The sequence below is a fragment of the Megalops cyprinoides genome, chromosome 21 (assembly GCF_013368585.1).
Source record: "Megalops cyprinoides isolate fMegCyp1 chromosome 21, fMegCyp1.pri, whole genome shotgun sequence".
In the NCBI taxonomy this organism is placed as follows: Eukaryota; Metazoa; Chordata; class Actinopteri; order Elopiformes; family Megalopidae; genus Megalops; species Megalops cyprinoides.
The window spans coordinates 24,679,649-24,821,833 of NC_050603.1; the positions used below are offsets into that span (position 1 = coordinate 24,679,649).

Genomic DNA, 142,185 nt, shown 5'->3' on the forward strand with positions numbered 1-142,185 from the left:
CTGGAGATTTCCTCAGCTCAGCTCAGCATCTCAGGTCTGATCCCTGTCCATCACATTCTGCCTCTGCTTCAGTGCCCACAACACCAAAGACAAGACACAGACAAGACATGATTCAGAAGGAAAGGAGGGGAGGAGCCAGCTTCCTCACCAACTGCATTCTTCCCACTCTCACCTTCAGGGACCAGGTAAGCAGATACAAAATTATAAATTTTATAAAGAGTTCACAATGCACTGGTAGGCTAACATCCAGGCTAATGGCTGCCCAAAACTCCCTGGATCACCCCCTGTTCATAAGATCCCTCTATAGCTGCTATCTAAGTTTCCACAGCACACACAAACTATATCTATAACCACACTGGTGCAACCCCTCCTAGCTGAGCACATGCTACATGCTACACTTCACCAAACACTGCACAACAGTACCTCACACACTTCCCCATTGCTATACTTACCCAGATCCCCACAAACATCAAATTTCCACCAAACTTTGCTTATAAATATTAAATGTAGTTATTACATGTTTATTACTGAGAGAAGTTATAGAATGTGTCATGTTTAAACTAAGCACTTAATTGAAAGATTGATAAATATTTAAAGCATGTGGTTCTTTAAAGAGATGTATGTTTGTTCTCTTATAACAACCCTTGAACTTAATATAATGTAACCTTTATCCATTTCAGTGTTAAGATTTATTTTAGGGTACCTTGGGAATAGGTACGTACTTGAAGTGCAAGGAAATTAAACTCAGGGAATAATATTCCTTGCATGTATTCCACACTCACCAAATTGAGTGCAGTCAGCTTTGTAACATGCTGATCATCATAGATGGATGATTGTTTTGGGCTGTCAAAGCAAACATGTTTCTCACATTTTCTCTCTTCCTTGTTAGGCCCAAGGTGATTATCCCTTGAACCAAATGAATGGAGCTTTTTGGGTTTCCAAGAATGCGAACACTGTGTGGTTGCCGGTTCCCACTGAATCAGAGACATTTTGCTCTCACAAGCAGTGTGTCTGCTTGTGAGAGCAAAATACGAGTGACCTTTGACCTTGGACATGGGAAAGCAGGCCTTATGTGTGAAATCAGTGGGCGTGTGTCAAGCTGCATTCCTGCGGTTTGATACTCTCAAATTACAGTTCCCCGCAGAGAGAGACCTCAGACCCTGAGTCTGAAATTATTTGGTAGAGCTCCACATTTCGGTGTTCTTCTAAGGTCAGCAGTGTCGTTGTGACCTCTGTTCAGCTTGGGAGGGCAAATACGATGAAGTAATCTATGACTATTTTTCTTTGACACCATAAAATATGATCTTTGTGTTTTTTTCCCATTTCTGAATGCTCCAACTATTCTTCTAAACCATTCATTTAGTTGAGTTCATAGAAATTCACTGAAATTAAATCAGTCCATGTCCCTAAAACCCCTCTGTGCCAACCACATAAGTTACCATGTGGTTTGACTCAGGGTGGCTCACATCATTCTTACATGTGCACGGAGCAGGGCAGAGGACAAAATACAGTTTTAATATAAATGATAACAGCAAAGCTCTTCTATTGTATTGAAATTCATGGATCAATCTGACTTCTACCTGCTCCAAAGCTAAAAATGCATCTACCAAAACAGAAGTGTATAGCTTGCATATTTTCTTCCCCACTTGGACAGTGGCTTATACTGTATATAAATTTTAGATTACATGTCATACCTCTTCACCAGTGATGTGTTTGTGTGATATTTCAGCACAGCAACTGCCTCTGCAACACATTTTTATGAGACCAATCTTCCAGTCCTACAAAATAATGAAAACTCAAACACTTCTCGGTGACAGTGGAGTGCTTGTTTCCATGACAACTCACACAAAGAAGGTTCATGGCTGATATTATGGGTCCTGGGGCCTCTTGCATCAACACCCTCCCTGCCTCAGTATAGTAATCTCTGTGGCCACTGCACCGCACAAGCTTCTTACCTCCTGATACTGCTCTTGGCCCAGGTGTTGTTTGTAACAGCTTGTGATGTAGAGAAGATGAATTTATGACATTTTAATTTAATAATCCATTGGTAATATGTTGTGACAAAGATAATGTGAGAGGAAAACTATGAGAAGGTCTATTCTGCCACCCTTGTACACCCTGCACAAGCTGACAGATAGATAACTCCTCCTCCAAATCACCACGCTGGAGAGAGTACTCGGTGAACTCTGTTTAATGGTGTACTGGAAGCGGGTAAAACTGTAGGAAGATACAACATAATAAACACATGAATTCCTGTATATATCAATAAAACAACCATGAAATGAGACCTGAGTTCGTTTTAAGTGTGCAACTTACTTGCCATTTTAACCTGTGCTTTGACAATTAACTAAAATGAGTGTTTAACCATTTTAAGTGTTTTAACTATGACAATGGATTATCTTATCCTGCACATACTAACCAACACATATCTCGTAAACTCACATTAAAACATGAAATGTCGCTCAAGGCTTTGTTAACAACACAAACATACCGACTGTGCATCCAGGAACATGAAACGTAACAGACAAAGAGAATTGTCGTGACCAGAACTTCTGAAGCCTTTTCTAACTTTTTCCCTTAACTAAACACTTCCTGAACAGAAAAATGAGGTGCTGATGACATCATCAATAGGTGACTAACTCTTAAAGAGACAGTATGCACTTCACTGACAGCACAAGGTCCATGAAAAAACAATAACCTGTCATTACATTCATAGGAGGTACAATCTGGTTTCTTTGTCACTGGTCAAAATGCTATTTGCTGGAGGGGATTTCTACATCTTTGGCTCCTCACACTTGGTCAGGATTTAGCCTTACTGTAAACAACCTGTTGACAGCAGCAAAGAATATTTGAATGTCTATTAATTAAACCACTATATTGAAAGTATGTGCAATGTTATAATCAAACAGCTTCTGATGTCTGTCCAAGTAAATTACCCTCTTAAGAGTAAAGAGTCTGGTTGTTTACAATTATAATGTTCCTATATTTATACTACAATCAAGTTGCCTTAAATTTTGTATAAATAAATGTCCTTTGTATAATTTTGTTCATAATAATGATGTTCTTGCAAGTTAATAGTGAGCTTAATACAGCTCTGTCATAGACTGTAGTAATTTTCAGTCATTAAGGGCTAGTTTACTACCTTTGCGAGCTAGCTGCCACTGATACAAGGAGACTTCTGGAAGGCTTTTAGATGAAGCCTCAGACTAAATTAGCACCGTGCCTGGGATCTGGAACCTCGCCCACTGCAGCAAGGGAGCAAAGCTTGGAAGGCTCCAGGCAGAGATACAGCTGGAAGCCTTTATTTCAGTGTGCACTGTGTCTGCATGTGTGAGTGATGTCAAGTTCATGGTAAGGAAAAATATGAAAAATCATGAGGCAGTCCTTTCTTTAATCACAATGAACATTCTATAATTGTGACAGAGGTGTCTGAGTTTTTTGGCCTATGTCTCTTTCAGCCTCAAAGTCTTTAACCAGTTTAAAAACAGCGGTGCTGCACAACAGCCAGAGCTGACCCTTAGCATGCACAGAAATGAATCATGAACTGCCAATCATATCGCAGAAATAGAGGTATGCATTGCGCAAGTTAGGTTGCACGGTGAAAGGTATAAATTCAGGCCAGCACGTGGTACTGTTTACAGACACAGTGGCTGACAGGCGCGTGGTTAAGTGGAATAAGCAAAATAAGTGAAATGAGCGACACCGAAGAAAAAGCAGTGCCCATGACCAGTGCAAAGGACGAAGAGACACCGAAGAAAAAGCAATGCCCATGACCAGCGCAAAGGACGAAGACATTGTCGACAAGAAAGGTCACTCAACGTCAGTAGTTTGGAGATATTTTGGCTATTTACAATCAGACAAAAAACAGAGCAACGTGCACTGCAATCTGTGCCGAAGACACGTGCCATCAAAGACAGGCAACACCACAAACCTGTTTGATCATTTGAAACAATATCACCCGTTAGAACACGCAGAAAGTAAGAAATTACAGTCCCAAATGAGTGTTGTTAGTGGACCCTCGACAAGCACCAGGCCAGTACCTACTGCGACTACCCAGCAGCAAACGATTGTATCAGCGTTTTCCAGCACCGTGCCTTTAGACAAAAAACGAAAAGACACAAAGACATCACAAATGCAATTGCATATTGCATTGAAAAAGACATGCTTCCCATTAGCACTGTCAAAAATGAGGGATTCAAGAAGCTTATCAGCTGCCACAGGGCAGCTTTAAAACCTGAGACTGTAGACAGACTTGTCTTTCTTGTTCATAACTTGTAGGGTAATGGCTTTGCTTGTTTAAAACTTGTACAGAAGATACTGACCACAGTTGAGATTTTTCTTTTGTCTATTTATTTTGTTTACATTGTCAGCTAAAACACTTACAAAATGTTTCAAACCGTCTGTACAAAGGCATACTGACCAGGGTGTTTACATACATCTACTGATGCACTTGGACACATCATCAGTGAAGTACCTGGCGTCCTCGGGGGTTTCGGGTCTTTCAACTTCAGACCCCCTATGCCAGGCGACCCAACTGGGAGTGATCAGCTCCCAGCCTGTGTCCAAGTAGCGTTAGACCACAACCACCGTGAGGCCTTCTGAGGCTCTCCTGATGGCTTTATTTCTGTGGGCATCAGTTATGCCCAGGAGAGAGTAGACCTCACACAGAGATTTCCCTGCAAAGCCCCTCCCTCCCACTCCTATGGACATACACCGTGCTCGCCACCCCCTCTTGTGGCATTCCTCCACGAGCTCAGCATATTTCCCCCTCTTTCTCTCATTGGCCTCCTCCATCCTCTCCTCCCATGGAACCGTGAGTTCCAGCAAGACTACTTGCTTTGTTGTTTATGAGCTCAGGACGATGTCTGGTCTCAATGTCGTCTCCATGATGTACTCAGGGAATTTTAGTTGCTTCCCAAGATCCACCCTCATCTGTCAGTACTGAGCTGTACTTAGGAGGCCTGCTTGGACTTTGCGTCGAGGAATGGGAGGGTCGCCTGCTTGAATAAACGTAATTACACGTCTTGCTGGTTGGAGCCGTTTGACCTGGTCGATGGTGCTGCAGATGGACTCACCGAGTACCTGGTCATGACGCCACCTATAGCGTCCCTCCGCGAGCGCTCTTGGACAGCTGCTGAGGATGTGTTCCAAGCTCCCTTTTCCTGGGCACAGGGGGCATGATGGTGATTCCGGTCCATCACCTCTTCCCATCTAGTCCAGGCCCCTTGTTGCCGCAGACCCACGGACTTGCTCATGCACAGCTCCTCGACCATAGCTCTTACTTCTTGCTGGACCAGGTCTCGCCTTTCTTTGCCCTTGGCTTTGGCGTAGTTAGAAGTTGGTATCATGCCTAGCCCAGCACGGCCTGTTGCCACGGGCCCCACCACCACTCTGTGCCTTAGTTGCGCTTCCGCTTCCGACCAGAATTAAGATTTCTTTGTCTGTTTATTGACATTATCCTTTAAAACACCTTTAAACGTTGCAGCATTTAATTTTTCTATTAAGCTATTTATTTTGTTGAGGAAAAAGGACTGAGAAAGGATTTTACTTAATTTTACTCATGCATATTTTGATGTTGAAAAAAGATTTTATCATTACAATTATTTTGAATGTTCTACCTCAGATTTGTGAAATGTTCTGCTGTTTGGCGAGTGTCATGTTCTGACCATAAAGAATAGTTTAAAACCACAATTAACCATGGTGGTGAAATTGGCTGCGATGCAAGGGGCACCAGCTAAAATCTTGCCTAGGGCACCAAACTGGTCAGGGCTGGCTCTGACAACAGCAGTATACACAATACAATACACAATTTAATACAATGAGTTGCACGTAAGGTTAAATTTCATTATCTTACATTTGCTTAGTAAGTGCTCTTATCCAGGGTGACAGACATGCTTACACCTTTTTTACATGTAATCCATTTATACAACTGAATATTTGCTGAGGTGATCTGGGTTAGCCGCCAAACCTAAGGACACAAAAGCAGGATCCTACCTGGAAATCAATCCAGAAACCTTTTTTTTTTCTAAAGATTTTCATTTCTGGTGCTTACCAACACTGGTCTTGCTGCAGTTGTGCATAATTACAGAAAGATATTAAGGTTTAACACTTAAGGTTCCCCCTCATTATTCAGCATGTGGAAAGGACACTAAAATGCACAAGCCATCTGCAACCATAGAAACTGGTAGAATGGAGGAAGGCCTGGATGAAATGTTCTTCTTGGTGGCATAGCTGCTGCTGGCGTGGCTTCTGTCACCAATAAAATTCAATGTCGCTGTTCTTGCATAGTTCCATCTGCAGCCTACTCTCTTGGCTGTCCAACGTGCCAAAGCATTGAGCATAAATAAGTGGAGAGAAACAGGGGCCTTCACATGGAGCCTTGCTTAGACCCTACACTTTAAAGCAACCATTGCTATACACAAGCCCTAATTTCACAGTACTGTTGCCAATTTGGTACTTCATTTTTCTTGCAGATGGAAAGGAAGAAAGATGCACGACCATACATGTCAAATATTCTTCCAAGTAAAAAAGCATATGAATTCAGAGTGTGAAAAATTAATTATCTGAAAACGTGTGACCTTCAGAGTCTTTGTATTTCCAGACAACAATTAAGCCTCCTCCAAACAATCTAAATTGCTCTTCGCTGGATGAAATAGCTTCATTTCATCCATCATTATGAGGAATCAGCCTTTCACCAGTACCTGTAATTCATGTGTCACATTTATAATCAAAACTTTAGATTTGATTTAAAAACTCTCCAATGCTGGAGTTTTGTCCAAGGAAACTGTCAGGAAACTGTGAGTTGAAGGAAGACATTAGTGGAGCAGCGACTATCCCTCAACTGGCGCCCACTTCAGTGTGGTGCACTGTGGGACTTATGGTGCAAAAAATAGCCATTGGCTTGCATGTGACTGCACTGGAGCATTTCTATTTTTATGAGGAAGCTGGTTTCTGTCTGAATGAACTCAACATTACAGAGGGCCATCACCATTTCTGGGGATGTGTTTTTAGAGATCCTTGCAAATTTGGAAATCTAGAAACATTGTACAGACAAAAACACTCATGCTCACAGAACAGCCACACAAAAATACACACAATAAAGCCACATTTTTTCCACACAAAACTTAAATTATGCAATAAACAAGTGATTCATTTGTATAATAATGAACCAGTCAGATACATTACAGTACAATAAATTCCTGTAATGTGTGAAACGTAACATGCCAGAGGGAGAGAGAGCGTAGGCTGGCACATTGTTTCACATCCCGGGAACATGGAGTGAACCCAGTAGCATAGAGTGCTGTGTGCCCCAAAAACCATGAATCAACATGGCCGTGAATGATAAAGCTTGTCTGCTCTTTCATTTTGTCCTAATAAGTATCCTCTGTTTGAGGATTAACACTTGTGTGTTCTGCTCTGGTCCTCATATTTGAGGGAGAGGGATGGAGTTTATTCTTAGATCTAGACATTATTAGGAGGGTTTTCATAAGGGAATTGGACGCTGCTGGGTGAAGAGGCATTAATTTAGTGATGCACAAGAGCTTCTGACCATGAATCCCCTCACAGTTGCAACAAAAAAATTTATTTCATTCAAGCAGGCCTCTGTTCTGATATGGGTGGAACAAAACACAGAAAATGCAAATGTTATCATTACACATTCATGTAAACTTTGGAGGGAAAACTGAATGTCAAGCACACAAAAATTTAGACTGCACTGTTTTGTTGGTATGATTTGCCAAGTGTCTACACAGTGGTGATAGCCATGTTTATGAGGCTTAACTGAGATGAACTCATTAGGTGGTCAACAATTATTTGGTGCGTTAGTTAAAAAGTATGATCTCCTTCAAGCTACAGTAATCCTGAAGATCTTACTTCTAATATATGGTTGGCAAAAAAAAAAAAAAAAATCACAGAGAATAAATGTAGAGCAATCTATGCAGATAAACCTTGGTAGAGGTTCCTGTGTGTGCAGTGATAAAAGATAATGACTCCCACAAGTCACATTTGTTTGTCGATCTGCAGCAAATGTTTGGCCCACACAATCATGATGTTCTTTACAGGTGTTCAGGTAGGTTAGGATTCTGGATAGCACATGAGAGACCTTGATTACAGTTTAAGTGTAGTGGGGCAGGGTATTCATATAGATATGTCACCTGTTCAGTGCACACAGCACAAAATCACAGCCACTGATAATTTACAGACTCCTACTGTAGATGTACTTTTAAACATAAACCTTTGGTATCCATGACAACAGGTGCATGGGAGATGTCCAATTTGAGTAACAGTAACCCTGCTGGCCCAAAGATAAATATGGGCAGGGATGATTGATCTGAAATTATATACACATTTACCTGCTATTGCTGGTCTCACTGGATTTATCTTGGACCTGCTGCTGCTTCTGTGTTCACTGTGCAGTAAAATATTTTTTCTTCATGATTACGAGAGGCATGTTTGAGCCCCGCCAGTTGCCTTGGAGACCTGTAATACAAAGACTGGTGAGGTGCTTTTAACTGAACGGAGGTATGGGCTCTGAGATGGCTCTCCTGCAGCACTGGCTGCTCCCAGAGGGCCTGGTGCTGAAGCCTTGGGCCACCAGGGGGACTGCGGTTTGAAAAATGTGAGGATCAGTCAAGAGCTGAGGACTTTGTAGTTCGGGGGTGACGCCATGGACAGAGAGAGAGAGAGTGAGAGCGTTAAGAATGCATGCCTGCATGGTCCCTGCTACGTTTCCACGCAGTTGCACAGAAAGCAGTGCTTCTGCAGAAAGGGAAGACATTTAGTCCTCTGGTCAACCTGTGGTCACTGTCACTCTGAGACAGGTGGAAAAGTCTTTGTTTATTTCTTTGAAGCTGTGCCAAGCATTCATAAAAAGTCAGCAGAGTGCAAACTTTACAGTATATGAATATTGTCATGTCAGGTAAAACAGCAACGCAGAAATGCGCTGACTTTAAAATTGAGATTATGTTATTTTCCCATACTGAACTTCACTGAGGAAAGCAGGTACTGATGGTTACTGATAAGGCATGATGATTTATTTCTGTAGGCCGACTCAACAGTGTGACTGCACTGATCAGATCAATTTTGCAAACTAATGGCAGTGCTAAAATCAAGCATAGATTATGAAGCTGTTTTCACATGAATGCTGCATAGTCCAGTCTGGTTTAGTCCAGTTTGGTCAGGTGTGGTCCAGTCAAGTCCATTCCAGTCCAATACAATCCAATGTAATCCAATCCAATCCATGATACTGATTAAATTATGGGATTGTGCCTGATTGGTTAACATTGATTGGATAAAGTTTCATCATGAAAGGTATATATATATATATATATATATATATATTTATATATGTTTTGACAAATAATTGTTTTGTAATAATTACTTATCCAGAATAAAATATAATTTATTTTAACACTATGAGACAGAATTCCATTCAGAAAAATGAGATATTCCACATTTGTCTTTTGGGTTAATATTTCAAAAATGAACATTGGGTTATCGAGTTTTCGACCTGTCCTCGCCTCAGGTGTGTCGCCAGATAAAACTGTCCATTGAACAGAGAGCCTTTTGGTCTGATTCATACAAGGTTGAATGTAATACACTTTTTAATCAAACACAAGGGTTGAATTGAGATCAGTGGCACCCATCCAGGTAATCAGCTGAGCTTCCTGATTGGCGGCATCCTAAAGTGCACAATACCACACGATGGCCAGTCATGGCTTTTTCCATTGCATGTCTGTCAGGCTTGTTATCAGCAATTGCACTGGGTCTTTTTAAGCCACATACTGTAGGTTGATTGGGGCTCTTTTTTTTTTTCCTTGCCAGACTTTTTTTTCCAGCTTTGACTCACATGGAGACCAATAATAGGCCTGCCGCTGATCGTATATATCCAGGAGTTTCCTTGTTATCCATTGTATGTCTGCAGAGATTGTGGGAGCCTCTACAAAACACATCAAAATCTCATTCTTTAGGTTCCTATTTAAAGCATGTTCTTCATGATACACACATAAGCATATGGACTCCAGAGGAACAGTCAAGCTTTCCCTGACGGAGTGACATTTTTCTTTCAGAGAGCAGGGTGATGTAATGAGCTGCAATCTCCACAGAATGTTTTCTTCGTGTCCACTTGTATTTCAGATGTCAGGCTGCCCTGACATTGCTGAGTCTCTGTGTTAGGTCATATCAGCCCTATCAGCCCTATAACTGCCTCTTCTTCAGCCTTTCAGTGCATTTATCCTAACATGCAACTGGATGAACTCTCTGAAAATGAGTGACCATATGGTGGGGAACGTAATAAAATTCATGGACACCTCTAAGGCTAAACTGCAAGCAACTATTTCCTGCTATAATCCAGCCATTGTGGCAACAGTTTCTTGCAGAAAACTACTCTCTGTCTTTTTTGTATTAAGAGAAAAATTCTTGTGAAAGTAGACAAATTATCTGACAAGCCACCAGGAAGCTATAATGCACTAAAATTACATTGTCTTCCCCAAAATCATAACTGACCATGGATGATGGAGGAGAGCTGTCAGCCTCTCACTCACCGTACTGTTGTACTTCCTGTGAGAGACGAATATCCACACTAAACATGGATGACAGGGAATCAGGAGTAATTATGGAAATCACGTTTCGTATTTTAGAAAAATAACGTTGTGAAATAATGTCTCCCCAAAACAGCGATGCATCAAAGAGAAATTATGCTAAACACAAAGCAGGATTCTGCTGTGGACAGGCGACTCTTTCTGTGATGAAGAGCTAGGAAGAGCACTTGTCTACTCGCTTCCTTTATTTACAATTACAAACAAACCTGTCGTATGGAGGCAAGCGCGTTCTAAAAATATGTTCTAAAACAAGGCTTTGAGCCCTTTCTGAAGGAGTTTAAGTAGTGTTTATGGAAAGCAGTCAATCAAGGAAAAAGGGCTTTTTTGAAAAAAAAAAAGAGTGGACTTTGCATTTAAATTAGAGCTGATTTATTCTGGGTTTACGCAGACAGTTTTCATTAGATGTTAACTTTATTTATTCCCGCTGAGTGTTCATTAGAAAGCAATCGTGCAACCAGTGTGATTATCCTCTCAAATATTTTAGAACTTCTTTCATTAATGAGGACTGGTATGAAAATTCTCTGTTTAATTAAAGTGTACCAAATGCTTGTCTGACAAAATGGCAGCATTTCCTATATGAAACTGTCAGGTGGGCATGTGTGGACAGTTCTAAATCTCACAGAGTACTTATGTATTTGGGGAGGCTGAGGGGAGAGATGGGGTAACTTGAGACTGACTGGTGTGCTAAAGATCAAAGCATTAGTTGGGGGGTAGGGTCCAGGGAAAACTAAAGAGCCATACTTGTGTCAACTACTCATGTCCTCTGGAGTACCTGGTCATGTGAGAACAATGCAATGCACCGCAGGATGAATAATTTTTGGATAGTGGTGCGGGCAGTTCCTAATTATTTCTTACGGGACCATCATCCAATAGGTGTCCCCCAGGAATGCTGGCCAACAAAACAGTTTTAACAGGTGCCTTCAGATTAGATTAATTAATTGATTAGGACATGTTACATATCAACATCATTGTTCATTAAATGACAACTTCCTGTTACTGATTCAGAATAATGATAATTCATGTAATCACAACTCAGGAAGGGCTGGTTTGTGTAGTAATGAGAGAAGGTTTGGTCTTCTATGCTAAATATGTCCATGTCAATATACAAAGAAATACAAAGTGCATATGTTTTTTGCTTTTGTATTCACTGACTTTTTGACCTAGACTTCCTATAGCTTGCACTGTATAGCATTCTTGTCTTCTTTTAAATCTTCTGTGCCACTGTGGTAAGCAGTAATCATCGACTGTGATGGAGGTTTTATTGTAGATACATGTCAGATGTGTTTATGTTGATATATGGCAGATGTGTGTTACATTGGCTATGAAATCAAAGGTGCCTAAGTGGTCTAGTCATGTCTTATAGGGAGTTATTATATGTCTGAGCCCTTGAGAAATCTGTCCATCAATCATAGAGCCCTGCAGTGCAACTCCACATTACTAGCATTAGCAGGAATAAAAAACACATTTCATGTGTTTCATGTGTTCTGTGTTTGTATTCATGTGTTCATGTTTCACATTTAAGTGAGGAGTTTGATGTCATTTGTGTTCGGTATCCAGAGTGCCGGACGATAAACAAGGGCATTCATTTCTACGACTGCTGGGTTCAGACCATTTAATTTTTATTAATTCCTCACTTCCCCGACAATGCTGAGCATGTAAGGGGTCAAAAATATGAACAGAATTGTCTTTGAAGCTCCACACAAAGACTCGGGACGGGAATTTTCAAACAATGCAATTAACCAAACCTGGATGAACTGGACCCATCTACAAGTATAAAAATCCTTACTATTTCCTTTCCATGTCAGATGGTTCAGTTTTTTCCTGCCTAATAGCCAGGTGTGATTGCTTCATCAGACTCCAGGCCAAAGATCTGTAGCCCTATTCCATCATCAACAGCAACCTCTATATTCACCAATACAGCATCTACTGAATCTCCCCTTATAGTTTGGGGGTTTAAATTTTGGGCATGAAGCACAGGCCTGGTGATTAGTTTGCCAGAGGGGCTGACTGCTTTAAAAATATGAGGTGGACAAGCAAAGGCAAAAACCTGCCTGGCAGCGCTGATAAAGTCCGAAATGGCGATAAATATCACAGGCCACAAATCATTCTCTTTAGTGCTGCCAGAGATCAGTCTCAGACTCCTCACAGAGAAACATCTAGAAGGTAAAGCCCTCCAGAGCAGGAAATGAAACACAAGGACAGGCTGGGGCCTCTTGATGCTGGAGAAGGGGGGCATGAGTCTCTTTTGTGCCATGGTGGCAGCAGGTCCATGAAATAATTTTGGTTTGCGAGAATGTTCTTGACTGTGGCACCATTGACTGTGGGTCCATAGGGGCTGTGTTTCATTGCCCTCCTTTCAACAAGTGAAGAGGGACGTGGACACTTTGGAGTAGCCACTGGCAGAGAAAAAAGCCATGTGGAATAAACAGTTGGTTGTAAACTAACTCCTCTTGCTTCTTCCTCTCCCTCTCAGATAGCTGGACAAACACTCTTCTGCTTAGCTGGAAAAACAAAACCATGTGCCTTGTCTTGACTTGGTTCTGATCCCTGCTACTTGTCGTTTTTATTGTCATTTTTATTTATCATGATGCAGACTCCTCTGTGACTGTGGGGGGGGGGGGGGGGGGGTTGGGGATATTGAAGCACTCTGCGCAAAAGGCCCATGATGCCACAAGGAACAACGGAGCCCTCCACAGTACTCAGGGCGAAGGGTTTACCATTAAGAACTGTGTTGTGTAAGGGGCTGAGGGAACAGTCCAAAAGACCAGGGAAGCTACAATACATTACCAAATGAAATCATGCCCCATATTAAAGCTAATATTACTCAACACCCCTCATCACCTGTGAAATACAGTCCAAAACTTCTGCTTGAACATCAGACATATTGTTTATAGTGGAGGCAGTGAGTAGGCTGTTTGGCTGCCATTTTCAGCCTTGTCACCCAAGCCCTGTTGTTTAAAGACATGCTTGTTTATGCATGCACATGAATGTTTCAAAAGTAGGAAATGAACCTTTTTATTTTTCAAATACCTGTTTTTAAATGTTTATGCAGTGAAACATATTTTCATGATTTAAGAAAATTGATGTATGTAAATAATTGAGTTGGATTTTGGACACATCCAGGTTCTCTGAGGCGGTTTGATGGTCCTCCGCTTGACCATCTAGCAATGATCTTAACCTTTTCACTGAACAGACTGAGGTAACAGCTCCAAAATTTTTAATTTGTGGGCTGGTTAGGTATCATTTTCCCCCATTTCCACCATAGGTGAGGACCTCAAATCTATGTCCAACTTCGACCATTTCCTGCTGTCGATTCTGTGAAGGTGATTGGCCGCTGATGAGGAACATTCCACAACCGTTATGTGTGACTCTGAAATGAAGAGCTCTTCCAATGCCATTCTCTCTCACTGTGCCTCGCTGTGAAAACCCCTGTCCAGCACACAGTGCTTGAAACTGTTTGTTCCCTCGGTTTCCCCCAGCCTTGCAGACAAGCAAGCCCCCTAAATATTTTAAGCACATTCACTTTACCTCGTTCACTGTGCTCTGTCTTCCTCAAGCCTCTTATTACACAACTAATTCAGAATGGAGAGATGAGGCAGAGGGCATGTGGAATTTCCCAGTGTCTTTCCAGTCGTTCACTGCATATTGCTATGATTTTTCCTAAAATGTATTTGAGAGGTGTAGCTCCTTTGATATGCAGGTATACTGCAGGTAATGTAAGCTACCACAAATAGTGTGGTTAAACATTGCATGTGTTTGCATATGGCTGAAGTGACTCCCTTTCCAGTAACAGTACCAAGTATCAAGTCGGTACCAAGCCCTGGATATACACGATTCACCAACATATTTATAACATATTATTTCCTGATTTACTGTGAAGCTCCTCTTAACATGTAAGGCTTTATCAACTAAGGACTTCAGTTTTGAACAGCACAGGGTAAACATGCCTTTAATATTAAGGAACTGATGTTAATGGAGTCCTGTCAACCTGCGCACAGCCTATTTATTTCTTGGGCTCACTCCACTGGCTCCCTGTAACTGCCCGCATCATGCTCAAGGCCTTGATGCTTGCGTACAGGGTGACCAACGAAACTGCACCTAAATACCTCAACTCACTGCTGCAACCCTATGTTCCCTCCTTACTGCTACGATCTGCCACCGAACAGCACCTGGTGGTCCCATCGCATCGTGGCGTTAAATCACTATCCAAGACTTTCTGCGCCGTGTCCCCCGGTGGTGGAATGAACGTCCACAACCCCATCTGTTCTGCTGAGTCCCTCTCTGTCTTCAAGATACATCTGTGTGTACATATATATATATATATATATATATATATATATATATATATGTACACACAGACACACCGTGAAACACCCTTTGATGGCAACTTGATGGTGATGAAGGCTGTACCAAGTAAAAGTTGATGGCATGATTGGTCCATTGCTTGCACGTCAGAGGTCCATTTTTAATATCTTTGTGTGATTTATATCACATTGTGTGGTAACATGGAAGACTCAACACCACTGAGAACCTGTGAGTGAATCCTCAGCCTGTTTTTTTTAACTCCCCATGTCACTGTGCTCCTCTCCAACTGTGTCTCGATGATTCAGAGGAATACGCTGTGTGATTCGATAACAGACAGGAAGGATAATAAGACATGAGCATTTCTTTTTCTGATCCATCACTCCCACTCATCCTCACACTGTCACTGGATTCATCCCCAATGGCACACTGCTAATTTTAAACACATCAGTCATTCACATAATGATGAATTATTTCACTTATAAGATGAGTCAGTGATTGCTGACAAAAGAATACGATAGTGACAATGATAATTTGACAGTAACATGTAGGAATGTAGCTGCATACAAACATTTTTTTCCACTTAATCATGTGTTCTGTGAATGCTCTACTGACTTGTGCTTTGAGACAGACCTCAATTGAAAAACAGCAGGACAGTCATGTTTTAGCTGAATAAAGCTTTGTGAGTATGCACTTCCTGTTTCCTTCATTTTTGCTTAAGGGACATGTGAATTTTCCTGCAAATTAGCAATGAGTCTGAAAACAAATCAATGAAAAAACAGTGACATATTGTATCAAGTATTACAGCATAAGCCCATGTGCTGAGCAACAGTGAATGCTTTCATAGTACAGGGGATGGTACAGTAGTGGCGTGTAATAGTTGTAAAGTATCTGGTCGTCCTATTTTATTACAACACATACAGTACTGTAAAAAATGACATACACATCTAAAGGACATTGCAATTTTATTACATGGAAAATATTACTGTACAGTTATCATTTAATGGGTGACTTTGAAGCTTGAAATACATTGAAATACAAAAATGTTTGGGAATGATCACCAGGGAAAGTGTTTTGTTGGACATATGAGGTGCACAGCCCTTGCAAGTCTTATTTATTAGTGCTTGGTCTGTCCAACCAAGCACCTTCCCTGGGTTTTATTACCTCTAACAAACAATCTGATGTGGCTTTTAATTACACCTTGAAAGTAATGAAGAGGTTCCTCTATTTTCGTAAAACAGTTTGTAGGAAATGGGGGGTGGCCACTCAGTGTTGTGCAGTTTCGGAGGCCCTTTGGATGTCTTTGTCCCTTTGATTTTTGGGACCAGACTGTGGTCTCGGAGCTGAGCTTGCTCCAGAGTTCATGTTTCGGCAGTTAAATTAATCAGAATTGAATCATCAATGTAAAGGACCCTGGGGGGGAGGTTGATATGGAATGTGGGGAATATGTGTTATTTATTTGCTGAATGCCAACATCTGGCATTGACCTGAACATTGCGAACATGGTTTTTTCTGGTGTTCACGGGCCAGAAACAGCTACTTTCAGACAGCTCACAGTGCTCTTTAAGCAGGGATCAGCAATGGCCTAGCTCAGACCTGTCTGCATTATCACACAGATCAGAAAGTATGTGTTATTCAAGTTCACAGAAAGGACATCAGATATTTACGAAAAAAGAACAAAAAACAATGTCACATTAATATAAAGAGTGCTATATCTCTTAGGCATTCCCATCTGTGGAAACACTTCCAGATGGTTTAAACCTACCACAATTTGCAGCTGATCCTTCATTTCTCTTTATATTGAACTCCTATTCAAGGCAAGGGGCAGCAGCTGGTCTTGAAGAGCCTCTCACCTGTTGGTATGGGGAGAACATGCAGGATGAACACTGACCTCTACTGGCAGGAACTGGGAATGAAAGATACAGAAAAGCACATTGCACACTGTCACCTCTTACTGCTTACCTGTATTCACTGACCTTCCTTGACCTCCATTAATGAATTAGGCCAAACTATGGTATCAGGAAATCAGGAGCAGGTCTTTAGCAGTGTTACAAAGTAGTCATCACTGTACTTTAAGGAGTGTATCTGGTGGGGTAAGTGTGTGTCTTAATTAAGGGCTAACATTTTTAACAGTAACAGCTGAGTTTGCTTCTTCAAATCAACATAATTCACATTCTCTTCACTTGGGCATGGTGACAAGACCATGTTGAAAATACTGTTGCATTGCAGATTCACTGTGAGAATCGAAGTACAAAAGCAAAAAACAACAAAAGAAACTGCTTTATTATTTGGAAGTATTTTGTTTACATCTGGTGTTAGTGCTACATGCTTATTGACCTGTAGCAAGCCACAAGCCACCAAAATAAATGGGAAAAGAGCAGCTCATATCCCTGCATCAATGGGCAAGGTTGAAAGCCTAGAATAAGTGAGGTGGTAAACAAGGGTGATCAGGAAAGTAAGACAAAGCAGAGTTTCGACACAGAATCTGACAGGTGCTGGAGTCAGGCAGCGGGAGAGACGGCTGTCTGTGGGACACGGACAGCAACATGCAGGGACAGTTTGCTTGTCACACCTTCTGTAGACTGGCAGCAAGGAGCCATCAACAAAGGTCTGGCTGCCACCCGGGCTGCTGGGCAAGCTTACCTCTGAATTCCATGAATCCAACCTCCCCTCCTGAGAGGGGGAACAAGAAATAGAGAAAACCAAAAATTCCGAGGCCATCAGCAAAGGCGGATTGGGCGACCACGGAGTTGGTGGTTGAGATGGGTTTAGTCCTTGCACAGAGCAATGCAGCTTGGCGGTCCGTGGCCTGCTGTGCGCACTGCTGTGAGCAGTGATTAATGGAACACCTCTTTCCAAGAAGAGAGAGGGGGAGAAAAAGGCTCTTCCCGCAGCTCCCAGGGTCTCTGGGCTCACACATTGTTGGGATTCATTAGAGCTGGACACTGTCCATTTCCTCTGGAGCAGGGGTGAACTGCTTTTCTGCCTGTTATTTATTTTTTTTACATGAAAATGAGTGGAAGTCACTCATGGGAGCTTCTCCCCATGAAGAGGAATGCTCTCACTTTAAATAAACTCTGAGGATAGTCTTGTAGGGTGAGGGGCAGCAGACTCATACTGATGGAGTTCACAGTGTTTATGGATAATGTGAAAATGATCAAACTTATTCATTCAATTGATATTACAATTTTTGGACTCACAAATCTAACAGTAAATTTGGCCTCTTGAAAAGTTTTGAGAATATACTGGCTTATTAATTTATTCAACAGGAGACAATGGACAATTACTTAACTCACCCAGAATTAGCTATTAGCAGCAAACAAGTATCTTTTTCATTTTTACGCTTGTGACTAGATTTGCAATAAACACTGTGGTTTGCTTGCAGCAATTATCAAAATAAGCAACTAGCACTGTGGCTCGCTAGCAGCACTTACTGCAGTTCTACAACACGAGACTGATGAGCAAGCTATTGCTTCAGATCCCAATGGATGGTTTCCTTCATCCATCCCAGAGTCATTTCATTTCTTACTCAGATTCATTCCCATGATGCAGTGCACTGATTAAGGCCATTAAGAGACAGAGCGCAGACCAGCAGCATCACATAGACAAAGAATAATTGGTTGGCCATTCTCTCACCTTTCCAGGAGATCCACTTTATTTATAACAAATACACCACAGAGAGAGAAACCAATGTGTCAGCACTTCTGGTGTGAGGTTCAGTATAGAGCATTCCTCTTTGTAAAAGCGAAGGTACAAGGTCAATACGGTAGATATAAATTTCAATATAATACAAAGCATGAAGGTAGAGTTTGATGTGGTCATAGCTATGGGGCGCTGTTTGTAAAAATGTATACACTGATTTATCCTGCACAGTTTTTGCACATTTAACATTGTCAAATGTAAAAAAAAATGCAGTATAATTTTAAACTGTCACTTTTTCATACATTTACAGACAAATTGATGCAAATGTGTCAAAGTCTTTTTCAAGGGTAATATTTTTCATTTTTCAAACGGTGCCCCATGTATAGCAGTGCTTTGTTTGGTTTGGAATTCAATGAAGGGATTGCACCTGGCCACGAGCCAAGGTTGTGGACCCCCCCCCCCCCCCCCCCCCCTCCCCCAGACATCATAAATGGGGAAAAGAAAGAGGGAAATGGGGTGGAAGAGGGATGCCATGAACAGCTGACGTGGAAAGGAAGTGGTTAAGTGGCTAGGTTAATTGCATGGGGAACTCATTCAGAACTTCAGATGAATTCATAATTGAATTTGAAGCAGTGTGGCATAGTGGTAAGGAGCAGGGCTTACAACTCAAAGGTTGCTGGTTTGATTCCCTGCTGGGACACTGCTAATGTTGTACTCTTGGTCAAGGTAGATAACCTTGACCAGCTGTATAAAAATTGTAACCTATGTAAATTACTCTGGATAAGAGTGTCTGCTAAAGTACAAAAATGCAAAGTAATGAAGGCAATTTATAGATTCCCTTGTCATTGCATCAGGCTGTGTATCTACCAACCTGTGAATATGTGTGCAGATTACGCTATCTTACTGCATGAGGCTTTAGACATATATTCAACAGAACATGAAAACATTGAGAATGCCAGTGCACATTAGTGCATTAGCTGCTGTAATTTTTCACACTGAGGCAGAAACATAGTGCATAATGCCAACATATTTTTTTAATGAAGATACAATGTTTAAGTTCAGCAGACTAGGCCAGTATGGGGTATGAAGACAGCAAACTAGAATAAATTATCTATAATGATAAACAGCACTCCCACACAAACCTCCACAGATTTGTAATACCGCAGTACACTCCTCTAGACTACACTGTGCACACCCCTTCACAGCTATTCAGTTCAGTTTTCTGCTAGCCGCTGTTGGTGACTGCAGTTTAAATATGCTAGAGGACAATAATAAGTGACACAAAAACATTCAAAACAGAAATCAGACGTATACAGACATCAGCACAGAGATCAATGTGTCACCTTAAGTGTTGAAGAGCAAAGAATACGATGAGAACCAAATAGCAGTTTTTTAGCTATTTTCAGCTCCCTGCCACCCCCCCAACACACATACACACACAGCTACAAAACTGGTGAAAGGGTTGAAGCTGTTTTTCATAACATGGACATGGTTGCTGTTGCCTAATCAATGAAGTGTAAATACAAAAATCACAAAAGTCACACTTCAAAGCCACTGATAGTTTGTGGAGGAGAATCTTAACTGAGTCTTCTTCCCTTCGTAATGTCATTATTCTCCACTTTCGGATGAAGTGCAGTCCTCCAGTAGTCGACCGCCCTGTCACGGGCCAAACGCTGCCCAACAACACTCCTCCCCTGGGATGACATCACCTGCCTCCCTGCCAAAGGTGATGTCATCACAACACCACAACAGGCGGAGCCTTGCATCACATGGTCTGCCTCCATGAACACTGTCAGAGAATCACGGGTCGAGCCATTGCAGATCTGTAGAGCACAACAGGCTCCGTTAATGCCTGTCAAAATGGGGACCCTTGTTTTAAAGAGGCACGGCAAACGACATCACAGCAGCTATTTGCTTAGCGGAAGCTCTTCCCCAAGGTGACTTACACAGTTTACGCATGAGTGGTTTAAACACAGCTGGGTATGTACAGCAGAAATGCCAGTTAAGCACTGTGCTCTGGTACCAGGGCAGTCTCCCATGTGGCACTCTGACACGCCACTCTGTGGTATCAAACCCGTTTCCTTCGGCTCTGGTCTGCACTGCCCCTCGAGGTTCTGGAAAAGAAACACAGTCCAGTTAGTATCAATTCAGAATGGAAATCCCATGTGACAGGTGCAAAACACTCATTCGGTCTTTGCCACAAATCAAACTGACACTGTGCCCAAGAGAGCAAAGAGCTGTAGAAGGAAGAGCAGACATCCACAAGATATGTTGTGTGGAAGGAGTTGAAGGCAGCTGCAGGAGATACACACTTTCTGTTTGAAAGTCAGAATCCTAAATGGCTGCTGTTTGCTGGTAGTAATTACCTACCATAACAGGCACATGTAAACTATGGCAAACTGTGTAGTGCTGCAGTAAGAAACAGGTCTCGTAACCCAAAGGTTGCCAATTCAATTCTCCACTGGGGCACTCCTATTGTACCCTAGGGCAAGGTAAGGGAACCAAAAATCCCTTCAGTAAATGTTCAGCTGTACAAGTAGATACGGAAAAATTGTAAGCTATGTAAGTTGCTCTGAATAAGACTGTCTGCTAAACAACTGCATCATAGTGTACTCACTGCCAAGAAATAAAAATAATGGTAATCATGCTGAATCAACTAATTGGACTAATGCAGCTACATTATGTTAATCTACATAAGCGTGTCAGCATGGAGGAGGGTGGCTCCCTGGTAACAGGCTCTCCCAGCTCTGCTGTGTTCTGAGTGGGTCTGTGAGACACACGTCCATGCTCGGGCCTTACTGAACCATCCGCCTCCATCTTGAACCGCATAATCAGAGATGCTCGGCATGGGAACAGCAGCCAGTTCTAGCCCATCTAATTAGGGCAGCGGCCAGATGGCATGATGGGAAGGCCAAATTATCATTAAAGAGCATGGTCAGTCAGAAATTGGTGCCATGGGCTGGAGTACGTGGTGGCGAAAGTTTAATTAGGCTTGGCCAATCCATATCCTCCTGTAGATCTGGACTGGAGCCAGGTGATAACACCACAAGCACAAATACAGTATTTTACCAGGTGTGACATAACCATGACACATAAAACAGCAGGTGCCATTGCTGAAGCATGAAACACCTCCACATTTACAAAGCACAGTGGCAATGCTCATACTGGAGGGGATACAACAAACCTGCGTGGTCCTGAAAAAAACTGGAGGTCAGAAAGCAGGTGTCTTATGTTTCTGGGAGCCTCTGATTTGCGAATGAGGCGTGACAGCGTGTAAGACCCGGCAGAACTGCTGACTGCTTGCAGGTGGCTCTGGGAGGAACGTCCTCCTCTTGCAAGGCTAGAACACGGAGGTTAGAGGTCATGATCTATTTACAGTGCAATCGCTGCTGCAGCCATCCACTCCATTCCTATTAAACATCTGCCAGCAAGATGTTTATGCCACGCACACAGCAATGTTGAAAAACACAAAAAGCGCATCTGAAATGTTATTGCTGTAACATGTGGTGCATAAATCTGCTTTTCTGAGAAGCACTAACCATAAAGATTTAAAACTGAAAACAAATTTTAGGTTCCAGATATGATGGTAATTCATATGCATCTGTCTATCTACCTATCTATATATAGCTATGATCAACATTTTTAGAATACCTGTGAAAGCAAATTTGTTGCCTGATCTAATAGATGGCAAGGGGATAAAATTCATTTTGTGGGTATCAGTGAAACTAAATGTTGACACTGTAAAAGAGTATGCCTGATGAAATGCTTTTGATGCACTTGATGAAATGCAAATGAACTATCTATTTTGATTTGAAGATCCCTTTTCTTGACATGCCGAGGATTACCTCCTTGCCTCCAAGGAGTCCTCTTGGCAATTTTTGTATTTTGTTTCACTGTAAATACATTGAAAATATTTCTGATATTACATATTACAAGCCAGCTGTACACATTATGCTGAATGCATTTATTCTCACTTCACTCATTTGCTGGACAAATGTAAGTGGCAGCAACAGGTAGACTTATACTGTAAACAATCTTATGTTGTACTTTTTTTATTAATTTAAAGAGAGTGGTAGGAGAGTCAGATATTAGCAATGTTTGAAATTTGTGTGGTGCGCGTAAGTTATGTTCTGTCTAAAATAGATATGGTGTGAAGACAGATAGTAAGATGATTTGTGAGCTGATTGATTAGACATTGTGAGTCCTGTGTTTTTCTTTTATCCTGCCTTAGCCTTTTCAAACATTTATGGCCAGAGGAACTGGGGAGTTTAAAACCAGCACAGTCTGTGCCATGAGTCCAGACAGAGAAGCATTTTAAAGAGCTCCATCGCTAAACCTAGGAATTTGATTTTATTCATTTATTTTTTCCAGAGCTGTTCCCTCTTCTCATCACACCTAGTCTAATGTCTCTAATAGTTTTACCAGGAATTAATAAAACAGCTTACAGACGTATGAAAAATCCGTCAGAGTTACTGGAAGCGTCGCTTTAATAGAATGTACTGTACAATGTGGCAGCGGGCAAACCACATTAAAAAAGAACTGACCACCTAGATTCCTTCGCCTCTCGTCTAAACCCTGCCAATCCTTGAAAACAAACATTTATATTACTATCTATAATACTGGAGTCCCTCCGTCAGTGTCTGCTTCCCGAGGAGGAGCGCTGCACCACTCTCATGTGGTTATTTGCCTTTGTGGGCCGTCTGTATTGAAGTTAGCTTAGAGTTTCACTGTGGCCGACGACAGAACAAGAGCTGCTCAGTGTTATGCTGAAACTTTAGCACTCAGAGACGGCCTATCAGAATGCCGGGAGCGTGAGCTTCCCTGTTAAGTCAACTTGGCCGCGGTGGAGTGCAAATATTTTCGAAGTCCTGAGCCTGCAATGTCCTGCCGGCTGTTGCTCACAGTATTCTGCAGTGAAAAAAATAAGTAGAAAAAAATCAATGATGAACTTAAGGAATGTCCAGAAAGCAGATTCATGTCTCCCCTTCCCGGCTGCTGTAATCCCTCCAGGACCTATGAGGGCTGCTTCAGTGGAACTTCACTCCATAGAATGCAGATTTCTCCCCTTAAAGAGACTGATATAGAAGCCCACAATTACCTGCATGCTAGTATAACATATATAGGTACTGCGAGTTCTATATTTATTTAAAAGTAGCCTACAATAAGGATTATAATACACTCTTGCTTCTTCAATAAGGATGTCTAGAAGTGCCTTTTAGAAATCTTTATGATATCCTGGGATGTTATATAAGGCATGTTTTTTTTCTGTACAGGAATGTCAAATGTAAATATCAATTGCAGCTGATACTGTTGACTCTTCCAGCTGTTCCTGGCTGCATTTAACACAGCCTGCAGTATTGACACAATCATACTCATTTCTGGATTTTTTCATTGGAACAAAAGGAAATTCTCAGTACTTTCGCCCACAGAAATACATAACCCCGTGCCAACACTCAAAGTAGAAACAATATTAAAAAGTAACCATAACATTTTCTTTGTGAATACAATATGTGTTGATAATAATGGGACAAGGGTTAGAGCAAAGAAAATGACAGTGAGTTATGCTAAGATGTTGTAAACCTGACCGCACTGTAGCAAGAGCATAATTACACAGGTAATAAGGTTGTGTTCTGAATATAAAGATGTTTTACTGCTTCCATTGTATGCCTGCTCCACTATTAAAAACCATCTTGCTTATAGGATTCTGCCCAGGAGTAGTACTGTACATTTCACTTTCACTTCACCCACTCAGATCTCCTGAATACACAAAAAACATTGAATCTTTCAATCTTCTAGAGAGCTGAAGCTTTTTAAATGCAAATGCATATGCTGTTAACTCTTCCTGCTAGAACTAAAGCAATTCCCATTTACTCTGTGAAACTGCCAGACAGCCTTTAAACTCTCATCTGCCTGCATTTAGGACACATTGTCTTCATTCCAAAGATTTGACTCTGTGAAGTGACCCTTTGTTACAATACCTGGCCAGTACTGCCTTACCAAATTTCAGGCATGGCCTCCCATTGTTCATGAGAAGATGTTTAGTATCACCCATGACAAAGGCTACTCTCAGTTCCGTGGGTTGTACATGGTCCTGATTCGTGAGGTTTGGACATGCTGGCAAGTATCATTGCACCAAATACTATGGTTATAGAACCAGCTGTTACCACTTTGTAACTCATTTGTACATCATTAGTATATACATTGAATGTATTGGTTCGTGGTGGTGATGGTTTTTGACCTAGCGATGATTCCTTTTGAAGACATTTCATAGAACTCATTACACAGGTCATATGCACCAGGTTTCTTAGGAATTAGTCATACAGTTTATAAAAGGATGGAAGAAGCTTATTGATTTCCCAAAAATCCCAAATGACAGAAAATTAATTAATCCAGTAGAAATATTTGCAGGCATTCTGTATGACTTTGTGACTTTGTCCCACACAGACTATTCCTCTTCCTATACAACTTTTAAGCTACTGATTTGATCCCCCCCACCAACAACTTTTTTCCTTCCCACGACTTTTCCCCTCATCATGAGACTTTTCTCCCCCTACACAAATTTTCCAGTGTTGATGTGACTCCCTCCACACAACTTTTTTCCTTCCCATGTAACTTTTCTACTTCCCATATGACTTTCCCTCATCGCATGTGACTTTTCCCCTCTGTTCCTTCCCCACTGAACGAGTTCCATCCCCTCAATAGAGGATTTCCACTCCACTGCATGCAGAAACACAGTGTGAGGTTTACAAATGAAACGTGGCTGGCAAACTGGTTCCGGATATGTGTCACACACTTCAGAAACATCAAACATGTGCTGGTCAGTAAACTATGATAGGCTTACGTGATGAACTGACACCAATTTGCTGGGATGACCAAAGCTTGAACATCACTGCAAAGTTTCATTGAATTTGAAATTGAATTACTATTACATTCAAAAGTGCAAATTAATTGGTTCATGGCAGCCATGTTGTTAAATGTTTAGTTTTAAGGAATACATTTTGTATAAGGTTTTGTACAAGTTTTGCACAAATGTATTTATGACATTTTTGGACATTCCTCCAGATGGTCCATTAGGAAATATCATTCAATAGTTTGAATTTCGATGGCTTTTGGCAGCCATGTTGTTTACCATGGCCAATAAATTTAGAGGCATGTTTGGATGTGTTAAAAAGTGTAAGTGCATTCTTTTTCACACTGAAAGAACTAGTGATTATCACACTGGCTTATGAGGGCCTGTAAGAGCCAATGAGGAACTAGTTGATTAATAATAATTTAGTTAAAAAACAATCAAAATTGGTAATGATAATTTCATTATTATTTATACGGTTTATATTAGTCTAAAATGCATAATTTAGTAATGTATAAATGATAAAAACATTTCTGTATTTTTGGACTTTTGAGTATATAAATATGACGTCACTGTTTAATAGTGACTCCGATTGGATGTAAAGTTGGTTAGTCTGGAGTCAGATACTGTTGGAAACAACACAGTTTTTTGACCATGCGTTTGACATTATAATTTTATGCTTTCAAGTAAACATTAAAAACAAAAAAAGGGAAGTTATCTTGCCTCGTCACTTGCGTTACAAAGAACTGTTTGCTAGACTTACTCCAAAAAGTGGTACAGTTACGGACAAGAAGAATGAAACAGAGTACCACTACAGGGCCATTTGATTAATGTGTAACACATAGCCACTACACACTACCATTGATTACTTGATAAGAAATGCATCAAAATAGGGAGCAGATGAAATGCCAATATGATGGAAGAGAGAAGGGAGAAGACATGCTCTTTAAGCATTTTTAAAATCTCTAATACCGTGGAAAATCCATGAGGGCAGACTGCATTAGAACTGATGGGAGAAACATATGATGAATGAATCAAAATTCTGGGCCTGACTCATCATCTTTTTTAAACAATGTCAAAACTTACAAATAAAAGACAGCTGCCATACTATGTGAACTAATGCCACCACTGAGGAAGAGATCTGCATTAGAGAACTGTACAAAGTTGCTCATGATTTCTAGCTTCAGTGGATTCAGTTTTATGGGCATTCTGACAAACTGGTGGGATAGTAGAAGTGTATTAACACCCAGTAAAGTACCTAAGCATAATCAGTGTTTATTCCCTTAATAGCAGCCTAGGACAAGTGAGACATCTACTCATCTACTCACCACTGGTGTCTGTGGCCCTTATGAATGAGATTACGCAAAAATGTGTGTAAAATGTGATCCTATTCTTCGCATTAAAAGCGTATAGCAAATCAAGCAGGGTATCATTTATGTCTAGATCTGTTCAGTGTTTGTATGACGTGTTAGACATCTTTACTACCATTTGGACATTTGGAAACATTTTATTTCCTTTTGAATTTACAGTCCGCCATGCTTTAATCCTCAGTATATGTAAATATATATGTAGCTATAGTGCCATCTAGTGATGATAAGAAAAAGCTCTGTAGCGCCGACAAATAAAAAATGTATTGCACGGTTCTCTTCATGTTGTGCTGTCCAAATGTTCTCAAAGACTACTCTGTGTTGGTGTGATCTAACCGCGGTTATGAAGAACACACTGTGAAAAAGAAAATTGCAGAAACCACACCAAAAGCTGTACAACACATGCTGGTCAGTAATAAAAAACAACAGTCAACAATAATGTAACATTTTGCTGTTATTTGGAATCTTATTCTGTTTGTGGTACCTTTCAGCAATAAAATATGTACAATAACTTTTTAACTGGATTTTAAAAAACAAACCAAAGCAAACAAACAGCTATGCTTCTTATTTCACCCATACTTGACTAACTTGGTAGTGATTTGATTCACGTTCTTCCCTCCAGACTACTGGCATTGATGCTGCTTGTGTTGCTTCTCACTTCCATTATCCACAAAATGACTTTTTTAAGACTCAGAGCAGCCAACAGTGCCATTTTTGGGGGGCGACAGTGGCTCAGGAGGTAGAGCAGTCGACCGGGGATTGGAGGATCCCCGGTTAGAATCTGGCTCCTCCTGGCAGAGTGTCAAAGCGTCCTTGAGCAAGACACTGAATCCCCAACTGCTCCCAATGGCCAGTTGGTACCTTGTATGGCAGCCTCTGTCACTGGTAGGTAGAAGTGACGCATATAACTGTAAAGTGCTTTGAGTACTCAAATGAGTAGAAAAAGCGTTATATAAATGCAGTCCATTTACCATTTTTGAACTGCACAGCTGACTAGCCGAAAAAAAACAAACAGAATTGCTCCATTTTCAATAGAGAAAACTAATTGTATGTAATTAGTTACACTTCTTCTTGGCAATCCAGCAACAGGCATGCCAGCTCCACCTGAGAAACGCATCCCCAAATATCTCTCTCTCTCTCTCTCACACACACACACACACACACACAAAGACCTTTCCCCTTCATCATTCATACCCCAATTCCCAAAATTTTTAGTCTCTTGTTTGCATTAGTTTGCACCTGTACTTCGGACAACCACCGATACCCTACATCATTATTGAGTAATAACCTGCATTTCACTTCCTGGCATATTAATGCACTAACAAGGTCCTGCAACAAGACCAGAAGGTGGCTATTCTTCTAACTACTGTCACCTCTTTTATACAGATTGTGTACAGCTCTTTTATATGGCAATTACAAGAGCAATTGACCAATGGGATCAGGACAAAGCCAATTAACAAAGCTGGTGACAAATGGTGCCAATGAAGCTAACACTTCTACCCTGTTAAACATTCAGACTCTGCAAGAACAGCTGTTGTGGTATGTTGTGGAGTCCAGTGATTGAGCTGGAAGAGCCACTACCTGTCATGCGGGTTACGTTTTATGAATTGATGGTAAATTTGGTATCTATGAAAAAAGCCCCATTCCTTCTCGTCTTTCCCATAACAGAGGGGATCTGAGCACGGTTGGATAAGCGCTTTATAGATCCCCAGACACACAATCACTCAATGCTACCTATGCTAAAGCAGTCTTCATAAAGATTGATTCAACAAAAAGGAAGAGTTCATCATAAACAGCAGAGTAACAAAGAGCTCATTTTTTCCTCTGCTTTGGATTTTCACTTAAGGTAAAAGTCTCTGTTTGGCTTTATAAATACCCCATTCCGTTCTGTCTCTCGGAGTGATTTTAAAAGCAGAATGGGCTGATTGCTGCCTGCAGACCCTTATTGGTGAATATTGCCAGATGTGCTCTGGTCCTGTGCTGGGATCTCTCTGCGGACCCTGCAAGCCGCGTCCCCTTCCAGCGGGCGCGAACGCCGAGGCACAGCTGACCCCCCGGGTGCCGGCGACGACTGACGACTGCCAGTTGCCCAGACAGAACGTTTCAATTCACACTCACTCAAGCGTGTCATGGTTGAGGAGGCCGCACGCACGGGGACCCCGCGTTTCCCACGCGAACCGACGCGGCGCTGAGTTATGGTTTTACTGCACTCTCTTAAAACACCGGAAGGTTTACACAGCGACAAGAGCAGAGTTAACCCGTTTAGCCACCCCCGCGGTTTGCCAGCGCCGCAGAATATCGGCTCGCCAAGCCCATACCTGTCCTCTGCACATAGTGACTTTTATATTTCCTTTGCAGTGGACGTTTGCACTAAAGTATAATATTCAAAAGTTTGAAGATCCTCTATGTACCTTACCCCTCTCAAGCCGTGAGTATCACCAGTGTATTTAAGCAGTGACAGTGCTTCAGTCCATGGACGCGCTTAGCGGACATCCAGTGATAAACTTCTTATTACACTTTTGGTAACACATGTATTCAGCTAGGTTTCTCTTTAAGTATTGTCTGCCGTGCAGATACTGCAACATGACTTCCCAACTACAGACCCTCAGGGGGAGTGCTCTAACAATCAGTCCATACTGCTGTTTGAGCCAAACCTACATGTACATTTTGGAAAATTTCGGAAAAAAACCTCCAATAATTACACACAGTGTTAAGTAACGAAAAAGAGCCTCTGCTTAAACTGGGTTTTCTAAGATAAGGACCAGCTGCACTAATGAAGGGTTCAACCCAGGCCTGACTCCTGTGAGGGTGTGCTTGTGATTGCAGCATTCTTCCAGCAGAGGGCAGTGAGATCCTGCCCCTCTACAGAAGTCCATTTAGAAGCCATTGCGTGCTGCTTATGAATCCTAGAGGTAGGAATGGCAAGGAACTATTTTTCATTCTACTTTTCATTATACTTCATTATACCAATGAAATGTATCCATACAATATGTAAACTCAATGAAACTGCTTGCATGCCTTTTGTTGTACAATGCCAACAGCAGTTATGTAGACTGAGGGAAAACAGTGCAATTCAATCAACATACAGCTCAGTAGCACAACACCCCTCTCAAAAGAATGACCGTGGCTCAGATCTGATGGATTTGTTCCACCACTTGCCATATACCCAGGCCCGGTGCTATGGGGGTGCAGTGCTTATATCCTGGTGTCTACATAGTTTTATTACATCTTTTTAGATATGACTTTGTGCCCCTCATAGATTGCAATTGCACCCATCTGTATTTTCTCCTGGTGCCGGGCCAGCAGCTACTATGCAAGAGTGAGCTATTTGACGGATACCGTATGTCCACTTTATCTACTCGTGATGTCACATGATTCACAGGACTATCAAGACTGATAATATCTGTATCTCCTGCCAAAAAAGTGGCCATTTCACAGAAACAACGTTACATTTAGGACACACACTATACTTATTCATTAAAATATCTTGATTTTTGCACTTTTTGTTCTTGTGCTGCCAAACTGATAACCGGGTGAGTAAATGATCCTGGATGAACGATTTCAGTTTGTCCTCCCTGTTCTCCCTCAAAGTGCGACACACTCATAGAAGTGCGCCACGAAATGCAGAGCGCTGTCTAACTCCGGCAGTCATCCTCAGGTGTGGCATCCACGGTGGAAAAAAAGGGAATCGCTTCACACAAATCCCCAAATGGAAGTAGAACCTTTTTTTATACCACGAGAAACATTGCTGTTAGTCAGAACTGCAGTTATCTTAATGCGATTAAAGGGACACTCTTGTACCATTATCTGTAGCTGACTAAATGTGGACAATTCCCTGTTGCCCAGATTGTCTTTACTGTGCCTCTATTGGGCCGTTTGAATCTTTTCCATGGCAACAATAAATCAACCTAGTACAGCCGGGTTTAAACGCTATTTTTTCCAATTCTATTCCCACTGCAACAATCTATTACATTCCCACAATACATTTGTCAAATGTTCCCAAGAAGATAAGTGCAAACTGAGAGAATGTGGTACGAAGTTAGGATTTATTTCTCATTTTTTATTTATTTATTTCTTTATTTTTTTATTTTACAGTCCTGTGCTGTAGGTGGGTCGGTAAGAAACGACTTTCCTGACACAAGTGATAAAACACAAATGCTGCAATGGGGATATCAGCTTGAGTGAAATGTGTACAGTTTTCAGTTTTTGTTTTTGATTGACAGTGAAGGTGATCTGGAAGTAAACTGAAAAAGTAAACTTTGCTTAAAAAAGGAAATAAATAAATGGATGACAGTAGAATACATGCTTCATACAAATACACATCTTCATATGAAGATGTGTATTTCTATGCATATATACACTATATGGACAAAAGTATTCGGACACCTGACCATTACATTGTAATGCCGTTGTATTCAAATACATATACTTTAATATGGAATTGGTCCCCCTTTTGCAGCTATAACAGCTTTCACTCTTCTTGGAAGGCTTTCCACAAGATTTTGGACTGTTTCTGTGGGAATTTGTGCCCATTCATTCTGTAGAGCCTGGCTCGCAATCTCCGTTCCAGTTCATCCCAAAGGTGCTCGATGGGGTTGAGGTCACGGCTCTGAACGGGCCAGTCAAGTTCTTCCACACCGAACTCATCAAATCATGTCTTTATAGTCCTTGCTTTGTGCACTGGGGCACAGTAATGTTGGAACAGAAAAGGGCCTTCCCCAAACTGTTGCCACAAAGTTGGAAGCATAGCATTGTCCAAAATGTCTTGGTATGCTGAAGCATTAAGATTGCCCTTCACTGGAGATAAGGGGCCTAGCCCAAACCCTGAAAAACAGGTGTGGCCTGTCCAAAAACAGGTGTGACTTTTGTCCATATAGTGTATATATATATATATAAATATATATATATATATATATATATATATATATACAGTATATATTACCTGTAAATTTAGGTCCAGCTTATTTGTCACCCCACCCTTTAAGAAAGAAGTGAAAAAAAGAGGGAGGGGGAAGGGTAGAGGGTTATGTGAGAAAGCCACATCATTGCCACGAGGCAGAGCCACTCCACCTTGATTAAAAAATTGTCTCGCGTATGATTGGGTTTTAAGGTTTACTCTGGTTGATTGGTGGGCAGGGAGAGAGCGGGGAGAGGAGGGAACAAGATAACAGGGAGAGAAGCTTGCGGGTTTGTGTTAGGTTTTGTTTTTTTAGTGGCTAGTAGTCCACTTGACGGCTTAATTTTGTTTAAGACACAAAGGTGATTTCGAAAAGTGTTAACCTAGAGTGTGTTATAGGAACGCACTCAAGAAATGGTTTGCAGGTGAGTGCCGTGTGTTAGAGAGTTAGTGCGGCAGAGCCGCCAGCACCGGACACAGGAAGAGATATCCCCGGATAGCGCCATGAGCTACCCGGACAACACTCGTGGTTCCTCTGGCTATGAAGGAGCACCGTGTCGACACATGAGTGGAGTGTGGGCTCCGTGCACCAGACGGAGGTATCCAGAGGGTAGTGAGTAAATAAACAACGCTTGCATCTCAGTAGAGTAACGAACTTGTTTTGTGTGAGCAGGAGGATAAACCAAAGTACACTGAAAGCTAATGAACTTCCAGGCCTGCAACAGGGGTTCATTTTTATTTTCATTTATTTGATGGCCGGCAAACTGAGGGCGCTGCTCTTTGCAGGTATTGAAGGGCAAGAGAGCACTACATATTATATGTATATATATATATATATATATATATATATATATATATATACACACACACACACACACACAGTGTGTAACGTGATGAAATTGTACACTTTCTACAGCTGAAGAAAATCACCTACACAGCTGGGAGTCTGAAAGCCATCACCATGTCTGTCTCTGTCTGTCACCAATTCAAAGTATGCTGCTTGCCAGATCAGACATTAGTCATTACCCTCCCCTTTAAAGGAAGTATCCTTTTTGTCTACCCCGAATAGTGGATACTGTGTAATATATGTAATGCCTTCAGTTACAGCACTGAAGTTAATGAACATTGTAATGCCTTAAGTCATGGCGCTGTAGTTAGTGAATACTGTAATGCCTGGAGTTACAGTAGTATACTTAGTGAACACTGTAATGCCTTCAGCTCCAGTACTGTAGTTAGTGATTTGAGGTTTAAGGATTTGACCCCGGCTCAGTTTTTCCTGTCCTCTCATGTAGACCATGTGCGTTTCGTGATATCCATATCCCTCAGTCTGTGGGTGACCACTTCTCTTTAATGGACTGTTTTCATTCTAAGATACATCTGCAACCAATCACAGGGAATGATTTAAAAAAAGAAAAAAAAGAAAGGGGGAACAAGAGAGTGGCCTGCCGCTTACTGCCGGGCCATGGAGCAGCCCACTGAGCAAGCCCGCTTACAGAGCTTAGTGCAAGCACCTGGGGAGTAATACATGAATCAATAGCTCCCACCCCACCACCAAGACCAACAACAGAGTGGCACGCACAGAGAATGTGTCCTCTGGTTTGGACTCTGCCTGTCCTCTGGAATTATTTTGGGTAGCTATCAAGCATTGTTCTGTTTCACTGGCACATCAGGAGAGATAAGACTGGTTTGATCGATTGGCTTTCGCTGGCCAGCAGCTATCAGTCTCATTGAAGCAATCTCTCAGCGAGAGGGGAAGACCAGAGAGAAGCCCCCCCGGCTCAACGCACACACACACTCTTTTGATCTACTCTGTAGGAAACTTGTGTGGAGTTGTGTGGGCCACTGATTAGATACGGGCTAATTTGCATAGTGTCTTTTTTTATGTGCCGTTGGGGAGTAAGGCCTTAATGGACGTAGAGTTGCTTTCATGTGTGAGCGCTACCCCCCACCCCCCTCAACCCCCAACCCTCCCATCCCAGTCTTGTGATGTACTGGTGAGTCAGCTCTGAGATTGGAAGTTTTAAATTACAGACCGCGAGCCCGGGAAAACACAGCAAAGATAAAAGGTATCGTCTGACCCATGGCGCTGGCTTCTCAAACGTCGCTGTTAATCCGCGATCGTGCAAGAATGCTCCGCTCAGACCTGTCACAACAGCAGCCTCCTGCCCACTCTATGTCTTTACGTACCAGTATTCAACATTAGTCATTATAATACTGCCATGGGATTAGTCTTTAACCGATAAGGACGATTTCCTGCCATCTGTCCAGTGTCATTGTTTTCTTTCCATGGTTGGCAGGCGGTGGATCAGCATTGGAGAGGTGAAACACACTGATACGCACTGTCATTTTTCATCACAGTGAATTACATCTGAACGCATGGACCAGCCAAGACTGGAAGCCCAGAGAGAAACAATATCAGTACAGGAGGGGTAGAGTTACCTTATATGTGCAGCATCCCACTGAAGAGACTCTCATCAAGACAGCCTTCTATTCATGACAGAATGGACTCCACTGACACAGACCATGGCTCCTTTCAAAAAATTGTGAAAAACGTTCATTAGATCAAGGGGTGCTAAAAACATTGTTAAACATCCACATCAAACTCACTGCATTGCTTGTGGAATATCTGACCCACATGTAGCCGTTTTACGGGGGTGGAATGAGACCAACTCATTGGAAAACAGCACCAGCTCAACTCTGCTTGTGCAGGTGTGAGGTAATTATCCATCATTTTGAGATTAAAAAGCAATTTCTGCTGTTACTTCAGGTTATTTCAGAGTTGATTCATTTCGTTCTACTGTACATTGTTTGGCATCACACCTGTGCATGCAAGCCATTAGATCCTTTTAACTTTGGTTTGTGTGTGTGTGTGTGTGTGCGTGCACACACAAGCGTATATATGTATGTCAGTGAAATAGATCTGATTATATGTAAGCCTGTTCATCATTGGAATTCAAGGTGAGGAGAGCTGAATTTAACTCCGGACGCACTATGTGACTCTTGACCTTTCTGAAGTTCTTAACGCATTCCCCTAGCCCAAAAGCAGCAGGGCTATTTGAAGATGCCCTTCAGTGAGAACAGAGGAATAGACAGTGATGAATAACTGTGAAATCCCAGGATTCACCACGTCTAAGGGCCCATCCGTTTTCCTGCTCCTGTTCACCTGCGCCAGTCACCACCCCAGGCGTCTGCCACTCTAGGGCCTCTGACCCGAACTTACGTTCTCTGTACAGGACTGCTGTGGACACTGGAATTCAACACACACATACGCACACACACACACACACACACACACACACACACACATTTTCCAAGGGCAGATAAACAGATAAGGGATTCTGAGAAAACCCCAAGACCAGGCCAGATTAATCATCACAGTGAGATAAAACAGAACTGGATTTGAATATGAGCAATGTAGGAAGGGCAAAGGAGTCCAACCAAAACAGCACCACCCAGCCATCACTGTTCTGCGGTTACAAAGACGAAGGTGGTAACACTACAGTCTGGTCTTATCAGGGTTTCCCTCCGGCATTCTTTACATATGTTACCCAGTGTTTGGAGTTCTATAGGCAGTGAAGTGGAGGCGCGACCCCTGGCAAGATGAACTCATGAACCTGGTCTCTACAACGACATTCCTGTCAATTGTCTAAGTGGGAGCTAAGTACACATAACATGGTTATAAAGGGCTATGAGACTGATAGGACAGCAGAGCGCTTTGGAGGCACGGTTTAATACCTTTGTTATTGAAAGCGTTAATCAGAGACGTCAGTGATAAGCGGCTCTGTTTGATGGGGAGGTCTGATCTGGGCTAGAGGCCGGACTCATATAACGGTTGCTTCATGGACATGGCTTCTTACACACACATCTAAATTTCCGCATTGACAAAAATCACCTTGATTTTCATGAGGGACAGGCAGGCAGACGCCTGATGAGGGATGCCTGGCGACCTGTAAGCTTATTGCCCGACGAATGATGCACTTACAAATCTACAGGGCAAACATTGGTTCTTAACCGTTAACAAATGCTACAGGTTGTCACTTACATGGTGATGCTCAGGGCTATCTCTAACGCAGAACATTGTTACAGTTTTTGAAAGTTCTGTTTTTTTTTTCTTCAGTAAATTACTACTCCCTTCAGCTCCCCCTTACTAAAATAAATGAGAAGTTGATTAACATAGCCCGATAGCATTCATTTCCTCTCTCCGCTCAAGAGAAAGTAAGAAACTCCTTGATGTACACAGACATTTCGACGCGTTAAAGGTACAAATAAATTCACATTCGATTTCGAACACGTTCACAAATCACTTTCTTTCTCGACGTCTCCTGGAGTCTGGAAACCGTTCCTGCCAACTTTCTGATAACGATATTAGCAACATTTCACTGGCACGTCACGGAGTGCAGGTTTGTGCTACTTGAGCTACAATGAGTCCATTCAACCAGCTGATTGAAAACACCATTCAGCTACATATTACGTATACTTAGCTCTATGTGCACGTATGCAATTAAAAAAAAAAAAAACGAATAAAGCTACAAATAATCCTATCACACAATTCTAAAAATATCAAAGGTATCTGAATTAAGATCATGTAATGTATATGTATGAAGATAAAATGGACCTGAGTTTGGACAGAAATGCAGATCCTAGATCCGATTTGTTAAAATTACTATTTCTTTGTTCTGTTTTAAATGTATAAATCATACGTACACAATATATATCTAGGCACACTTTGTCTCAGGAATGTCCACTCAGAAAGCTTTGTAACTGAAAAAAATCCCGTCCATTTATCATGCGTGGCTCAGGATTCCCACTTTATTTCATTACGAATGTTACGAAGACGGTCGTAGGTGCATGTATGCCAAAACAAACAAATCATTACAGGGTTTAACCACAGTATCAGTGCAAATGGGAGTGGAGTTTAATCAAAAGACTCGCGAATGAACTGACGTTAATGTACTACAGCTGCGAACAAGACTCCTTAATTAGAGATAAACGAGGACAAGTTTTATTTCCTGCGTTTAAATGGAGTTCGCCGACGAAAGGGTCTGTTTGCGGCAAATCTTTTTTTAATGGGGGAAAGAGGGACATTATGAAATCCTGCGGCACGGTAGATGGGTTATGACATCAAACACGTAAATCTTGGTGTTTAGGTAAGAATTCACATGGAACTGGAACAATAAATGTATGTTTTTTCTCTTTTTTGATGTATGAGGCATAAGACAGCGTTGTGTCAATATCTGACGACAATTTTGTTCGTAGGTTGGGATTACATTGGATGACTTTAGCATCCAATCATTCCAACCTATGGAAAACTTTGCTTAAGTAATGTGCAGCTGTCAAACGATAAAAATAGAGGGTGTAACAGAACTTTGCCAAGAGTGGAAAAAAAACCCTTGTATCTCGTCCAACACCTTTCAGCAGATGTGAGGCACTGTCAATTAATAGATGGCCATTCCATAATGCAATTAACCTCTGAGAGTGAGGGTGGTGTTTGTCTTATCTCCTTTCTCTGAAGTTACACTAGTCAGTGTAAGTGCATATATACTGGCCTCCATAACCCTGCTCTTTTATTCTTTTTTTCATTTCTTTTAGCTGAAGAGATGAACTAATGGCCACATGACTAAGGATCCAGCCTCTGTTCTCTAGTTCTCTAGTTCCAGCCAGTAACCTTATTCTCCAAATCCATGTTATGAGAGGTTGTGTGTTAATTTTTCAGTGGTGACGGTGAAGACTGAAACAAAATGCAGTTTATTTGAAGTCTAATTGGAACTGATGGGAACTGATTTTTATCTGGCAAAAACAGTCAGTAAATAGTCAACAATAATCCCCAGTCTTGTTGGACATGGAAAGCAAGTTACAAGACTGTTCTGTGATTTGGAAATGCCCAGTGTGCCTGACCAAGCACTTTCCCTGGGTTTTATTATCATCATGCAGATGGTCGTACAGCTGGTTTCATTTAACATTGAAGAAACACTACCTTTATGGCGGTTCTGTAGTACGTTGCAGTTCACAATCTTTGAAGGCATGAGGTACACACACTCCTTGTTGCCGTGAGCATTTATCTGCAATGGATTCGATAATGACACCACGAGAGGGTGACAGCTTGTTCTCCAAATGTCCCCTAGCCTTATACGGGCTCCCACACTGCATTGGCACTGGCACCTTCACCCTGACTGTAGCCAACGGGCAACAATTTTATTCAGCTGACCCCCCTCCCCTCACCTAACCAAACTCCATCAGTTAATTTTTATGTATTTTTATAGCTGTGTTTGAATGTGTATTTTCCTCCCTAAATCCAGTTCTTATGAGGCAAAAGCGGCATCTCATGTCGCCGTGACTCTGCCTCATTTGTCAATATCTGAGAGGTCGAAGGGGCCAATGGCATGAGCCGTGACTCTGCTTCGTCCCGGCTTAGTCCGAGCTGCCCTTACTAAGCCTGGGTGGTGAGAAGGGGCTACAGTGCCAAATGGGTGAAAGAGCATGGGGGGGTGCTGTGCAACAGAATTTCAGAGCACCCCCGTGGCCCTGGGAACAAAAACACGGCCCCACCACTGCAGGCACACCACTGCCTCAGCTTTGTGTGTTTCACTCACATTCACCATTGCATAAATCAATGGGAAAAGGCCACATTCCTCTCTGTCTAACACAAGCATTGCTTTTCCTTCCACTTGTAAATATGTAAACTGACAGACTATGACAACACTACACATCTCGTTCTTCCTCTTGATAATCTCGCATGGCTGTCTGAGAGAGCATCAGGGCATTCAGCGTGCACAGTTTCACTGGTGTGCTGTGAAAAGTATGCACATGCGTACGCACACACATGTATGCACGCGCGTACACAAATGCAGGCACACACCTGGACGCAATACGAGCCATGGCTTCTTCCTTTTTGGTGTTCTTCTTTTCCACAGCTGGTAATATAGTTATTGAGGCTATTTATAGAGTTCTGGCCTCAGGCCATCCATATGGGCGCTGTGTTTCTGAACTTCTTCATTACTGTTTATCTGTTCACCTATATCTAAAATATCTAAAATTTGTACATTATAAGACTTTAAGGTGGTTACATTTTTTTTGTTTCTAATGCACACTGTTTACTTATATATTATTTATTTCATGGACTTTGCATTTAAAAAAATGTTTAATGGTGATACAATAAAATAAACTATTTACGCTGAATTGAAACTAACTTTACGCTGAATTGTCACTAGCAGTGCTATATTTCAAGGTATTAAAGCACAGAGATATAAGGAGTGGCCATTGGAATGTTAGTATAATATTTAAGCACCTTTTTAAAAATGTGTGGCATATCTGAATATGAACCAAGACCGAACTGAATGCATGGTCTCTACATGAACCATCTCCATGACCAAGCATTCCAATGGAGGCACACTAGAGGAGAGGGAGTCATTAAGACTGTTTTAGGTCTCACTGACATTGTACTCTTAGTATGATTTATTGTAATTTACTGTTAGAATCCCCAAAGAGAATCATATTATTTTAAATTTTATTATAGTACAGTAATCATTAAAAAATACACATCTCATGAGACAGACACCCCCCCCCCATCAATTAAGACATTTGATTTATAGAACCCAGTAATTTTCACTGCATGGCATTGCCAAGTAAAGTTTAGCATACAGATGTCTTCTGTGTTTTGCATGGGTAGTCAGTGGGACTCAGAGGTGATTATCTGCCGCCTAGCCCGATGTGAGTCCCAGTTGGAGTAGGGAACATCTCTGTGCTAACAGAGGAAAAGGCTCCACAGCAGAACGGAGACACAGAGAGTGGCAATGACAGCCTTGTAAGACAGCATCCAGTTGAATGCGTCTTTCTGGGCTTTAGTCCATGCGTTGAGAGCTTTCTTGGCAACTAGCGCTCAACATATGAAGGTATTTAGGAGCAGACCCAAGAATTAACATGGCAGAGAAAAATTGCCATGTTCTGACTACCAAGAGGCTCGTCTGCAGACTGCATATGCTGTTATTAATATACTTGCTTCTTATACATACTCTGTGTTTACTCAGTTGAGGAAGCTGTGTGTGTATATTTTAAATTTTATAATCTGTCTCAATCAATTACTAGAGAAATGTTCATTTACTGACTTTAAACATTATAAAGTCCAATTGAATTTCATGTGACAACCAACTCTGGCAGCAAGACTTGTCCATTCATCATGTGTCCTTATGGCTTCGTCTCCATTCAAAAGAGCCCATTAAAATATAGGCCATGATCCCAGGTCTCCATGATGGTATTCACTGGTTCATAATTCTGGTGACTTTTTCAGCAGCCCAGAATGCGCATCAATATGACATCCAAGCAGGTCAGAAGTGAGCCGCTGAGCAAACGAGCCTGGCCATCCTTCAACTGGGCGACACTCTCCAAGGAAGAAAATACCCGCCACTGAATTTTTGAGATTCCAGGGCAATTCACAAATGTTTCCCTTTCATCAAAGGCTACCTCGCCTTTTATTCCCAGAACGGGCCGAGGAAGACGACCCAGACACATTCGGCGGCAAGGACCATGTGTCGTTTTATTATTATTTTATTTAGAGAGATGTCACCTGTGACCTCTGTGCCGCAAGTCAATTTCAGTAGAAAAACAGGATTCCTCTCTTCCTCCACTGACAGTTTTCTTTTCCTTAAGAAAAGGAAGAGAAAAGCAAGATTCCCAGACTTTACGACACTGTCCGCCATTTGTCATTTTTATCCCTTTCCCGCCTCCAGGGCAGAAGGAAACACCTCTGCAGAATGCAGTCACTGCAAACAAATTGTGAAAATCACTAAAGAAAAGACCAAAGGCTTGTACAGTCATGCGCCGCTTAACGTCCATTCGGACAACGTCCGTTCGCATATACGTCCGTAGTCCCATAAGGTTATAATGAAGTTTAAAAATCTCGATCCCAGAACGGGACGTAGCGGACATAACCGGACGTAGTGAAGGCAACGCTTCCCGCACGCAACACATGTATCTCATGTCTCTTGGAAATAAAGCGATTGCGCTGCAAGGCGTATAATGGTACAATACATAGTATACCATATAATACGTCTTGATGGTCATAATAAACGCCTATGCTAATGTCTTATGTCTTACTGTACTGTACTTTCTATCGGTGTTTTAATGTGAACTTTGCATGCTTACAATTAAAAAGTTTACCGTATAACAGTTTATGCTTCGACTCGTAAGCAGCAGCATCCAATCTCGTGCCTATTCCATATAGGTTTGCTAAGCATATAGTATGGTGTTCCCACAACGTCCAAATCACATAACGTCCTATTTTACAGAACGTATCGTGGATCGTTGCGACGCATGGCTGTATACCAAAATCTTTTTATTTGAGGAACACATGGGTATAGTTCCTTAAAAACAAAACCAACCTGTATCATTGCCTACTTATTAATGACACGAAGCAGCAATGTGTTTGCATTAGTCAGCTCAGTTGCTGTTCAGTTTAGCTTGCTAGCTAGTTAGGTAGCTAGATCGTGGTTGTGCACTGTATTAAAGTTAAAGCTAAAAAGCTGTGACTGTAGTGCACATATATACGAATATGTATACCAGGCATCTCCATGATTTCGGACATTCTTCTCCACGCATCATTTTTTCATTTATATCTCTGTACGTATCAAGAGACAAATTGTAGAGTATGGGGAAACCCGACACTGCCACGATAAGCTTCTCCTCCATGTTTGACTGGAACCAAAATGTTGGATCATTTGTTTCAGTAACGTGCGTCACGCTGCTTTTGCCGTGTCACATCACTCAGGATTTGCATAAAACAGACCTCGAGTCTAGTCTATTTTAGCCCCACCTAGTTGGCTTTGCAATGGGCCACTTGTCTCTTGTCGCTGTAAATCGCGAACTCTCATTGAAAATGAATGGCAGCCGGTCGCTTTGTCTCTCTCCTGTGTCGTCCGTGTGACCGTAGGGTTAGCCACGGTGAACACTGAGAGGTCGCATCACAGTAAAAAAAAAATGATGTAACAGGTTTTCCTCTATGCATTCGCAAGTCATTAAACGTTAAAAGTTAAACGAGAGAGCGACATCTAATTGGGGGACGACGACGACTAGTAATTGCCTTTAATACAACAGTTAGGCTATGTCAGAGCCCATCTATTTAATTCTCTGGCTATGTTTAACCAAGGAAATAAACCTAGAAAACTGAAAAAATGCATATTAAAAAATCGATCCATAAATTTTACAGATCGATATCGAATCGGACGAATTGTAAAAAAACGATTAATCGAAGGAAAAAAAAGAGATATTTTTGCACACCCCTATTCTAAAGCCAAATTCTATAGCACACTAAGCAAGAGGTGGAGCCCCACTGTTGAAGCCAAAAAATCCAGTTTGCCTTTCTCAACCTGACTACCTAATCAACCGCACCCTTGCAGTTTAATTGGCTTTTATATTACCTTTCCCCCTCTCCTTAAATCATAACAGCCACTGTTTTGAGCTGGTGCAAGATGGCCACCCTTTTGGCCAGAAATAGTAGGTGCCACACAGTGCTGGTGGGTGAGGTGAGCAGCAGTGAAGTGTTTTCATATTGTTGAATAAAGCAGGATTTACCAAAGCATTCATATCATGTGTCATCACAGCTCATGAATATCGGGGGAGTATGTTGCAGAGAGCACAGATGGTTGTAATAGTGACCTATGCAAGTCATGTGCTGTATTTTTTGCTGGCTTTACGAAACCCTCCTGGCTTATTTTATTTGTTAATAATACCATTAATATTATTTCTTACATACCCACACTGAGAGACTTGGCATGATAAGACCTGCAGAGAGATGGTAAAATTATGAAACTATGAAAAACATACTTTTCAAAAACTCACTCTCACAGTCTGGCAGCATCTCCTTCATGTTTTTCCTCAAAAACAGTCTGACATTATTTAAAATCTGACATTTTGGGTCCACATCCAAGCTTGTGAAACAGAATGACCATGAATATGAACTGAAACGTTAATTTCCCAAGTGGCGGGGAAGGTCATTTTAATTATATCCATTTATGTAACTTCCTCACCAACATGCACACCCACAATTCATACCTGAAAACTCATCGGAAGATTGTTGGTTCAAATCTCATTCAGTGCTCTGCTGTTGTTACTTCAAGCAAATTATAGCAAATTGTTTTGGGAAGTATGCATCTAAATAAATGTATAACATTAAAAAGAAATGTGTGTGGTGGTTTATACTTCACTGTAGGTTGACACATGATGTAACTAACTTTATTGGCAGTATCTTCATAACCTGAATAGGAAATAGGAGCACATGAAATAATGAAGAATGTCAATCCTATGAATCTATTGTGTGTCATGGCTCTGTGATGCTTTCATCTGTGATTGGCCCAGTTTTTTGCTTTGCTCAGTGATTGGCCCAGTGTTTCGCTTTGCTCAGTGATTGCTTCATTGTTAAACAACACTCTTCAAGATCTGGGAAAATGCAATGGCTTCTGAGAGAAATAAATGAATGCAACATTACATGCTGACAGTGTATAACCCCATGATTTACTGTAGCAATGTGCAAAAGAACTCACAAACACTCAGCATGATTTAACACATACTCTTCAGAAGAGTAATGCTTCTGCAATAACAGTAGCCATCCCATTGATTGCATACACTCCACGCAGTGTCGGGCGTTGATAGGCAGTCATCAGCAAATTGTAAGACAAGCATGGAATGTGAGATAACTGCCCCATGTGTTTGCCCATCTGTGCAAACTGGGAAACGCACACTAGAACCAGAGCTGGGCTCTGTAAACTGTTAGAAAACTTAGATCAATAAACACGACCAGCGAGATAGGCAAAACAGCTCAAGCCCTGGTCAAAAGGTTAGAGACCATGTGCGGGTGGTTCAGCTCCTTTTGCCAAATTAGATCAATTTATTTTTACAAGCTAATAGAGACTAGCAAGTGACACACACATAGGTTGTAGTATGACATATACTCAAATAATGAGAAACGTGTTTCTGAGATCAGCGTTTGTGGTCTGAAAATTGATATCTTTTATTTAGATATCAATTTTCGGATATTTGTATCTTTGCAACATCATTAAAACAATGGCTGCATTTTCTGTTTTTATTTATTGTAATTTTTTGATGTGGTATGACTTTTCCTGTGAAAACTTTTTTTCCCTTAGCAGTTTATTTATATGAATTTAGGTTCAACAGGATTGCCTGCAGGAAAAAGTAAAATAAGGTGACTGGACTTTTTTTTAAAATTAAAATAAAGGGGAAATATCAGGTGTAAAGTACATTTGAGATAAAGTGATTGCCTTTTGCATGTTCTCTAGACAACATGAGAAAAAAAAAGGATCTCTGTGTTAACCAGTCATCTACCCTCTGTCAGCAGCACAGCTCATCTACACAGGAGCACCAGTATGGACCTGTCTAAATAAAATCAGTTTCAGAGGAAGCCTGAAGAAAACCTATTGAGTTTGAAGAACACAAAGAGAATGATATTAAACAGCTGGACTGAGACCCATGACTTAGTTCTTACGAGTGATACCAGCAGAGCTGCTTGTAGCCAATCCTTACGGTTTCGCTCAGGAATTGAATTGAACTGGGAGAGACAGACTGAGACAGAGAGTTTGGATTTGTTCCCATTATTATTTATTTATTCCTTTTTTGTCTTTTTGTATAATGTATAACTTACTTTGGCAATGATTACACCATGTATTTCATGCCAATAAAGCAAATTTGAATTTGAATTTAAGAGAAAGACACATGAAAAAAAGGCCTTGCACATACTTCTCCTGAAAGCCTTTGAGGTGTAATGGTGCTTGGGGGATACAGGTAAGTTCACCAGGTCTGCAATGAGTTAGAGTGTTTTAAGTCCACCAACCAACAGTGGTTCTGTGGATCTGTCTGGTAGCTCGTGGCCATGTGTGTAATTCCAATGTTTGTCCAGCACAGACCCCTGTAGCCCTCTGCCAGCGTTTACTGGTCTTGCTAATGTGAAACATAGTAGAAATGTGCATGTGGTATGGCTCCTACCCAAAGTTAGCTGGGTCAGTATGTCAAGCCGTCTGCACAACGTCACAACACCGATACAACTTCCTCGGATCCATGACTCTACTGATTGTGACAGCCCTAAACAACATACAGCAGCGTTTCCTCTCCTGGAGGACCCCTTGTCCTGCATATGTTAGATTTCTCCCTGCTCCAACACAGCTGATTCAAATGATCAACTTGTTAGGAACTTCTGAAGCTGCTTAATAACAAACTGATCATTTAATTCAACTGTGTTGGAGCAGGGAGAGATCTAAAACATGCAGGACAAGGGGTCCTCCAGGAGAGGTTTGGGAAACGCTGACATACAGGATCACAGTATTCAGGTCTTGCTCCAATTTGCATTCTCAAGGTATTTATGAATCATAAGAATTACACAAACATTACACCAGGGGATTAACTGAAACTATGATGTTTAAAAAGTGGCTGGATTTTTTATTTATGTGGGTACTAATGAACAAGGCATTTGATGAAGAAGCATTTGAAGCATACAAAAACGATACCTGTATTGATCTTTGTAAATAGTTTTCACTCTGTGCTTGAATGTCTCTCTTGAATATCAATCTATGCCATCTTTTACAAGTTGCTGTATTAGACTGAAAAGGCTTTAAAATATTTTAACAGGAACTAATGGTCTAACATCTGATATGTGTGTGTGTTTTAGGTCTTTACTTAAACCTGTCACTCAGAACCCTGACCTCATTGCATTTAACTATGTAAAGTACGCACTGCCAACTGTGATGCAATGATGCTTTTCAGATCGCTTCCACATTTAAAGAATTAAAAGCGCGACTTCCACATCCCAGTCTGGAAATACTCAACAGTACACTTGGGTTCAATTTCTTTTTTTATCATTTTACTTTAGGCCCATAAATGTCTGATACAATAAAAAATACTGTCAGTTCATGGGACAGAGTGACTCGTAACATCTAGAATATATATTTCTATTCCATTTTGACATGACACATAATCAGAATCTTAATGACACAGGGGATTAAACAGAATTACCATGGTTACGACAGCATGCTTCATGCCTGCCATAATCACAGAGTTGGTATAAATCATCAATGCAAACAATTAGAGGGGCATTCCTCCCATTTGTAATGTTTGGGAGGTGATTCTTTGAGCCAGTGACTAAATTCTAGCTTTGATTGACCTCACCAGTGCAGAGAGAACATTTCTGTGGAGCGTTCAAAGAGCAAATGGTCAAGCAGCAATGCTTTCAACACATTGTCAAGTTCAGCCCATGAAAAGATAACAGAATCCAGGTTTTGTCTTGCCCACCCTCACACTTCTTTGAGGTTATGTGTTATTGCATGTTATTGGAGAAGGGCTCTTGAAATAAGTCAGTGCTAATCTTGATGATCTAACAGAGAAGGTGATGAGCAATCTGAAATGAATCGTTTTGTGTTGTGGCCACGCCCATTGCGCAGTGTGTTATTGGCTGAAATGACGTGATGAGGTAAGCTGTGTGGGAGGTGGATCAGGACAGCAGTGACATCATGAGAATATTCCCCTCCCTCTCAGAGGGCATTCAGTGAACACTGATTGTTGACACAAACATATTGACACTGGCATTGTTCCTGCTTCATCAAAAAATGGGTAATTGGGTGTTCCACCAGCTGTGGAAATTGAGTCATGTCTCTGTGAGATGGAAGCAGTCGTTTCTCTTGACGAAAGACAACAGATTATATACAACATTGCCATGTGATTTGCTTTTACAGAACCCAAGTGCTACTGTTTCAGAAAATAGCTAAATCATTAACTGCAACATCTATTATTATGATATAAATAGCACACAGCATTGTTGCTCTGTGTACTGAAAATCAAACCTCTGTCTCTATGATACGTGACCCTTGAGACTGGTGGACTGAGCTCTGAGACTCCTGTTTGCTGTGATGTCAGCACCAGCAATCAATGTATCTTGTGTTTGGGTGGGGTTTTAGCATGTAATACTCTGATCTAGTTTGGTTCTGGTTTAATTCTTTGGAACCATGCAGACCCCCAGTTCCAAAGTGGAGGCAACTAAGCCGGTCCCAGGTCAACAGGAAAGCACTGATTTCATGCAATCAACCAACACTGGCTGTGACGAAACGGCATCCTTTATTGAGGTCTGTCGAAAACACTCATGTTGCCAGCCTGAATTGGCAAAAACAGTCCATAGTAAAAACATTTTCTTTTCACGCAACATCAGCTGGGATTTTGCAGAGAAGGTCTTTGATAGGTGGAAAGAAAAGAAAAGGCAAAACAAAACAATCAAATCACAGAAAAATGTTGAAAAGAGCGAACAATAGAATTAGAAATGAGGTGGAAATGTCACAACATGAAGTGGGAGTGTCAAAGATTTCCAGAAACACTTCCTGACCAGCTCATGTTTGGGAATATATCTTTCCAGTCTTGTTCCAAGACCAAGGTTTGGTGATGTGTGCTAAGTGAAAACAAAGAGCATTCATGCGTTCATGCTGGAAGACAAAACTGCAGTGCCGTTTAAGTTCAAACTACAGCAGAGCTCCAGGAGAGAATCTTCTCCAGAAGAGCATGAGAACTGAAGAGCTCATCAGCTGTTTTTATGTTTATTTTTGTAATAATGATATTGTCATGAATGATTTGAACACATTAACAAAAAAGACTTCTTACAGAAATTCTGAGGGCCAGATTTATTAATGTGAAAGGAATGCAAGCATATTGTATGTAGACCCAATGGTGTCACAGTCAACTGGAAGTTCAAGACCAATATAGCAGGAAAACTGATGAATTCAATAAAAAACCATGGAAGTCTTTCTTAATGAAAACACTGTTTTTATAGTTAGTGGAGCACACGGAACACAGTGTGACCTGGTGACAAGTTATAGGCTACCTTGTCCAAGTCAGGAGAACACATCTAAGCATAAAAGTTTACAAGGGTAATTAGAAAAAATAGCCAATTACAATGCCAAAACACAAAAGATTTCAGAATCTGGTACCAAATGATGTGGAAAATAAGGTCTCTCTACATACTGAAAGAAATAGCTGTACCAATGAAAATGGCACCACATGGGCACCAGTGAAAATGTCCTTATCTGTCAATGCTGTGAAGGCAAAAATAACGGTCCACCTGAAGAAACAGCATTGCATCTTTAACAGACAAATAGGTGTATAAAAAGTCGGATGTCAGAGTGAATACATATATAAAAATGGTGATGTGAAATCAGACAGAGCATATGAAGGTAGTTTTACATTATGGTAGCCTATGATGTCTTTTACAGCACTACCCTATGTCATGCTGTTGTTACTTTTTTCACTTTGTATGGTTAAATGGTTATTCAGTGCAAAGCAGTTACACTCAAGCAAGGTAAAATATTTGGTATAAATGTCAAATAGTGTATCTGTCATCTGTTATCTAATGATGCGTGAACTGTGATCTAGACAGACCAAACAGCTCTTAAAAATGATTTGGCAGTGCTAGGTCAGGAAGGATAAACACATAAAGACTATACACTGTACGTGCCAGTCTGCTTAGGTTTTCATTTCTTCCATAGACAATACAGCTATTCAGTGACATATGTACTCTTGTAGGGTAAAGACTCATCACAACTTTTTAGTAATATTTTTTAATAATGATACACAGCATTTGGGGGCGTTACATTTGTTCTGTGTTGTGAAACAAGGTCACGAATTTAATAGTTTTTTAAGAATACTAAATATTATCAGTCAGCAATATCACATAAAATATCAGATCATAATGTAATGTAATATGACTTGTATACTTGTAATTCTAAAGCCTCAGTACAATGTCAAATTAGTTTAGAATTATGCTTTATGGTTGTTAAATATTTAAAGAATTTGAAGTTGAAAGAAATCTAGCCTCTTTCTGGTTTTCATTTTATGCAACTACATATTGTGCCTGAAAGGCAAGTGTTGATGACTGATTTTAATGTGAAGTAAAACTTCCACGCACATATGAGACTTAAACTTCAGTAAATTCAATGGAATACACATGGGGGGGGGGGGACCACCTTTTCAGCTGCCCCCCTCCCAGTTGTGGCAGGGCAAAGGTGCACTGTGTAGCTATACTCATTAAAGAGTTCTTCTGAATTCCACTGGGTAGGAAGCAGCATATGCCATGTATGTGTTCAAGGGCATTTATTACACACAATGCTATAGTAAATCCTGTCTGTACCTTTGACTGTTGACTATGAAGCAGTGATACTCAGACGGTCAATAATGGCTGTATCTCTCTTCTTGTGCTGCTAGACCTAAGTGCAGCCTTTGATACCATCGATCATTGTATCCTCCTTGACTGCCTCGAAAACCTGGTTGGCATAAGTGGACAGGCCCTATCTTGGTTTAGGTCTTATCTATCAGAACGATATCAGTTTGTCTCCATTAACAACGAATCCTCCGCTCGTTCCAGAGTAAGATATGGTTTACCTCAAGGATCTGTGCTTGGGCCTCTGCTCTTCTCATTATACATGTTGCCTCTTGGCGATATCATCCGTAAACATGACATTAATTTCCACTGTTACGCGGATGACACTCAGTTATACATATCAGTCAAACCCGATGTCCCTCTGAATATTTCAAACATGGAGGCCTGCCTAACAGATGTAAAGAATTGGATGGCCCGAAACTTTCTCCTCCTTAACCCGGACAAAACCGAAATATTGGTCATAGGCCAAAATTCAATCAGGAGCAAACTCACTCATTTTACACTGGACCTTGATGGTGTCTCCCTTGCCCCGAGTGCAGCCATCAAAGACCTTGGTGTTGTTATTGATCCCGAGCTCTCCTTTGAAACTCACATAACTAACACCTCTAGGACTGCCTTCTTCCATCTGAGAAATATTGCTAAAATCAGGAAAATCGTATCAATTAACGACGCTGAAAAACTAATCCACGCCTTTGTAACATCCAGATTAGACTACTGTAATGCCCTCTTGTCAGGATGTGCAAACGTCTCATTAAAACCCCTTCAGCTGGTACAAAATGCAGCTGCTCGAATCTTAACTAAAACTAAACGCTTTGAACACATCATCCCAGTTCTGGCTTCTCTCCATTGGCTACCTATTAAATACCGGATCGTTTTTGAAATACTCTTCCTCACGTTTAAGGCTTTAAATGGGCTTGCCCCCCCCCCCCCCCCATCTTAAGGACCTTCTTCACCCATATCTTCCGCAGAGAGCCCTTCGCTCCCAAAATGCCGGGCTTCTCACCATTCCGAGAGTGGGCAAAACTACTGTAGGCGGTAGAGCCTTTTCCTATCAAGCCCCTCTCCTGTGGAACAGCTTACCCTCCGAGATTCGGGGAACAGACTCTCTCTCCACCTATAAGTCTAGGCTCAAAACATATCTATATAGAAATCCTTCAGCTGAGGGACATGGCCTGGTGCTGGCGTGGATCATAGAGTCTCTGGTGGACTAAGTGGTCATTGCTTTCATGGACCCTGTGCCGTGATCTGGTGTTGACTGTCTTAGGGTCGCCTTCATGACTATGCCGGTCCCTTGCCTCCCGTCCCCTAGGTATGCTGCCATAATGTTAGCCTGCCGGGGGTTTTCCTTGTTGCACACCTTTTTCTCTGCCCCTCCTCTCCTGCCTCTCTGTTCTACATCCCTGCCATTCTTATCATCCACTAACCACTGTTTTCTGTTTGCTTCCTGTCCCTGCTCCGGGCTCCTGTCCAGAGCTGTAGCCCAAGCGTCTCGTCCCGTTTTCCAGTCCTGCTACCTCACTGCCCTGCCCATCAAAGCCTACTGTGTTCCAAGAACCAGACATCCTAGGAGACATTCTTATAATCACTCTGCTGTTAACTACTATTGTCTGTCAATCGTAAATGTCTTAAAGTACATCGCATAACTTGTCTTTAACTCTATCTGTCCAGTGCCGGCCAGAAGCAGATGGGCCCCCCCTATGAGCCCGGTTCTGCTCAAGGTTTCTTCCTGATAGGGAGTTTTTCCTTGCCACTAGGTTTGCTCTCAGGGGGTCTCAGGCCTGGGAACAATGTAAAGCTGCTTTGTGACAACTTGTGTTGTAAAAAGCGCTATACAAATAAAAATGAATTGAATTGAATTGAATAAGTTAAACACTGGATCATCAAGAGCCTATAGCATGAAGGATATTTCAAAATCCCCTGCACAAACATTAGAGGTTGTCACTACTCCTAATGAGTTTCTCATAATTTCTTTACATGTAATTAATACATTGATTGTTTTTATGCACTGTTAATGTGGTTATAAAAACACAAAATCCTTTTCTGGGAAGGTCTAGTGTTGAGACTGTGCCATTAAACATACAGAAACTGCAAGCACAGTTCAGTTGATCAGGGCTCAACTTCCTTTTATTGATTTTATTTTTACATGTTACCACAGAAAACAAGCCACCTCACTTTACTCTAATGTGGTTCAGGTACAATGTTTCAGAGAAAGCACAAGTCTGTTTTGTCATTTGTGTAAGTAAGGAACAGTAAACTGCATGTAACTGGATCTTGCCATCTACTAATTTGTCATCATTTAGATGCTTTTGTCCAGGTATCTTAAATGTGCTGAAGTCATACATTCCACGGGACTGTGTTTTGTGCTGTATGAATGGCATGATTTTAAGACAAATGTATTTAAGACAAAAAACAAGATGGACGTGGGTAGGTTTAGATGTACACATTTCTCTGTGTATTTCAGACTCCAGACCTGTCTTAGAGGGTACTCATTTTTCCATTGACAGTGTTTTAAGATTGTGTAATCCTTCAAATGAGTTTATGGTCTTTTATAGTAGGGATAGATGAACTGTCTGGTTTTACTACTTACCATTTTCAAAAATATGTTCTTAACGAGGACAAGAAAATGGATGCCATGGCTGGATACACACTGCAGCTGAATTATGAGGTGAATTATGCAAAGCACCTGACACTGCAAATACATCAAATTAACATTCTTGGAGTTTCGTGAGAAATAACTAGACCATTAAAGGATTATCACCATGACAGAATTGGCAAAACCATGCTCTGTCCAGTGATAACAGAGAAATCCTCAGGGAAATGGGCAGCAAAAAAAAAACAACTCATTGGTTAAGTTAACACAAGACAGGAAGACGTGGATATCCTGGCTGAAGAACTTGTCAGATTTTTTTTTGTCATTTTTCATGACATTAAAAGAGTAGCGGGGAGGAAAATATGGACAAACAACCACGCTGAGTGCCACCACATGCTCATTTATCTTAAAACCCTCATAATAAATCACACCTTGTCTCACCTTTCTGTACCTTTTTGTCAGAGAATCATGGGAAAAGAACAGAATGAATGGATACCCATTCGATATGCTTACATCTGCTGTGGTGGGAGAAAAGAGCAGTGTGTCGCTCCTGATTGACAGATAGTGCAGTGTTGCCGTGGGCTGCCAGATAGTACTGGTTCACCACACAGCTCATCTGCCCCTGTGGGAAACGCTCTGTAGGTGGGGGGGGGGGGGGGGGGGGGGTACATTATCCACAATTCTGTAAACAATCTTCTCAGGGGGTAATTCCTCTCGCTGTCTGCGGAGATAAGAGGTACCTAGCGCTGGTCACTCGTTTTAAGAATGGCTCTGATAACAGAACATACCCAGCTAAATAGCAAGGAGAGAATCAAACGAGCATCTGCCCTGAATGGGTGATTGTTCAAGAGGGAATAGCAACAATTCCTGCATCTGCCAACACACAAACCCACACCACAGATCCACACATGTCCTACAGCATTTATACTCCCTCCAGGAATGAAGAACACCACACACCATGAGTACAAAAATCTTGGCACTTGGGAAACACACAGTGAGGATCGTGTTCCTTGTTTGTGAATTTCTCCACCCCTGTTTATTCTGTTTTCAATGTGTTGTGTTTATGAAAAGTATTTGTGCTTTCATTTTATTTCTTTCAGTGGCATTTATAACCACGATTTCAAAAATAAACAGCAAGTAAAAGGTACTTCACATGAAACATGCCTTTTGATTTGGAGAACACAGCTGTGACAGTTCTGTTACTCACGGCAGAAAAAGCTTTGTTGCTTATGAGCAAAAAGCTGCCCTACCTCCTCAGTCAGAAGCACTCGTACAGGGTCACATTTTTAAGACATGTATCAAAGCAGAACTATGGCATTCTCTAAGACTTCTGTGGCATTCACTTCAGTCTAATCCCTTTCCAGTTTCCAGGTTTAGAAATGTTTTGTTTGATTTAGAAACGGAAACCATGGTGCCTATCACCCTGAGTACAGCACCAAATGGGAGTCCCCTGGTGTTTGGTGTTTTAGTGTTTCAGATTCCTCCCATGTCACTTCCACATGTGGACGCCGTGACAGGAGACGAAAGGAAACCGCCTGTCAGTCAAGCTTTCATAAAAGAGGAGGCGTTTGATGGACAGAGACATTCTTACCTTTCAGTAAACTCAACCTGAACTTTGCCATCTCGGGCAAAGTGTGTGTGTGTTTGTGTGTGTGTGTGTGTGTGTGTGGTGGGGGGGATTTGACAGGGCACAGATCCTGATTCTGCAATCGACTTTGCCCACAGGGATTGTAAGGCTAACCGGGGATGCCTGGCGGCTTTCACTAATGGATTAGGGTGTCATTCTGAAAAACCATCACAATTATGACATCGTCTTTCCAAGCAGGTCCTTTGCCTCTCTGTTTAAAGAATCCATCAATTTCTTCAGTGGAGGAATTAGTCCAAGGTGCTGGCTGGGAGACTAAACATTTTTTTCTCTTCCCTCTCTTCATGGCAGGTCTTGGTTAAGTTAAACTTTTCCTTTTCTTTTTTAGATAAATGGTTCAATGTTACGTCGCATGCTAATCGCACTCACTGTACCCATCAAATTTTATTCAGGCTCTCCCACCATACTAGCCAAAAGTGAAGGGACTCGTTGGGACGTTTGTTTTCTGATGCAGATTTGTGGATTAAGATCTTTGCTTGGGCTACAAAGGAGCCGTCTGTGAATCTGTGAATTCACACAACGTTGCTGCTCTTTTTGAAGGAAATCTTTGCCGTATGGTTCCCGCGCAGACTTCATACATGCAGAGAGGGCCTTTTTTGCATTATTTCCAGTAATTAAGATGCTGATCCATGATTGCTTCGTTTTGATGAGGCCCGCTCCCCCATCATCTGCTCCTCTTTTCATTTTAACCCTACGATGTGCATTCAAATGAAGTTAACCAAGCTCGGTGTGGCAAGCTTGAACACTGTTATTGTTGTGTCCTTTGAAAGACCCATGGAGGCTCTGAGGAGTGAAGAGGAGCGAGCCCTTGCATGTCATGGTGGGAGTGGAGATTATGACACGGGTGAACTGGGTGCTGAATGCTAGGAGAATGCCCTAGAATGACACACAGTCAGGCTTGCAAATTGGCAGCGATATTGCAAAAACTGTGCACTTTCTGGCACAGGATTAGCATTGCCAAGACAAACCTAAGAATTAGCAGCAAAATTTTAACCATCCTCCTCTAAGCATCTACACAGCTGCAATTTTCATGGTTTACGCTGCTGTTGAATAAATTCAACTGTCTCTATTAAGCTTTCTATTACTGAGAACATACTTAAAAAACTGTCGGGTTAACTTGGTCACTGAAAAACCAAGTCAGACAGAAACACCTAAAGTAACAGTAGAATCTCTAAGTCTTAATTTTTCATTATGCACAAAATGTTTGTGAAATAAGTCCAGAATGTGTTTACTTATGATTCAGACATTTTGTCCACTCTGACAAGCAGACGCACAGTCTTAATTCAACTTACACTGTAATTAAAAATTTAATTTAGAAACAAATTTCAGTAACTTTTTTCAAAATGACACATTTCTTTGATACAGTATAGAGAATGTGAAGATATGTCACACTGTATTGCATTTTGGGACGGGGACACAATCTTGTGAGGAACGCGCTCTGTTTACCTGTGCCTGCTACAGTGGTTACCTGCATACCTTTTGTTTTGTTTGGCTAAAAAGTTTAAATTGCTCAAGTCTGATGGAGAAGGGAAGAGATGGAGAAGGAGAAAGAAAAGAGAAAATTAAATCATGTCAAGCAACGGTATTTGGACAAACTAATAACGATAAATAACATAGATCCATATCACTTGGCAGCCCAAGACTGGATTACAGGAGGTGAATATTACTACGTCCATTCACCTCCGCTCCACTCACATTGTAAATTATCTCGTTTTTGGACTGAGTGCATAAATTCCTAGAAGCTCATGAAGTTTTGCAGTGGCTGGGTGCAAGATCTGCTAATTCACAAGCCGGCAAACTGCAAGAACACAGTCATACTCACAATGGTAAGGTGGCACTCCTCTTTTTGGCCCAATTATTAACATTTACATTTATTCATTTAGCAGACGCTTTTATCCAAAGCAACTTACATAGGTTACAGTTCTTTACAATGTTATCCATTTATACAGCTGGATATTTACTGAGGCAATTGTGGGTTAAGTACCTTGCCCAAGGGTACAGCAGCAGTGTCCCAGCGGGGATTGAACCGGCAACCTTTCGGTTACAAGTCCTGCTCCTTAACCACTATGCTACACTGCCGCCAAACAAAATACAAAACTTTCAAAAACATTCAGCAATGTGATTGTTTTATTGAGTCATAGGCAGTGGGTTTGATCAGTCGTATTATTAATAAAAAAGATTTGCTATATTCTTGGACCTCCTTCTTACTGCATCTACCCACGCCATCCGGTGTCTTCTTGCCATCTCCTCAACCTGCTTCCCTTCGTGTTTATTCCACATAGGAAAGGCCAAAAAAACATATTCCATTGTCCAATTTTCTCCCCGAAAGATCGTGTGACCTACTATGGCAGTTCTTGATGCAGCAGCACTGACCTACCATGACGACGTTTTCAGAATCACGACAGAAAATCAAAACACAGCCTCCAACTCACGAACAGAAAAGCAGCGGGATCCTCACAAGGTGGCTCGTAAACAAAATTCAACACAGCATGACGTCAACTTCTCTATTGCAGCAAATCTCAATACTATCACCTCACTGGGCCTAGACACAATGGACTGAGAATATATTGCTTTTATCTCTCCCTTACATCCTTGAGGTGATTGTATGGTAAAGGATCAGTTTAAAGGCACTAGAATACAATGCATACATTACATTTTTTGCACATTTTAAATTTGTTTGTTAACTGAACAATCAAGTATTGCAAGGATTTCATTCAAAACATTATTTCGCTCAATGGCCCTTGAAAGTTAAAAAAAAAAAAAGGAAAAGTGTGTTTGAGTGTGTCTACCTCTCTGAGGAAGGGTCCCCATGCAGGTCAGCAGACATGACTCATGGTGAATAACAGTGATACCAAAGACACAAATGTTAATGGAAAAAAGATAAAATAAGTCAAAACTTCACAAGTTAGTGGGGAAAGCCCCATGTGTTAACAGGAGGAGCTTGTTCAGCTGGAAATGATTACAGACAGTTTGAGTATCTAGACTGATGAAGATTTGGCATACATATTACTGTATAGGTTAATTAACCTGCTTAACTGTCTTGGTATCTAGTTATTGTAAAGGCCAATGACTTCTAGCTGGTTAGGCTACCAATTAAGACGAAAAAAATCGTTTAACATTATCCATGTTCAAAATGATACCCCATCATGGAGAGAGTTTAATTGATGTCTGTACATACTGTATCTCCAGCGTAATGAAGTGCCTAACTCAAATATCACTTAAACACTTGAAATTGCATGCATTCTGAGTTATTTCCACTGATGCTATTATTCTTTGCACCCGGCAACACCAGAAATTGCGAGGTGAAGAGAGAACTTTCACCTGCACACAGACGAAGCTTTTCCTATGAAAGCGCTGCCCGAGTGATAGTACAGAATTGTTGTGTTTTTCTCCCGCCGAGATGGAGAGCATGGCGAAGTTTAAATGAGCACGTATATATTAAACAGTGAAGAAACGAACTTTAGATTACTGGCATGGATAATTTATCCAGTTTGATCAGATTGTTACGATGTTGCTTTAAAATCAAAATATTTCAACTGTCCGATTTGATTTTGAGATTTTAACATAAAAATGGAATGTGGTGTAAATATCTAATTTTTCAGATCAATCAACAGAGAAAACTATTGAAATCTCAAGAAGAGGCGCCACCTGAGCCGAAATTGTCCATCACCCTAGTTTGTTTCCCCATATACTTTACGGCAGATCCATTCAGCCTACGTTCACCTGAGGAAGGCTACCTACAGAGACTATCGGCAATGATCTGTTTTGCATTATTTCTGTCCGGTGGATGCGTTCTCGCTTTCAGTCTCACAGACAAGCGCAGCATTAATCGATGTGAAAGGGCTACCAGATCCATTTCGCGCCACTGACTTGGCTAAATAGTTTTCATTATGTTATTACAACACCGCAGCTATATAATCAGCTGTCCTAGTCCTACTAGTTCGCTTGACAAAAGAAATATTAACGCTAACGAATTTGCCAAAATAGGCATGCAAATAGACTGTTTCGGCTATCACAGCCACTTGAAGACAACGCAGGATGATACTTTTGTTACATATAAAATTATTTCTTATCCATATATAGGTAGACTGTAGAGAAATTAAGTCTTTTTATTTAAACATGGACAAAGTAACAACACAACAGACAACTTAATCTATAGCATCGTGTATCTTGCCTACGGCCTCATCGCCTCTAGTATTCTTTAAAGTGCGGTGTACATGCAGCCGTGTCGTCGGATCCATAAGCATTTAGAGCAATACGATCACCACAGGTGAAGTCAGTTCAGTTTTCCCATCAGTATAAAAATGTTTACCGTTGGTTTCAATGCGAAAGCTCGTTACTCATTAGTAAAAAAAAAAAAAAAGTCTGATCCCTATTTGTTGCAGTGTAATTAATGTCAACGGCAGCGTGGATGAATTTAGAAAAGAACTGACCACATCACCGCTAACTATGCTTTCCACAAACCAAAGGAAGTTACATTTACATTTTTTTAATCATTATTACATTACATTACAAGAAAAATGAGGTGCAAAAAAATAAGATATTGAAACATTTATGACTCCAAGTCATTTAGCAATGCAGAAAAATTCAGTGTGTAAAGTGTGCAATGTGTGGTAGTCTCACACCAGCTTTTAGCGTGCATTGTACACTGTACAAGTTGTCATTACTGTTGAAATAACTCCTGAGACAGCATGCCCTTTTCTGCTTTTGTTCACCTTGATCACATACATACATACGTACATATATGCATACATCAGACTGTCCCATGTCCCTTGTTTCAGACACGATCCCTGTCTCTACTTGCCCCTCAGTGATGGAATGAACTCCCCAAAGAGGTTAGGACAGCAGAATCACTGGCCATTTTCTGGCACAGACTGAAGACTCACCTCGTCAGACTGCATCTTGGTCCACCTCAGTCCCTGCCCCTTAACACCTGCTATCGCTAGTATTTGATCTTTATTTTATGTGTAGTATTGTGATGTATATTGGACTCTAGTGGCTGATGTATCATCGTATATCATAGTATATATATATATATATATATATATATATATATATATATATATATATATATATATGCTTGTTGTCTTGATTTCTTCATTGTGTTAATGCATTTCTTCTCCTGTAGCTTCTGTCTGATTAACTTAAAGACTGGATGAAACAGGGAATCTTCCTGTTATAGCAGTCTTCCTCTTATAATTGGACCAATCAGGGCTGTTGAAGCAGTGTCCATGGAAGGAAACTGACCTCTGACCCCTGTACTTTTAACCACTACACACCCCACCTGCTGCTTCCTTAAAGTGGTGTATGGTGTAATTTATCTTCCATCAGAGTTTTGGTTTTCACTTCCTGAAAACTGTGTGAAAAGAATTCACAGAGCCTTATTTTGACAGGAAACAATTCAACATGTCCCAAATTAACCTCCATGTTTACTGTGGAGGAGCAAAATTAGATGTGTTTACTTGAAGCTGATGATGGAAAGATGGGATTATTTACTTGTGGCTATATTTGTTTGTCCGGTAGCACATTCAAACTGAGGAAAACTTCAGATTAGATGGATGGTATTTCAGTATTCTGGATAATAAATGATCATAATGTCCATATTAACATTCCACACTGTAATTTCAGAAACTTTGAAGGAGTAAAAATGTTGTTACACATTCTTCATGGAACAGTAAAGCATGATGTTTCTGTTCTGAAATCACACACAAACAATTTAAGCATTATTCTGGCAGTAAATTACCCCCTGCACATTCAGTGGATCCAGTGTATCTTTCCTATTGAATGTGCTCAAGAATCTTAACACTTGATCTCATCAGAACAATCAACCCGAACAGCAGAATGGCATGTGGCATCAGGCCCTTTTACCAACAGGTTGAAGGTTTGATTCCCAAGTGGGGCACAGTACTTTTACCACAGGGCACAGCATTTAACAGGCACTAAATAACCAGCTATACAAATGATGACTGTGTAAACTGGTAGCTATGGAAGTTGCTCTAGATAAGGGTATTGACAAAATAATGATAATAATAAAATAATTGTGGTAAAACTCATGATAACAATCTCTCAGAAACTAAGCATTAGTTGTATTGGATGAAAAATGCATGTATGTGGTGTTAATGCAAAGGGAAGCAGAAGACTGTAGATGCTGTGTATAGAGGGCTCTGGTTGAACCAGTCCCAGCACTCAGGGGCAGGGCTTCCACTGAAGCCTGAGGTCAGGCTGCCTGTAAGACGATCCGCGACACAGTCTGAGTACACATCCTCAGTGCTGGGGCCACGCTCTCACTCCCTCTCCCTCTCTCTCTTCCTCTCTCTCTCACACACACTTGCTCTCAGGCACATACACATACTCTCGCTCGCATTCCTCTCCAGTCAGTGAGTGGAAGGCACGGAGCCTGTTCGGAGCAAAGCTTTGAAGTGCATGCTCCCTCACGCTCGACATACTGTGAAGACCGTGGTGACGCAGCAGTGCAAGAGCAGTTTGGAACCCTCGGAGGGGACGCCTGACAACACACCGTACGCACTCTTTATGTCACACACACATACACACGCATCAACCTCCACACAAGCACGGTCACTTCATATCTGCAAGCGTATTTACACGGTGGCCGTGAAACACGTGCTCCCGGCTTTGAGGGGTCTGGCTTTCTTGGAACGGGAAAGGGCACAAACAAAACGGAACAGTGATGCCCTTCGGACCTTCCTCTGTCTGGACTTTGCCTTCACTGTTGTCCAGTCAGATGGACACTAGATACTTTGTACTGATGGACCTCTCAACTTTCTGATTTAGAGAGAGAGGTTGATACTTCAAAGACAGACGCTCCGCTTTGCCAGTTCGGGGACATTGTAGAAGACCTCGTTTTTTTCTGGCCTCTCCTGTTCATTTTGGTGATGTCGTGGGAGAAGTTCATCCGCCACCTGCTCTCGCTGGTCGCTTTGCTGCTAGCGGCAGACTGTGGGGCCGTGGAGCAGCGCAGGGGTACGGAGGGCAGCACTGGTGGCGGTGCTGGTGGTGCCGGAGGTGCTGGTGGCAGTCGGCGCTACAACCGCATCCAGCACGGGCAGTGTACCTACACCTTCATCCTGCCGGAGAATGATGGCAACGTGGCGTGCCGGGAGGCGAAGTCTGGTGGCCAGCACAGCGCCAATGTGCTCCAGAGAGATGCGCCGCAGGTGGAGCACGACTTCTCCAGCCAGAAGATCCAGCACCTGGAGCATGTTATGGAGAACTACACCCAGTGGCTCCAGAAGGTAAGAGAGACAGCGGTCCACCCACAGGACCATACTCAGAGCTGAGGAAACCTCCTAATATAAGGTTAAACCAGTGCAGTAGGTGGAGTGTTTGTATGAGTTTAATCCCTTCACATTTTCGTTTGGAAAGGGACCATTGTCGTATGTGTGTTTATTTAAATGCTCTGTTGTTTGTTTGTGCCTTGATATTTTGTTTGTTTGAAGGCTGTTTTGAGGCTGTGGCTGTCCTGTCTGCTGGAGGTTTTTGTTTGGTCTAGACAGCACCAACAGAAAGCTGAATGTACCGTAGCGGTTCTCTGGCTATGGTAGTGCTGAGGCTCACTTTACAGTCTTCAGAATGTGTGCTGTAGTTCAAGGAATGATTAATTTGGCTTCTCAAATTTTATCAAGCCCACCACAAGATTATTCATATTATTTCTGAACACATATTGACAAGGACTAAGAATGCAAATTTCCTGGGGGAACACAGGAGCAAAACTGTTGACAGTGACAATGTTTCAACTCAACAACATAAATCTTACACAAAACTGATTTATACCCATTTTAATTTGAAGAGGAATATAATAAAGTAATGGAAAGCACAGGCTGTTCAGTACATCTTGGCTTGTGGTTTTCCTGCAGTGAAGAGTTCATCTAGTGCTGTGTCAAGCCTGGTCTTGAACATTCCAAGGGTCTCTGCTTCACTAAGAGTCCTGATAAGTTATCCTATGTTTTGTAAGGGAAAAAATATAGCCAAACTTCCCTGTGTCAAAGTGAAATTAACCTTTGAGTAATTTTCACATATGGCCTCTTGCTCTAGTGACAGAACTCACATTGGAATAGTTTTTGTAATCCACTCTTTTAATCCCTTTAAAAATATAAATGGGAACAGTGACCCGCATGAAAGATGAATGGATTGATTTTTTTTTAGAAACACCACCAAGCATATAAACAGCAGCATTTAACATTAATTGCAACTAAAAATGCAGCACAATGAATCATTGCACTCATTAAGAGGCATAATTTACATTTTTTAACTAATTAATGCAACAAAAATATGTTTGCATATTTTGTGTATTTGCATAGTAGACCAAGCTACATATGTGTGTAAAGACAATTTATTTAAATGCAAATGATTGAACATCAGAAACATGCCGTCATATTGATTCAGTATAAGTCTATGTGTGACACACTTCATTTCACAATGAAAAAAATTGGTCTGTTTCGAGTAACGTAGACCTCTGTGACCTCCCATCTGTATGTCTGTTTGATAAAGTGTAATCCCTGTCTTGATTCTGTGAACATTCCCAACCACCCCAGCAGTTAGATTATGTTAAAGGCAAATAGTAAAACTTATAACATGCTATGAAGTTTAATATAAAACTACTTTCAGCCTTATCCACGAAAACCACTGCTGGTCATTCTGCACAAGGTGGTTTAATATGCCACAATAATAAACATGGAAATGACATAATATGAGGTAACTATTCTCATATTTGATTCTTGGCCTGCTTTCCAGAATTTGATATCAAACACTCTGAGTTGGAGAGCAGCAGTATTAGATGCGCTAGAAAGTGTAAAAAAGCAAACAAAAACATATAAAATGTTTTTTATTTACCGGCGTGGAGATGGAAACCATTTAGAGACTACTGCATGTAACAGAATAGGTGACTTGTTTCCCTAAAATGTTGGCATAACTTGAAATGACCAAATAAATGAACATAATGAATGATTGATTGGCCGTGAAGCTGTGGCTTAATTAGCCTTGACATCTTCAGTATTCATTAGCGAATACTCAACTCATTAGTAATCGGAGTACCCAGTTGTGTTATGTGGGGTTGTTTCTGAGTGTACAGGCCATTTCTAGGGCACATTTTTTGTCGTAGTCTGTGGATTGGCCCATACCCTGAAAAATGCATTTAAAGGAATTAGAATGCTTTTGTTAATTGTACACTTTCAGCCATCTCAGCCTGAAATAAAAACACACTATAAATAAATTGATTGTGTTAATCAGTTAAGTCAAAGGAAAACCCTCCCTTCTGCTTGGTTTTTCAAATATAAGTTAAACCGGAAAGTAAAATAACTGCATCCTAACTAACATGATTGACACTCCCTGAACTATACAATTTCACACCACTGTTCATGTTTTTTCAACATTTGAAAGGAGAATAATTATTTGAACCCGCTGTGAAAAAAAAAACACCTTGGAGACCGACAGCAATCAGCAGCAACACTTTAGTGGAGGTTATACTGCATCATCAACCTACAATTTGTAAAACCCCATAGAAATTAAGCAGGCCAAATAGGAGTTTTGAAACTAAGGCCACAGTTTTCATTTCACTGTACTTTTAAGCATAATTTATGAACAGATATGTCTCGGAGGGGTGAACAAATTACACTCGTGTGCATATCTGGCTTTTCTTTGTAAAGAAACTGTAGATATATCGGGTACAGGCCATAGTCAGTCTGACTTTTCCTCATTTGTCGTACAGTAGACCTCAGTGGCCAGGGAAGGTTACAAAAATATCAGGCCAGAATTTATCAGCTAAATTCTGGACAAACAAAACCTTACTGTTGTTCCTAGAATAATTTTTCTCTAAACGCAAAAATCAAAATCTAGAGTTGTCTGCCATCACCACTAATGTTATAGTAGTTCTTCCTCACTATGCTGGAGATCCCTTTATACCTCAAGTATTTTTTCATTTCATGAATCCCAGTAACAACGGGAAACTAGCATCAGAGCGCTGGCAGGATACATAATGAGAGGACAAATCAGGACGGTTTGATTATAGCCACAAAGAGATGGAGAGATATTTTGTCTCACGTGGACATCAAAGGGGAGAGAGAAAAAGACTAAAACAGAGGAGATGGATTGTTTGACAGAACACCAGAAACCCGGCGGGGTTCGAAACACAACAGGACACATTATTTACAAGAGAAAGTGAAGTGAAAAAGACAAACACCAAAGCTGATGCTTGCTCCGTGCGGAACATCAGGATGCAGTTAACATATTTCATTCAACAAAAGATTGACTGTCCCAGTGAGTCTATCCATCTCAATCAAAGAGGCTGCGGCTGCTAGTCAGACAGCTTGCTTAATAGCGCTCTAAGCGACCCTGGCGAATGAATTTGCTGGGGATACTGTACGCCCCATTGTTAGATGTGCGGCTGTGTGTGGGGTAAAATAAGCAGGCAGCTGCCTGGAAGTGTTAGTCGTCCTCAATCGTTTGGGCTCTGGAATTCACCACTGCGAGGGAGAAGACAGCGCTGATAACATTCCATCCCAGCGTGAGTGGCTTCTGTTTGTTGAGGGATTACTTCTCCACTAGGCATGTAAGAGGGGTAATTTAACAAGATTGCCTCTGATCTTTTATTACTCATGGAGGAAACTGTGGCCACTTGTGTGTCCCCCTCACTCTCACCCCATTCGCTGACAGAGTCCTTTGTGTATTTAGATGCCTGGGAGGAAATGGTTTATGTGTTTCTTTGGAAAAAAAAAACAAAAACAAAAAAAAAAACATTTAATCATCATAAAGACACTGACCCTGGAACCAAGAAAAGAATTATTTCAGTGACAAAAGAAAAAAAAATGCATTAGATGATAGCCTCATCCAAGGCAGCTCACATTCTTATATTATTCATCAATGCAGTAGGATATGGGTACGCTACCTGGTGGAAGGGTACGAGGGTTGGATCTTCACCACAATTCATCTTTGCTGTCAAAAGCCCCTTTCAGACATGCACTGAAAGCCCGAACTTGTCTAGCCATTACCCGGAGGAGCTGTATGTGAGAGAACAAATGTCCGAATCAGTCGGACTGGACATGAGACGGACTTCACTCTGCCAGCTCCCTAGTACAAAGTCCTTCTAATGTCGGATTGAGTCCATGTGTGAATAGAGCAGGTCATGTTCCGGAGAATCCACGGCGAGCGAGGGGCGTGTTGATGACTTTTCTATCTTTCTATCATGCGACTGGCGCAAAACCGGAAGAATACAAACATCTGCTTCGTACTCTTTTCTGCGTGCCTGTATATTGTTTTCCACTCTTTGGTTGACATTGCAGATACGTCCAAATACATGCTATTTTCAGTCCAATGATCGTTAAAAAGATAGTTAGTTAGATAGCTATACTGCCAAAACTTGTCTCTTATGATGATTAACAACGTTGGTTAGTAGTTAATTACCTGGTTAGTAGCTAGCTAAGCTGTAGCTAAGTAATAATGATAGGTATAGTGAGATAGGTGAACTGGTCATCTAACATTACATAGCGAACAAAAAAAACTTACCTTCCTGTTATAATAAATGTATAATTAATAATAAATTACGTGTACCCGTAGCACCATTTGGATGGCTATGTGTGATTTTTTTTATAGGCTACCCAAAAGTACAATAGCTATGTTCGCCTTCTCCTCCTCCATGCCACATTATGTGCCAGTACCACTGAAAGGTAAGACGTTGAAAAGAAAAAACCTGAAAATACTTCAACTTGCGAATACTTTTTGTGAACTCATCAATACTTTTAACTCGTGAGAATGCAAGTGGCGTCTAACTGGAAAATACCACAAGGAAATCTGGACGTTTCTAAACTCGCAATGATTTCACACGACAATGTAACATACTACAAATGTAATCATTAATGGTCACATACTGGGTACTACACTGAAAAATAGCATGCAGTATACAATATATACTTGTGTATTACGCAGTACACCGTATGCAGTAGGCGGTTTCGAATACGGCCAAGGCCATTTCTGCAGCGTACTTTTTGTGCCATGTCCTGCCTCCTGCACGCTCTACCCAGACGCCACCCCTCACCTAAACCAAACTGAGTATTTCCAGTAGGTGAGAACGTGTCTGATACGGACAAGCTCCTGTTGTGTGCTACATGTGTGAAATGGCAACTTCGGACAATGTGCAGACCTGATTCTCCGGAAATTGTCCAAAGTTCATATGTGAAAATGGCTTTTAAAGTCTGCGCTCACCATGCCATCCCAGTGTAATCATGCATGTAGGTTGGAAAAATTCAGTTTCAAATTTTCTGTTGGATTTTTCCTGACTCAGGACTGTCATTGGATATTAAAAAAAAAACTTAGATCTGCATGCATGTATATGGTCTCATTTCAATTTACATGATATACCAACCAAAACCCTCTCTCAGGTGATTTAGTGCAATTTGTTTTCTTATGCCCATTACCACACAGAAGACCAGGACAGGGCAAATGACTTTGATACCTTGCATAATTAGTCAACAGTTTAAAAGCACTTATTTACTGTGCCCGATGAATTCTGCCATTTATGTGCATTTTGTAGAAATGTCATTTTTATGTGTGATTTAAAGGCTTTGGGTTATATGTCTTGTTATTTTAAATACCTCTCACAGGAATGCATAATAATGCATAACATTACACTGGGGACTGCATTTATCCAAACACTGCACACAGAATTGCACCACAAGTCACTCACACAAATCCACGACAGATCTCACATTTTGAATCCCATTCTGAGGAAATTACCAAAGCAGGATTTGAGATGTCTTTACTCTGATTGCTGGACCACAAACGGCGCTCAAAATCATTGTGGCTTGGAGAGAGGTCGCGTTTGGACAACAGTGCCAAAACATAGTCTTTCTGGAATTTGAGAGTGCTCAGCAAGTGGAACTGATACATCTTCACACTTTCTGGGCAGAGCACCTTTCACATTATCGGTCAATGAACAAGGACCATCAGCTTAATTGTTCTGACAGGGGCTAAGAACTCAAAAAATCTTCCTGTTAAAAACGTCCTGTAGCTTTGGTTTCCTGAAGAGCACAGTAAGCATAACCCTCTGGGTAAAAAAAGAAAATGCAGTAAATTTAAATGCTGTTCCAGCTTAGTTTTTTCTTTTACTCCACTGAGTAAGTATGGGTTGATTTTTATCCACCAAAGGGAAACCATACTTAAAACTCTATCAAAAGGCCACACAGCATGGCTGAACATTGAGGGAAAGAGCAAGCTATTTTAAGGGCAACTTCCTTTGTATCAAAGTTTGTTTTTGCTGATAATGCTGGCCAAAACCAACAATCGGATGAGGCAAAGCTAGAGGACGCTCAATAGACTGAAAAGCTCTTCCTTCCTGTCCTCAGCGCTTCAGAAGAAGAGAGAGGGCAGGAATATAATGACTACCAAAGTAGCAAACTCATCCTCATTTCATTTACAATACCACAAAACCTGAAAAGGAGAGAGGGCTTTTTTCCAGCTTGTCAGGGGAATGTATGAAAATACATGATAAAAATGTCACATTTTACAAATGGCCGTTAAAATACGGGCCAACCTAATGCATTTTTTGTGAACAGACATATATTAGTTTTGTCATTCTAGATAAGGCAGGTTGTTCTGTGCTGGGTCTATTTGAGAAAAGCACATTTCATCATGCTCGTTAGGCTCCAAACTGCCTAGGATTTTTGATGTTGGGCAGAAAAGCCTTGGTCATTTTATACCTTGCTTATGAAACAGAAATGAATGGGAGAGTTAATTTCCCAGTAACTCAGTCCAGTCTTGAGGTTTTTTTCCCTGCACTTTCCTTATGAGAGCAGTATCCTGAATGTGTTTTGTTAAATATCCTGCGTGGGCTTAATTAATGACCCTCAAGTGAGCGCTCTGCTGGATTTATTTATGTTTAATTGCAGTTATATTTTTGTATTTTGTTAGGTGCATGAGGCATTTATTCTATTCCGCTCACAACATTGAGCTCACAGCCCCGCGCGCGTCATAATGTTGCTCGAATGAATTGCGAATTTCCTGTCATATATTTTGGTTTCCTCGTACCTCCAAGCATATTCGTTTTCTTTAATTGTTATCATTTTTCTTTCTGGTATTATCACACGTAAAGCAAATGAATACTATATCATGCTGCTCAGAGGGTATGGTTTTCTTCAGTTGAAAATTTAATCACTGATGTGCACTGTAAAGGTCCTAGTTGAGTAGATAAATTTAGCCAGATGTTTAAAAATGTCTAAATACAGGTTTTCTCGCCCTTTGGGCGTCACAGTCCCCTAAAGGGATTGATATTAATGAGCCCAGTTATGGGTTTGGGTTTGGGGTCAGATTGGTTAGCCGTGCTCTCTGAGCCCCAGTTCTGAGAAGGCTTCCATGGCGGCTGCAGTAGCGCTGTGTCAGTCAGGTACAGGAGGTAGCCATAGGTCCTGGTTTGCATCACAGTCTTCATATGCCAGCATGTCATCATTAACATGCAGGTTCTCCCATCAGGCCCCACTGCAGACACATGTCACTTCTTTTATCATCTCAAAACTGGGCACCTGAATACAAGAGCGCATAAGAGTTTCCTTGTTGGAAGAAAAACACTTTCTTTTGTGGTCTCCATTGTTCTCTAATATGTTTGAAATAACAGTGGCATTGTGATTTTTTTTCTCAGAGTGACAAAAACATCCACAGACATTATTCTTGCACATAGATATTTTAAGGTACAGTAAATGGTTTTGAGGGAATGGAAAAGGTGTGTGTGTGTATGTGTGTGTTTGAGAGTATGTTTACTGTGCCGGTGAAATTAACACCCCGCTGATTTGTTTAAAACTCTCAGTTGCTTCCGTGTGCCGGTTCAGTAAGAAACAATCAATCAAATCAGAGGATTGATCTACAGGCCCGCCCATGTGTGTTTTGTAGAAGCAACTGACTGCAACATTGGATCGAGATTCTGTTTGAATCCTACTGGTTCCACCTGGGGTTGTCAGTGTTTTGGACCGGGCCACAGTTTAGTCTATTGTGAATTCATCTTCATCAAGCAGAGTTCATCTGGCACCACTGCAGCAGCTCCTATTTGAAAAGCTCTCCTTCTTCAAATATCACTGATCCTCTGTCTCGCCCCATCCATTCCCCAACATTCCTTCTCCCCCCTCTTACAAATCCTTCAATTTGGTTATTGTTTTTATTGAAAATCACTCCCATCTGACAGTTTGTAATCCGGACAGATAAGATTAACTCAGTGGGGTTAACTAATCAAAAGGAAGGTATGGCTGTTCAATGTGAAAACAACCCTGATCTCGAACACCAATCCCCCCAGAATTCTGATGGCAAACACAGCCGGGCGAGCGGCTCTTCATGTCTGTCTGCAGCTGGAGAGCGTGCCAAAGTCACAGAGAGCTCTGTAATTCCTAATATTGAGAATGACGCCTAGCACTCCTCAGCGCTCTTCACAAATCAAAACATATCATTCCTGAATGCAAAACAAGGAAACAGTTTTGGTACAAATAGCGACAGGTTCAGTGATGAAGCCCTAATAAATAATGGGCAATAAAATAAACATAACTAGGAGAAAATGTTCGAATGAAAGAGGGATGCATATGCAAGATATTGGGTAACAGACAAACAGCACTCACTCCCACAGAGCTTGGCGATGTTTCCCCGCTAACGGCGGAGGACCGCGTTCAGAGACATTCTCCCGCTCTGCTCCCAGGGTGCCAGTATTCCGTGGGGCAGCGCCATTGAGTCACAGCTCCAAGCTGAGGGTTCTGCCAGCCACTAGTTCACAGGACAGACTGTTTAGGTCTTTTGTTTTAAATCTCCAATGTTGTTTTCTTTTTAATATCCCTTTTTAGGACATGGCAGATGAAAAATGTATTAGTAACACAGCTGCTATTTTTAGAAATTTTGCTAAATAATATCTTTGCTCTGTCGCAACCCATTGTAACCAACATCTGCCGTTTCAAACCTATTTTGCAACACTATTGCAGCAACTACATATGTAATACATAATGTTTTAAATCACACAGCAGAAGACATGATGCTTACCCAATACTAATGGGCTTAAGTGCTAAACAGAGCTTTCTAGATACCTGCACTTAACACCTCCAGCCTCAAGGTGGCAATCAAGATACCATTCTTAGCCATTTATAGACTGACCATAACAACAACTATCACAACAGGTGGAGCATATCCCAAATGAACAGCTATCTCAAAATCTTCATGTCACTGTCAACATACCAAAGAACAAAAATTTACATCTAGACATCTTTATAACGAAGTACAACCTCTTTTATAATACTCAGACTAAAAATGTAGTCAATATACATATAGTAAAAGGTTATGTCACAACCTGTTGAAGATTCCGTCAACAGTTGCTTTGCCAGAGGCTGAATCTGTGTCTTCTGAGCTGGCTATGAAGCAAGCTTCTGGATGTGAAAAGGTCTTAATAGAGCATGATCAAGTAGTGTAACTTAACTCCAGCACATACACACACACACACACACACACAGTGAAAGGAGCATGTGTATGTGGAGGATACACTTGATGTTGTGAGGTTCAAGGCACCTTTCTTCTGTAGGGGGAGTATTCTCCCATTCGCGTGTAAGTCCTTTTTTGCGCGCCTCCAGTAACGCGCATTTCAGTTACGTGTATTCATGCCCACAGCGCTTAACTTCAGAATGAAGGCAGGCTCATGAAAGAGGCGTGATTTATTTTAAATAGAAGTGGACTGAGTCACAACCTCGTTTATTTTGGCTGTCGGGAAAACGTGGAACGTGGACTTACGCATTTACCACATGAATGTCATTGAAATCCATTCAAACCATAAACCAGACTGATTTTGAAAGTAAATGCAAAGGGAGAGCTACACTACGAATCGCCTCAAAAGAAAGTTTCTATGTATGACATAAACCCAAAAATAAAGTAAATATCCCGAACGACACATGTGCTGGGCCAATGTATAAAGACACGTTTGATGTGTGGAGATTCATTAACCCTTTTGCGCTTTTTTATGCTATGTAGTACGCTTGTTAGGCTACGTTACATGGTTCGTTATGTTTTCATTAACGTTATTAAGCTTCTCATAGTTTTCAGTTAGCATCTATATTTTTAATGTTAAATCGCTGTTTCATCACAGCTAAAATTAGCTAGAATTTTTCCAATCTAGTTGTCTAATCGCACCAGTTTTAGCATACACACAAAACGGCTAATCACACCGGTGTGACCGTATGCACAAAAGTGTTAATAAAAACGCACTATTGAAGAAAAGGTGCAACAAAATGCATGTTCCAATGTCTACGCTTGAATTCATGCTGAGTAGCATATTAGTAAAAATTTATTAGTAATCACTCATCATGACTCTTCCAAAGTACTCTCTATTAGCTAAATTGATTAATGAATGGGTAACACTCTGCTATTTATACTCATTTTAATATATATTTCTGTTTTATTCTAATTGAACTAACTATTTACCAGGCTTGTTCACAACACCATGTGATGTAAAACGTTTTTTTTTCTTTTTTTCCCCTGTTTAACAATGTAATATAGGGTTACAAGAAATGTTATTGTAGTTTAAAAATAATGACACACAAATATCGTACATTTTGACATTTTATTTGTACATGTATAATAATGTTAAAAGTAGGCCTTCTGCCGACTTAAAGGGCAATATGGTGTTTCACCAGGTAGTGGCGCTTGACTTACTACAGCCCTCAGAAGCGTGTAGCTGAAAAGTGCCTAAGTCAAGGGCAGAATACGCATAAATGGTAAGTGTAACTGCCTTCATGGCACGCAAATCATAGACTTAAGTCAAGGGGAGAATACGCGTAGGCTAAAAAGTGCATAGCTGCACGCTTTTTTTGAAAAGCATGTGCGAATAGTGATAGGAGGTGTGTATTCTGATGGGAGAGAGTGTAAACATAACTCCATATCACTACAAAGCTGACAGAAAATAGACTAGGCCTTTGTAGACCACAGCCTAACCAAGGTATCACAATCTTTTAGCTTTGTGGTGGTGCCTGTCCTGCATTGTGAACATCATGGATTCAGTTCACGGCCAAAATGTTTACAAACGCCCAGCATTCCGGTGAGAGTCAGTTCTGTGACCCCATCTATAAGCTCAAATCAACCAGGTTTTCTCAACAGACATTTTAGAAGGCCTTTGGATGAGGAACACAGTTTTTACCTCACACCTCATCTCAAGGTTCCACCTCACACTAATGTAAGCTTAATTTTTCATGCAAGTTCTTTGGTCATTACCTACTTCTCATTGGTATATGGTAAAAACAAACATAGCTTAGGGTAAATATAATTTAATATAATTTAAAATAAAAAAGAAATGGTCAATGTAACCACATAGCACCTTGTCCTTAACTGAGTAATGCATTTAAGCAAGTGCTTCATTTTTGGTTTCTTATACAATATTGTTTGTTAATTCCACCCATTTCCCAGATTGTAACACTGTTCAAGAAATGAAAAAAAAAAATGAAAAAGTTTTAAGTTCATTACTCAAAGTGAAGGACATGGCCCATTTGCGACTCCACTGAATTGGGGCCACAGTATGCATTTGCTTAATGACATTTAGTCACAGTATCTGCACCTTATTTTATGTACGGGAGGCTAGCCATTGATTTAATAGCCCTGGCCTTATTGCTTTTCACTTTCTGTTTATTGCAGTTTCTCTTTTTATTGCTTTTCAGTTGCATTCCCTCTTTCTAATTAGTCACCTTTTCTGGTGGTGTTGCAATCACTTATTTGATTAGTTTGACCAAAAGTGGCTACATAAGAAGACAGTCTGTCCAAAAGTTCAAGACTCCTCTAATGCTGCAGTAAAGTTGTGTTAACCCAGACTGACCCACACAAAGTATAGATTGAATATCAGTTAGCTGCAAAGCTTGTTTATTGAAGGAATGGGGAAATATGCATGAGAGAGAATCCATTGATAGATGATGCAGAAAATAAATAAATGTAATGTTCCAGGAGTGTCTAGTAAGACTAAAGCTGCTCTCAAGTTTCTCCTTATGTTACCCTGGTTAAAAGAAAAGAAAACTCCCATGGGCTGATCCATACAGATTTTTCCTGTCAGGGTCATGAAGAAGAACAACTTGGTCACCGTGGCAGAACCCGATGAATCATGAGCCATCTCCCTCCCTGACATCATGAGAAAAAGATTGCCTTTGTTTTATTTTTTTTTAAATATTATCGATAGAAAGGGCTCATTGTTCCCTCGCCAGGTGCCCCCGGAGGGGTATGACGCATGGCCAGCGGATTAATGGTGACAGAGAGGGTTGGGGCTCGATGATGACGTGGGCCCCCGATGTGCCGGTTTCAGTGCTGAGCCCCTGTGCTGGGGTGTGATGAGTGTTACTTTCGGCCTGCCTGTCCTTAAGAAAACACCAATGCCTCCCCCACCCCACCCCACCCCAGTTCCTCCCCCATCTTTCCGCCACTTTACTGAAGGCTGGGGGTGTGATGGGGCGGGGGGGGGGGGGGTGGTCAGCTGAACACTGTCCAGTCCTCTGTTTGCCATGTCTGGGCCTGCTGCCAGTCCTCTCACATTCCAGGGAATACCAGAAACATTGCTGTCATGGCAAAGCGCAGATAATTGTTTAAGATGCAGATATAACCCTCACTCTTCTCTGAGACAAAGGCTGGCCCTTAAATTAACTACAGCATGATAACATTAGGTATTAGATAAAAACTAGGGAAGCTAGAGAGCTAAAAGTAGATTTTATGCTCCTAGATTTTGGACAATGTCAATCTTGTTTCGATTCATTCCATCTGCATGCAAATGTGATGCTGTACTGCATAAACAAAAGTCTTTAAACTCTAATTACTAACTAAATGTGTTATACGCAGCGTAATGTCCTGAAATTGTTTCCAAGAACATTGAGAGGTTGAGTGATAGCTGGTGTTTAGGGCCAGGAGGCAGAAGCACAAGATACACTGCTTAGCCATCTTGTACAACAGGCATCAAAACCAAGAACATTCCGTATCACATTCATCATTATGGCACTGCAGAGAGCCCTGGATGAGCGATTTGCTTTTTCATACTTAGCTACATTGGTTTACACAAGGAACACTGTGCCAAACCATCTGTGTTTAAAGTACACATTTTAAAACTATTTCGTCTTTACAAACTGCTCATGCTAATTTGTTTTCTTACACACTTCCGGGATTCATTTAACATGCTCTCTGTTGACAGTAAATCTTGCAGGCCATGGCTGATGTTGTATTGCTACCAGAGTGTGGGTGTAGAAATGACATCCTTTCCTTTGTTTGAATCCACTGGCCAACCATGGTCTGAGTCTCTCAAAACTGTTTAGGGCAGTTTTTTTTTTAAAGCCGAGAGGATCTTCTTTGTCTGTGAACAGTCTTGTTATAAAAATACATATTAGGCTACTTCAGTGAGGACACTGTAGATGTTCCGAAGTGACACTCACAGATCAAGAAGGACCGCATGTAAAATAAATGAGGAATTTTATATCCTCTCTGTCTTGTTGTTATTTTAACATCTGTTCTTTAAATTCAACCTTCATTATATTACTTTTTCATTTGGTCTGTAAATGTACATACACTATCAACTCCAATCAAACTTTTTTAAATTTTGTTTTCTGAAGGGAAAGTTTGATTCACTGGTTTTAGTTTCAATAGAGCGGCTCAGTTATGTTGTGCAGTTGATTAAATGTAGTTTATTTATTCTTATAAAAGATACAGCTTTATTTATTTTTATGCCAGCACTTGTGTACTTTTTTAAGGAACACCAAAAATTGTTTATTTGCACAAAAGTTTGTGCACAAATCTTTTTTCTTCTATTTTATTTAGAGCAAAGCACCATTGAAAACATTTATTTATTTTTTTTTTAAATTTTTTACAGAACAGTACAATCCTGATGCCCTGATGCCATTTTAATGTAGGTGTATTACCATATACAGTATCTGTATTTTATCAAACACTGAACATTTTATAATAAAGAAAATTTCAGCTGGTTTGAAAAAAAAATGCATGTCATTGAACAAAAACATTAAAATATTAATATATTGCATTTGCATTGACACTAGTACATGACAAGCAATTTTCTAGTATGAAAGTTTATGTAAGTTCCTCTCTCTTCATGTCAATACGGAATCCCCCTGGAGATATACAAATATTCCAGGATTTAAAAATATTAAATATTCAGGAACATCACAAATGGTTCTGATGCTCTCTTTGACGTTACATAGTAGCTTGGTATATAAAGTCAGGGAGTTGAGTGTGTAACACAATACAAAGCAAAACAACCTTTCTTCCCTCTGTATCACCTCAACTGCATTGCAGATATAGAATCTGACCAAACAAAAAACTGAACGCATGACCAGACCACACACAACCAAACAGCTCGGAGAGAGAGAGCTGTAAAAATGGTCAGAGATGCCACAAAGGAAAAGCTGTTGGAAAAGACTTCATGGCATGGGCTTCTGCCTGGATATTCCCGTGGATAATCCCCAGCAAGTCTGGCGTGACGGTGTTTGGACTCTGCTCCATATGGAACACCGCCTGATTGTCAACATGTGTCCGGCGCGAATCTTTGCTGTGATACACCGTGGCATTGTCCCAGCTTTGCTATGCATCGCGCGCATGTGTGTCACTGGTCCTCTGTGATGTTCTCTGGCTCTTTGTCTGTGCCCTGCTCTTCATTTTGCAAACATGGATCAGCAGGATCCTTTTGCAGCTTTTGCTTTCAAAACTTGAAAGACTCCCCATAAGTTATTTGTTGACAAGCAGATTAGTCGATGAGTCCCCACACACGCATTTGCACACCCTTTCAAGGCAGGACGACATGTTTTAGGTGTTTTTAAAGCTTAGGTGAGCAACATTCAAATGGTTGTGCAGTGCCACCATGTTTGTACAGCATTACATGTTTGAGTACAATTCAGAGGGTAGAGACATACACTCAGAGTTTTAGCTATGGTTTAGTGATCTTATGTTCTCCCAAGCTATAAGCTAGGTCTGTGTCCTTTCCAGTTTCTCCCAGCTCAGACTTTTGATGAAGCTCATGCTCATGTGCTGGTTAGGATCATTTGATTTTTCTCCTCGGTTGTCACTGTTTGTATACACACTTCTGCCACACTTGAGCTTGGAAAAGCTAAAATAAACAGGGGACGGGAGATGAAAGTGGTGAGAGAACACTCCCTGCATGAATGGCTGCCACAAGGACTTACAGTTCTACAGCCCAGAACCCTAAAAATACTTACCCCTAATTGAAATTTACAGTGCCACATAGTCTCCATATGAGGGGCAGCTGAAACAGAAATGCACACCTTCCATGAGGCATGCAGATCACTACAGCTGTGACAGACAGGATTGTGGGAAAAAACCTTCCTGAGCTTGGACTGTGCTGATCATACTGTATGAAACAGGTCTTCAGTACATGATCATAAGTCCACAGAAACAATGCAACCTTGACAGAGCACATATTTTAGCCTGTTTGAAGGGAAAGAGGTTTCTGTAGTGCATGGTGGTGTCGTTGTGTCAAAATCCCTGATCACCATTTTTGCCAGAATTTGAGATTTTATGTTATTCTACATTATGTTTATGAAACAAAATGATTTGTTTAATACATCAACAACATTTGTTCAATTTAAAATATTTATGTAGATAAAAATTTTTAAAAAACTGCCTTAAGTAAAAATACGATCAATAGCCAGTTTACACTGTGAGGGTCTGATACCAAGCTATCTTGGAGCAAAGTACTGCTAAGGCTGCTAACAGAGCCTCTAATAATGAAATGTAATGTCTACACATTTTGGTGAAAACCCTCCCTATGCTCAGATAGCTCAATGAGGTGAGACTCAGTTGCACAGGCTAGTACTGTATATCTGGCTTCCATAACATTCTTTACAAAAAAGAACACAGATTGAATTAGATTGTCCAAGCCTCCACAAAATCCAGATTCCTCTCACAGTGCCCAGAACTCCCATTAAGCCTCTCACATACAAGACTGCCCCCTGCCTTCTGGGAGGACTTAAAGTGCTTATACTTTTACCCTAGTCTAATAGTCTAATTGCTCATTTAAACTGAATGGATACACTTATGTTCTATTATGTTGGAAGTCACTCTGGATAAGAGCATCTGCTAAATGCATGTAATGTAATGTAATTACATCACATCTCTAAACCTTAAACATAAAATTATTGAATACATGCTGAGACTACTAGGCTTTTGGGCAATGGAGATGAAATTAGCCATACAACACTTTTACATATTTAACATTAGGTATACGTTCCCCCCATGACATGCAGAGCTATATATTTCCAATAGTAAATCAACCCCAGTTCACATTCTAAAGCAACAGTTACATGCAACAGACAGTGGAGCAATCAGCAACAGATATATGTTTGCAGTGCTATACGGAATGTTTGTCAGTGTTAGGGATACTTTTACTTTGCCATTAGATATAATGTCCTTTTCAGAGTGTACTAATCATGGCACCTGATGACTAGAAAGCACATGACTCCTACCAATGATGCTGGTTATTGGTAAAAAGAACTACTGTATTTATTTTAGTTACATTTTGATTTTGTGTTATACAGCTTTTGTGTTTGAACATTAGCTTTATTTTAATGGATTATTATTTTATATAGAATTCACATAAAAAGCATTGGGAATTAAGATAAAAATGGAATTTAGGACACATATCTGGCAGGCAGTGTGGCTAGTGGGCAGATATGTGGTTTCCTAACCCTATGCTATGCCTTAGCCTGCCAGCATCACTTGTGCAGGACCTTATAAAACTATTTTATTTTATTATCTGTTCCTGAATTGATATAAATTGGTAGAACAAATTCCAGACTTAATAACACTTGTGGTGAGATGTGATGAAAGATACTAAATTACAAGAAAATGATTTGAATGTTTTCATCAACCCCTGAAATGAAAGGGGAATATATCCATAAAATTTGAGAGAAAAAAAAAAACCCACACACACACAACGCAGCGCTTGGACAAGGTGTAGACACTTTCAGCTCCGAGTAACTTATGTTGGATCAGAGTCAAAACTTTCCAAAAAATGTCAAAAAGTTAGGGTTAAGTTTGAGGGAGGGTAAGCTGATCTTAGATCTGTTGTCAAGGTCAGAAAACCCTGATCTTTGGAAGAGGAGTATCTGTGTGATTGAAATAACACTTCAACACATCTCAAGACTTTTCATCTACAATTGCCTGCTATTTCATGTGAAATGAAGAAAGAAGAATTTTGCTTCAATTCCCCAATAAATAAAATATTCCTGACTTAAATTATAAACACATTTTAAAGAAGACAGCTGTGAATTTAAAACAAATCACTCTTTGCTGGCCCAATATTTAAAATATTTAAAGAAGAACAATATGATTTTCTATAATGGATACATACATACACAGGAGAGTATGATCTGGAATATGTACCAGCAATGGTATTTCTATAACAGTAGGGAGATTAGTCCATATATGGACTAATATATGTCATATATAGTAATTCAGTTGTCTTCTTCCCAGAATGCCTTAACAGTAATATTCACAATCAGGTGGTTTATATTAATAACACAGACATACAATCAGTAAATGCATTTAAATACATGGATGATAATTACTTACAAGCCATATCCACATCTCATTTTCTCATTTCTTTCCACAGAAAAAATGAGTGTTTCCTCTGGGTTTTCTCTTATTTGCAGCTCCTTAATTTAGAGTATGGGTAGATTATGGCTTTTGTGGCTGAAGTTAATATGTAGTGCTGGCAGATAAAAAGCACTATGTAATACCATGGCTCTGTTCTGGTCCCTGTTCTGTGGGGGTTTCTGACTTCAACCCTTGGAACCATGATGTGATACGGTTGTGGAGAAAGTTAAAACACCAATGATCTCACAGAGCATTCAACTTCATAAGTCTGGCTGTTTTTCTTTTTGGGAATAGTTTTTGTTGTCTTGTTTTCATTTTTGTCAGATGGTCAACATTAATAACAGAAAAAATATTGTCCAACAAACAGCTTCCTTTGTGGTCTTGGTGCGACTGCTCCCCACGTGCCCCCGGGTTCGATGAATTCTGCTGTCATCACAGCCAGCGGTTTGAAAGGAGCTAGTCCAGACCCGATGTGGTGTACCCCTTTCCAGAGGCCATGAAGGAGCTGGCTTTTCTTTCGACACTCTCGCTCCTGGTGTGAAATGATAAAATGTGCATATAATTTCATTAATCCTGGTTGTAAGGAAAAGTGTTCAACTGTAATGTGCTAGGCATCTCAATGTGGGGGTGGGGGCTGGATCAAAGAGCCAGGAGCCTTCAAAAGATCAAAGATCTGTCCCTCCTTCCCCAGTTGTGTGTGCTTATTTCCACTGGACTACACGCACACCTTGTTTCTGGCTAATAAGGGATCAGCTATGCATTGTCTGAGGGTCAGTAGTGGAGCATAGGTCAGACGTGCAATTGAATATGAAAAGTCTGTAGACAATTACATTGTAACTGCTGTGTTAGCATTACAGCTACAACTTCAAATACTGTTGCTAATCTGGTCACAGTAACACTGTACAGCCTTAGCCCTGTCCCTAACCATAGCCGTAAAACTATTCCAATATCCAACCCTTACCACTGTTGTACTTACACATACTTGGTTACAATGTGTGCTCACAATTATGTCCACAAACTCCTAGTAGCCTTACAGTACTCATTTCAGCTGCAGTGTAATTTTATGGGGACATCGTCTGCTTAATATATAACGTAACCCTAAAATGTACACACACTTATGCACACAGTATTACATTTAGTAATGCAACCTGCTGTCTAATTTCTTCTGATAGTTAGGTGCAAATAATCGAAGTCAGTGGAATAATCCTGTGCAGGTTTGCGATAGCAGATGGAGGGTATTTCATTTTTGTTTTTGTGTAGAGAAACCTAAACAGCGGTGCCAAAAGGATTAGGAGCCGTTAACCGCCACATTCCTTACTGTGGGTTTCTCAGCAGCAGCAGCAGCGGCATTCTTACTCCCAGTTCCAGTTTCGGGGCTCGTTCTGCTAGCCTAAACAGATTTTTTAAAATCCGTTTTATGTTCAACCCTCTGTCCACAGCCTGTTAAATACCACGTTTTCTCTCCTATTTCTTTGGACATAATTTTATTCTGGTTTTTCGGGAGGTAAAATGCGCGAAAGCCTTCGCTGTCTGTTCCTAGATGATATCACTGACGTTACCTGCCGATTTCAGAAAACTTCCACTGTAGCACCCCAACGCTAACTTACATGAATGATTTGAAAATGTTTATTCACTCATATTTAGTTGTGTTATGTGTCTAAGCGCATGGGTGAAACAAACGCATTAATATTAAATTCCTATCCTTTCCTACTGATTCCTACAGAGTCAATGATGAATTTGAGGTGACCTCAGTCTCTGAAAATGGTATTCCAGCTAAACGTAAAGCAAGCAGTGCGTCAATTAACATGGCCGTATTTTTATTTTTAGGATTTCATGTTATTCAACATTGTAACTTAAGTGTTCAAGTCTTTTTTGGTTGTTTGGAAAAACACAGCAAATCTGAACATGTAGTGAGCAGATTCGACGTCTTGCTGCAGTGTAGCCTACTGGTCTGGTAGCCCGGGTTCCCGTTATGTTCAGAAATTAATGGCACTTATTTCTCCTTGTACTTGCAGATACATGAAATCAACTGACTTGCTTTTAAAATAAAGCTTGCTGTCTGTTGTGATATTTCTGGAAGCTCAAGACATTCAACATATCTTGTGTGTGGTTGATGAAGTACTGTGCTGTTGTAATTCTCTCGCCTTGTATTTTTATTTATTTATTTATTTATTTTTTAATAAAATTAAGAGCACATTAAGTAAATTGTGTACCATAGGTCTGTCATTACTTTTCTTAGGAGTTCACAGGAGAGTATGGGTCAAGCAATATAATGCAAATAATCCTGATTGGGTTGAGAAATTCTAGTTTGAAAAATTCATTTGAAGAATAATAATAACAATAAAAATAATCAGTGTCCTCCGCACGCTAACAAAATCAGTAAGAGAAAAGTAAATATTTCTGTTGGATGCAGTCTTTGAGGTTCTACTGAGAAATTAACTGTAAGTCAAGGCAAACAGACCTTTTCTTCTGTGCTTTTTATGTTTAAAGAAAGTTCATGTTTTTAGGACAGGATATCAAAAACTAATTGCCCTTTGCTTTGCTAACTTCGTATGACTTGAGTGCTGGATTGACTCCCAATATATTCATTTACAAGTCTCCTTCACAGTTTCACAGTTCCACAGTGATTATTAATGACATTTATAATATATAATATTAACAGTAAGATAGCCTATGACTTGACATATGTGCCATTTAATGATAATAAACTGGGAGAAATGGAAAGCTAGTGAGAGCAGGAGATCAGACATCAGGATCAACAACTTTAATTTAAAACATTTTGAATATGTGCTCCATTTTTTGGGGGTGGAATACGTGTATCTTCTGTGGAGTGAAAAGATCATATTTCCCTAAAGAAACGACAAAATATGTTGGCAATGATTTGTGTAGATATAATTTTACTTTTCTCAAACATTTTTTTCTTTATGAATGTTTGACCTTGCTTTGCTTTCATAAACATTCTAATCTTCTGAATCAAAATCTAAAACAGTCAAATGTTTTGTGATAAAACTGGATGTTTTTCCAAAAACGTTAAAATGTGTGTTGCAAAACACATTTATTACAGAATGTCACAAAAAATACTTTAATCCAATCTTTTACATAAATCAAGAGCATCTTGTTGTATATCTGATCCTCAAGGTACTGCACATTTTTTATGTAGCCAATCTAATTAAGCATGTCTGTGTGAAACCAGTCCACTTCGGTATATGTTTGATTTCAGAATAGTTTCTACCAAAAAACAGAAAATGAGTTGTTTATCTGAGGGGTTTTGTTGTTGAAAACACAGTACTCATGTTTCGACAATGGCTAATACCCTGATTAGGGGTTGATCAGTTAATCTCTTAAATTTAGTTTTAGATTTATCCCATTCATTTTGATGAAGATTTTATTTGTATGTGCTCCTCTCCTCTAAACATTCATATTAAATCAACGGCTGTTTGATTGTAGCCCCAGCTAGAGTGTCGAAAGAGCTTCAGTATGTGCAGAAATTGATGACTTGGTTTTAAACATACATTCAAACTGTACCACTCTGCAGTGAGCTGTTCCTATACACACATGATCTCTCAGTTGGTAGATTACTGAAAGTTTATTTTTGGCTGATGTTAATATACTGAAAGCCTCCATTTGACTGATGGTGGATTACTGAAACTGTTTGTCTGATCCTAGATTACTGACACTGTTTAGCTGATCCCACAGTATATTACTGATACCCTAATTTTGTCTGATCCTAGAGTACTGAAAGCCTCTTTTTGACTGATGTTAGATTTTTAAAACTCTCTTTTTGGCTGATCCTAAATAACTGCAAGGCTAGTTCTCGATAACTACAAGCTTATGTTTGACTAGAGATTCTATGTCTGTTCCTAAATTACTGAAACTGTGTTTACCTGATGCCACAGTATATATCTGCAGTCCTCAATTGCGCTGATGCTAGAGTACCAAAACCCTCTATTTGAGTGACCCTAAATAAAAACCTGCATTTGGCTGATCCTTGATAACGGGAAGCCTCAGTTTGGTTGGTGTTATTACTGAAGCCTTTTGTTTGTCTCATCCAAGATTACTGAAGCCCTTGGTTTGGGTGATTTGGTTGTAAAGGAGAACCTTGCTCTCACCCTCATTATGAGCTCAGAAAATGCCACCGTATGCAGTTGCCTGACCTTGTACACTATATATGAATATGTGCCTCACCTTTACCCTCAGGCAAACCCGACAAGTTGTCTGTGATACTTTATATTCGCTAAATAATTAACGGAAAATAAACACAGACAACCAGAGGCAATTAATTACTGCTTTTTACATTTACCATGTCCTGTGTCTTATAATATTACAGTAAAGACAAATGATTAAAGGGTTATGAATAGTTTATGTATGGAGATGAAAGCAGTTGATTATTTTCTGCACCAACTTGCCAACTATGCTTCAGCCTGTGTTTTGATAGGCTACTTCACTGTAATCAATACCATGCCATTTCTGAATCATAAAGAAACAAATGATCGGCACTTGAAAGCATATTTCTTCCTGTCTCCCTGGCTGGCTTCTGGCAGACCTCGCAGAGTGCAAAGCTGTTATTACACGAGAGAGACTCTACTGATGACTGTCCCTCTCATTAATGGTGGTTCCTTCAGTGGTTCCTCCACTGATATCCACCATTCGATAATATCTGAACCCAAACAGGCACTCTAACATTTTACTAGATACTTTGTGGTAGTGTGGAGATTGGCGTGTCTCGTTTCTCTCAAATATTTGATGTCAGTTTGTTTTGAAATTGACTGAATGGGAGTTTGTCTCCTTCTGACTCCATCTCATCATCATCTCCGACTCCACTCTTTTCTATGGATTCCTTGTCCTACAAAAGAAACCCTTTTTATACAACATAGCAAGTGGAACAATTTAATGCCTTATGTCCTTTACTGTGAAACTTGTGTGCAATCGTATGGGAGAGCAACAGCACACATTACTTAAAATTTCACCTAGTGTACTGTCAGTTCTTGAAAGACATTCTAAAAGGTGACCATTATGTAGTTGGCTGCTTTATACGGAGCTATGCTATTTACAACGTTCAGATGTGGCCAACTTTATTTTGATACTCTCTCTTTTTAAATTTTATTTTCTGGCCGTTTCGGCCTGATTGTTAAATTAATGATTGAGAAAGTATCCATACAAATAGAGGTCAAAGTTATTAACCATTAAAATAATATTTCTGTGTCTTAAATCACCAGCAGAGCCTAATCAGAGAATAGGACTTTTTATGACACATTTTTGTTTTTGTGTCTGATAACTATGTGGTATTCATAACTTCTAATTTTTTCTTACGAAGTGTGCACTTTGGTATCATTTGGGAATGAATATCTCATAAAATATTGTCATCATTTTATTCTACTGTGAAGAACTCTTTCAGAACAAATTGTGCTTAAAACGCTAACAGAATCTTATAATTCAGAATGATGAATGCAAGTGGTGTTGTATAGTAGGCATGGATTGTCATGAGCATGGATGCAGCTTCTGTTGTAGTTCAAATACAGATGTTCCTAACTTTAGATAGGGAATTTTCATGCTTTTTTAAACTGAAGTTTAAATGTTAGAAATAAATGTAATGTAAGTGGAACAAAGGCACATCTTGCAGGAGCAGATTAAGTTTTTAAAACTAATGACTGCAAAAGAGGAAGAAGAATATAAGCAGCTTAAACTTGTATAAGATGCAGTTTTGTTATTATATGAGGATCATTTTTGCCTCAGTGAAATGTGAAATAACATAATGCATACATGGATAGTTAATTTAATATTCATGAATTTCCTCACAACCTGATTGTGATAAGTACCTGTTCTGACATAAGGAAAAAAGCAAGACTTTGAAGTTGGATTAGATATCTGTATTTTTACATTCCTTTAAGTCATTTAGTTGGCTTTACAAAGAAAAAACACAAACTACCCCTTTTAGGATTCACCAGCCCGCTGTAAAAAGATCCTTTTTCAAAGTGGGGTCTAAAAGAGATGCACAAAAACTGGCTCATGACTCAAGTTGCAAATCCACAGTAAATTTAGGAGGAATGGATTAGGGTTTCTGTGTTATATCAACTGAATTATAGTAAAATGGGCATTTTTTAAATGAAATAGAATTAAATCAAATCGACACGATTGTGTCTCCACAGAAAGTGTGGGCTTTTCACAGACAGTTCTTCTCCATGCTGAATACTAACTTTCAGGATGACAGTAACATTTTTCTCGGATGAGTTGAGGTCTGGAATCAGAATCCTTCAGAACTCCAGCACAAATGAGTCAAAGCCCTGGACCACCCACCCATGGAGCCAGTCATTCCAAATGTTAAAGAAATATTAGTAATATGTGCACGCAAGTTGTTTTACATGCCAACACAGAGATTTTTTTCATGTTGGAGATACAGTTATTCTGATCTTGTTAGTATGCTTAAACACAAATTGGCATTGTACTGAACTGAACCTATGTAGGTGTGTGTGTGTATGCCTATGTGTGGTGTATGTAAGAATGCCTGGAAGCCAGACATGAGAGCAAAGGTCAAAGAGGTTAACAGTGTGCAGGGGTGAGCTATACTCTGCTAATCCACACCTTCCCTCATGAGATTATTTTTCCCTGGTGAGATACACAACCTGCAAAAGAGGATTTGTGACTTTGTACTCACCATTTGTGCATGACTGTCAGAAACCCTTTCGATACAAAAACAAGCTGTCAATAATGTTTTTCCATACCATAACTTACCATAGTGTGGATTTTACTAAAAATAAGGATTTACATTTGTCATCTGTCATCCAGGTTGTATTGCAGCTACTTTTATGTTAATGATATTAGAATTATTATTAATACTTTTTTCAGATTCATGAAGGAGCAGAGCCTGTGATTACGAGTAATAAACAATAAGCACTGCACTTTCAAAAAACAGTAGCTGATTTCATTGCATCAACAGCTTAATGCATTTTGATTGAGGGTGAGGTGGCGGGGCGTTTTGTTTCTGACTCTGTCTGTTTTGAAATGACCCTTAATATCTAGAGCCAGTGCAGGCCACGGTCCTGTGAGAGAAGTGTGATCTGACGCAGCAGTTTCTGTGAGGCCAGCAAAGAGTAGACCAGGATTACCCTCTCCACACTGCCCTGAGAGCAACACCACTTTTTAGACAACAATCGAAACCGCGTTCAGTCAGGTGTAACAACAGGCCAGCTCTGAATCTCACACATTACGGTAAAGGTAAACACTGCACTCTTCTAAGCATTGTTAACATAGTCAAGAGAAACACTTGCATGCCTCTCAAGATGCCAGTCAATTGATTTGCCTTGCAAGGAAAACATTTCAGGTGATAGTTTTTTATCGTAGATCTGGAAGTTTCACTTCTTGCTATAAATTGTTGCCGAGTTACGAGTTAGGCCAAAACACTACTACGTCTACAAACTTATCATACCGGTCAGTGTAGGTTGCATGTTACATTTCAGGAAATACAGTTAGATAGAACTAACACTCTTCTTTAGACTGGTCAAATGCATTAAGCCTATCAGAAAGCACAAACCACTGTGTCAGGAAATTTGAATCTAATGCAAGGTGCAGTATATACTGTACTTGATCAGTATGATCCTTCTCAGAGTAGGCTCTCAGCCACAAAGCTACCAATAAATGGGCTTTAATTGTGAAGCAAAACCCAAAACCAAAAACCAAAAACTTTTGGTTTTGTGTTGATTTTACCCCTAATCACTTTCTTGTTTTTTTTTTTTTTTTTTACTAATATTGTTTTCTGCTTACTCTGGCACAAGGCTCTGTCTCTAGTAGCATTCTGTAGAGCTCTGTCGGCCTGCTGGAGTGTAGCTCCCTGAAATACAATGTTCAAAGAATATATGGCCTCGGCCTAGCTCTTTGGCCAAACTTTTTAGGCGGATAGCACCCAACTTTTTTGTTCCCTTTGTACTCTGGGCTATAACTCAAGTCCATGTGATTAAGGTCCCAGTGGTCATGGAATGACTAAACTGGTAAGTAAGTAATGAGCGCAGTATATTGACATTTCAGCATCAACTGTGCGGCCACTGTTGAGCCAGCTTTGAGGGAGACTGCTAAATGATGGCACAGTGGGGGTCAGGGTGTAGACCTCCATCGTTAACATAGTTGCTGGCAGTCTTTGTGTACACAGGCCACCCAGAGGAGATCCTCTTAAACATTTATTGCCTTTTGTCAAGTAGCAGTTTGGGAAGCATAAAGTGGTGTTTATGTGAATCTCACTTAGCTAATGGTAATTAAGTAAAAGGGTCAAGACTTAATGTTTGTCCAAGAAGGACTTTGTGCTATTGGGCCTTGTGGAATTTCAGAACATATAAATTCACATTATTACCTCCTGTGTAAGCCCCAGAATGGACAAGAAAAATATATGATAAAATATATTTAATTCTTCCATTAGTACAGGGTTAGCACAGAAAGAAGAGAGTATTCATTTTAAACTTTTCTTACAAAACTCCATTAAAGTGGAAGAAGTAAGGCAATTTAAGCAGAATCACAGCTATTTATTCTTTTAAAGTCAACAAAGTTAAATTAGAGACAAAAGTTTTTTCCTTCGATTTTTGACCACTCACCTATTTTTTACATTTTCCTTTGTGTAAAACAAACTAAAAAATAATTATAATGATAATAATAAACCTTTGGGCCGAATAAAAAGCCAGGTAAACAAACAGGTTTTTTTTTTTTTTTTTTTTTCGAAAAAAGAGTGAAGAAAAGTGATAATTGACATGAACAATTAACTTCAAGATATATTCTTTTACTTAGAAAGACTAGACTATTAGATATTAGGTAAGCATTTTCTTAGTAGTGGAAATTTTCTGTCCAGCCTGGTGTAGCATGACACTTTGACCTTATTACTTGGGTCAGATTAAAGGAAAGGCACTATTTAACAAGAAAGTAACCAAATAAAACCATCCATATTGTCCAGAACTTAATTTTCATACATTGGCATCTTTCCTGTGTTGTAAATGGATGCAATCAATCTTAGGATGCCTCATCCGGGTATCGACAGCATTGATATTAATAGGGGCTGTACGGCTTGAATGACAACTCTTAACCCTTGGAGATTTGTTACTTTACTCATTTCCAATGACCCTCCCTTGGTGGGCAGTGTGTAAATCCAATTCCCTTTAGAAACACACGCACACACACACACACACACACACACACACAATCCTGCCCTCCTTCCATGTATTAAACTTCTGAAGCCCTGACGTTTCACAAGTCGGTTGAAAAGGAGATTTTGAAGACAAGCATTACCTGTAAAATCTGACTTATGTCATCATCATCAACAATAACAACATCATCATGACTCTTGCTCAAACTTGCAATGATTTAATTTTCTAATTTTCTGGGCAATTTTGACCACCATTTAGATGTTATTATAGGCTCATTGTGAAAACACTTATTTTTGCCATGTCAATGTATATGTATGAGTGTGTGGGTGTGTGTGCAAGTTTGGTTCCACCTCACCCACACATACTCATTTCTCACTGTGATGTTGTAGATAACAATGTTTAAGGAACAATTTCCTTTAGTCTTATTTTGTGCAAGTAATTGACCTTTCCTGGTGGATATTGAATGACTGACGAAAAGTTTGGTCTCTCAACAACCCCCACAGATCATGTTTTTTCAGCAATTGTGGGCAAAGTAACTGGTGAGAATTCAGACTTTCTGCAATAAGCTATGATATCAATGGTATTTAATATACACATACACAAGCTACATTACTTGTATTTTTATAGGAATTCTTAGCCTTTGAAAGGTGGGTTTTTAAAGTTTTCAGCCATGGCACAACACTGGTTAAGTAACTTAATCTGTTATATCAGTCATTTGAATTATTCATAGTTAATACTTCTGCCTTTTTTCTTAGTCTGTCATAGTATGAAGTAGGCATTGGCACACACAGCAATACATTTTTTTCTCAGGTGAGCTTGAAGAGTACAGCATATACGTATACGGTATGTATATGTCCATGCTAATGTTTCATGCTAATGTGCAGTGCTGTAACATATCGTCTCTGTTCATACCCCAGTAAATCTGTTTCTCGGTTTCCTATTTTTAATTCAGTTTTTTCTATTGATAACTGCTATTGTTCCTATGAGGCCAAGGATCTCTTAAGCCCAGTAACCCATTTAAAAAGAAAAAAAAGGGAAACTAAACATATTTTTGTTTTTATTTTGAGAGTAATGGCATGAGTAAGGATCCTTTCACACTAAGCTCACTTGCGAGTGATTCACATCCGGTGCACTTTCCAAAATACTTTTCAGCTTCAACTTCATTTCAGACCAGGAAAATACAAACGATTCTGCAAACAAATCCAATTTAGTTTGTTTGTTTTACTTGCTATTACACATGGAGCAGAATTCTACTGGTTTCAAACTGCATCACATGGTGACTTTGTGCTCCCTTTGCTTGATGTCTACCAGTAGCAGAAGTTCCCTGGAGAATCCATAGGAATCTGTGGATATGATGGAGAATATCTTCTGCACAAAATGGCATTCTGAGAGTCATGTTCTTTTGGAAATGAATTCTGAGTGACAGGCAGATGAGATAAAGTCAAAAGCATCACTTGCCATAGTTTAATGTCCTTTCTGTGCAGTTTTATTCCCTCTGACACTGAGTTTAGTTCCAGTGGTCTCTGTCTGATTGCTTTCATTGATATCCTGGTGGGATTACATCACTGTCAAATTTTCACATATAAGTACAAACAAGCTAAACTACTCATAGAACTAGATGGGAAAGTCTCCAAAAATATGCAAAGTAAACTAAAAACCATGGTTCCAAACAGGTGAAAAAAATTATCAATAAGACACAGGTAAAAATGGGGAGGGACACCAACCTGATACATGTGGACATTATGTGCCATCCTTCACAATCCTTCTGTGCTGTGTTTTGTAATACAAACAACCTAATTAGGTAAGGAATATGTATCTAGATGATGTAAAACGTAGTAAATAGTTTCTAAATATTAAATATCAATTTAAGATTTACTTATTTAAAATGATGCTCATTAATCCCAGTCCAGATTTTTCTTTTAATGGGGCAGATTCCTCTAAAAAAAAAAAAAAGTTTGTATAAATAGATGATAAAAACCTGAGGTGAGGGTTTAGGTGACAGATCTTAAAATTTCTTAATAATTCAAAAGATGCATGTCTCGCCTGTCTTACATGTGGTTCAAATTAGATTTGGTGGGCTGAATAGGTAGCATGAATGGTCAAAAAGAGAGCCCAAGTACAATGACAATAAAAACCAGTATACAGTAATAATATTAAAGAGCATAAATTGCGCTCTGGTTAAAAATTCATATCAAGATAACCAACCAGCCAATAACCCCCTTTAAGAAATAAATATTGTTGGTCACTGAGTTCCTATAGTTTGACCTGCCACTTCTGAATACCATGGTAACTGTAGATAAATGTGGATCATTTGTATGTTGATTTTGATAGCAGTAGGGGAATGTGATAGCATTAGTTAGTACTAGGAGCACTTTTGTGGTCAGTTAAATATGCTGGTAATGGTTCGCCTAACCATTTCTTTTTCCAAACAAATACATATGTATATCACATAATAATAATAAAGTAAATTACTAAGTACAAGATAAGACATGCAGAAACTATACTATAATGCATAGTTTAACAGATGTGTCTTACATTTACATTTATTCATTTGGCAGATACAGGTTACAGCTACAATGTTATCCATTTATACAGCCGGATATTTAGTTGCGGGTTAAGTACCTTGCCCAAGGGTACAGCAGCAGTGTCCCAGCGGGGGTCGAACCGGCAACCTTTCGGTTACAAGTCCTGCTCCTTAACCACTATGCTACACTGCCGTGTCTCTGTGACTGAATAGACTGAGGAACTCTTGAGAAAGGAGAGAACTGTGTACCTATAACTGCCTTGTTATGCACATAAGATCCCATTTTATTTTAAGTCTCCAGGTCAAAAGCTAACTTTCGCTATACCACCAACTGAAAAAATTCCAAGCAGCGCATTTGGCTGTGTTTAGCCATTGTTGTCTGAGAAAAGGTTTTTGGCGGGATAAAAACAGCCAAATAATTTGACACCCACGCCGGATGGTTTTATTGCCTGCTGTATTTTTACATCGAGGGGCATGTTTGTCTGCTCTTGGTTCTCCTTGGTATTTTCCCATTTATGACGCCTGCAAGATTCAAACATGAGTCAGTCCAATTCCCAGCAAAAAACACGCTGAGGAATCCCAGGGCATTCACATAGAAGGCTGTTTCTGGCATGGTAGAGAGACATGTCACAGTAGAGTTGAAATTTATTAATAATAATAATAACAATAATAACAATAATAATAATAATAATAATAATTATTATTATTATTATTATTATTAATAATAATAATAATAATAATAACCAAATATTGAGTTTGAAATGGGCCCTGCTTAAAACCAGCCAGGACATACTGTGAGGGGAGGTCATAGAAGTTATGAGAGGAGACAAATAACACAGGAAATTAGGAAATTCATAAATGAATTAAACTGGATGTGCTAAGCAAGACTTGAGAGAAGCATTTCAAAATGGTGAGAGCAAAGAATGGCTGCGTTTAGTGCTGGGGCGTGGCTGAGGTGGGGTTTAGTCCTGGTGGTGAACCATAGCACGATCGAGAATAAGAAAAACAGCCAAGAAAGCACTCTGGACCTCTGGACAGAGTCCTGCATCAAAAACATATTTTAGAGTCATTTAGCTAAACACCTGGGCGTCAGTTTGTTTTGACAAGGGCTAGGGCCAACGACAGGTTCGATGTGTTCACACCTTTTTAAAGTGGTGTGGATGAAATGGGCCACAGCAAAAAGTGGTGAAGACATGTCCCCAGCATCCCCAGCGTAAATTACACCTATGGCTAAACATGAGGGACATTCCTGCTCCAATCGAGTGGCCAGTATGTGTCCTTGCATTCAATGGGGCTTGGAGGACCAGAGGAAATTTACATTTATATCAGTGCCATATCTGTCACAGACAGGGAGCTTGTATGACATGTTGAGGTGTAACTGGAACTATGGGCAGCTCACTTGTAAAACCATGTGAAGATATTAAAATGAATTGTTTACACTTTGTTGCACTTTTACTGATTACTGATGACTGTTCACTGGAACGCTATTTTTGTTGTGGATCAAAATTAAGCTCTTGGCTCTCTCACGTTTTTGATTGGCTCCTGGGTCAGCTGCATTCAGTCAAAATCCAACCTTATTTTGGGCTTGGGTAGTGTGTCATGTTATTTTCCCTTTTTGTGTAAGATCCAGACCCTTAAAGATTTTTTTGTACTTTTTTTTCATTTTCAGACACATTGAAAGTGACTTAGACCTCTTGAACTTCTTCAGCCTCTCAGAAACACAGGCATGCATTGTTGTGTTCCTTTGGCTATGGAAATATTATGGTAGCAACCATTTTATCCAAAGTAAATACATTTCTTCCATTAGAGTAAAATAACGGATTTTGCTTACCAAGTGACTCATACAGTACCTCTAGATAGCGTTGTAGTGACGCACAGAACTCCCATACAAATGATAATTTATTGACATCCTTATTCATTGTTAAGCTTTAATGTTTGGTAGTCATTTGTTATGCAAACATAAGTACATTTATTTGCTGGCTAATTAACTCTCAATTTTCACTTGCATCAAACATTAAAGCATTGCTGGATGAACATGTACAAGAAGCGCTCTGGCCCAACATCGTCTATAGATGTAGATAAGTGCAGTGCCGTGTGGGGAGTGAATCAAATTTAATATGAGCTTTGTTTATTATAGTATCAATATTTATAAGGGCTGCTCTTGGGAATGCACTCATTGACATGCAATGCTTGTTGATCTAAATCCATCGTCCAGACATCATTATTAACCTTTCAAAGCACGAGTCCTAAATCACTCTGCTGGGTCTGCTGGAGGGAATTTTACTGCCAGTGTTTAAAGCCTTTTCTGCTCAATGAACCTCTTTTTTTACATGCAGCTATTTCACTTAGAAACCACAAGGCTCTTTTCCTTATATGCACCTCTGTCTCTGTTGCATAGCACTCTGTCCAAGCTAAGGTACAGTGCAATAGGGGGTGTAATTCTGGGGGCCATGATACAGTGAATATTAATCTTTCAGCTCCACTGATGTGGAAAGCACCCACACAGACACACAGGCACACACATATTCCCCACAAAAATGTTTTCTTTGCTCCTGCTTATTTCCATTTTGCATTTGAGAGGTAGATATAGTCCATTCTCATATGAAAAGTTGAAATAAAAGCCATTGTATTTCAACAGTGCATTTAAGATGAGCCAATCAGCTAGAATGATTTTGATAAAGGTTCTTCAGGCTTAAAGCATTAAACTTAAGCTATACAGATGTATATATAGATTGATTTTGTGCCATCGCTTCATACAGTTCCAGAACCTCAGCAGTCTACCTGCATTGGTGCATTATTCTAAAATTCAATAAGGTATTTAAAGAAAGCATTACATTTTTTGCTTTATGTGCAATATTGAACACAGGGTTACTGAATTCATGATGATATATGAGGATTAGAAAAATATATTATTTACTTTCCTTGCTTTAAAGTTAATGATCCCCCAGTCTAACCAAAGACCCTTATTTTTAAGAAAAAATCTGTAGTTTATGGTATAGCAGTATCTTAAAGAATGTACAAACATTCAGAATGTCAGTTTTGTGACAGATGTGTGTTACATTCTTAATTTGTAATTCACCATAATTGTTCTTGCATGTACCACTTAACATTTGTCCTCATCACCCATTGAGCTCTGAGATAAAGATGAAAGACTGCCTTTAAAGATAAGCATGGTTTTTTGTTCACCCAATCAAATCTCCCCTTTCTTTCGGAGTTCATCTACAGCTGGTTCCAGCCATCTACTAGTACTCCCTGCTAACCTGGGTGGTTTGCTGGAGAGTTCTGCTGTTTGAGCAATGCCAAAAACTGCTGTGCTGTCAGGGATGTTAGCCAATATGCAGACGAATAATAATAATAATAATATATATATATATATATATATATATATATATATATATATGTGTGTATATAAAGCATTGCTGTCTTGATGATTAATGTAGTCATTAGAACTTTTAGTTCTAGTTCTATTAGTACTAGATTATTTAACTGTACATAAGTATAATAAAACTATACCATTGAATGAATAGTGATTGTGTATGTACTGTGTGTGTCAGATTGAGAACTACATCAAGGAGAGCATGAAGACGGAGATGGCGCAGCTGCAGCAGAGTGCAGTGCACAACCACACGGCGGCCATGCTGGAGATGGGCACCAGCCTGCTGTCACAGACGGCCGAGCAGACCCGCAAGCTGACAGACGTGGAAACGCAGGTACTGCAATGCCCTACCCTGCCATTCCACTTTTAACTGCCCTGAGCAGGAAAGCTGAAGGGGTATATGCCAAGGAAAACAGGGTTTCTGCCACGCCGGCACCCTGCCGTATATATGTACTCTTTTTATATCTTATGGATTCTTGAGTGAGAGGGGGCGGATATATGCGGGGGCTTATATTCACAGCACTGCAGAAAAAGATCAGTTTAGTTCATTTGAATAAAGTTTGAATGCTACCACATGTCAAAGCGACAGTCTTCACTGCCCTCAGCCCATTTATTAATAATTACCAGACTGTGGTGATTTGAGCCTGATTTCATTGCAGTCATTGCAGACGACTGTAAAGCTCTTTTCTCTGGGGTGGTGGTGGTGTGTGTGTGCATTTGTGTATGTGTGTGTGTGTCTATGTTTTTGGGGGATGCAGGTTCTGAATCAGACATCAAGACTGGAGATTCAGCTGTTGGAGAACTCTCTCTCCACAAATAAACTGGAGAAACAGCTCCTAGTTCAGACCAATGAAATCAGCAAGCTTCATGACAAGAATGGGTAAATGCATCACATCTTCTTTCCTTCTTTCCTGATGGGGGTCAAGCATCTGCTGTCTGTACATTATAAGGAAGCATCTGGAGTCATTTAATACATATCTCACTGGGCGCATATGTTCCATGATGCAGTGGGAAGGAAGATAAAGAAATGCCTGCTATTTTGAACATCATATAATTGGGATGAAGAAACAGTGGGTTTAGACAGGGATTAAAGCTTCCTTTGTCAAACAAGGTCCAACCATCTAATTATACTGATAAATGATGCAGCAAAGACCATCTTCTCTAACCACAGCAAAAATAACAACAATAATAATAATAGCATGAAAATCGCCTTTTAAATTTGTTTAAACTAATTGCAAAGATTTTTAAAACTGACAATGCATGCCTCAGAAATTAAGGGAAAATTGTTAACATTTGTTCACAATTAGCAATTTATATATTCTTTTAAGTTCTATTTCTGTATAATTGTACCTTAGATTTATAATTTACTTTTAAAGAATGTTCTACATGTAAAACACAAAGACCATTACATTTGGTAATTGCATATAAATTAATACAACAATGACGCCAAGAAAATAAAAGCCCTGAGACATGTTTTGCAATATCTTAAAAAAATGACATTTGGATGGCTTTTCTCTAAGCCTCATGTCTACAGGATAAAAATAATGTTGCAGGACAAGTCTTCATCATCTGCATCGAAATCGAAATGTCCCACATGTACACACCACCAGAATGCAGCTGAGTCAACCAGAACCCAGCTGTGTTTGTGAAACAATAGCTCTGACAGTGATATATTGCTCCACATTAACATGTAACCCTAATTCTACATCTGGGGGCGAAGTATTCTAGTTAAGTATTCTTGTCTAGTACTTAAGAATTGATTTTCTTAAATACACTTTCCAGAGTTTATGTGATTATACTTTTTTAATGTACATATGCTTTTTTAATTTGAGTTTTTTCTTTATGACTCAATACTGTGCAAGAGCAATGGATGAGAATAAGTCAGTGATGTCAATTTCAATATCATTTTTCCACAGCTGAACTGTACAACTTAAGACAGTGGAAACCAGTGGGATTAAAACTGATTTAAATGTAGTCATGGAGATTCATTGTAAATGAAATATGCATAACAAACGGCTTTGGTTTTCCATTTATCTATTATGCTTGATGCACTGAAGTTTACTTGAAGATTGTCATCCATGTCATTTCTCTCATTTTTTAATGTAAAAAGATGCCCTCAGGTCAGCAAAATTCTTCATGACACAAACTGATGACAAGCAGGAAAGTTAGGAAAAATAAGTACTGATCTCTTCATTGATAAGCAGAAACACAAATGCTCAGTTCAAGGTGGTGTGCCTAACAAATTGTTCCTCTGCAGTGCTTCAGAAACATTACAAAAGACACCTCTTCCCCTACCCCTGTTCCACCACTGCCTGTACTCTCATCAGTTCACCCCCCCTGCAGATAAAAGTATTAGATTGGTCTTTGTTAGTCATGCTTAAGTTGAAAGGCAAATGTTGGTTTCTAAGGATATTTCAAAGGGTATCATGCTATTGGTAGTGTTAAGCACAATAACAAGTGCTGAAAATCATAAATAATTCCAAGTGAGGGATCAAGTGTCATTGCCTAAATGAACCAGTGCAGACATTTTAAGTGTCTTGCATTGTCATGACAGCTCCACTAAAGATGGGTTTGAACTGATGTCAGCAGCTGTGATGTCTTGGTTAACACACCAGAAACCCCTGCTTTATGAATTTCAATCACCTCTTGTGCTCTGAACATACTTGTAGTACATGTGAACAGAGTTACTGCAGATTGATCTTTTTAAAATTAAGCAAATCAATAGAATAACATTGCCAGCCCTGAAATCCACGTATTTTGTTAATCGATATACATTTTTAGTGATCGTTCTTCTTTGGTTCCCAGGCTCCTGGAGCAGAAGATCCAGGAGATGGAGGAGCGGCACCGGGAGGAGCTGGAGGCCCTGAGGGTGGAGAAGGGCAGCCTGCAGGAGCTAGTTGGGAGGCAGAGTGGCGTGATCCAGGAGCTGGAGGCCCAGCTGGGCCGGGCCACTGGCAACAACACCGCTCTGCAGAGGCAGCAGCAGGACCTGATGGACACCGTCCACAGCCTCCTAAACCTCTGTTCCAAGGAAGGAGGTAGAGCAAAAACCCTGCTAGCTCCATGTTTATCTGCTCGACAGCTCCAGAGGTGCTGCTGAATGGGGTCGGGCCATGAATCATTGTGCCATTAACCACCCTCCCCTGGCAAAGCTACTCAGGTGCCAGCCATCGTGTTCCTTCCTTAATGGTCTCCACATTCATTACTTACATACACATACACCTCTTTTTTACTAGGCAGGAGGATGCATTTTTTATGATAATACCTTATTGCATCATAACTTAGCGCTTTTGGAAAAATCCACAGTGGAAAAAAACTACTGTCTGAACATAGATTCTTGTTCTAGAACTGGGTTTCCATGCCTCCTTTGCACTTCCCTATTCTGGTAATGAGGGAATTGGGAATTACTCACTTTCTTCAGTTCTACACCCACTGCAAAAAGACACTGAAGTTAGTCAGTGCTATGAACTTGTTCCGCCCTCCATCCCCCAAGCCTACCCTTGTCTTCTCAGTCACAGTAAATTTCACCCAGTCACTGGGGGTGGAAGTGCCTGCTCGGAAGAACAGGGTGAGCGAATGTCAGGGCCCTGGGCACGCCTTTCCGACTCACCACCACCCTGCTGTGATCGCCCACAAATTCAAACCACTTCCTGTGGACACCAGGGCAGTTCAGCGTGAGACAGGAAGTTGGCTGTTAAAGACACAACTAGACAATCCAGCGGGAGAGATAAGCACATGCTTAACGTCAGTTGCGAAATGATGACAGCGCTGCCTTATTTATCTTTGAATTTGTAATTCTGGGTGTTTCTCGCTATTTTTAATATCAATTTCCTTTCTTTGCCATGCTTTCTAGTGGCTGGTTCATAGACGGTCAGTTTTAGTTGTAACCTGAGCCTGGGAAGTAACCCACTTCAGTCAATCATCTTGTGTTCAGGGGTCTTTGGAATGTCCTGTGTCAAGTCATGATAAGGAACTGGTTTAATAAAACGAGTCACATGAATGATAGGCCCTCATTCATTGTGGTTGGTCTTCATCTCTCCCCATCTCTCCTTAAATTTTTCAGGCTGGAAAGGGGCTTTTTGGAAGGGCTGTCCTCTTAGAGTCTTAACCAATTGACTGTCTCTGTAATGGCAGCTACCAAAGCCCTTATCCAGAATCATTCCCCAGTTAAGGTATTTCAGCTGCGGTTTGTCCACTGAAGCAATTGGTGTTTTTAATGTGATCTGCTTACTTTTAGGCGATGGCCATATTTCACTCTCTGACACGTCATCTACATGAATTACAACATGTTTTAAAGTTGCATCCCTGGGAACCAAAACACCAGCATGGATTCTGATGGTTTTTGAGTTAATGCTGTCACTGCTGAGTTACGATTTGAATAGCTAAAGCTAACCATGAGTACAAACTGAACTACCAAAGCAAGATGCCTACACATTGGCCAAGCAAACTTTCTTCTTTTTACTCTAGCATGTTTCCCTACCTTCTCTACCATTTCATCACAGTACAGACATTATATACACCTTATGATATGATGTGGTCTGATTACATTGACTTGGAAAATTGCTGAACAAATCTTATTCAAGCACACGAGCCTCACTTGGTAATAATGGTAACTGACCTCCACTTCAGTGCTCTCTTAGGAATCTTAGGCTGCTAAATATTGTTTTCTTTTACAGTATTTTACTATAGCAACTAATGAAAGACATCAATCATTTTTACAGCCAGGATGCCCAGGTCTGGAAACAGCCAGTCTCTCTTGCAAAGCATGGCTATTGCTGTGTGTAGTTTAGTGAGATGCCTGGAGGTGTTTGTCAGTTTGCCTCTTGTGAGTATCTGAGCGTTTTCCTCATTACTCTTGGTTGGAAGCAAATCATGATGTGCTAAGTGCACATGGGGAGTGCATCTCCAAGGGACATGCTGTCACACAGGCCAACCCCCACTGGCTGCTTCTGCCTTGATCCTGCCGGTGTTCCTCTCGCTTGTGCAGCATCCACTAAGTCAGCACATTTCTGAGCTGCCGGCTCTATGTGGCAGTGCCTGTTGATCTCTTTGCCACACAAGCTACAAGGGCGTGGGGTCGTCCACCTACCCCCCCCGCCCCGCTGGGACTCCAGCAGACGAACCCTGAAGATCCCCAGTGCAAACTGATGAAGCCCAAAGGGAAAGGGTGCTGATATACAAAATCTGCTGATTCTCCATTACACTTTTTACACACAACACCCCCCCCCCCCCCCGCCCCCCCCACAGACCCAGCTGAATAAGAAAATATGCATGTAAATAAACACAGACACATTAACAATATTTACAGAGCTGAGTCACAAGCTGCTTGAGGTTGCCGGTCACCAATGTAGCATTCACCGTGCAGTTGGCCACACTGGCATATCGCAGTGGCAGGCGCTACTGGACCGCCTTCGCGCTCTTAAGTTACAGTGCACCAAACTTGTTTGACACTGATATCTTTTGCCCTTCAGTTAGGCCCTGTGGTTTCCCAGTTTGGGGCAAATTGTGGCCTGACAGAGCTACCTTTGTTGTGTTAGTCACCACCAAGTGAGGTCGCACTCTGTCACCCCATCACAGTGGGAGCTCCTTGTCAGTGACACTCAATACTTTTGCTAAAGTGGTACAAATAATACATCTAATGAATGGCCTGTCCTGCCAAGACCCTTCTGGTGGAAGAAGTGGATCAAAGGACTGCATAAGGAATGCTGACACATTTTGCTTTACAGTTACATCTCTCTTGCGTAAACAGCTCAGACAGTGAAAACAATGGTGTGAAAGCTGAGATTTGCCACTCGGAGAGGAAAAAAAATTCAGAAGGAATTTCTACCGATATAGTGGAGGCTCAGAGGGTAAATATAAACCACTTGTTATAACAGGAACTTGAAATTTATAGTGTGTAGTGTTTTGCATGCGGCCTCTCATATGGTTTCAAAATATTGCTGCTGTAATTGTCAGCAGATGGACAAAGAGGCACGGCTGACACTTCGAAAGCCCTGTCGAAGCCTGTCTCCTTTCCTCTGACAGTGATGGATCTTCCAGTAGATTAACACTTCATTTGTTTCATTCAGCAGAGAGGTATAATAATATTATTTTATGACTGAAGTCATATACTATATGACTGAAGTCATATACTCTAGCTCTTATTTAATGCATTAAACAATTCTCCTACTTATATGTTGAAAAATTAAGAAAATTGGATATTCACACACTATGGCAGACATCCTGTCGACAGAGACATGGAGCTGGGCTAGTTGGATAAGAGATCTTTGGGAGAAAGCAGGTGGCTACTGGAAGCAGGGTTGACAAGCCAATGGGGGGCAGTCTGCAATTAAATCCAATGCCATATAGCAGGGATAGGGACACTGATACAGGACAAGCTGTCATCCAGATAAGATGTTAAACTGAGGTCCTTGCTGTTGTTATAAAAGACCCCCAGGCATTTATCCAAAATACCAAAGGTGTTAATTCTGCTGTCCCTGCCAGGTACCCACCCTGGACCAATAATAATAATCTTGCTGTTAACTGGTAGTGTAGTCCTTTGCACTGCCTCTCCACAAGGAACCAGAGGTTCTAAAAATCAAACTGGAGAAGGCAACAGGAAGCCACTCTGGCATCCTCCCATGTGTGCTAATAATAACCTATCTCAAGAAATAGATGTGTTGCAAGGAGGACAATGAATATTTAGAAATTAAAAACATAGCTCAATGCTTCAGAGCATATTAGAAGCATCATGAATGTAAATACTGCAATTTCCACCAGTACTCTATATCAGTAGTACTTCATTGTTAGGCGTAACTGAATACTCCATGCGCTGAAACCTTTATCTTGTAGAAATTGAAAATAGGAATAGAATTGAAATAGAAATTAAATGTATTAATAGTCAGCAAAATAGTGACGGCTACTCACTGTCATCTCTTTGTCATTTGAAGCAGTGTTGTGTCTGGCAGTTAGCACAAAGATAAAAACAGAAAACAGCACCCTGCACGTAACTGTCCTTGATTCTCAAAACGGCCACTTAATTGAAATGGACAGGGTGGATGGGTCACCACATTTCATTTTAGTTTGTTAGCTTGTCCCTTTCGTCTAAGCATGTAAGGCGGTTTAATGACCGCCCTTTCAGTGCGACAGTCCAATCGTATTCACATTGAGCTCTGCCCTTCTGAAATCAGTCATTGTAGGAGATGACACAAAAGATGGCACAAAAGACCATGCTGCTGTGCATCTTTTAATTTGTGACCTGCTGCAGCCAAGCGAACCTAACAGAGATATTCCACACATATATCTCAGACAGCACAGCAGTATGCTGTCATTTTAAAATAAAAGCCTCTCTGATGACATGAGGATCAATTGATTGCATTTGGTAACGGAGCTCTACTTACATCCTGTTGACAGGTGGATGCTGCACATGGTGGAGTCTCCCCACCTTTAATGTAAAGTGTTCTGAGAATGTTGAAAGGTGATATGTTTAAACCCCCCCGCCAATTCCAAAAAATACTATACTATGCTCATGCGGAAAGGCATTTTGCTCAGAACGCAAATTGGTGAATGAATGCAATTTGTAATATAGATAGATATAGATAAAGCATGTGGGGCAATGCAGTGCTCCGTGGCCGTGAGTCAGAGTGAAGCAGGTAATCAATAGTACTGCCTGGACAGAATAGTCAAAACTGTGAATTGCAGATTGGCAAATAGCAAGGGCTTCTAGTACTGGAATTGCCCTGATGTCATTGCAGCTGTTTCCCAGCGGCAGCATATCTTGAAGATGGTGCTCCCTTAATGTGTCCTTTGTGGAGCAGAGCATGGCGATGTGGTCGGCATATTCCTCTGGGACGTGTCATATAATGCACTGCATCTTTGCTTCCTGTTTTGAACAGTGGTTCCAAATAGCACAAAGAGAGCGGATGAGGAGAAGAAGTTTCGGGACTGCGCAGACCTCTACCATGCAGGCTTCACCAAGAACGGTGTTTACACCATCCACATCGGCACTCTGGAGACCAAGAAGGTGGGGCCTGAGCTCTCACCTCATTTCTCAGCACTGTGCCACCTGAAAAGCACATACTCATGTTTCAAATTATTTCTAAAAGAACCATTTGGTTTGGTGCTTTTTGGGGGATTTGTTTTAAAGAGGAATGCTTGTCTGTCTTGGAAAGCTAACACAGTGGCCTGTTGGTGCGTTTCCAGCATGGAGCCTCTGATAGATATTGGCAGGTTCAGGAATAATCTGGTATAGAAATACATCTGGCAGCCCTGGCAGGGGGTTGGGGTGTAGGGGCAGGTGTTCACCCCCACAGCAGGGTGCTGCCAGACCACAGAATGATGGCAGCAGGCTTGTGTCTGGTTTGGGGGTATTTGGTCCTGTCAGTCGGACCTCCCTAATTACACCCAGCCCACTGGCTGTGTTTTCAGTCTCAAGTCTTGAAACCACTTGATTCTGTAGCTGATACCACACAAGTACAGTATGCCACTCAAGGATGGCCCTTTTCTTTACATGAAGCACTGTGTGTGTGTGTGTGTGTGTGTGTGTGTGTGTGCGCGTGTGTGTATATATGTGTGTGTGCGTGTATGTGTGTGTGTGTGTGTGTGTGTGTGTGTGTGTGCGCGTGTGTGTATATATGTGTGTGTGCGTGTATGTGTGTGTGTGTGTGTGTGTGTGTGTGTGTGTGTGTGTGTGTGTGTGCGCGTGTGTGTATATATGTGTGTGTGCGTATATGTGTGTGTGTGTGTGTGTGTGCATGTATGTATATGTCTGTGTGTGTGTGTGTGGAGGGGTGGTGGGGGTGGTGGTGGTGGTGAGGGGGGGTGTTGACACTGCACCTGGTTTCCCATGGTAATCATCAATATTCAGCTACTTACCAACTGTGCTACGTTTAAAACATGTCTGTTTAAAAGCCCAGAACATTTTCAGAGCAAAGAACTCAGCTCAAATCAGCAAGCAGTTACTTGGTGCCCTCCAGGTTTGCTATGGAAGAACACCAGTGCAAAGTGAACCCTCACACTTGCCTCCAAGGGCTGGGGGTGGGGTTGTGGAAAGATGTGTCACATGATCTCATGCCCTAAATAGGTTCTCCATCTCTACAGGTATACTGCAACATGGAGTCTGCAGGTGGGGGGTGGACAGTGATCCAGCGCCGGGAAGATGGAAACCTGGACTTCCAGAGGACCTGGAAGGAATACAAATTGGTGAGTAAGAGGAACTACTCATGGGTCCTTCTTTTCCACTAGGGGCATCTACTGTGAAAAGCAATATGGCACCTCGATTTCCATCACTACTGTACTGCACTTTATTGCATAAAGATTAGAACAAGTCACTCAGGAACTTACACAGACTTCAGCAGACTAGGCCATGCTGAAATTTTATTTGGGTAGCTTTGTCAGCTGTGGGGCAAAGCACTCTATTTTTTCTGAAAGTTTTACGTTCCGAAGCTGTTCACTCAAGCCAGAAAGGTTCAGACATAGAAAGCAAACATGCTCTCTGAAATGCATTAATAACAAGAAAAATATTTAAAAAAGGATGTTTTGCATGGTTTTCCACACCCTCTCCTGTTGGAGATTTGTCATTGCAGTGATGTATGGCTGTCTCCTCTGGCTTTAATTTAACATGGTCCACAGAGTGTGTATCGGTGCGTCTTCACCCTCTCCGATCCCAAAGATGGACTGCCTGTGAAATAATTCAACCAGATGTTTATGATCCAGCTGTCCAAGACTGATGCAATGTCAGAAGGAGGGATTCACCTCGTAATTAGAGATGGTGTATTGAGTGTCGTGATCTTGGCACATGGTTTCCTGTGGCACCACACCAGGCTGTTTCTCATTTCAGGCTGGGGGAATTCCTCATTATATGAACGACATACAGTAACATTGAATTTAAGAATACTTTCTGAATAATTTTTTTTCATCCCACCCCCCAAAGAAGTGTGTTCTGCAAAAGTAAGGAATAAGAGCAAATATGAAGAGTTCAAACATAATCTCTACTGCTCCTTGCACATTGGATGCATGTTCAGGCAAGTCTTTCCTGTACACACCACTGTGTTCATTGGCATGATACTGTGCACATGGTGTTCTTCACTTGGTAGGACAGTGACTCTAGCCAATGGATTCATATGCTGTTTTATATTTATTCTGATAATCTGATTGCCTGATTATTGGCAAATTATGTGGCCCACAGTAACATAGCTACATATTTAACGTTTGCTCACTTTTTCTAGTTAATATTCATGATCTGGCTTCATGATATTCATTATCTGGCTATTAATACTTAAATTAGTGATATCAGATTTGGTATAGATAAATATGCTAGCTATATTTGGGAAACCTAGGCTTAACATAGTGTGCTAGGTCATTGCAGGTTTTGTAGTCATATAGGAATTTTTTTGCAGTTTGTAAATCTGTGTAATTTGGCATAGATTAAAAAGATCAGAATACATGAAAGGAAGTGACCTAAATGATTTTTTAAATTGCCAGGAGAAGACATTCAGATTTTTCTCTAAGCATTTGAAATGGCTGAGCAAGGGTCCTCTGAAATGCAGCTTTCACAATGTAGTTTGAATCACTCTTCATTGCTTGGTGAGCTACCACACACCACATAAACATTTTCAGCTCACAGTCAAACTTCTGTATACACCAAAGTTCTGTTTTTCTGGCAGAGGCACCAGATGTTCAGACAATCCCAGGATACCTGGGTGTCCCTTCCCTATGTAATCACATGTCCCTGTCCACCCTAGTGTAGCATCATTCCTCCATCATGGTATGGTATTGTTTGGGATTAAACAACCTGAGAAATCCGAGCAGAGCACTACACAAATAAGTTAATTTATGAAATTCTTGTGCCAATTGCAACTGAGCCTCGAATCAAAATGTTGTAAAACATCTAAAAATTGGATCAGGAAAAACATGCCCTTTCTATCTAAACAGATAAACTATAGATACAAAATGTCTATGTCTATGTCTAAAGAAAATACAGATAAAAATGTCTATGTGAACATTATCCCTTGTGCATAAATCCTGTGTCTACCCTACACCTACTGTCCAGCTTTCGAACAATTATTTGAATGTTCTACCATCTTAACCTAGATGTTGTGCAAGTGCTGGGCCTACCCGTTTGGTGCATTCCACCCATGGAGAGCTGAAAGTGAAATGTTTACCCCTTTTATAAGTGAAATAGGTAAGGTGGTTGATGGGAAAATGTCCGGATGGCCTGCACCTGCATTCAGGAAGAATGGAGTAAGGGTAGAGAAGAGGGCTGCTTGTGTAGATCTGTGGCTGGGAGAGCTGCCGACTCAATGCTGTCCCCAGACTTCCCATAAGCACTGAGAGAGGATGGCATCCCTCCAGGCAGAGAAAAGCCTTGAGTTCACCTTGGCACCGATGCTGGTGCACAATGGACTCTTTCTTTGCCTTCTCCTCTGAGGATCAGTGACTGACAGCTGTTCTTGCTGAATACATATCTTCACCGTCTGGTTTTATCCAGACAGATGCAGAGAGGCCCCAGGTGGTTTCTCACAGCTTGAATTTGTAATCAAATGGCTTTTGATGGAGTTAGGCCGTCGACCCGCTGCTGGCGAAACGTTTAGCAGTTGGTGTCACCCATAACTCTTGAAGCAGACAGCACTGAAACGAATGGCATGGTTCTCAGAGATGACGAGACAGAATCTGATCCACTGTGCTCTGAAATGTTTATTTTGAAACAAAAAATTTAACTATGGGTTTTCTTAAACTCGGAGAGCCAAATTCCCGTGGGATGTGAATACAGTGTGGCCCCAATCCATATTGCCCCTTGGATGCTGGGCTGCAAGAAAGAACAAACAAAGACATATCCAAAGGTGACGGATCACAATCGCAGCTTTCATCATGTGTTCAATCCCTCTCAAAAGGCAGTGGACGTAGCCTTAGAAATATGGCCCCCCATTTTCATTGTGTCTTGAAAGCTGGCGCAGCTTGGTGTGCGTGTGAATGGACAATCTGGCCAGGCATGACAGGAGAGGCGCAGAAGGAACACACACGTGCAAACACAGAGTTTCTAGGAGCTAAGTGAAATCAGAGCGAAGGAAAGGGGCAGATGGCATAAACAGTTGCTGTAGGAAAATGCATCAGAAGTCAGATTAATTTAGGCCGTAGTGGAGGTATCCCTTCTTCCCCGGCTCCACAGCAGTTGCATCAAGGGACAAGAATGCTCCATATTTACTTTACCATCTCCTTACTAATCAGCAAGAACACTTAACACAAACACACAGGCCCATCGTGAACCAGAGTCAAGTCATTAATTGGGGAGTGGTGCCAGAGGTTTTGTAATTTTATCATTGGTTCTAATACTCAAACTGCAAGTTGCAGCTGTCAAAGTCATTTTGCCAACGACTTGAGTGATTCTGATCAGAAATAAACTTTGTAATTGTTTAAATGATGTGACTATGCAAACATGGCATTGCACCTGATCAGGCTAATTGTTCTGCAGTGCGTAACTGAAGGAAACGCATTCTTTGATTAAATGAAAAAAAAAAAATCAAATAACATAAAAATAGGTGCTTTGTGTGCAATATTCATCTGTTTCTCATTTGTATGCTCATAAAGTGATACTTTTTTTAAGTTTTATTCCCAAGTATGAAATCATTGTACAATACCAACTTTTAATGATTACACTTATTGTAATAGCTGGGTCTCTTTCCATTCTGAAAATGGTTTTAATGAGAGCTAACGAGTTGTAAAATGGACAAGGTAACCGTTGCTTTATGATTGTGTAACTTTAGAATGTTTTTTGCTGCATTACAGTGTTCCTCTCCCTTGCCATTTCTATAATGAAAATTGTGTCTAAGTAACCTGGGGAGGGTGGAAAATGAGATGTTGCGGCCACCATTCTGAATCCCAATGCATACCGCTTACTTTGTCTGTCTTCCAGGGATTTGGAAGTGTGTCCGGAGAACACTGGCTGGGGAACGAGTTCATCTACCTGCTCACCAGCCAGAGGCAATACTCCCTGCGGATCGAGCTGACGGACTGGGATGGCCAGCAAGCCTTCTCCCAGTATGACAGGTTTCACATCGGGAGTGAGAAACACAACTACAGGTATGGGAAACCTCTTCACAAGGTCATGTTTGGCTAGCAAAAAAAAAAAGAAAAAAATGAACAAAGAAACAAACTGAAAAAAAGAAACCCCACTTCTTTCACGATGTCTTTTTTCATATTTGTTCATTTTCTCATGTGTGGTGTGTGTGGGGGTGGACTTCCCTTGAGGGACTTGACATCTGCAATGTCCAGTACAAGATTACTTCCTTTTTTCCCAATGTCTTTTGAATAACTGCTCACTTGCATCTTCTGGTTATATGTTGGATACAGATCACAGACAGCTCATTACAAGAGTTCCAGTTTGGTTTTTGCTCTCCTCAAGTTCGCTGGCCTCGCACAACTTTCATGTTTGCCTTTACATCTATGCAGACACTGTCGTAGTTGCAGGGTTAAACACTGTTTCAGACGATTGAATCATAATTTGAAGAACCCACCTGAATATCCCAGAATATCTTCAAAAGGCAAAAGAATTGGCTCGACATTTCCCATTTCAGCAGTTTTCCAGAATTCTCATTCCATTTTGGAAGGGATATTTCAGGTTCACCCTCTCCTGCAGCTTTGCCTGGATTTTGATTTATACATTAAGGCCATTTCATAGCAAACATGCAGAGCTGAAGATTGACACTTTAAACCCACTGCGCAAATGGAACATTTTGGACTTGGGAATTGGGGTGTTGGGCACAACTAATATTCAGTGTGCTCTAGCATTTGTCATATTTGATTTATGAAAATGTCTTAAATCATGCGATGACAGCGCTGGCCTGAAGTGTCAGTCTCAAAGTGCTCAGTACTAGTTTGGACTCTGCTCAACATATTCCATGGGAAATACGAATGAATTTCATGTGTAAAGCCACTGTGAATTTCAGACAACCACGCCAGGAAATGAGCCATTTTGGTTTTCAATTTGATTTGAAAATGTGGCAGGGGTTATCCATTCATGTCCATGCCTGCTGCTCCTTGAATCCCACCTTGTCTTTGATGCCTCACGGGATATGGTGAACATAGCTGTTTATCCATTGTGATCGTAAAATGTTTTAAAAACCCATGTCATCTTATTCTGATATCCAAAAATAAGAGTTCAAATGTAGAGTAATCAAGACTTGTGTAAAAAGTGCAAAATATTATACTGTACGTCCATCTTTGCCTAGTACAGACAAACATCTTGGAAATTCCGTGGGCCTTTGGAGAGCTCTGTCCAAGAGCTTTGGAATCTAATCAGTGGGCATACCTCTATAAATAGATTTGTTCTTTCAAATACTTGCGGTATGATAATCATGTTGTGCTTTTCAGGGGACATTGGCCAAAACAAACTATCAATCCATGACCTAAACAAACCAGCACAGAGGCTACTATTTCTGATCACTGTGCTTCAGGCAACACTACTTTTAAACATTACAGACAGCTTCTTCAGTTTGTGTTTGTTTCAAAGAAAGGATGAGATCTCACAGAGAGATTGTTCCCATTTTCACTTCCTCTCAGCTGTTACCGAGAAGTGTTGGCAACGACAAGTTTAATCGAAAACTACACACAAGCATATGCACACACACGCAAGAGCACCCCACACATGAAAAGGCACAGCAGATAAGTTAGGAGCTCAGTGAATTAGGCTACACAACTACCTCCATTTATCACAACAGCATGGATATTTGCCAGTCAGGAAATGTTTGCCTCATTGCCAGACCCTCAAGTTTGCCTGACTCTAAAGTTTGAAGGAAATTACTTGGTTTAGAATGAACAGTAATTATTGTTCTGTGAAATGTAAGAAACTAATCCCTTGACCTAAATCATGCTGAAAGACTGCCACATTTATCACCGTTTTATTCATCTTAATAATGTCTGAGGCCCATATTCTGGGAATGGGTGAATCTGTATTTTGACATGTATTGTGTAACTTACTAGTTATGGCAAACTTACATGTGCAACACAATGCATTTAATAAATCCAGAGCTTGTGTATTTTCATATTTCATCAACCTGCATAATAAAATAAAGTTACATCCCAATAATGTGGAAGCAATGCATTGTGGGATTTTGGCATGGGGTGCCATGGCTGGAGGGTCACTGGGTGTTTAGTGACAGTTTCAGGTTCAAGAGTTCATTTCACTCAAAAAATACTTTCTCTCTCCCTTGCTTGGCCTTATATTGTGGTGTTGAAACAAAGAAGTCACACAGACTCTTGCTCAACCGCAACATTGTTTACCCTAGAAGCCGAGAATGGGCACCTCGTAAGGACTGAAGGTTCATATTTTTGGCAACCTTTTATTGTTGTTATTTTCTTTCCCCCTTAAAATGCCTCTGTGTGATTTTCATCGAGACACTGTACGTAGGAGATGAGAGAGTGGGCTGGTAGCCTATTGTTCTGCTTTTACAGTAGAAGCGTTGTTGACTTTGTTCAGAGGTTGGGGGGGGGGGGGGGGGGGGCATTCATGAGCTATCCCTCAAACCCAGAATTAGACCACTCACATTGAACTGTGGCCCTGACAAGCTTGTTGTGAAATCACCATTATCTTTTCTTTCCCTATATTCGTTTGAGGTTGGACACCGGAATTATGTATCGCTTTATTCAGCATGAGAATTCGGGGCCACAAAGGATATTGCCTGGGCTCCCGGTGATTCACAAGGATTCAACTAGTCTAAGAGGCAGAGTAGATCCTGTCACGCACAACTACAGTACAGTTATCCTCGTGAGACCCTTGTTAGGGTTGCAGACATGGAAGCTATAATTCCATCTGTCACTAATAAGAGCTAAAAATAAAAACAAGACACTGAATGCTGGGCCCCAACTGCCATGGCTGTTAACAGCAGGGGGTGTAACCATACCCTGGATTACTATAGGTATGTATGATCCCAACTGCAATAAATATGTGTCTTTATTTTCCGAAGCCAATCTGCTGTCACAATAAGCAAGGAAACATGCCATATGTTCATGAAAGTAGATGGTTTATTTACATGAGATTTTTAAGAATTCAGTTCTTGTATCGTCTCAGATGTATGTGTTTGAACCAATTTGATTGAACAAGCAGGACTACTCAACCCTTCCCATTAAGAAAAGTACTATAAGTACTATTACTCTACTAGGTTAAAATCCTAGTGGATCATCATTTTCTTTCATGGAATCTATCAGTGTTTGTGTTTCACATTTTGAATGTCCCCTTTGCTTTTATGCCTTCACATTTAGTAAAAAGTTTGGATTTGAATTTGCATTTTCTTTTCATGTATGTGACTAAAGTTGGCTTTGTGTTGTCTTTTCATGGTGACATTCTGTACTTCAGACCCACCTTAGGTCCATCTTCTGTGTAATCTATTGGCCACCCTGGTCTTCCGACAAGCCAATGGGGAGTGTGGGCTGAGAGATAGGGTGTGGTTTTGAGGCTTGTAGAAGATAAAAGCCAAGAGGATGTGAAAACACAGGACAACAGGAAAATAAAGACAGGAAGAAAAGAATGAGGCAAAGGCAATGGAAAGAGTTTGGAACAAAGAAAGAACAGTTTGACCAAAGAATGAAAAAATGGAGGAAAGAAAGTACAACAGAAGGGAGGGTGGATCAGACACAATATAGAACAAATGACTTGCGTTGCACATCTCACATTTAATTTGTCAGGAGCACCTGGATATTATGAGACCCATATTTATGTAACATAACAGCAAAATGGAGTTATGTTACCCTATCAGGGCACACACCTTATAGAGTCTGACATCTATGATTTCTTGACATGCTACAATCAGCTCAGTGGACTTTGGGTTAAATTGCAATTACTTCAAATGATCAGCACTGTCATAATGTTGGTTTGGCACTGACTACCTCCAAATTACTGTGTTGGATGCAAGATTCAGTCGTATTGCCAATCTCATGAGAAACAGTTTGCAAACGATACTTTTATATGAATTATAATGTTGTCATAAGGACCTACTCCTGAAGCTTCAAGAAAACAGGGAGAAAAAGGATATGAAAGTATGATTATTATCTCCAAGTGATGCTTGTGGTTATTTGTGAAGCACTCCATGAGCCAGCATGTTCTCTGTATGTCTGTGTGTGTGGTTGTAGTGTACATCTTTGTTATTTGTGTATGCGTGATTGTATGTGCCTTTAATGATTTACTAAAAGAAGATCCAGAGATATGCTATCTGCCCAACCTTGAGCTGCAGTTTCCAGGAATGTGCATAGTGAGGGTACGTGGTACAATGTCTTGGAAATGAAACCGGATGTTTTTCCACGTGGACGGGGTCAGAAAGGGAGCCGTCAGGCAGGGGTCACAGATAATAATGTGCAATAAGAAATCCAGGAAGGTACTGACCCGTCTCCTGAGCCGACCTGCTCAGGGACACCAGTGGAGGCCAGCTGTTTGGAGACAGACCCTTGTGTGTTATAGCACATTACAGGCTGCCCCTATCTTATGTACTCTAACTTATGTAACTCATGTCTTTTTGCATATGTGGCCCCAGAAGCTTAGGGAAGTGGACAATTAAATAAGCAATTAAAACATTAAAGGTGCATAACATTTAAAACGGACAAATGCAGAGTTCTGTAATGAATGCATGCAGAGACATGAGAAAGGTTTCATTGGAGAATTACTCTATATGTTTATTCTTTGAGGGAGATTTACATCTTTATTCAATATCCTTTTCGTCCAGCTGGCCAGTTCCTAAATCCAGGGATTTCTCCATACAGTAATGGAAATATCCTCTGTGGAATCAGAAATATATTTGATGTGCCTTTTCTCTTGTCATCTCGCCAAGACACATTTTCAAGATGACTAGAATGAATGGGAGAGGAGCTCACCTCTTGACCCCAACCTCACAATGAAAAGGCCTGTAAAACACCTCAGTTTGAACATGAAACCACAGTCTTGGGTGACTGTCACCTATCCATAGCATGGTAACAAACAGTTCGAACACTGTAGCTAAATACCCTGTAAACCAAAGTACCAATGACCAAATGCTTATGAATATGATACTGGAATAAGCAGATATAAAGTTTTGTGCTTTGAACTTAAGTTTACTGCTAAAGGTATTAGTATGTATGTAGTAAAGTATTAAAATGGTAATCACCTTGCTGTGATGTGGTAGCAGCCTCAAATGTTTAGGGATAAAATCTCACAATCTGAGATCAAAATCCTACATGACGCATGGATCAGTAGGGTCATCTGAATGACAGCCAGGTTTCTGCGTCTGGGACGAGCTGTCTACTAAGCACGTTTCCGTGGCAATAGCTGAAGAATCCAATAGCGAGTGACTGGGGAGCAGTCGGACACTTCTATAGCCGACCACAGGAAATGATCCACTGAGTGTGGTGATTAACCTCTGCTCAGAGCTGCTCGGGGTGCAATTTAACAAAATAATAACTGCCAGCTGGGACACAATGTGCGATAGTACTTTGTTTCACAGTGGGTCAGGCTGCCCATTTAAATCTGAAGGGGGCTCTCCCAAAGCCTGCTCCCTCAAGTTTAATGCACTTATTGAAGGTGCTGTCACCAGAGTAACCAAGACCTCAACCCACCTCAACAGAGAGGAATGCCAATGAGTGTGCTCAGATCATAGCAATTAGTAATGTATAAGCAGAAAATGTATGGAGGAGAGAGAATGACAGAATCCATACTCTTTCACAGCCATTGGAAATGGCACAAATTTGGACTTGGCTCTTGGGCCACTCAACAATAACATTCCACATGAAGGAAGCCTTTCTTTACTCTGTCACTGTCACTTTGTTTAACAATATCTTTACTAGCATTCTAAAACTTGCATTACATATGCATGATAATTAGCATGTTTGTTTCGCCCCTTAATTCAACATCAGTTTCCATTTGAAAAAAAAGGGTCCCTTGAGGAATGCTCTGTATTAAAGGACAAAAGAAAAAGCCATGTCCAAGTCTAGATGGCTCAGAGGTTCGGAGATTTTCCAAATTTATGCGTTGTGAAGCATCTTGGATGGGACCGGAGGGGATGCCATTCTAGCACTGTAATGCTGAGCGCCAGGCGGAGAGGCAGCGGGATCACTTTCCAAAGTCCTTGGTACGACTTGGCTGGGGATTGAACCCACAAACATCTGGTATCAGGACAGACACTCTTAACCACAAGGTCAGGGAAACACGATACATAGACTAAAACATTAAATGGACCCATGAGTACCCTACAGCTGTCTATAATGTCCACTCACATATAGTAGTCGCATTAGTCATGGTTGTTATAATTGTGCATTTTTGAAGCATTTTAGTACGAGAAGACATGATTATATATTCATATTGGTGCAAGAAGGCATTTTATTATCATGACAGATTCGGGGCGAGGGCAGAGGTATGGTAAAGTAAACAGGACATGTCAGACCAGTGAAGTAGAAAAGGCCATTTATGTGGCAAGGTTAGCTTTCATCGTTTCTTAGTGCAAACGGGATGTAAAGGCATGCCGTCTCCCCGCTTTGATGGTAATTTATAATGCAGTGCATTGAAAGAGATGACTGTTTTCTTAGCCGGCCCATTGTGCGAAGTGTGTTTGCAGTTCAGATGCAGCAGAGCGTCCCAGGGCATCTCAGCTTCCAGTTAATGTTTTTGCCTTTTTAAAATGTTATACTTTTCATCTCTCTGCACTTAAATTTAGGACCTATTAAATACGCAGAATCATTTAACTAACACATAGCGTTGCAGACATAGGGAAAAGCACAAGAGAGACGCATACCACTACATAAAATTTGTGTCCCAAAAATGTGTCCTATCACTCCCCAGAAAGCTGTCACTAAGCAGCTGGGCTCACTGTGTGCTTGTGTGTGTGTTGGGGGAGTGGGGAGGAAAGAGTTACCTGATTTTAATGCAAACACAGCATCTTGTACATATACAATACATGCACAATATGCAGTCATGACAGGTCTTTATTGTACAGTAGCTTATAGGAGTTACATTAATAGTAATAAATAAGTATTTTACATATAAATACACATATTAAATAATATAAGAATTACACCATTAGTATAATATATCCAATACCATAATTTATAGTTCATTAATAGTCATTTATTCCTTATTAAAAATGTAGTAGTTTATTGTATTGGGTGAAACTCAACACATTCATTTTGTCTTATAAAAGTGTCTGATGTGCAAATTCCTGAAAAGTTTTTTTAAGTTTTTTTTTATTTAGTATTTATTTAATACTACTAATAAATATTGGTATTTTATTATTATAATACTGAAGGGTTTCGTTGGACATTTGTTCAGGGTAACAGGCACATTCCACAGTAATGAGTGAATTTCTCAGTTGTAATCAATGGCCATATATTCATCAACCATTTTAGAACATCTCCTCCCTCCTCCTCTGACCTTAGATATACTCCCTCCTTCTCACTTACTCAAAGCTTGCAGGTCAGCATTAGCTTGGCTGGGCAGATTGCTTTTCTTGTCTTTGTGACAGGTTGTTGATTTTACCTCAAAAGGTGCACAACGTATCTGTCTCTTCATTGTATGCCATGAACATTGGGTGCTGTGATTTTTATTTGATAGTTGTTAGTGGTCATTTATTAGAAAACAAATTGCATTTGGAGCTAGCTGCAACTACCAGTGTTGATTTATGAGTCTATCCATGTTATGTTGTTCTGTTTGGCCCATCTGTTGGTGTGACAATAGCAGTCTACATTGCACACTTGTAGAGATAAAATTATAGGCTCATTCCACTGTCTCCCACAGCATTAGCATTATCTTAGCAGGAACATGCTGGCCCCCTACCCCCATTGTTCAACATCTATATTTATAGCTGAGAGGTTCTTGCTGCTCATTTTCATATTCTTCCTGCTATCTTTTTTGTGCACACATTTTAAGGGAATACATTTTTAGATACCCAGGGCTTTGATAACTAGCTACATGCAAAAAGGCACAAGAACTTAGAAGTTACATTATGCATACAGACACACACACATACACACACACACTCATAAAACTAGCTTGCAGAAATTTGATCCATTTTATATTCCAGAGGGCAACACCAGATGCAGATTATTTAATGGACATGGTTTCATTTTAAGTGAATTTGTGTTATACATCAGGTCTTAAACACAAGCATTGCACAATGTTCAAGTACCCTACTGAAGCCTTAAATGGATAGAATTAGATGTATAGTCCTCCATTTTTGAATGCCAGGGGGATTTGACAGAAAATCTTCTTAATGCACCATTGCTTATCTGCAGCTAGTTTGATTCTGAAACACAAGTATGACCACTAAGTCAAATTATCATGAATTATATGTACTGTACGTCATAAATGTAGTTTGTCTTGATTTTACCCAGAAACTTCCCATATTTTATGCAGGATTTCTATAAACATGTCAAACCGTGAAAGAAATATGAATGTTTCAATATTATGGGTGCATTTTTAATGTGAAACGACAGACAAAGGCCCACTATGAGAGAATATTGCGGGGTCTTGAAAGCGACCACACATGCACTCCCTGAACCTCTATGGGCAGGCGAAAGCTTGCCCTTATCTCTGAACATGTTCAAATGGAGTCTGACACATCTTCCTGTCAGAAAGGGAGAACTATGATTTTCTTTATTGTCAAGTGTTTTGAAAGGAATGTTGCTCCCAGTGATCTCAGTGACCTCTTTGTTCTTGCACCCACTGAATAAGTGGGTGATGGCCTTGACAGCAGCTACAACTGGCTGTGCAGACAAACGTAAACATAAACCTTCTTTGGGCCCCTATTTTCATGGTCTTCCTATGACAGGGAACCACATTTTCTGTTGTGGAGTACTACAGCACAAATTCATTGATTTCTTCATGCAATTCATTACATTACATTACATTCATTTAGCAGACACTCTTATCCAGAGCGACCTCCAGCACAGAAGAACATAAGCAATGCATGTATTGTTGGACAGGTGCATGATGGGAAAGGAGTGACCATTACATATAGCTATGAAAGGTCAATCAGAGTCCACTTTACCTTTAGTGGCTACACAGAGCTGAATGATTGGCAACTATTTTCAAAGAAATATTTTTTGAACTTTTTTTGATATGAGCAACAATGACAAATATCCCCTGAATAAATATTAATACATGAATAAATGCATTGAATATTATTGATCCACTGTCAAATGACAATGAGGAATTCTGATAATATCCAAACTGCTGACTACCAACACATTTCATAACAAAGAGCAGGAAACATAAACCTTCAGATTTTTGGGAAATAAGATGGCTTGGCCACAAATCCCTTCCCTTAGGGTTTAATTGTACAGATTCAAATAAATCCTACACAATTCTTTTTCCACAGAATATGGTTTGAATCTAGTTTTGTGCACTATTTATTAAAATAGTTATTAAAAAGTTATTCAAATGGAATCAGTGTCTGAAAAAATCATAGGAGCAGCATCAGCTGTGATGTCACAGCTTCAGTTGACGCATAGGTCATGACATTGAGTGACCTTAGAGAACGCTGCCGGAGAAAAAGACAAGTCTTACAAATGCTAAGACATGTTTGTTTTTTTCCGTCCAATGAATATGTTCATCTGGATTGTCCCAAAAGTCCAATGAGTACATAATATTTCGAAGGGAAGATGTAAATCAAAAGGACATATTTTATTATCACGTTCATTATTAGTAGTGGTATTTTTTTCAGAAAATCCCAAACACAGCACATAAATCTGCAACCTGTTGAATAAGCATTTTGGAGAAAAAAGCTCTGGAAAAAATGACCTTGTCTGATACTATGGGGTTTTCATATTGATTCTGCATGTCGTTATGTCTGTTTTTGAACAGGGAAGTAGTTGGGTGCATTGTGGGAAATATGCAGATAGCAAGCTCTGAATACAATAACAGAAGATGTTGCAGTCATGGTGGCTCTGGATGTGGTTCTGTAATACTTGTTTAAAGGCTCACTCATGATTTTGGATATGGTTCTGTTATGCTGTTTAAAAACTCATTCATGTCTCTGGACATGATTCTGTAATACTGTTTAAAAGCTGTCCTCATGTCTCTGGATATAGTTCTATAATGTTGTTTAAAAGCTCGCTCAAGATTTCAGCTGGGTCTTGTAGTCCAGATACATCAGGAAGTTAGTCTCTTCATGGCCAGTTAATGAGGAACAGCTCCTCTGACTCAGTTTCTATCATGCTATTGCTGTTCCATATCCAAAGAGCGAATTCCTCAAGGTCAGCCAAACTCTTGTTAAAGTAAAGTTATCATTCATGTTATTTGTGGTACTATTAAGTTATTGCGTTCACAAAAAATGTGTTTTCCTTTCTTTTACCTTAAAAAAGACATCCCAAGTGAGACTTATAGCACATGCACTTACGTGACCATTAGTGCTCATCTCAGGAAATGATTTTGTGAAAGAGCATGTTTCATTTCATTCACTTCGTTGACATAGGCCGCCAGCGTTGTTCCAAGGCCCAGACATATCATCTTATGGGACTGCATGCTGTAATCATTAATGATGAGGGGAATGAAAGGACAACAAATCTGAGTATGCATTTACAGTGAGAATCAAGGCTAGTTCCATGGCCGTGAAAATGAAGTCATTTTAAATAGTGCAATGAACCGTCCATCTGTGTCCATCATCCGTCCATCAATGTGAATTAATTAGTAAGTGAGAATCACAGCAAGTGTGAAACGGTTATTGGGTTCAACCAACTGATGATTAATCCTTTTCATAAAAAAGTAAACATGTGTTGTGTCAATGATTAATGAAGTTCCTTGTACAACCCTTGTGAGTAATAATCAAAGTGTGCAAATGAATGCACATGCCACATGTCACACTGCATGCACATGTCACAGTTGTGCAATTATGCTTTAGGATATGATTATTTCTAACGCTAAGGTTAACCTTCTTTTGTGCCCATTTATACATTTGGAGATTTTTGGAGAGATTCTCTATACAGGGGGATGTAACAGGTGCCACACCCTGGGGAACACGGGGAGCACTGAGTTCTTCACTGACAGTGCATTACCGAGCACACTCCTGTCACTCCAGCAGCCAGTTCCCTCCACTGCAAGCTTTGCTTCCCTGATCATCTTCATCAGAGCCAGAGGCAGCATTAGCACAAGACTTAAAAAAAATAGGATTATTCTTTGTCAAATGCATCAGGGATCACATACGTAAAGAGAATAAGCAAACATTCCTTGGTGTCTTCTGTCATACATTACTGCCTCCTGCTCTCCCCTCCCAGCAGTATAAAACTGATAGTTTGAGGATGAAGGTACATATGCTGTACTGGGCCTTTCAATGTCCTTTTTCACTTGTCATCTTTCTTGTATGATTCCTATTATATCTTATTCCAAAATTTGTCAGGTTACGAAGAATTGGTCGTAAAGGGCAAGATAACAAGAGAAAGGTGTGCATGATCATTCGTGTGTGTGAACATGTGTGTGGGGAGAGTATGTCTGAACTTGAAATCCACTTTTCTGCCTCTTCCTCTTCTTCACAGAATGTTCCTGAAGACTCACACTGGCACGGCTGGCAGGCAGAGCAGCTTGGTGATCCACGGGGCTGATTTCAGCACCAAAGATGTGGACAATGACAACTGCATGTGCAAATGCTCTCTCATGCTCACAGGAGGTAAGTGAAGGACCCCCCTACAAAATCACACAGCCTGTCATTGTCCTGTCATGGCAGAGCAGGAACGGCCCTGGGGTTTCTTGAAGCAAAAGCACTTGCCGATCTGTTGAAAGCCCTAAAACCACGAACTGAAACCTCGACCAACCAGAGACCAAATGAGAGCAATGCAAATACATCAAACTTCTATAAGCCAATCCTAACAAAATAGGAACCTCAATAAGGACATGCCATTCTTTATTCAAGGGCAGATGGGGTTGACTGCAAGGCCTCACAGCCACTAGATTGTGCAATAAGCATCAGATGAGAGCGTCAGAGGTTACGGAAGAAAGTTCTGTGCTCCGAAAGCCGGAGTCCTTCACAGACCACTGTTGGAAAACCTGTTTTTGTTGGCATGCGAGGTGACATGGGACGCGGCAAGCAAGCAAATAATAAGGCCCGCACGGACCCCTGTATCCTGTATACTGTGTACCTAACGCAGCTCTCTCAGGTTTGAAATGCATTCTGGATGTGGTCACAGCTAAGGGCCCAGCACCAAGCGTCTTGGAGATTAAAAACAACTGCAGTCCAAACAGATTCTGAGCTTTCTCTGAGACTGTTGGCGCTCTGACTCAAAAATTGCTTTTTCCCCCATGGTGCAATGGGCTTACACCATGCAGAGACAGCATTTCTATTAAGATGAAGATGACAGAATGTTCTGGTGAGCAGACCACCCACCCACATGTGGGTCTCACCATTCCTCTCTAATCATGTGCATGACTCTGACAGCAGCATTCAGTGTGGGTTTTTACATCTGTTGCTCCATCGCAGGTTTGTCTTGACATTGGACAACAGAGAGCTGACATGTTATGTTTTTGAAGAACGTGGCATATGTCATTGGAGTTTAAGACCTCACTGTCCTTACAGTTTGGTTTAGGACCTCAGTACTTAACTTTAGACCTCTGAGCAATTTATCCACTGGTATTGACCAATCACTATCACCATCATTTAACTAGGGTGAATGCTCATCCCAGTTCTGTGGTTGTTTTTTTGATGAAAGAGCTGGAAGCCATGTTGGATTCTGTCCCTCTGCAACATTCAAAGAACAAGGAGTTCCGGAGTCCTAAATTCACACATACCATCAAGCAAACATCACTAATGTTTCTTGACAGCAACGGTGGACCCCCCTCCAAAATTCAGAGAACATATTTTCTCCATTCCCTTGCTTTTCTGGCTCTGAGAAAGCCTGCAGCACTTCTTTTCAGCCAAAGTGTGGAGACATTCTGCCGAGAGATAGCAGATCAGCCCATAGCAACAGGGAGGACAGAAATCCAAGGGGTGTCATCTCTTTCTGCCTTTCAGTACTGCTATTGAAATGTCATAGCCTGGGCTGGCATTCAAGTGCGTTAAGAAGGGTTATGTCCTGCCATGTGGCTCCCTCTTATCGGGGCATACTATAGCGGGCACTCCGTGGCATGTTATGCCAGCTCTGCTAGCAGAATTCAGAATAGAAACACAAGCCATAGCCAGTGTGTGCAGCCATGTGGAGGAATATCTGATAAGTTCAAAAAAAATCAACAACACATACACTCTTCATTAATAGTTAAATTGCTGAGTCACACTTGCCAGATTGAGAGCAAACTCCACATTTCCACCTTTCAAAACATCCTGTTGCTGTATTGCATGTATTCCAATCTCAACAGATTGTAAATGTGATTTTAACCTCATAGTCTGTTTTTAAAACATTCGTAACTGCATAGTATCCTACAGTGTTACTTACAAGGGTCATCTTATCTTCTTTGAATGCTAATGAAGGAGAGACTAAGAAAAGACCCGAATACAGCAAAGCCTGATTCATCCTAACCATGTGCTGCTTTGTCCTGAACTTATAATGATGAATTTAAGAGTCTCACTGTTTTCACCTATCACCTATTTACTTTCAAATGTTTTGCTAGTTTTAGCACCTGGCAGAGTCAATGTTGTATATGTAATGAAAAAATAGCTACTTGGTTTAATGCATTTGTTATTTATTTGACCAAAAGTGATGCAGATTGAAGTCAGACTTGGGTTAAAAAGTTGCTGGCCTTTCTGTACTTACATGGAATGCTGCAAGGACCTATTTGTTTATAATGCTGTGAAACAAGTGAAGACAGACATAGATTACGCTCACAACCATTGCCCTTGCACAGTACTCTACACTGAACATACTTTGGACAGCATCCAAGCATCCAGTGTTTGTGGCCATACAAATATATCTTAAATTGCCATTGTTATGAATGTATTTCCTATCGTAACTTGTCTCCATCCACACACACATACCCTTCACCGTCGATCAGCAGTAACTTATAACACAGTGTGGACATACCTGTAAAATGACTTCAGCAGATGGGATAGATACTAGTCATCAAGGTTACTGGGCATGTTTTCAAGATGGCAGGTAGCAGATCCATGTTTTCAGACTCTTCCCATAATGCCTTTCAGACATGCATGCATCCAAAATAAATGAATGCTCCCATTTCATCTAGGTCTGGAGGAATTGCAAATCAGAAATGGAAAAGGAATGAGTTTGAAACAGGAAATCTTGATTCTCTACTGTTGTCCCTCCTCCAGAACTTTAATTGTGCCGTCTCATTGTTGAATAATAAATTCTCAAGCAGACAGGCAACTACAGTGCTTTTTAGGTGTGCTTAATGATCTGCTGAATGTCTGCCTTTTGTGCTATGATGAAGAAGAAATCAGTTACCACAACAGGGCTGACTGTCTCTCTTCAAAGTCTGTATAAATAAATAATTCTTTTGTGTAGGATTTAGCTGGGCTTTTTCAATGTGTTGTGGAAAGGTTTACTGCCTAGAGGCAACTGCAAATACCTGCACAGGCACAAATACTAAGGATGTACTCAATCACAGTGTACCCTGCAACCAGCATTTAAGCCCACTAACCTTTTGTGCACATTGACTTAATAATCAACCTCATTTCAATATTCATGTGGGTTTAAGCTTTGATTCAGAGCATCGAATCATTCATCCTCTTTGCTCTGTTTCCTTCTGTGTTCTTCCTGTCCTCTGCATCTAGGTTGGTGGTTTGACGCCTGCGGGCCATCCAACCTTAATGGGATGTATTACACCAAGGGGCAACACCTGGGCAAGCTAAACGGCATCAAGTGGCACTACTTCAAAGGTCCCAGCTACTCCCTCCAAGCCACAGCCATGATGATCCGGCCATTCGATTATTGAACGAGGTCCACGAGCTTAAGGCAGCAGATAGTACTGGTTGAGACCACCAGACACCGAGGGAAAAAGTCGCTGCCAACTCTGCAACTGCCTTCTATAGAAGGTCCAGAAAACAGTCTGGAAGAGGAGGCCATGTTATAGTCAATGAATTTATAGTCACCAAGCTGAACAGCCAGGTAGCCGGGCTCACATGAAATTTTTTTAGAAACACTGTTATCCAGTTCTGTTTTCCGCAGGGCTCCTTGCACCTCTCTGTCTTTACTCCCCAACTCTGGGGCTTGCGTTGTGGACCAATCACAACTGAAGGAACCTGGCTGGAGCCAACAGTGTTTGTTCTGATGGCTTCATTTGTTTGCACTGCTCCATGTTAACAGCGCAGATCTGGGACATCCACATGAAACAACAGGAAAATAAACTACGGTTGTTTTCCAAGGTTTTTTTGGGGGTGATGCAGAATGACATTTTGAATTGGAGCGCTTTTGATTAATGCCTTTTTTATACAATAGCCTGAAATGTTTGACGTACAGTATGACATTTTTGTACACATTTTTCTGCACACAGAAGAGAGAAAAAGAACTGCATAGAGGATTTCAAGGATTGCTTCATTGGTTCACAGAAGGACAATTTGTGTAGGCTGGTAATACATAGAACTCATTTTGAGGTTGGTTTAGCTGCCAGAAGTATTGTACATTTTGAATGTGACTTTATTATTTCTACATATTATTTCAGGCTACTACATTATCATTGAATTAGTGATTGTGGAGTGCTGGTATACGCCACTCGCTGACAAGCAACCAATGGCCGCTTACCTCCTTCAAGACCCACAACATGCTGTAAAGACATTCAGCTTTCTCCTTAGTATAAATGTGAAAATGAGTTAGACCTTGAAAGAGCCTGTATTCCCAATACTCCTCCATACCTTTTATTATGACTGGTAATATGTACAAGAGGAATGAAAAATTGTATGTTTTTTACCACCTATTTTTGTTGATGTTAATTTATAGACAATTTGTGTCTTTATTTAGATGTCTTTTTTATATTGTCTTGGCATTGTTCTTGGCATGCATTCTAATGATATAAAATACAGTGTTTCAATTGAAATATACAGCATATACAGAAATTGCACCATAATACAAATTAGCAAGGGGTAAGGAAAAAATAATTGAATCTGCCTTTTATTAGCATGGCACAAAAGTTAAGATGAACAATATGTAGAGTGGCAACATGATATCATCTGCCATCTTATAAAGGTGTTCATCAGTAAAGTCACTGAAACACTAACAGTTGTACCACTCTGACTAAAAAAAACATAATAATAAGTGGATCATTCCTATAGCATGCTAACTGTGGGTGATCAGTATCAAATATGAGAAAAATATCTCATGCCTAAAGGAACTATCTCTCAGCATCACTCTGCCCTGTACTATTTGTTTTTCAAATGGATTTATCAAAAACAGAGCTCAATATGATTCTGAAGCATATGATGAATATGACATCAGTGAGTTAGTAAGTTTTATGATGGTTGAACAAGCGTGATAGGATCTTAGAACTAATGGACAGGTTTCAACTGAACAACACCACAGAAAGCAAACTGTGAAAACATGTAAATATAAATTTTGTAATAAATCAAAGCACATGAGAAAATTTGAAACATACATCTTTAAACAATTGAAATATTTCAGTTTTTTCTGTTTTCTGTTTGAAATATATATTTTACTGTTTAGTTATATCAGTGTTTTTTTTAAAAAAAACTATTCATTCTTTATTGAGAACAGAAAATGAAACTGCTCCAACACTATAAACATAACAGAAAAATAAAAAGTGAAAAGATACATGTAGACTATTTATGAACTTGTTATACTGGACAAGTGTTACAGTTTTCTGTACCTTTTTAATTGGTGACTATTCATTTCAGTGGCTGCTGAAATTTTAGCAGTTAACGGGCACCTAACCTAAAAGTAGAAGTCACTTTCATTAAAAGATAATGGACATACATCACACCTGGAGCATATTTTTAAATGGAAGTTAATTCCATATTTGGAATTCTCAAGATCATATTTGTGAAATCAGCAAAAGAACAGTGACTTCTCAGCAATGCAGTAATGATAATGGAGCTGACATATATGTGCCATTATTTTAATATGGAAAGACTTAATCATTTGTATGTGAGAAGACATGATTTTTTAAGATATATGAAATGCTATTGTATTAGCATTGCTGTTTATTCCATTAATATCCATTAATGTAATGCTTCGTAAACTCTTCTTCCACTAGCATAGAGGTACTTTCAAAGCTCAGGTACAAAACATTTAAAATGACTTAGCTGAACAGAATGGGTGAGATCACTTTAAATCATATCCATTTTCCTATATTTTAGGGTTTGAGCAGAATTTAGGCCTAAATATGTATTCAAATTAGAGCTGTTGACAACAATGTTGTATAGGCTTAACAACTGATGTAGCATACCTAATCTGTTTCTTTGAGTGGTTGACTGTGCTGAAAACAGGAAGATTGGTACAATCCATACCTATTTTTCTTTCCCTGTTTTTTTCCCACTCTAATGCCATTTACATTTAATGCTGCCAAGCTGTAGACTAATAAATTTAATGTTGCCTTTCAGTGTACTTAATACCTGCTTCACACAATAGTGTTACCAGTATGAAATGAAAACAAAGAAAGTTCTGTTTAATATATTAATAAAAACAGGTACTTGTCAATAAAAAAATAAATAAATAAATGCAGTATCTGGAACTTGTAAAAGTTTTGAAATGACAAGTTTATGAACATGATAAATGGCATATTTTTGTGTATATATGTATATGGAATAACTTTCCTAAGGAAAGCACCCAATTTCTTTGTTTTGTTTCCTCCAGAGTTCTTTTATTAACCTATGCATAAATAATACTAGTCAGAATAACAGAACGAAGGGGAAAATATGTGTTTAATGGCACTGCTTGCACCTCATAAAATTGTAGGTCTGTCATTTTATTTTTACAGTTAAAAGAAGTTTTGTAACAAATGGTCAACACTTTCTGAGCATAGATTAAATAAAGGCATGTGAAGCAATGGCTTTTCCCCCTTACTGAAAGCATGCATTTTGGAGGATACCCTTTGCAGAGCGCACATTTATAATGAAAGACTGGAAGACTTGGCTGAGCATCTGAAGAGCCTGATTGGCTGGAAAGGAAGAGTGCTCTGTGTGACACAAGCTGATGCTATTTTGAAATTATTTGCTAAGACAAAAGAACACAATAAAACACACCCTGTTAGGGTTGTGTGTGACTGTAGGTGTGTATTATTCAAAAAGTTGCCATTTTTGCATCTTTCTTATTATTTACACGTTGTGTCTGTGGTTCTGTTGGAGTCTGTGACCATCTCTCATCTGGCTACAGGCTGAAGATGCACAGGCTTCTCTTTCATACTAACCATAAATCCATAGGGCCCTTGTTCAGTCTAACCTCAAAGTGTTTAGTCCTTCTGAACTCTGAATACATAACATATATAAGCAAGTCAGTGACTGACTAACTCATAATGCTGCGAATAACACAGGCAAAAGCATTATTTTCTGAGCTTTGTCATTCAAAATTTGCATTTCACTTGGATTGAATTTACCCTTGGGCCACCAGAGCTTTTCACTCTCTCCTGAACCCACAGACAAGCTTGTCTTCCACACTGGGGTTAAGTTTCGGGATGAAAATAGTACTACCATTGTTTAATCGGCAGTTAAAAGGCCGAGGAGACTGCTGGGGAAGCGTGTTTTCCAGCGTGTGGCAGATGGGTGTGAGATTAGGCTGCGGTTGTTAATGTGGAGCTATCTGCAGTGACAGATTGCCGAAATGTCAAACGATGCTGTCAGGACCCCCACTCTTTCCGTAGCAGACATTCCTGAACCTGATCAGAGGTTAAACAAATTACTGCTGCTTGCGAACTGTTGTTTATCCCTCGCCGCCTGGCATGACCCGACCCCCTGCTGGAATGTGTTGAGCATATGGACACCCCAAAATGAATGTTAAGAACGGGGCCATCTAAAGTGGAAAAAGAGGGCTTTGTATTTCCTTTTCATGCTTAAAAGGTAGTAAATAGAGGACAAGGAGATGGCAACACCACTTTGTGGCTGGAAGGAGTTGAGGTATTTAAAGATTAAATACCAGGCCTTAATAACCCAGAAGCAGACGAATAGTTTTTTGTAGTTTTGTAGTTAACGTTGATACGTTTATGTTCCGTCAAGCAGTGATCCAAGCTCCACAGACCGCACGTATTTATTGGGATTAGGGTGAAGTCTGACACAGCTAGGACTTGGCCCCTGGTCTTCATGGGCTGTTGGCCCTCCTGAAGATTGATCATTTCCTGTTGCTGAAGACAGACAAAGGAAGAAAGCTCTGGTGGGAGAGCCGGCAGACAGCAGCGTTCCTTGCCAGATCAGATAAGAGCGGAGACCTGCAGTGTTAACGGGGGATGAGATCTCATTTTCCTGTGACAACAAAAATGGACAGAAAATAAGGTTGTCCAAAAGGAAGGGGCATCTTTCCCCCTGTAAGTGTTCCACACTGGCACGTCTGCTCTAGTTGTGCTTTGCCTTTTTTCTACAAAAATATCCTTAAGTGCTCAAATAGCCGTATCCATTCGAAGACTTGTGAGTGTGATCTGTTGGAGCTGGGCTTGTTATCGAGTGTTCGCAGGTATAATTCACAGGGAGGGCACTGATGTTATAACTTGCTGAAGCATGCAAGGTGCATATTTTGCTTCTCTAAACCTAACAGTACAAATGCAAGATAATCAAAAAATTAAGTTCTGTAAGTTGCTCTTAAAGGTGTCTTATAAACAAAACAAATTATTTGTGGTTATTACAACTACAACCATTACTACTACTACCCTGATACCGGAGTGCGTACAGCAATGACAATAAAGTGACCAGTTAGGTGAGGCCATGTGGACCAATGAGCCACACCTCAAATCTCAAGCTAAATGGAGCAGATGTGACTTTGTGTGCATACGCACAATCAATAGCATTGCTTAAAGAGCGAGGGGCAGACAGTCTGCAAGAAGGAGTGTGGGTTCGTGTAGCACAATCTGTCAGTGCACTCCTTCAGAAACAGTTCCATAAGATTGTCTCAGCTTTCCCGATGGACTGCTATGTAAGATTAGCCAATTAGCTAGGAAACACTAGCCAGTTACGCTAGCAATTTAGTTTGTTGCTGCATATAGACATCTCACATATGCTACATAGTACCAAATAGTGGCAAATAGTTACTCCATAGCTAACTAGTTAAAATGCCAGAAATTGAAATGAAAACGAAGTTAGCTCGCAAAATGATGGCTACCTGGTATATATCTATGACTGTGTTAGCCATTTAGCTAGCTGTCTTTGTAGCAAACAGAATGTCCGTAAACGAATTAACAATGCCATTTTACAAATGCTAGGTGTCATGACTGCGGCGTCTTAGCCGGTTGTTTTCTTTTCCCTGTCCATGTGCTTTTGTTTTTCCTTGTGTTCTAGCCCTGCCCCGTTCTCCGCCCACCTGATTGTCTCTACCTGCCTGCCTGCATACCTGCATCCCATCTTGTCATCTGCCTTGCCCTATATATTCCCCGTTTGTTTCTTGTCTCGTTGCTAGTTCGTCTCAGTTATCTGTTTCGCTACAAGCTATTTTTCCTGTTCTGCCTGCCAGCCTGTTTCCCCGATCTTGCCTGTTTCCCTCGACCGTGTTTTTGGATCTGTTTGGTACTGTTAGCCGTGTTTTTCTGGTTTTCCGACTTCGCCTGTTTTGACTTCGTTTTCTGGATTCCCCGTATCGGCTTATTATACTTCGCTTGGTGCACCCCATTCCGCTGTCTGCGCTTGAGTCCCTGCCTGAGTTGTGACAGCTAGGTACCTACAATTGTGGCACCATGGTCACCAGTACGACTAGCATAGAGGGTTTGAATAGAAGGTTAATCTCATTGTCGGCTTTCCCCATAGCGCTGTCATTTCTTTATTTGATAAAGCATTGGCTTTACATAACTGTTCTAACACATATGAGCAATTTAGTAAAGCTAGCTAAACAACACACCTGCAAGCATTTTCTACATTTACATTTACATGTATTCATTTGGCAGACGCTTTTATTCAAAGCGACTTATAAGTGAGGTACAATACAATACAAGGGAAAAACCATACAGAGTCAACAATATTAGAAGTACTGCATGTCAAAAGGTTGGCCAGGCAAAGTACAAACTAGAAGGTAAAGCTAACAAGTGTGTTAAACCATTACAACCAAACCATTACATTTTTTTTTTAATTTTATAGTTTAGTAGGAGATAGATTTAGTCATGAGAAGTTCCTTTTGGGGGGAAGTGTTTCAGGTGCTCAGGTGAGAGCAGAAGAGCTGTGCCTTTGTATGTTTCTTGAAGACAGAAAGGGACTCAGAACAGATGAGGTGTGGAAGTTCATTCCACCAACAGGAGACAACAGCGGAGAAAGTCCTGGATAGTGATTTAACGCCACGATGTGACAAGACCACCAGGTGCCGTTCAGTGGCAGAGCGTAGCAGTCGGGAGGGAACATAGGGTTGCAGCTGTGAGTTCAGGTACTTAGGTGCAGTTTTGTTGGTCACCCTGTATGCGAGCATCAAGGCCTTGAACATGAAGCGGGCAACAACAGGGAGCCAGTGGAGTGAGACCAAGAGAGGTATAACATGAGCCCTTTTTGGTTGGTTGAAAACCAGACATGCAGCCGCTTTCTGTATCAACTACCAAGGTTTAATAGTGCATGCAGGTAGGCCGGCCAAAAGAGCATTGCAGTAGTCCAGTCTTATGATGACCAGTGATGTAGCTGTCACTATAGCCACAGTTTGCTAACCAGTCAATGTTATTGGTTAGCTAGCTGACTAGCTCCCTGCCTACCTCTGTAAGGTAGCATTTATTGGTACGAATAATAAAGAAACAAGGCAGTTGACCCTCTGTCAGCCACGTTAAGACCACAACATTTTCAAGCTCACTCAAACCAAATGTTTTAAAGGTTGCTATCTAGCTACATTTCTAAATCTGGTGAGGAGTCAGACACGTTTAGGAATAGTGTAAGTGGCTAATAATACAGTACATTTCTAGCAAGTCTAATTACGTGTGTGAAGTCTAGAATTCGATTAGTAGATAATTGACTTTGGATCACCAGGAGTTGGGTGGGTTTGTTTCACAAGGGTCCCCTCATCCTGCTGCTAATTAGCACCCTCTAGAGGCTCACAAGACTCCTGTGAAGTGCTTAGGAGACATCAGCAGAGATACCCCTATCCTCTGGTTAGCACTTGCTCTCCTGTGGTGCACTATGGAACTTAAAATGTTAAAAGTAGCCATTGGCTAGAGGAATGCATTCGTCCCACTTCAACATTCCTGTGCAAGTATGGAAGGTGCTGCAGGGAGGTGAGCTTAATGTATAACTGCTGATTTCAGAAGCCTGAATGAGACAAACACAAATACTAAAACCATGACAGCAACAATAAGAAAACGAACAAGAATGCCAAGATAAACATGTCAGTCAGCTACCTAAACTCAGGTTTCTAAATGAAGAATTTTTCCAGATAGAGGAGATTATCCACCTTACTGTGGAACCCTTCTGCAGGAGCTTGGGAAACACGCTAAGCAGCTCATCCATCAGGAAAGGAGTGCTGAGAGCTGGGCCTGAGTCCAGTGCCAACTACTGGCAAGACTCCCACCCCATTAGGGAATCCAAAGGGCTCAAAGGTTGACAATGGACCCAAAGGGGGGCTGTCCCCACTCACCGAAGGCCCCAGCCTTGGAATATTACGCCTTGGCAAGACTTAACCTCCCCTCACCAGGAGACCTCAGGAAGCTGGAGCAAGAAATAACTGAACAGAATCCCAAGGGAATGGGCAGTCTCTGGTACTATACCAGAGGCAACCCTGAGCCCAGAAGGGTGAAGGCTATGGAAGCACTTTGTGGTGGATAGCTCCCTGGTCTGGGCCAAATGGACCGAGGGTCTTCCTCCACATTTTGATGCCTTCCAGAAAATAATAAGTCCTCACAGAGTCTGATGTAATCATGGTTGTTTGGTTTATTGCATATGGTGATCAATCACATACAGTAAACCGGGTTGGTCCGCGGAGCAACAGGTGTATATGCGGTGTGTATACATTCACAAACACTCCACAATCACTCCCCCTTCCCCTCAGCCTACATCCATCCTTTATGCCTTTTCTCACTCCTCCTATCCCAGACCACAACTTCCAACTCCTCCCAGGCTCCTCCTTCATGATCATCCCATTTTCCATTTTAATACACCATTATTTAATTTTTAAGCTGTTACATTTACCCCGCCTGGAAAGTCCCATAAACTCCATAGTCATTAATTGTATATTATTTTTAAACATAACACTTCTGAAATTTCCCATTATTCCCACTCCACACCTATATGATTTTTAAGCATAATTAAATAATACACAGCATATATGCCTGGAATATTACCATTATTTCCAGGCCCACATTTAAATAATAAAAAAGGTTAAGTAACTCAGTTAGCCAGACCGCGATGCTGCAGACTGTAAGAAGGCACACAGATATCTATGTGCCATAAGCTACAAGGTTAGGCCTTAAAGCAAAGGGTTAATGTAAGAAATAGGCCCCGTCTAGACACGGCCCAGAAGATGGGCCAGAAGAACTAAACCCTACAAAGGGGGGCCATTAGCTCAGCACTACTATGATGAGCAACTATGACAAATTGCAGTAAATCCACATACAGTTTGCAAGCATTTGTCAGTAGATGTCAGCTAGGCCAATGCAGGCAATCAGCTGTTATTTTCTAGCTGTATAACTCATAAAATAAAATATAAAACTAAAATGGGATGCATATGTTAAAAGGGGCAAAAACAGGCTGACGTGCTGTAGGGGCATGTCAAAGGGAGGAGATACAATAAGCGAAGGTGGCATGACTATGAGTCAGAGGAAAAAGATATAATAAGCGTAGACCGTAAACCAATAGGAGAAGAGCAGGGAGAGAAGATACAATAAGCGTAGACTAGGAGCCAATAGGAGAGGATGGCATGACTATGAAACAACAACATAGCGCACAAAGGTTCTGGGGTGACGTCCAAGGAGGGGCAATGCTGAAGGCAGTGTTCCTTCTCCAAGGTCACCCACTGTCCTGTAATAGCCCCCAAGATTACCCCCCCTAGCGGTGTCTTACAATGGCCTACATGCAATGTTTATGACCTAGGGTAACCCCCAGCATTATTTAGGCATAGAATCACATCATATTACTTTTCAGTAGTAGTGCTTAATGCAAACAATATTTTCCACCATACGAAGTATAATAGAATACATATTATTTAAGGCTAACATATTAGATTGTCTGGTTTCCTTATACACTTCCAGACCTCCACATACAGTAAAGATAAAATAAATATCTAATGTAATATATCAATAACTTCAGTTAATATGTCAATAAGTGTGGTTAAAATCAAAAGCTAACATTTGTTGGCAATGCTTATGATGTTTGCTGGCAATAACATTTCCACCATGTAACAAGCTTAATCGTACCACGTCAAGCTCCGCTTTTCTCTGGGGGGGGGGGGGGGGGGTGAAAGTGGCAATACTCATAATACTAATACTCATAATACTCATAATTTACATATGGGGTATACACTTTATCAAAAATTTTCCACCACAACTTCCTGAACAGACTGAACTGAGGTGCCCAGTAACAAAAGCCCCATCGATTCAAAGTCATGGTTAACATATCCAGAGGCAACTCTGGAGAGCCCATTTGAAACCAAAGGAGTGACAAGCTCTATAGATTTGCACATCAGAGGGAAGTCTTCTGTATTTAAAGGTACACAAGTTTGCATTTATGGACACTAGCTAATAATGTTCACCCCAGACACAATCCATGAGGTCACCTGAACTACTCATATGTGGCACAGCAATAATATCAACATGACACATTATGAAAATTACAGGTCCAATACAAAGAATGTGTGGTACTGCCTCTCATAAGAGTCTGAAGGTATACCACTTTTACATACACAATTCTGTGTATAGTTTGTACAAAATGCAGTATAGTTTAATTACATTTTAAAATATACTATGTTAGATGTGCCTTAACTATTTGCATTTTGATATATTTTTAAATTCACAGAATATACGTTTGACATAAAGACATGTGGGTCATATTTTATATTTCATACCATTTATTGATATTTACATGTCTGTAGTAGAGTCCTGTCTGTCATTGTTTAGGTCAGCTCATATCAGCAAAGCCACAAAGAGGAGAGAGGGCAGCCAGAGGATGAGGAGGAAAGGGCGGGACCAGACAGGGGCAGGAAAGGGGCTTGGACCACATAACCATGGAGCTGTATACACAGAACAGGGAAGAGGGAATATCAGCCTCCTAGCTACCACAGCCATCACGGCAAAGCAAAAAGAATTATAAGCTTAACATACAAAACACCATGTCCTTGACTGGTAATTCTGTGGATGACATTGAGGGGTGCCAATTAACCAAAACAAGAGGGCTTTGGACTGTGGGAGAATTCTGGAGTTCCCACATGTTGTCCCTCAGACAGAGCAAACTTCAAACCCTGGACTCTGGAGGTGTGAGGCAAGAGCACTACCCACACAAACCTTTCCTCAGGCCAGCTGAACTAATGTGTAAGTCTTGCTCGTTTGCCAGTTGGAAAGATTACTTGGGTGTATCTACACTAAGGGGTGTGAAAAAATAATCTGTTTGGTTTGTGAGGGAAATTAAATTTAGAATTTTGAACAATATAGGCCTCATATTCTCAATACTAATTTGGGCAGGCAGTTGTACTGATGTAGTGATACCTCAATTGTTAAACAAGGTAATGTTGTTAGCGTGAATAAATTTAATTTGGTAAAATGCAGCCATGATTCCAAGGAGTTGCTCACCTTAGAAAATAATTTCAATATGGGTAAAATGCATTTGTGGGATTAAATATTCTTACATGTGTTAAAAAATACAGTAAATGTGAACAGAATTTAGAAGAAACTGTCAAGTTCTTTACTGTGCAGTGCTACTTAATGTGTGTATTAGTAGTAGTGGTAGTACTAATAGTAGCATGAAGTGAGGAGATGATAGGTATAGAGATTGACTCTGCTGTCCTCAATCAGACACTAAAGTGTGATTAATGATCAGGATTTAGTTGTAGGCAGGATTACCATCATTAAACATTCGAGTCAGAATGACCAACATTTTATGTATTTTGTCTTCCTTCTTCCTGTTTTTCCTCCATCCAGACAGTGACTTTTCACCATGATTGGCTGGCTTTACTCACTGATAGACAATAAATGTGCATAAATTAATTTTATATAATATATTATAATATATAATATATTATATTATATTCCAAGGTCCAAGATAAAGCCCAGTAATAATTTTCATATGTATCTCATGGACAGTATGTCATATTTACAGTATTCGCTTCCTTTCATATTTGGCATATTTAGGAGCAATGGAATGTGCATGTGTGAAAAAAGGGTCAAGGTTCTGTGCTATAAACCCCCACACAGATTTGAGAGTGGTCACAAAAAATGGCAAAAAGTTCAGTACACAAGTTTGAGTACAAACACCCAGAAAATACTGCATACACAATTTATCAGTCATTTTTGTTTAGCCAGGTGATTGTGAAACTACTATAACATTGAACTGCAGGGTTTACAGTGTAAACTGTGGGTCCAACAACTTTTAGGGACAGATTAGAATCTGTAAACCTCATAAGGATGTAGATGGAGAGGGAGAACCTCTTCACTGGAAAAAGGAATGCTGCTAAATTGACCCAATTACATAATAATACACAGTACACATAACAATATATACAATAATAACAACATACATAATCATCATACATAATATAATACATGAAATTGAAGAGAACCTCAAGTAAAATGTAAAGAAATTTGATGAACAAGAATTGTAAGAGGACTTTCAGTCTGGGGAAGGTGACTTTTCGGTCTCTTTTTGACATTTGCTTTGTGTAATTAGCTGTCAACGCGTGTGTGTTTGTTTTCAGGAGAATACTGCAGGATTGGGGCTGGAGGGCAAGGTCAGTATAACCCGAGTGAGCAAGAAGAGGGACAATATGAAAAGAAAATACAAAGTATAATTTGTGTATGCTATGCAAGCAGCACTTATTCTTTGTCTTCTTAAGAAATGTTGTGCCGTGACTGTATTACTTATAATATGTCACTCTGTTCATGTGATGTAGTCAGTAACTGAGAGCTGTGTGAATGTCTGCAATACAATGCACTTCATAGATGTCCACTTGCATTTCTTATGGGACCTCAGAAGCCCAGCCACTGACAGGGGGACAGATGGTGGGGAGGCCACAGCAGCAACATGGCCCTGGTTTGGTCTGATGCATGAGGGAATTGGAGGTAGACCGTCTGTCCTTCCTCCAGTACTGGCCCTCCGACTCATTTAATTAGGCTTCCCAGCAGGATAACGGCAACGTGTTGTCACAGACATTGGTATCGCTAACTTTTCTACTATGCCCCCAACCCTAAATTTGGAGGAGGACCAGAGTTAGCCTGGCCCCTCCAGGCCCGGGACACTACTACCAGAGAAGAGGTGATGGAGGAGTCCTGGCTCAGGATCCTACCAGCTGTGCAAAGTGTGGAAATATCGATGACCTGTCTGCAAAGGCCCTCCAACTGTCCACACATAGTGTGCACCACCCTGTGCATGGTTAATTAAGGGATTCAAGGGCCCAGCGCACCATGCAGTAAGACAGCTAGTAGATGGTCAGGTGGAGATGGTCATTCTGCTCTCAGCCATGTGTGGAGAGGCATTGATCAGGGGGTGTATGGAGGTACGAGAGAGACGGTAATCCACCTTGGTGTCCTGCTCTCCATCAAATTAGAGTTGGCACTCTGGAGTTGGCACACTGGTGTTGCTTAATGCATACACAGGTGTATAGTCTGCCTAATAAAAATGACTGAAACCAGAGCTGGGTAATGTCATGGAAGTGGCCTGACCTAACTGAACTTTTCAACCGTTTATAATTATAGCAATGTCTTCAATTACCTCCACACACAAACAAATGACTTAAACTGACTTATGAGCCACTGTCACCCATCCAGTTCAGAAAGTGTGTTTTACTGAATTTCATGTGACTCATTTCTGGCCTCATTCTCAAAAAGAAAGTTTTTGCTATAGTTGAATAAACACACAGATTGGAAAGCATTATTGGTAACTATCTCTTGTTCCATTGCTACTATTATGAGGCGCAGTCACACTCCCCACTGCACCACGGGATTCAGTTAGAGGAGGCTGAAGGTGGATCACGGCCTGTATTGTTTCGCAAAACACAGTTACACACAAATGATTTTTTCTTTCTACTTGGCCTCAAATTGGCCATTATGTACAGCTGAAATATTGACAGCAGATGATCATAATACAGTGTTTACCATTAGATAGAGTACAATCAGAATGCTATTATGAACAATATAGTGTAGCCAAATTATTATTATTATTATTATTATTATTATTATTATTATTAAGGCTGTGCCACTAAGGACGCCGCTACAATTATTAATTTATTGGACACCTCAAGATACTTCAGCCACAGATTTGCAGCCCTGCCAGGTTTCGGGTTTCGGGTTTCTCAACTATCGCATTCTGTGCATTAAAAACTAAAAACACATCTGTCTTGATGAGGGAGAGGGTTCTTTCTAAACCTAATGAAGCAAAACTAGAATTGCTCACCAAAACACCATTAACATTGACATTTAGCCATGTTCATTCCTATTCAATAACGTTCAAATGCTTTTAAAGCAAGTTAATTTCAGGCATACAGTTTTCCCATACAGAAGAATACTCCTTTCCTTTTTTTTTCTTATTCTTTAATTTATTTTTGAAATTGCTCTGGGGTCTTCTGGAGAATTGCAAAGATTATTAGTAGGCAACACACTCTCTGTCAATACCCTATTCCAAGAATTGGAAAAAAGCTCTTTTTTATTCAAAATGTGCAAATCCTTGCTGACACATGACATTTAGAGCCAGTTCTTTCAAAAAGTACTGCAGAGCCTCTGGGTAGTCAGCTTTGAAACACTTTCAGAGATCTGCAACAAGCATAAAATCAGAGATATTGCGTATAGCCCCATGATACAACTCTGATGCAAAATTGAATATAAGTGTTTTAAAAGGGTCTGCGATATTGTCTCCAAATATTTTGGGGCGTATGTAAATAGGATTACTCAGACATTTTGATTTTTACTTTATAATATATATTCAGAATGCTGCATAGAAAAGCATTGGGTTACAATGGTTTAGGGAGTGTGTAAAGAGGTTAATAAAAAGGAAAAAATGCACAGTGTACAACACAACGCTGAGCTGGCTTCAGCACAATCACCTAAACATGATGTATGGATACTTGGACTGGAGTCCTGGCAAGGCGAGCCTGATCACAGATCAAAATTTATCACTCAAAGCACCAGGATTCCAAAATGCAGAGGTCAGAACAGGGCCTCAGAGCCACCATAGCTGTAGAACAATTCCATGCAAAAAGAGGCAGCTCATGTGGTTTTAGCTTCGCACATACCCACATCATTTTATGAGCCATTTAAACTGAGTTTTAAGATTTTTCACCTTCTCCTGAGGCATAAGGCATACGAGATTGTTTGATGATAAACTAAAAAAGCATAAAAAAAACAAACAAACAAAAAAAAAACAAAACCAAGAAATAAAAATGAGCCAAAGTAGTGAGTCTTCATGATTCCCAAAAAGCATGGAGCCTTAAAAGTCTGTCAGTCATTGACTCATATATAAACTAAAAGGCTGGCCATGTTGCCAAGCAACATGCTTTGTGCAGATTAGTGAGTCACTGATAATGCAGGACAGTTCTACCCATTTTGGCATGCATAAAGCCCCACTGTTCCATCATTCTAGAGCCTGGATTAACTGGGAGCCATATACAAACGCTGAATCAAAGTTTAAGGTGTTCTAAAACACAGAATCACTTACTACCTAAAACACATTGTGGAGAGGTTTGTGGGCACCATTTACATTATATTTACATTACATGTATCAATTTGCAAGATCCAGAATTCCTTATCCAGAGTGATCAATATAAAGTGCATTCAATGGGTTAGGCACCTAGCTGTATAGTTCATTAGTGCTGTACTTTTGATATAGCGCTATTGTTAGAAACATTTTCACAATGAGTGCAGTATTAACTCCCATAACCATATACTACTATCACCATTTTTAGCCACCAAGTTTCTACTGCCACAAGCTGCAATCACCACAACTTTTAACAAATCTCACAAAAACTGAAAACATGCATGTGGACAACAGAGCACCAAAAATGGCAGCATACATTAAAGAATTCTTTGTCCATACTTATTCCCAGCCCAGTTCCAAACTCAGGGGGAGAAGGCAGTGTTCAATAAAACTTTGTTTTCTCAACACTGTTCCCAGATGAACACTTAGAAAACAAATACACATTTTTGTAATATCTTTTAAAATACAGAAAGAGGTTTGACAAGTGCACTCTCTATACATAATGTATAAGGTCAAAGTTCATGGCACAGGGCTTATGTGAAAGTGTATTATAAATCAAGTCAATTTTACATGTACCCAGTGGCAAGTACTCGCCAGCAAATATATGCACACTCATATATTTCACTGGACATAATATTGAATGTAAGTATGCATTTTTAAGTTTGGATATTGGAACACACCCGGCGGTCCTCATCAGTTCTGATTGGATCAGGCTCCCCGTGTGTTGCACGTGAGCCAATCAGAGGTGAGGTAAATTTATGAGCAAAGAGGAAATGAATTTGATTCAACAACTTGACAGAAATCTGAGCAAAAATTGCCTCTCTAAACTTTTGATCAATCAGTCTGGTCAATCTATCAATCACTCCAGCCCTTATATGCCCTGTAACCTTAACATGCAGATACTACATAAGGTATCATTTAGTTATCAGCTTTCAGTAAAAAAACAGGCTATAAAACAGTGAAGAACGTGATATATAATTGCCTTTCATGTTTTATGAGTTTTTAAGCTTTTTTGAAGCTTTTACAACTTCTGAAGTTTTATTACTCTGTCCTTAAACTTGCCTTGAAACACATTAAGAGAACTGAAGACATGGGCACATGGCCAAGACAATAAGACCTCACTGAATGAGAGGTGGCCTGCTGAGCTTGGAGTACACACAAATAATGAGGTGCCATGGCTGACAAGGACACACACGCCCTCCGAACGCCAAACTATCCCAGCTCTAAGGAGAGGCTTGTCACCCAATGATAACATTATGAGCTTAGCGCCTGTGGGTTTGATACAATGGGGGTATTTCAATAAAAGACATAGTAACACCGTGACAAAACAGCTGTCGTGGCCATTGTCAAGCTAAAAAAAATCAATATGAACAAACAGTTGAGCCTGAAGAATATCGAGGAGGAGAAAGTAAACTCAGCAGGTTTGCAGCCCAATCAAGTCCATAAAGGGACTCCCTCGAAAGCAGCGATCTCTGCAGCTGTTAGTAAATATTATCTTTCAGGTTGTGTCCGTGCCATCGCTCGCACTCCACTGCCTGCCAAATTTGGTCTCGCTGGATGAGCATAAATTAGGATGGGGCTGTTTGGGAGTGAGAAAAAGGGGACGCGGAGGAGAAGCCCGTTATCGTAACTGATTCATCTGCAGCCTGCATGCCGGGAGGTCGTCCGTCAACGAAGGCCTTTAATCACGAAGCGTGAGACAGAACGGGCCGATGCAACCTGCCCTTTCACACAGAGATAGCTAAGTTTTTCTCTGTTGGATTTTCAAGAGGCCATTGGGAAGTTTGCTATATTTTACAGAACCTGTGACTGAAGAGTCACAACCACAAGTACTTTATAATGGTTTGTCCCTGTGTTTTCACTGTTCGGTTCAGTTCGCTGTTCACAGGCATTTTGTTGTGATGGGAGAACTAAACTTCTTGGATCCCAGAATGGGGTGGAGCTGTCACTTGCTTTCAGCTAAATGTACCAATGATTGGTTTGGTTCAGACAGCAAAGTCTTGATTGGTTCATACCAGACTATGATTTACAGCATACAACAGCTCCACCCATGAAGGTTTAAGCAGCTGCACTCTCCTGTCACCAGTTCACTGTCTCCAATAGTTTTCTATCCTGAAGCTGACTTTTCTCTGTGAATGTGAATGAAACAATACTCTACCTCCCCTACTTTCTCACATTGAGCTTACTATTATGTTCCACTCTCGGCCTATTCTGTACCGGTACCTGGAATTCGGTGCAGGTACCAAAACGATATTTTTTTCAGTACCTCATTATGCTCATTGTTGTTGTAAGCTTTTTTTTTATTATTATTATTTATTTTATTTATTTATTTTTTTACAATAACCAAAAATTTCATTTCATTTGACAAAATAAACCAACACTTCTCAATTTCCACAGTGCAAAGTATTTATTCTCTTATTGAACAACTGTATGAACAGTTTTTGTAAATAATGAAATATGAAATGTAGAAAATTATTTTACCATTTTATTATTCCGCCAAACAAAGGGGTTTACAGTCATATTTTCAATCCATTTATAACAATAATGCCTAAGGTAGGTAGCTAATGCTGTGGCCGTGTGGCCTGAACTAGCTAACGTCAGAGAAAATGCGGGTTATGAAAAAAAAAAAAAAACTTCATTTGTGGCGAGCGAATAACGTGTAATTTTTTATGTAATAGTTTTATATGCAGCTCACAGCAATTAAAATAACAATTATATACACACACACACACACATATATATATATATATATATATATATATATATATATATATATATATATATATATATATATATATATATATATAGCTTTATAACGAATCCTACTGAAATCAATATAGCTGCCCAGCAAGCTAGTAAACACAATTATAAGTGACAACAGTTGCACTAATGTTTCTGCAGTGTTCCGCTTTTAGGCACTGACAAACGTTTGCAGCTAGTCAGCTCTATTTTTGTCCGAGATTTTTAGCTGAGAACCCATTACAATGAGGAAACTAGCTGTATCTATGTATCGGAATGTCGGTAACCGTCGGTAACCGTCAGTGTCCACTCATTCATTAGAAAGCTAAAACATTCCTTGTCAAGGGAACTGTTTATGATAGCCTTCGCTACAAGACCGTCTGTGCTCATTATCACTGACTAGCAAGTGCTGGCTCAATCCAATGTCAATGTTTATACGTAGTTCAGTACTCATTAAAGTTAAGTTAAAGTTAAACTGTACACATCCTGTCCCCGTACTGTCGCTGTACCTACTGTATGCACTTTTGTAAGTCGCTTTGGATAAAAGCGTCTGCTAAATAAATAAATGTAAATGTAAAATTAAAGTTCAAGCCTTACGGATGTAATTTCTTGTCTTCCTGTTCCAATCTTTTCGGTGTATGCAGTGCGGCGTGCTGTCAGCCAATCAGAACCTTTGGAGCATTTTATAAAAAGTCTGATATTTGTTGAACGATCAAACGAAAATTTCTTTGTGAGTAAAGCCTTAAATGAGAAAGCTAATGGGGAGTCCTTATCACAAAGTGCCGAAATGTAGCACCGAATGCGTAATCAGATTTCAAAACTCAGTAGTACCGACGTTCTTTGGTCGTTGCTTTAGAAGTACCGAGCCTCAATACCCAGCCCTAGTCAAGAAGCTGACCTCTTACCGCAGAATACAGATTGCAAAACAGATGAAGACAGCAAAGCAATCTAAATGAAGCTCAGAAAGCTTCTTGAGGTTAATGTGCAGTATTCTTTTCCAGACTGAGAAAAAACATTATGTGCTCTGTATCTCCTCATAAGATACCATGGACACATTATTGGATGTTGTTTTAGTCTATGCAGCACTAGATTAAAAAAAAAAAACACAGCTGAAAGCCGTCATCAGTTTCAAAAAGTCCCTGCCCCTAAATTTTACTTATAAGCTTTTACAGGCATCAGTAATACAATTGAATTTTGTAGAATTAATATTACTATATAATAATAATTATTTATACAGAATACATTCAACAGTATGGATGTTATTATGCATTGTTATAAGCAGCCGTAAGCTTTATATTTTTTAATATATTTAGACTTTCCATAAATCAAGCTAAAGTACTGCTGATCTATGCATTATGAGTGCCTGGTTTCCCAGGGTGCTGATGTTTCTACCACCAGCAGGTGCAGGGAAGTTCGGCACATCTTCCCACTGTATTCACACAGCAGTGCTCTTATTCAGAGTGACTCACATAACTTACATTTCTACATGTTATCCATTTTACAGCTGAATATTCACTGCAGCAGTTGGGTAAAGCTCCTTGTCCAAGGGTACAATAGCAATGCCACACCTGGCCCTCAAACCGGCAAGCTTTGGGTTACAAAACCTGCTCCTTACCACATCACCACACTGCTGCTTTTATAGCCCTTTTATACCCATGGCATGCAGTGCAAAGGAAACAAGGTGAAATTGGGTAAATTTACTGGTATGTACACCCTAGATATATGCTCCATGGCATTGTTGTCTGGGACATTCTGCCTGCACACTCTGCTTTTTCTTTATGCAATACATCCACACATTCAAGATATGCACCTGAAAATATGGAAACGGTCTACACAATCTGCGTACCCAAAAGAACTGAACGACCACATAAAATATTTTACATGACCAAACCATATGGGTTGACGCGTATGTCATCCATTTTGCATTGGATAAATGGGCCACAATTTAGCATATGTGTAGACATGGCACACAACGCACTGATGGATAGCTTCCTCTGGACTCGTAATGGGATTCATAGTCAGAATATGTTTTTTTTTTTTTTTTTTTTTACAACTTAAGGCTTTAATGTTCAGGATCATGTTTTGTAACTGAACCCTGAAAATTCTTATTTTAAGTCAAATTGCATTAGCATTGGTGATTTCTATAAACCCGTGTTTTCTGTTTGTGTTCTTTGGACATTTCTAATGGGTATGGATAGGTATCCCAAGACTTGCGCCAATATAGAAAGACTCTGTTTTGTTTTTGTTATGCAGATTAAATCCGTTTCATATATTCAGCATTCGAGCTGAGTTTCACTCCGGCGGGAATTACTTTGTTTATTTAAGGGTAGGCCCATGCTCTTTGTGATTTGTAAACTGAATATAAACAACCAGGCCTTGAATGCTTTACATTCTACTTTTTTCATGAAGCATTTCTTTTTTATTCCTCTCATGGACCCGTTTTAGCAGCCTGGCTGTGCTGACATATCTAATACCGATTTAAGCTAACCTTACGTGTTTGAAAATCACCACACTTCAACCAGGATAAAGCTCGTTTCCTGTGTGTGCATTCCCAGTTGCTGGACCCCCTGCCGAGGAAGCGGTTTGCTTTTCTCCAACTCTCTCCCTCGATAGCTTGTCCTGGCATAGGCCCACTGGCGGCCTCTCCGCCCCTTCCACCCCCGTACTTCCACAATAGGTGTTGCATGACTTGAATGACAGATCATTGGTTGGGCCTTCAGTATTAGTATGGGATGGCCCTGGACCCTAAGATGTGGTTTTGATAAAAGAGGAGGGAGGAGAACCAGCCACAATGTGGTTTAAGTTGCTGTTAAACCTCCTGGGTCAATATTGGCCCCCTTCTTCTCTGACAGATTTATAGGCCCTTAAAGCACTGTTGGCATGAGTCCTGTTCAACTCCACAGACAGACTGCAGTGGCCTGCTGGGAGAAGGATGAATATCCATGAAGCGAGTGCCTTCCTCCCAAATCCCCCCAGAATACAGTGCACTGCTTCACCATGGGGAAAGTAAAATGTATATGTGCTTTAGGGTGGACTTAACCCATTAAGATGAATTGCTTGAAAAATGCAACATCACATTGAAAAAGTAAAGCTTTTATCCTGCCTTTCTCTCTAAGCCAGGGAAATATTTTGAATGTAAATCAGTGTACTCTGATCCAGAGAACTGTTCAAATGTATTCATACAATGTAACAGACTAAAGTTTTTCCAGTCATGAGTGGCCCTTGTATCAAGTTAAAAACGAGTTAATGCAGAACTTGGTGCTCACAAGTATGATCCAAAAACCAGACCATCACCAGATGAGAGCTACATTTATTGAAACTGCTGTGAAAAATGATTGAGTTCAAAACTGGATGTCTAAACCCCTGCTGGCTGCAAGCGAAGAAGTCTCTGATCTTTAAATGGTTTCAATCATACAGAAAACATGAAGGTTATCAGAAATACTACTGGTTCCTCATGGCATAGAATACCATTCCAAAATGATATCCCACCCAGAGTTAATACTTTGGGCTTCCATTGAGATTTTGAGTGTTTCTAGTTTTGAGTCTCTGTCAAATGTTCTCTGTAGCAAACTTCATCAAAAACATCATGTTTAAAATAACAAAATTAATTTTGTAATTTCCTGCAGAGCACTGTTCCATATCGCATGCCATCTCATCTTGGATTAGACCTCTCTGCTTTCCTCAAGCAGCAAGCCCGCATGACCAGTGCCTGAGGGGGCTAAACTGCCACAGGACCTCTGACATACTGGAGCTTATGGTCTGGGGCAACTCAGAATGGAGTAACCTTCTCCTTCCCTTATGAAACACTTCAGTAAGGTTAAGCACAAGCTTGTCTCCTCAAGCTCTTCCTCAAACTGCTGCACTCCATTTGTGACATGTTTTACTTCATGTCTGACTGCTCTAAAGTGATACTTCTTACTGTGAAAACTTTAAGTGCTGCAAATGTGTTTT

At 40.4% G+C, this 142,185-nt stretch overlaps 1 protein-coding gene across 1 annotated transcript; it reads left to right on the plus strand.

Annotated features, from left to right (window-relative positions):
- Positions 1-59,703: 59,703 nt before the first annotated feature.
- Positions 59,704-121,454, plus strand: angpt1 (angiopoietin 1). Its single transcript, XM_036555584.1, has 9 exons — positions 59,704-60,332; positions 92,874-93,029; positions 93,454-93,575; positions 95,501-95,733; positions 100,570-100,697; positions 101,774-101,875; positions 105,585-105,751; positions 117,152-117,282; positions 120,331-121,454. Exons 1-9 carry the CDS (start codon positions 59,973-59,975, stop codon positions 120,489-120,491), a joined length of 1,560 nt encoding a protein of 519 aa, XP_036411477.1. The 5' UTR covers positions 59,704-59,972; the 3' UTR covers positions 120,492-121,454.
- Positions 121,455-142,185: the final 20,731 nt, after the last annotated feature.

Excerpts from the sequence above, each read along its gene's own strand:
- angpt1 (XM_036555584.1), top strand. The coding sequence starts at position 59,973 with ATGTCGTGGGAGAAGTTCATCCGCCACCTGCTCTCGCTGGTCGCTTTG. Across the intron at positions 95,734-100,569 it reads CCTCTGTTCCAAGGAAGGAG|TGGTTCCAAATAGCACAAAG; the intron begins GTAGAGCAAAAA and ends TGTTTTGAACAG. Across the intron at positions 117,283-120,330 it reads CTCTCTCATGCTCACAGGAG|GTTGGTGGTTTGACGCCTGC; the intron begins GTAAGTGAAGGA and ends CTCTGCATCTAG.